Genomic DNA, 117,492 nt, shown 5'->3' on the forward strand with positions numbered 1-117,492 from the left:
AATAGGATCCAGAATGCAGCAGTCTGATTGGTCCTAGAACAATAGGATCCAGAATGCAGCAGTCTTTCAACTCCAGGTGGAAGTGAATCTGCAACTGATTGGCCTACAGGAGAATCCTGGAATTAGCCAATCATGTGGGGCCCATTGTGTAAATAATGTATATAAAGCAGACATTTCGGGGGAACTTCCATTCCTCCTCACCACTATGAACTGAATAAAGAGCATGAAATCCACACTCGACTCTGAGCATATTTCACTTCCCATTTGGAATCCCCTCCATATCTCTCTTCCCCTTCCATTTTCTCAATTTCGGAAGCAACCCATTCCCCCCCCCCCAAACTTCTGGATTGCTGCTCAGGGATGGTTTGAAGCCACCTTCAGCTCATTAACAAACAAACAGGAAGCCAGGAAGATTCCTCTCCCTGTTTGCACCCCAGACCCAGCGAAAAGAAAAAGAAAAAAAAGCCACTTCATTTGGAATTGGGGGTGGGGGCAGATGTTTTAAAACCCCATTTGTCTTTGTGACACAGAGGAGACGAGCTGGGAGATTCTATGCATACGTTTCATTTCCATTGGCCTTTGACCTCCGGTGGCCTTTGGCCTGGGTCTTTCATCAAGCTTGAAGGATGCTGCACAGAGAGGTTTCGGTGCTGCTGCCTCAGTAGGCAGAGTTTGTGAGGCTCGCTGCCCCAGATGCCTGGAACATGCCCCCCCCCCATAACACCTATGCAAGGTAGTCGCTCCCTGGCTCTCCTCCTTCAAAGCTAAACTCAGAACCACCCTCACTGGTGAAGCCTTTGCTTATCCCCTCAGCCCTGGCCAAAACGGCTGGTCCACGTTTTGGTTTGTTCCATGATTTCTAAGCACAGATAAACCTGCTGTCTATTACTGAATCAGAACAAACATCGACTGGGTTTGCTGCAGTTTGACGTTTGTTCCAATTCTGCAGTGAACAGTGGGTTTTCCCAGGAAAAGCAGTGGGAGGAAAGAAAAACCTCTCTGACTTGTGCCTAGAAATTACGGAACCAAAAAGCTCACCAGGTAGTTTATTCCATTTCCCTGACGTTTCCATGAAGGTTAATTTCCACATTATATTTGAGCTTAATCATGATGCACAAGCAGCTTCCAGAAAGCTAATGGAATATAGCATGTATTTAGCTCTCATTTCTGCATAATTTGATTAAAGACGCAGGGATAGTCTGGGAGTCTGGAGGTCCCCGACTCTATGTTTCATAACCCATTAAAAACCATCTGCAAGCAGAGTTGTAGCTACTCTTCCAACACTTCAGTCACATTCACACCACAGAATCATAGTGAGGTGCTAGTGGATAGCACCACCACCTTTTGTGCTGGAAGGCTGCAATGGAACTGCTCCTGTCGCCTTTCAACCCAATAACCATACATTTCTGCTGCTTGCCATTATGGCCAGCCTTGTTGAATTTTGCAATCATCAAGTGTCAGATCGGATTAGGTACTCTGCTTCTGAGCATCTCCAACATCCTGTGCCTCTGAGGAAGACTTAGAAATTCTGCAGGAGACAGATGTGGGATCATCTCTGCCCACAATGGTTTCCCCGTAATCTCTGGTACTTAAAAGGGATCATCTTAATCTCCTAGCATTTATATCCCTCTCGCAAAAGATGGCAACCAACATTAGCCAGTCTAGCCTGGGGTTATTATTCTGTCCCTCCGTATGCATATAAAATCTCTTTCTTCTTTTAAGGGCCCCCTCAAAAATTGTGCGCCCGAGAACCATAGCCCCCGGGCACACAGGACCCAAGCTACACCCCTGCACCCACTGACACAAATTCTGCTGTTGTCACCATTTCTGTAAGCCCACCCAGACCCATCAGTGGGGAACATCAGAGCACCCCTTCAGCCCTGGAGATTGCTTGGACTTGCCTTTTCCCAACAACCAGAAGTTTTGAGCTGCTTCTGTTAGACATCACCATCATCATCATCACTTTTTAAATTTGTATACCATCTTTCTATCTTGCAATACTCAAGGTATTGCACTCTTTACATGCTGAAGAAACAAAGAATGTACACCTTATAACAATCTAACGCAATACAAAAATGTGATAACAAAACCTAACATTAAAATAAGCAACCTGCATCAAATAAAGTAACATTCAACAATCATTAGAATAGTATTGAATAATAGTATCAGCATCTAAAAATTAAAGTTAAATTAAATTAAACAGGCAGCCCTGTTTAGGGAAGCTTTTAATGTTTGATGGATTACTGTATTTTAATATTTTGTTGGAAGCTGCCCAGGGTGGCTGGGGAAGCCCAGCCAGATGGGCGGGGTATAAATAAATTTATTTTATTATTATTATTATTATTATTATTATTATTATTATTATTATTATTTATTATTTATACCCCGCCCATCTGGCTGGGTTTCTCCAGCCACTCTGGGCGGCTTCCAAAAGAATATTAAAATACTGTGATACATCAAACATTAAAAGCTTCCCTAAACAGGGCTGCCTCCTTCTTCTTCTTCTTCTTCTTCTTCTTCTTCTTATTATTATTATTATTATTATTATTATTATTATTAAACAGAAATTCACTCTTTAACAATTACAATAAATAATTTCTAACACATGGAAACTAATCCTCAGCTGGGAGAACAGCAGAATTCAAAAGAGCTAAAAGCAGGTGCCGTTTCATAAAAGTGAAGCATCTCTTCACGTGAATCTGTTCTAATGCAACTTGTTGTAAGCTCCCTCTTGCACCCACCTTCCGCATCTGGACTGTACAGATGTGAAGAAACGTTCCCCTGAATGCATATAGTGGGGTGGCAAGGTCGCATAGGCTGGCGCCAACTCATACTGAAGCATCCAGCATAACTTCTGGAAGATCCTACAATGTGTACACACTGTGCACCTGTTCAGATTTAAAGTCTTCACCACTGCCTAACGGTTGTATCCAGTGCTAACCTTACTCAGAGTTAACTCACGGGAGTTAAATGGACATGACTCACTTAGGCCCCGAGGGACATGGGTGGCACTGGGGATTAAACCACAGAGCCTAGGACTTGCCGATCAGAAGGTCGGCAGTTCGAATCCCTGCGACGGGGTGAGCTCCTGTTGCTCCATCCCTGCTCCTGCAACCTAGCAGTTCGAAAGCACGTCAAAGTGCAAGTAGATAAATAGATACCACTCCGGCGGGAAGGTAAACGGCGTTTCCGTGCGCTGCTCTGGTTTGCCAGAAGTGGCTTAGTCATGCTGGCCACATGACCCGGAAGCTGTACGCTGGCTCCCTCGGCCAGTAAAGCGAGATGAGCGCCGCAACCCCAGAGTTGGCCACGACTGGACCTAATGGTCAGGGGTCCCTTTACCTTTACACTTAGGCCAACTAATTTCAGTGGGTCCACCCTGAGTATCTGAACTTGAATTGGAAAAATGAGAAACCAAATGGACAGATTCACACATCCCCTCCACACAAGTCAAAGTGCTTAGCATCTGTCAAATTATTTTGGCACTAGGAACAGAAAAACCCACAAGCTGCTCTCCCCTTCCCTGGCAGGAAAAAGCACAAAGGTAACAAATCAACTAATGAATTATATTTCTGCCCTTTTAGGATACCCAAAATCTGCTGCCTGAGGCAACCACCTTACTTTGCCTAACAGCAGGGCTGGCCTGCTCACCTTCTCCACATCGCTCCCTCTCCTTGCCTCCAATGTAAGTTATCTTGAAATCCCTGGGTGATTTGCTGGGTGCAAACCTGACAAACAAACAGCATTGATGTGAAACGCTACGAGCACTTTGCAAAAGCAAGAAAAAGTTGGTGAGATCCCTTTCTCTTTGCCGTCCGTTTCTCTCCACACACACCCTCCCAAAAATGGGTTTACATAAATCCCGTTTGCTTTGTTTAATTAAAGAACAGACATCAGCTATAAATGATTACGCACAACATATGACCTGACAGAGGAGGAGATAAAACTCAGGCTGTTTGTCATGAATCACAAAAGCGCTGATGTGCCCCCTCCTTAAAGTCTTTCTTTTGTCTACTTTATTAATCAATGCAAACTGTTATGTCAGGGCAATTCTTACGAAGCAGGAAGTAGTATGAATTGCGGTTCGGTTAATCACGTCGGAGCAGAAGACTTCCTTCGTAATTTCTTTAATTACGCTGCAAACTAATCAAAGTTGGTAAGGGCAGAAAGATCCAGCCTGTTCCTATGGATTAAGACGGCAGGGGTGCCGACTCATTCCAGGGATTTGATCCTTTATTTCCCAGTAATTTGTTTCAAGTCGAACTCGGGGAACAAAAACCCAAAGCCAGGGAGCAGATGGTGAGGGTAATACGCCGCTTTCTGTACCTCTATAAAATTAAATCAAGGCAGTTAAGTCCTCTTATCAAAAGGGAATCACTCCAGGAACTTATCGCCATTGATTGAAAACAGCTGAAATAACACATATTCAGCCAGGTAAGACCGCTGGCCTTGTTGTTGTAACCTGGCCTGGGACCTTATGGCAAAGTGTGGGTAAGAAATCTAATAACTTAATAAATATTGAGGACCTTCTTCAATTGCCAAAGCATATTAACTAAGTTGCATGGAGGTCCCCCCTTTTTTTGCCCGTTTTTTTCAAAAAAAATTATTAACCTTTTCACAAATACTACATAGAAAAAAGAAAACAGACAAAAAGAAAACACAGAGACTAAAAGAAAAACAAAAAATTTAAACACATATCACTTGAAAACCCCAATTTAGCTTACATTGTTGATTGACTTCCTCAATAACCTCCCTTCTGAATTTCATTGTATCTGCATATAACAGCTCTCCAATATCATTCTTCAACTAAAATTATTTCCAGCAATTAACTATCTTCTTCTCTTTTCTTAATATTCTAAATCCGACTTACTTACAATTGAATCTTATTTTAATCCTAGGCCTGTTTGGTACTTTCACGTGACTTCTAATTATTTATATTACAATATTTAGTTAAATAATCCTTAAATTTCTTCCAATCTTCTTGATATTCCTCTTCTTTCTGGTCGTGGATTCTTCCAGTCAGGTCGGCTAGCTCCAAAAAGTCCAACATCTTCATCTGCCATTCTTCCACCGCTGGAATTTCTTGGGATTTCCAATTTTTGGCTAACAGCAGTCTTGCCACTGTGGTGGCATACAAAAATCGTCTAACATCGTTTTTGGGCAATTCAGTTCCTATTATTCCAAGTAGAAAGACCTCAGGTTTCTTAGTAGATGTATTTTTCAACATTTTTTTCAATTCATTATAAATCTTTTCCCAGAAGTCTTTCACCTTGGCACACGTCCACCACATATGAAAAAAGGTACCTTCTTTTTCTCTACATTTTCAACATATATCATCATTCATGTGGTAAATCTTTGCCAATTTTACTGGGGTTAAGTACCATCTATACATCATTTTCATGATGTTTTCTTTTAATACAGTACATGCCGTAAACTTAACCCCTTTCTTCCATAACCTTTCCCAATCTTCCAACATTATACTGTGTCCAACATCTCTTTTTTGCCTGTTTTCTTGCTGCACTTGGTAGATCTCCCATAAAGCACCTCTAGTTTCATTTCCTTATTTAGTTCCCCTGCTTAATTTGTCACTGTAACCAGAGTGATATCTTTTTCCAAAGATCCTTAATAGTTTCATAAAGAGCCGAGCTTGGAGATCAATTGAACAATGCCTATTAAGTATGGAGGATAAGATTTGAATAGGGACATGGAAACGAAGCCTTCGTATCAAAGGACTGAAGGCTGTTGCTTTCATCCAGGGTGACACCCAGAACAATAATTACTTCCACCAAGCTGTACAATGGAGGAGTTAAAATATCAAGAGTGGAAAAACCTGGGTTTGGTTTTTCTGGCAAAGGACCATGTGGCCCACAGAAAGCGTATTCCGTGCAAAGATGAGCATAAAGAGTCACAAAGTTTTAATTACCAATGCCTGCAAACTTAATATGAAGTGAAGGGATTGGTTTCAAGTTTTCTCTTGGGTTGAGGTTGCTCTCTTTGTTATAAACAGGGGGCCGGGGGGCGGGCACTGTGAACAATTCGAGGAAATTATTCCATGTTATTTTAACGTTCAGACAGGATGGTGAATCTGTGGATGTCCAGATATCGTTCGACTCCGCTTCCCATCACTCCCATCCAGCATGGCCAACAGTCAAGGATGATAGGATTTGTAGTGCAGCAGCATCTGGAATTTAGCCGTCCCTGGCATATGGTATACATCTCACGGCCCAAAGAAAGATACATTGGGTATGCTCAAGGAAGGGGGTGGTGCTGTGGTCTAAACCACTGAGCCTCTTGGGCTTGCCGATCAGAAGGTCAGCGGTTCAAATCCCTGCGACAGAGTGAGCTCCCGTTGCTCTGTCCCAGCTCCTGCCAACCTAGCAGTTTGAAAGCACACCAGTGCAAGTAGATAAATAGGTACCACTGTGGCAGGAAGGTAAATGGCAACACCAAAACTTGCCCAGTAACCCAACTGCCCAATCACTGCGGATGGTCATCCATACTAACCCGCCTAGCAACAGGGGTGGCCTGTCAGACCCCACCACAACACGTGCTCTCTATGAAAGAGAACACACTTTGCAAAAAAAGACAAATCAGCAGCACCTATCCCACAATAAACATCCACCTGGAAGCATTTTGACATTATTGATTAGTGTTTTCTCTACTTAAAGAATAAATAGAATGATATGCAATAAACATAGCCTGGCACCAAATGTTCATCTGTTTACAAACTGAAATGCGTAATAAACACCTCACATGTGGCTAAGGATGGGTATCAGTTTTGGTTTCTCTCTGTTTCTTATTTTTCAATCTTAAATTCATTTCTACATCTATTTTTTTTAAGTCCTCAAGAGAATTCATTGGTATTTCATTGATCATTTTTCCTTATATATATATATTTTTGTGCGCAATTTTGCGTAATACATTCCATTCCATTTCCCCATATATTTTCTAATGTTCTTTCAGCTAATATATACATTTCTATGTGCAGCCTCCTGTAATTTACACATTTTGGGGGACATGTGATTTGGGGGGAGAACTGCAGCCCAAAATTCAGTAGAAGTGTGGATTTCAAAAGCTTCATCTCAATTTGCGCATTTTGGGGGGCAGCATGAATTAGCTAGTTTTGCATTAAAAGATGAACGAAACTGAATTCCTCCCCATGTTCCTACAGTTGATACATAGGTTTGGCACTGAAATTAAGAAGGCCTTGTTGATACCTACATCCATATACTCTTAAAATGCAAGAAAACTATTCCACAATATCCATTTTTCCAGATATTCCCGGGCCACAGCCACACAAAAAATCACCTTTTGATAAATGCCTTTTTAAAAAAACACCTTTCCACGTGATACTGAAAGAGCTCTAAGAATACCACCAATAATAAAGGTTGGCTCCAGAGAGAATATAAGGTCATCTGGAGAGAATCTATATAGGGTGCTTCTGTGGTTATTACCTTGAGACTCAAATAAATGTCACTGCATGATGGCAGCTGAACACTTGAGAGCTTTTTGCAAACAAAACAAAAAAAGTAAACACCCATTTGCAGCAAAACGTGGTGTCAGAATACCAGCTGTCAGGCTGCCGAGGGTCTAATATTACCAGCAGCGCAATTTTTTGCTTTCCGTTGAATTTTGCTTTCTTGCCCAAAGTATCGTTGATTGAATGCAAGGCAGTTCCACAGTTCTCAGGGTGGAGAGCCTAAGAATATAAGATGTGAGACTAGAATAACATTTGTGCACAGGCACAGATGAAAATCGAACGTGTTTCGAGACTTTCGATGCCCTGTTCTTTTTTTAATATAATTTTTTATTAATTTTTCAACATATCATTTTCAACAGCAGTTAAACATACTTTCATATCTTATACCTTTTTTTTTACTTCCGTCAATCACATCTGAAAATTTTCCAATCTATTCACTTAATATACATTTCTTACTTCCACTATTACATTAAAATCTTATAACAAATATCTTTATTCTTTTTGTACTTTGCAGTGTTTCCTTCCTGTAGTTCTACTAGCGTAATTTGTTGATTACAGTTGTTCTTCAAATAATCCATATGGTTTTCCCAGTAGTGATGTATGGAAGTGAGAGCTGGACCATAAAGAAGGCTGATCACCAAAGAATTGATCCTTTTGAATTATGGTGCTGGAGGAGACTCTTGAGAGTCCCATGGACTGCAAGAAGATCAAACCTCTCCATTCTGAAGGAAATCAGCCCTGAGTGCTCACTCGAAGGACAGATCGTGAAGCTGAGGCTCCAATACTTTGGCCACCTCATGAGAAGAGAAGACTCCCTGTAAAAGACCCTGATGTTGGGAAAGATGGAGGGCACAATGAGAAGGGGACGACAGAGGACGAGATGGTTGGATAGTGTTCTCGAAGCTACCAGCATGAGTTTGACCGAACTGTGGGAGGCAGTGGAAGACAGGAGTGCCTGGCATGCTCTGGTCCATGGGGTCACGAAGAGTCGGACACGACTAAACAACAATAAAAATTTCTTCCAATCTTCTGTGAATCTCTGGTCCCACAGATTTCGAATCCTTCTTGTCATTTTATCTAATTCTGCGTAGTCCATTAATTTTGTTTGCCATTGTTCTTTCGTCGGAATCGATGCCCTGTTCACACCATCAAGCAATTTTGTTCTGCTCTCCTTCCTTGGAGGTTTTTGAGCAGAGGTTGGATGGTCGTCTGTTGTGGATGCTTTAGCTGAGATTCCTGCATTGCAGAGGGTTGATCTAGATGATCCTTAGGGTCCCTTCCAACTCTACAATTCTATGATTCTCTTATTCTACTTGGCAGGAGAGCCAACTTGGGCTCCAGGTTATGGGTGCCCAGGCATGTAATGTCATGGCGGCACATTGCAGCGTCTCACAAGGCCTCGGACGTGACTTCTGGTGCTTCTTGAGGCAGCAGAAGTTGCGTCGGGGGTCCTGTGGTGTGGGTGCTGAGACCCACAACAAAAAAAATTCTGGGTGCTCAGGCACACCCCACCCCCACACCCCACCCCACACCCTGTTGATGCCACTGCGGGATGAAGCACTTCCTATTTTCTGTCCTGAGATTTCCAACATCCAGCCTTATGCAAGAAGGAGAGAGAGATAAAACTTATCCCTGTCCACTCTCTCTGCACATTGCACTATTTCACACACCTTTGCCATGTCCCCTTTCACACACCTTTTCTCGAAACTAAAAATCCACAATTGCTGTTACCTTTCCTCATAGTACAACTCATGCAACACTTTGGCAACTAATATACACACAACAGTGACCAAAATGATTATACATTCTTTATCAAGCTTCTGAGAAAAATGCAAAACCTTGTACAAAGCCACAGAGACTTGCGAACTACCCAACCTAAGATGAACTTATAATATCTGATTTCAATGGATTTTTGAGGTGCTTAACTCAGTCTTTTGTTTTCTTTATCTTTTTAGGTAAGTTCATGAAGATACCAACAAAAGGCAAGTTCGGTGGTGTTCACAATTCCAAGAGATGCTAGTGAAGTTGTAGATGGATGCTAATGAAGTTGTAGACAGGGTGCCAGCGTTTTGCACCTGTTTTGCCCTGGCATTCCAAGTAATCAAGAGGTCGCTATTTGCTATTTGCTATTGCCTTTCCTCATAGCAGAATCATTTTGGTGGCCCTTTTCTGAAACTTTTCCAGTTCAAAAATATGCTATTTTTCCCAGGGGTTTTCTTCAGCCGGGACTTGACGGAACTGAATTCCGACATCTCTCGGATGGGCACCATTGCCATTCTAAGAGAATGGAGAATTATGGAATTTTCCCCCATCCTTAGTATCTATATAGATCCTCAGGAGGGACTCATTCTTCCACCCCTCCATCTAGGCCAGCGGTTCTCAACCTGTGAGTCCACAGATGTTGTTGAACTACAACTCCCATCACCCCTAACTAGCAAGGCCAGAGCTCAGGGATGATGAGAGTTGTAGTACAACAACATCTGGGGAACCACAGGTTGAGAACCACTGATCTAGGCTGTGGTAAATTTACGTGTCACAACAGCAGTCAGCATCTCAGAAGACGGAGGAGGAGGAGAGGATAGAGGGTGAAGAAAGAGCTGTGAGTGGAGTGGGCTCCTTGACCCATCCTTTGGACCCCCTGGGAAGCTCCACAAATCTGCTACCCCTGCAACTGAGTGTGGAGAGTGCAGCTGAATGGGACACAGCTATAGGCAGCCTGAAGGTGTGCCATCTACCTTGGGTCTGCCCAATAAAAAGCAAGCCTAGCTTTCTTGGGCTCCATGATCACTGCAGATGGTGGCAGCAGTCATGGAATTAAAAGACACCTGCTTCTTGGGAGAAAAGCAATGACAAACCTAGACAGCATCTTAAAAAGCAGAGACATCACCTTGCCAACAAAGGTTCGTATAGTTAAAGCCATGGTTTTCCCAGTAGTGATGAATGGAAGTGAGAGCTGGATCATAAAGAAGGCTGATCGCCGAAGAATTGATGCTTTTGAATTATGGTGCTGGAGGAGACTCTTGAGAGTCCCGTGGACTGCAAGAAGATCAAACCTATCCATTCTGAAGGAAATCAGCCCTGAGTGTTCACTGGAAGGACAGTTCGTGAAGCTGAGGCTCCAATACTTTGGCCACCTCATGAGAAGAGAAGACTCCCTGGAAAAGACCCTTGTTGGAAAACATTGAGGGCACAAGGAGAAGGGAATGACAGAGGACGAGATGGTTGGACAGTGTTCTCGAAGCTACCAACATGAGTTTGACAAAACTGTGGGAGGCAGTGGAAGGCAGGAGTGCCTGGCGTTCTCTGGTCCAGGGGGTCACAAAGAGTCAGACAAGACTAAACAACTAAACAACAATAAGAGTGAGAGTCTAGGGAGATGTCCGCTCTTTCCAGGACCTCCTCTTGTTGTGAGACTTTTGTGGGTGAACTGAGAGTTTGTTTGAACCCTAGGTGAGAAGGAGGGTGTGTCAGAAAGAAAATGAATTGCTGTTGATTTACATATATTAGTAACTTTCTTTTAACCTAACATTTTTATTGGTAACTCAGTATTTTTCTAACATTTGTTAGAAAGTTGTGTGTTGTTGCTTCAGTTTTCTACTCACCGCTTACAGATGTTTTAAATATACTGAGTGATATAGATATTAAATAATCAGTCAAGCAATCCATTGTGAGATCTGTCATAGAATCATAGAGTTGAGGAGCACCCAACATGCTCGAACTCACAACCCTGAGATTAACAGCCTCATGCTTTACCAACTGAGCCATTTAGTCTGGTTTCTTAGCCAGTTCCTTGTCAACAATAGGACCTCTCTTCTTATCCAATCTCTGATAAGCTGACTCAGGAGCCTTTGGTGAGAGACTTCATCAAAAGCCTTTTGAAAGTCTGAATACACAATGTCAACTGATATTACAGTGGACCCTCTGGATATGAACTTAATTCATTCTGGGGGTTTGTTTGCACCCTGAAAATAACGTAAGTAGAGGCTGCTTCTGCGCACGCATGTGGCGTGATTGAGCACTTCTGTGCATGCACGCACGACGAAACCCGGAAGTATACACTTCTGGGTTTGCCGTGGCCGTAACCCGAAGATTCCATATCCAAAGTATTGCTTAGGTACTGCTGTATTCTACGGTCTCTTTCTGTAAACTGCTCTGTGATTTTCAGATAAGACAGGTACATTATTGTTGTTGTTGTTTAGTCATTTAGTCATGTCCAACTCTTCATGACCCCATGGACCAGAGCATACCAGGCACTCCTGTCTTCCACTGCCTCCCACAGTTTGGTCAGACTCATGTTGGTAGCTTCGAGAACACTGTCCAACCATCTCGTCCTCTGCCGTTCCCTTCTCCTTGTGCCCTCAATCTTTCCCAGCATCAGGGTCTTTTCCAGGGAGTCTTCTGTTCTCATGAGGTGGCCAAAGTATTGGAGTCACAGCTTCAGGATCTGTCCTTCCATTGAGAACTCAGGGCTGATTTCCTTCAGAATGGATAGGTTTGATCTTCTTGCAGTCCATGGGACTCTCAAGAGTCTCCTAAAAGGTAAAGGTAGAGGTGCCCCTGCCCGTACGGGCCAGTCTTGACAGACTCTAGGGTTGTGCGCCCATCTCACTCAAGAGGCCGGGGGCCAGCGCTGTCCGCAGACACTTCCGGGTCACGTGGTCAGTGTGACAAGCTGCATCTGGCGAGCCAGCGCAGCACACGGAAATGCCGTTTACCTTCCCGCCAGTAAGTGGTCCCTATTTATCTACTTGCACCTGGGGTGCTTTCGAACTGCTAGGTTGCCAGGCGCTGGGACCGAGCAGTGGGAGCGCACCCCGCTGCGGGGATTCGAACCGCCGACCTTTCGATCGGCAAGCCCTAGGCGCTGAGGCTTTTACCCACAGCGCCACCCGCGTCCCTTCAAGAGTCTGCTACCACACCATAATTCAAAAGCATCCATTCTTCGGCGATCAGCCTTCTTTATGGTCCAGCTCTCACTTCCATACATCACTACTGGGAAAACCATAGCTTTCACTATACGGACCTTTGTTGGCAAGGTGATGTCTCTGCTTAATAAGATGCGGTCTAGGTTTGTCATTGCAAGAAAGTAAAATCTCTCACTGCCTCCATTTCTTCCCCTTCTATTTGCCAGGAGGTGATGGGACCAGTGGCTGTGATCTTTGGTTTTTTTGATGTTGAGCTTCAAACCATATTTTGCGCTCTCCTCTTTCACCCTCATTAAAAGGTTCTTTAATTCCTCCTCACTTTCTGCCATCAATGTTGTGTCATCTGCATATCTAAGACAGATACATGGATGTACACTATTATCATCATCTTTTCCCCCCCCTCTGCTGAATTCCTCTTCTAATCTTAGGAGCCTTTTTTTTTTTTTTTTTTTTTTGCTAATTCTCTCATTTCCCCCTCTTTGCATAAGGTGCCTGCTCCTTTTTTCGCCTGCATCATCACAAAACACCAGCACACATTTGTTGTTTATTGCCTCCGCTCTTGCCTCGCACCATTTTAAATGAATGCAGCTGTTGCAACTCTTCCATCGCCCTTGGGGAACTGGTCCACGGTGTAATATCTCCCACTGTCCTTTCCCTCCACTTCCTTTCACCCAAATTTCTCCTCCTTATTATACTCTTTTATCACCCTGGCTAATTTCTTTTCTCGTCTGTGTCACCTTTCCTGCTTCACTTTCAATTGTCGTTGTTTTTCCTGAGACAGACAGTAAATGCAAAGAGGGGAGGGTTTGCGAAACGTTATAGGCTTCAAAAGGGCAGATTTCACGTATTCCTCTACATCCGTAATTGCTTTCTTACAAGTGATCTGCGCTTTTACAGATGGACACTTTGCACCCCTGTTTTAAAACGCAGCCATGAGCTAAGACGCTTTTTGATAGATTGTATTTAATCAGGCCATGCAAAAGCGGAGAGGAGGGCAGAAACTGGGGGGCGGGGGGGAGAGAATTCAAAGATGTTTTGGAACAACTCATGTGTGATTTATCACAACCTTCTCCGGCTGTGCGAAGAACCAGGCTTTTTCTTCTTCTTGAAAGCAAAAACACTTGAGTTGAAACAGTTCAATCTGGCTGATTGTATCATCCCTGCAGCTGTGGCATCCCTAAGCTCTTAAATAAAATATTAGGGTGTGTTTTCATTGTTCGTTGGCTGTCATCGGCCCATCGTTCAGCTGACTGGGGTTAAAGGCTATGTAGATTAGCAGGGCAGCTGTTTAGCAATTGTCACCGTTCCTTGGTAACCCATGGACCAGCACCCTCCGTAGGTAGAGATCCTGGTTGCTAAGTGTTCAATTCAAGTAAAATGACCTCCTCCTTTTCAGTATTGACTCCAATGGCCCTTTTAGGACAGAATGCAAAACAACTTCTTGGGATATTTTGCTGCTAGCATCACAATGGGAAGAATGATGCAGACAGCAGCAAACACATGATTCCAACTCTTCTTATTTGTTGCAAAGCAGTTGCAAGGTGGGATTGAGATTAGGTAAATTAATCCTTCCCTGGCTCATTACCCTGAGACCTGTTCTTTCCATCCTTCTAAGAAGTTTCCCGGGGGAAGTTAGTGTCAGGTGCTCAGCCTACACTCGAGTAGGACCCTGGTAGAGACACATGCCCAACTGGCATGTTCTCTCCCTCCTGGTCAATCGTTCGGGAGCTTCAAAAGCTTTCTTTAGCCCGAACATCAACCAATGCCATCGGCACACTTAAGGATGTGCAGAGTCTTCGCAGTTGCGTAACAGACCTCAGCAACTCAGCATTTTGGCTAATCTACTTTATTTACATATAAACACACACAGAGCACTACAATATGACTCCCTCTCTCTCTAGCATCAGACAGCAAAGAGAAAGAACAAAGGACAATAGTCCCACTTCACGGAACACAGTAACACAAACATCCTGTCTCCGTCATTTCGCACTCTGTGGAGTCAAAACATATACCGTCACATGATAGACAACAATCCCATGACTGCAATCAAGGAGCAGGAATTCTAACGGTTAGTGATGGGAGGAAAAGACCTTTAAGGGGGAAATAGTGGATGTGGAAAGGTCTAAGTGCCTCCCCTCCCTGTCTCCACATCTCCGTAGCTCAGCAATGGAGAATCTGCTCTGCATGCAGAATGTCCCAGCTTCAGTCTCCAGGTAGCATTGAAATTATGGAGAGCCTTTGCCAGTCAGGGTTTCCCAAACTTGGGTCTACAGCTGTTGCTGGACTACAACTCCCACCATCCCCCGCTAGCAGGACCAGTGGTCAGGGATGATGGGAACTGTAATCCAAAAGCAGCTGGAGATCCAAGTCTGGGAAACCCTGTTGTAGACATTGCGGAGGAAGTGGGGCCAATGGTCTGGCTCAGACTAAGGCAGCTTCCAGTGTTCCCCTATAAATCTTTCCCCTCCTGCCATTACCGGCTCTTTGCATGGTAAACCCAAGTTTAGATTCCTTTTGCAGCCAGGATAAATGTCAGAGTGCAGTGAGTTTGCCTTTACAGTGTTCCAATTTACTTCCAATCAGCAGATTGCATCCTGGACCATTCTTTGCTGAGTGCATGCATGAAATCTCTAGCTTGGTTTCTTCATCTGCTTCAGCAGTCTTCAGTCATTCTCCTTGCATAGATCCTATGTGCATACCCTCTAATATTTTCATCTCCAAAATTGGGGCATTAGGAAGGACACGCACCTTCCGGCCAGATGCTCTGACAATTGTCGGCAGGGTGTCGCAGAGTATTGGATCAGAAGGCACGTGCCAGAGTGCTGGAACAAAAACCAGGACTTTCTGGGATCCAAGGAGAAGCTGGAATAGATTTCTGTGATCCAGGATGTCCTGCTTAAAACAGGGCACTTGGAGGATATGCTATGTATAGAGAAGCAGACAGCAGGATAATGCCACTGGGCCCACTCTTGCTGTCCATGGAGCCACAGGTCAATTCTGTGTCCAGGGCAGCTGTTTACCAGCTCCATCTGGTACGCAGGCTGGGACCCTACCTGCCCGCAGACTGTCTTGCCAGAGTGGTGCATGCTCGGGATATCTCCCACTTGGACTACTGCAATGTGCTCTACGTGGGGCTACCTTTGAAGGTGACCCGGAAACTACAACTAATCAGAATGCGGCAGCTAGACTGGTGACTGGGAGTGGCCGCCGAGACCATATAACACCGGTCTTGAAAGACCTACATTGGCTCCCAGTACGTTTCCGAGCACAATTCAAAGTGTTGGAGCTGACCTGTAAAGCCCTAAATGGCCTCGGTCCAGTATATCTGAAGGAGCATCTCCACCCCCATCGTTCTACCCGGACACTGAGGTCCAGCACCGAGGGCCTTCTGGCAGTTTCCTCCCTGCGAGAAGCCAAGTTACAGGGAACCAGGCAGAGGGCCTTCTCGGTAGTGGCGCCCGTCTTGTGGAACACCCTCCCACCAGATGTCAAAGAGAAAAACAGCTACCAGACTTTTAGAAGACATCTGAAGACAGCCCTGTTTAGGGAAGCTTTTAATGTTTGATGTATTACAGTATTTTAATATTTTGTTGGAAGCTGCCCAGAGTGGCTGGGGAAGCCCAGCCAGATGGGCGGGGTATAAATAAATTATTATTATTATTATTATTATTATTATTATTATTATTATTATTGCAATACCATGTGCTTTGCAGGCTCCACCTTCGACTTTTGCATGCGTAGGTTGTCTGCAAAAGGACTACTACTGTGTCTCTACACCCAAAGGGGAATCTCAGTCACCAGCGGAGAGCATTACCTATGAGGCAGGGGCAACATTGTGGGCCCACTCTTCATTCCCCTTGTGTTCATTGTTGGCATCAAATATTATATAGAGACAGGCCAGCCTTCTCTCTTACTGAGGACAGTTCCAGAAAATGGATGCTACGACAGAGAAGGCCCCGTCCGGCACCCTCTCTAATGCTGACCGCAGCTCAAAGGCAGAACATGCAAAACAGATTCTCCAGATGATCTCGATGAAGGGAGAGTTTGCATCTTTGAGAAAGCACTTCGGAGGACAGGAGTTTGCGAAGGGAGTGAGCTGAAGCGAGAGCAATTGCTTCCCAAGACATCAACAGCAGCAAAGTCATTCCTCCCCCAAAGTCTAGGGGAAATTCTGTGCTTTGGTTAGAGACGTCCCAGATGTCTTTGTGACAACTGCTTACTAAGCTCATCACCGAAGCTCTCTCTAACCTTGACGGCCTTGCGGAGGTCACTCTGCCACAGCTATGAACTCCCCTTCAGCCATCTCCCTGCCCCCACCTCCTCCCACTATATTTAGATCTCTAGGATCCTGCTCTCAGCTCAGCAGAATCGGTGCAGGTTGTTGTTGTTTTATGCGTGCCTCTGCTCAAGACGTTTGACAGATGCCAGCCAATATGGCAAAGCGCATGGATGACTAAGTTCTGCATTCATGGAGGCCACTGGATTCTCCAGACAGTCCTAGACTGTGGGCTGGGTGTATACTTTGTGACACAAATTGCCTTCCTGCACATCAGGCAGAAGACAGCTCTGGAACTCTCCTCCCTGACTTGCTAGATTTCCATGTGCAGCAAATTTTAGAGATGCAGGAGCATGCCAACATGTGCTGTGACATGGTACTTTTTTATTATTACCGTTTTTTCGCTCCATTAGACACACCTGACCATAAGATGCATCTAGTTTTTAGAGGAGGAAAACAAGAAAAAAAATATTCTGAACTTAACAGTGGATGCATGATTTTTGTGGTTCATGCTGTGGCCACAGACATGATATGTGATTTGACAGTGAGTTTGGGGTAGCCCAATGCAAAAATCCTGAGAATCCATGTGGATCCGTGCTTTGTAACCACGTTTTTGCGCCATTGCGGCCCCACGAAACAGTGGATGTGTGATTTTTGTGTGTGCAGGATAGCCATGGACATGCTCTGTGATCTGATGGTGAATTTGGGGTGACCCAATGCAAAAATCCTGAGGATCCATGTGCTTTTACCTCCCCCATCCCAGGCAGCCTCCTTTATCACTAGCATCCCTTATCTCCCTCCTGATCGCTTGCCGATCAGCTGCTCAGTGGCTTCGTTTCAACTCCCCCTTCCCTTTTGTTTGCCTTAGTGTCTTTTCCTTAGCTGGAGCAGTTTTTTGCTCCTCCTTTTCTTCTAATTTCTCTCCCCATTGCTTGTTTTAGTATTCCTGTCTCCTCTCCTTGCAAGTTCGCTTTCTTTACCTCCCCCCCCTTCCCCCAGCAGCCACTTTTACCTGCAGCCTTATCTCCCTCCCAATCACTTGCCGATCAGCTGCTCAGCGGCTTTGTTTCAACACCCCTTCCCTCTTTCTATATATATAAAAAAGCACAATCTGCTTTTTGCCCCTGGGCAATTCGATTCCAGGGACCATGCATTCGCTCAATAAGATGCACAGACATTTCCCCTTACTTTTTATGAGGGGAGAAGTGTGACTTGTGGAGCAAAAAATACGGTATTTCTTTCCTTCTTTGAATGGCTGAAATGGATATCAGAGACAGTCCTAGATTTACAGAAGCTGTCCTGGTTTCTGATTAGACGTCCCTATTTTCATCAGAGAAATGTTGGAGGGTATGGAGTTATGCGACCCCTGAGACAAGGAAATAAGTGACTGTGCCACCTTTAGAAGACATCTGCAGGCAGTCCTGTATAAGGAAGCTTTTTAAAAAAATGTTTAGTGTTTTATTATGTTTTTATACATGTTGGAAGCCACCCAGAGTTGCTGGGGACAATCCAGTCAGATGGGTGGGGTATAAATAATAAAATTGTTGTTGTTCTTGTTGAATGGGATGTCCCTATTTTCATCGGAGAAATGTTAGAGGGTATGCTATTCCCTCTGATGTGAATGCAACAGAGCTGGATAGTTTGACAGTGACCCTCCTACCAAGGCTGCATCTACACAGCTATAAAAAAACGCTCTGGAAATGCTCTGGAAAAATCCATTTTTAAAGCTCACAATGGAAAATTTCATAGGGTTCCGATTTCAGCTCTACAGAGCCATCTAGTGTCACAGTGTTATAACACATTTATAATGTTTTGTTTCATTTTTTTAACTAATGTAGCTGGGTCCCTAGTATGATGTTGTATTTAAGAGCGCTACACTATGGTCAGGGAGACTGAACTCCAAAGCACTTGGTTTGCCATGAAACACAGGACACATCCACGCTATGTATTTAAAACACTTCTTTGCCACTTCTATATGAAAAGCTACAGCACCTCCCAGAAATGTTTTCATAACACTGGTGAAAATTGGGCAGGTGGTTGACTACTTCTTGGCTGCCAATTTTCACATGTGCAATTTCCCATAAGCTAAAAGCTACTTCCAGATTGTCACTACTCTTCCAGTGAGATTCATTCGCACACTGGCACATTCAGGTTGCACAATTAAAGTGGATTTCGTGCTCTTGCCCAACAAGCCCACTTTGGGGGGGGGGCTGGATCAGATTGTGTTTGCAATGAGGAAAGTGGGGAGAAATGCACTCAAAAGTGTGAGATAAGGACTGCTTGATCCAACGTCATATAACCTCCCAGCAAACCAGTCAGAATGAAGGCTCAATAAGCAGGACATTGTATAACTTCCCTCCCTGCAAATTTTTTCCAAACACTTACAGATGAATGCTGAAGGAAAGAGGTCCTCCAGAAACACTTTAATAAGCAAATTCTGGAGATTCAGACTCTCCTTTACTTTTGTTGTTGTTTAGTCGTTTAGTCGTGTCCGACTCTTCGTGACCCCATGGACCAGAGCACGCCAGGCACTCCTGTCTTCCACTGCCTCCAGCAGTTGGTCAAACTCATGTTTGTAGCTTCGAGAACACTGTCCAACCATCTCATCCTCTGTTGTCCCCTTCTCCTTGTGCCCTCCATCTTTCCCAACATCAGGGTCTTTTCCAGGGAGTCTTCTCTTCTCATGAGGTGACCAAAGTATTGGAGTCTCAGCTTCAGGATCTGTCCTTCCAGTGAGCACTCAGGGCTGATTTCCTTCAGAATGGAGAGGTTTGATCTTCTTGCAGTCCATGGGACTCTCAAGAGTCTCCTCCAGCACCATAATTCAAAAGTATCAATTCTTCGGCGACCAGCCTTCTTTATGGTCCAGCTCTCACTTCCGTACATCACTACTGGGAAAACCATAGCTTTAACTATACGAACCTTTGTTGGCAAGGTGATGTCTCTGCTTTTCTCCTATACTAGTAGTACTTTATATTTGAAATGCAGGACCTCATTAGTACCTGGAACCCCATGCACACAAGGAAAGGCTTTTGCAATGACCCCTTGGAGAGTCCAAAAGTGCAGGCACACCCCAAAGAGCAATTATACTCAATTTATTAAAATGAGCCTGAGTGCATCCTATACATCTACTCTCCACTGAAATCTGTGGTGCTTCTGACTGCGTAGCTTCAACTTTCAAATCACATGGAGCTTTAACGGAAGATCTACATCCGGTTGACGTTTAGCTTTCAATTAGAAATCCACACCACCTTGCAAAGAAGTGTTACAATTTTAACTGCAGGCATGAAGCTGCAACCCCATCAAAGGAAAGAAAAAGACGTACCCAACCTCTAGCTAATTATTTTCCTTCTTCTCTGGCTTCCGCTGGTAATCTATAACAAGCAAACCTGTAAACCTCATTGTGTGGACAGGCGGAGTCCCCCAAACCCTGGGCAGCCCCTGTGTGGAATAACGACTCAAGACAATGTGCTATGGGATTAAAATTGGCCACAACTTTATTATGTTTCAGATGTGGGTAGACCTTGGCTCAGGCATTGGGAGTTTATCCCTCCCAGTCCCCCGCCAGGGATCTGGGGAACATCAGGGTTATCCAGTGTGGCTGGCTCTGGAGAACACATGTTCAAGCAGAGAGAGCCCGCCCCCGTGGGGAGAGCAATGGCAACCTCTAGGCGTACGGCCAAAGCCTCCCCTCAAAACCCCTTTGACGGGGAACCCTGGTATCGGTGCCGCAAAGAGGAGAGGGCGTGGGTCACTGCTACACGCCCACCCTATTTAGGGAAGATAGACTAAAGGATTCCGCCTGACAATTCCCAGGTAAGATCCCCCCCTATTGTGTGGCCAGGTGGTCCCTCCCCCTACCTGGCAACGCCTCCCCAGGTGGGATTGGGCAACTGGCTGAGGTAGGCAGAGACCTCCAGGTATCCCACCTGGGGAAGGCCAAGCCAAGCCTGTGCTAATGGTGCCGCCTAGGGTCCAGGGGGCTGCGCGTGACCATGCAAAGGGCGCCCCCCATTTAATGTGGGGAGCGGTCATTGCCACCTCATTTGTTTGCCAGAGCAAGGAGGACTCACGAATTATCCCATTGCTCTGATAGATGACATCATTGATCCTGCTGGGGGGGGTGGAATACTGAAGCTGTGCTCCCTTGCATTCCTCCTGTACTAAACAACTTGTCACACACACACACACACAAAATAGCAAATAGTTTAAACTTCTGGTACAAGGAGAAAAGCATGTCCTTGATTTGAGTTACTGTGCAGTTTTATGACAATTGAATGGGGTCTGACCTTCATGATAGTTCTGAAAGGGGGGATAGCGTACCTGCAAAGGAAGTATAAGCTCGTCTCCAACATGTCTATGATGTATGCCAGGGAAGGGCTGTGGAGCTCAGTGAGTAGAGCATCGTCTGTGCATACAAAAGGGGAGGTTCACCAGGCGCCTTCATTATATATATTTTAGGCACCAGGCGAGAACTTTCCTCTTCAGCCAGACCTTTGGCAAATAAATCTTCTACATCCTTTTAAATGTGTCTGTGAGAAGGGGAGAGGTTATTGTTTTGTTGTTGTTGTTTAATTGTTTACTTGTGTTTTTACTTTGCATTTTATTCTGCGAACCGCCCTGAGGTCTTATGATGAAGGGCGGTACAGTGGTACCTCTGGTTGTGAACGGGATCTGTTCCGGAGCCCCAAGCGAAACATGCGCAGAATGCAACCCGTGTCTGCGGGTCGCAGCTTGTCACTTCTGCGCATGCGCGTGACATCATTTTGAGCATCTGCATATGCGTGAGCGGCGAAACCCAGAAGTAACCCTTTCCGGTACTTCCGGGTCACCGCAGGATGCAACCTGAAAAGATTTAACCCGAAGCGTCTTTTAAGGCAAAAACACTCAGGGAGGGGGCAGAGCATGACTGTGTCAGGGGTGTGACTTGGGGGGGGGAATCCCACAAGTCAAGTAGAGGGTGTTGGAAAATGCCCTGGGGGCGCATCTCCCTTCTCTTCCAGTGCGCTTCTAGCAACATACCAACTGGTATATGCACACTAAGCTTCTGGCATAACACAGCAAGAAGCGTGAGACATCGCAGAGCTAATCTACTATTTATTTACACACTATGTACAGACAAAAGCATAATGGCGTCCATTCTCTCCAGCTCTGAGAGAACAACAGGTAAATGTGAAAGTACATTACAAAGCACAGTAGTACCTCAGGTTAAGAACTTAATTCGTTCTGGAGGTCCATTCTTAACCTGAAACTGTTCTTAACATGAGGTACTACTTTAGCTAATGGGGCTTCCCACTGCCGCCACACCACCGCCACACAATTTCTGTTCTCAACCTGAAGCAAAGTTCTTAACCCGAGGTAATATTTCTGGGTTAGCGGAGTATGTAACCTGAAGCATCTGTAACCCAAGGTACCACTGTACATACAGCAGAAGAGATAAGACTGTCTTCCGTTTCCCACACGCTTCTCAGACAGGCATGTGAATTACACCAACCTCAACTGCAGCATCAGAGGCATGAAATACTAACAGGGGGACCTGGTAGGCCCCCAAAGCTGAGGTTCCCCCATCCCAGTACTAACTAAAGATGCTGGGATTGAACCTGGGACCTTCTGCACTCCAAGCATGTGTCCTATCATCAAGCTACGGCCCCTCACATGGCAAGACAGGTCATAGATAACACAGCCCAAGCAGAATTCTGTGCAGTTTTCTGGTGAAGGGAGGAAAGCAGAAGATCAAGGAATTTCACCTGAGTCGGCGAGCCTAGTTAGGCTCGAGTGGCGGTATAGGCATTGCGTATGCCTTGGTGGGGAGTTTGTGGCCTTTGCCTGCCCCTCCAAAGGTAGGGTATCCCTTTATAGGGATCCGGGAGGAGCTGCTTTCATCCAGATCCCCAGGCGTTGACACTTGGCAGACCGGAAGTTAATGGTTGCCCAACGCCTATGCCAAAAACCTTACATCTGACGTCAATAAAGTTGTGGCCTTATTTGGTCCAGTCTAAGTTGCTGTGTCCATCATTCGTAACCACTCGGGGAAGGTGCAGTGTCTGCACATACAAATGGAAGAAAACAGAAGATCAGGGCCAGGGGGTTAGCAAACTTTTTCAGCAGAGGGCTGGTCCACTGTCCCTCAGACCTTGTGGGGGGCTGGACTATATTTTTTGGAGGGAATGAACAAATTCCTATGCCCCACAAATAACCCAGAGATGCATTTTAAATAAAAGCACACATTCTACTCATGTAAAAACACGCTGATTCCCGGACCATCTGCGGGCCGGATTTAGAAGGCAATTGGACCGCATCCGGGCCCCGGGCCTTAGTTTGCCTACCCATAATCAAGGCATTCTACCCGAGATTCCTGAATCTGCACACAATAATATCCAGAAACAGCCCTTTGGCGAGTTAAATGGGTGTTCCATCTGACCACAGCTATCCCATGAGCCAAGATTTGCTGCCTGGGATCATTTGACAAAAGAGATCAGGGGCTGAGTCTTTCATGGGTCTGCCACTTTCCTCTTTCCCACTCAGAACCACCAGTGAGACTGAGTTCAGAATGTGGCCTTGTCAGGTGGCAAGTTCCCCCACCTTCCAAATGTTGCTGCCGGCCGAGCAACTCGCAGCGAGGCAACATCCTGCCACGTGATGAATTTCAGAAACGCTGTAGATGAGAAGACTGACTCCGACCTGCTACTTTCAGTGGCAGCGCCACGGCCACTGCGAACATCTAATTACCACCCAAAGTTTAAACTCTCCCCACTGAGTTCTTGTTTCCCAGCTGAAACATTTCAGGCTTCTGGCTTCCCGGCTTGCAGTCACACCCAAATTGTGTTCTTTAACCTTTTGCATTTTGGAAAGGGAGGGTGGACGACTGATTGATCCCGCTGTGCTCATACCTGAAGCTGATCGTTTCCTTTCATTCTCAAAAACGTGTGTGGTGCAAATTGCACATTTTTTTCAGAGTTGGGAGTTTGTTTGCCCAGGGTGGTGATGGTGTAGAATTAACAGAAAGGCATCTTGCGTTGTGTACGTACGCTGGCGTGCATCTGTGTGTGCGAGCCCAAACGTATAGTGTATGTGTGTATCTTTGTGTATACCAGCTCAGAAAAACCATAGGTCCTGCAGTGATGAGGGAACGGGAAAAATCAATACTTGCCATGTAGCATGTAACCAATAGAATAAGGGGAATGATTTATGGATGGAAGGATGCAGTCAGAATCATCTGGGGCCTTGTACAGAGAGGGAGAGGGAGAGAGGGAGGTGGGGGTGAGCCGGACTGCAGTGATTATTCCTACTGTATGGCCAGCGCACTCTCTCTCTCTCTCTCTTGCTTTTGCTCTCTCTTTTCTGCAGCAATAACCCCTTTTCTCAAAGCACTGCGGGACATAAGCAAAAGACCAGCAACGTGTGGCATGTACCAGCTTTTATTGCCGGGGCTCAAGGATGACGCTATGTCTCAGGTACACTTTGAAAGAAAAAGAGAACGATGGACTCTCCAGAGTCCGCTCAGTCTTCTCCCAGGTACGTCCGCTCTTAACGTTTGCCATATCGGATGGGCTTCGCGTGGCTAAGATTAAAGAGACCCAGTTTATTGTTGTTGTAGGAGTTGTTGTTGTTATCATTCTTATTATTGGGTCATTTCAATATTACAAGACGCCCAGAAAATTAACCACCAAAAAACCGTGGAGACATATCAATGGAAACTCCTGCATGCTAAGATGAGTTTCTGCTGGGCTGTTTAAAAAATAAATAAATTAGATCACCAGGAGAGGCAGCAATGTATTATTTAATGACTGCTATGGTAACTTTGAGCAAGGCAGCGCTATTGTCAGTTCCTGAAAACAAACAAACCAGGGAGGAAGGGTCTCTGGAAGATGCGGCTAGGATGAAGGCTTGGCAAAGTGAAGCTCTCTTTCAGCTGTGTCTCTCTGGTGCCACCTGAGTGCATGCATTTACTCAGGAGTAAGTCTCGTTGGTGGCAGCAGAACTTGCTTGTGAGTAAGTCTGTGGGCTAGGATCGGCACCGTAGATTTGGATCTGTGACTTGCTTCGTAAAAGATTGTTATAACTGTGCTGCGTGTGGCAAAAGAGCCTGAACGGTTATCATTTGGTCAATGCCAAACTGTTTTGTTTTGTTTTGTTTTCAGTGCCTTCTGTCTATAATACACATATATATTACACACACACATACACACACACACATATTGCTGAGAATGGAATACTCGGGTCATGTTTACAGCCATAGAGTTTGTCGCAAAGTAAGGTCAGAAGTGTGATTTAGACATTTACAAACAACTTACTACTGGGCTCTTCCCCCTTTCTCCTCTCAAACCTCTGTACAATATTCAAAAACAAGTTCTTGCCAGTCATTTGCCGGCCACGATATTACTGTGAGGTTGCTGTGAAAATTCCCACAGAACAATGGGAGCGACCCTGTCTCAATAGTCCTGTCCAAGTCATTTGTGAATGTGTCAAAATAGGTCAAAACAGTGAATTTCAGCTATACAATTCTATAATAATATGTTGACAGCAGGGCACTGTTTAGCCACTTATGTATGAAAGCTCACAAGTAAACTTTCTGATTAATTTGCCCACGTGTGATTTAAAGATGAGGTCACATTTTTTATTATTATTATTATTATTATTATTATTATTATTATTATTTGATTTTCTGCTGAACAGGCCAAACAGTGGCACGGTAACATTATGCTGTGTTGTTATTCTGCTTCCCCCCCCCCCTACTTCCTCATTATTAAAAATATAATCTATACAGTTTGCGTTCCACTATGGAAGAACAGGTGGACATATGGATTTATATCAAACAATTGCAAATATATATTGTGTATCTATCAGTCTGTCTGTCTAGATCCACACCTATCTCAGCCAATTGCATTCAACAGTAGTCCTACCCGGAGTAGACCCATTGAAGCTAATGGGCACGACTAATTTAGATTCATTCATTTCAATGAATGGAAGATGGAAGGGGAGTCCTCCACGCTGCAACATCTTGTTGCAGGTCTCCAACAGCAAAAATCAGGTGGCCTAGCAGCTAGTCAAAAGTAAGATAGTGACTTCTGCATACTTTGGGGGGGGGGATCCCTAGGAATGCAAAATATGTGCTAGTAAATTAAAAAGAAATGTATTTTAAACCCCACCACTGTCCCAAAACGTTCTGACAAGGACCTGTCAGCTTTCCCAGGCATGTGGACTGCTGAGGTGTCACTCAAAAAAGTGGGAGAAAGTAAAGTGAGAGAGAAAGTAACCACGAACCCACTATATCAGAATAAATGCTTAGGTTTGGGGCTGGAAGCAGAGCGGGGAGAGGAGAGAAACTTTTCCTTGTTTCCCTTCTTGAAACTCCACCCACCTCAAAGCACAAAGGCTCCTGCTCCAACCTGCTAGATACACCATAACATTTCACTGCTGGTCTTCACTAGTACAGTGGTACCTCTGGTTACGAACTTAATTTGTTCCGGAGGTCCGTTCTTAACCTGAAACTGTTCTTAACCTGAAGCACCACTTTAGCTAATGGAGCCTCCCGCTGCCGCTGCGCTGCCACTGTGTGATTTCTGTTCTCATCCTGAGGTAAAATTCTTAACCCGAGGTACTATTTCTGGGTAAGCGGAGTCTGTAACCCGAAAGGTCTGTAACCTGAAGCGTCTGTAACCCGAGATACACTGTACAGCACTGAACCTTTATATAGCTCATTTCATGTTTCCACATATGTGTTTCATGCGTTGGTAAGACTGTTATATTCTGCATTTTTTTTAATGGATAATTTAGGCTAATAATAATAATAATAATAATAATAATTTATTTATTTATACCCCACCCAGCTTCCAGCAAAATATTAAAATACAATAATTCATCAAAAAATTTAAATGTTTTCCAAAACAGGGCTACCTTCAGATGTCTTCTAAAAGTCAGATAGTTGTTTATTTCCTTGACATCTGATGGGACGGCATTCCACAGGGTGGGTGCCGCTACTGAAAAGGTCCTCTGCCTGGTTCTCTGTAACCTCATTTCTCGCAGGGAGGAAACCGCCAGAAGGCCCTCGGCACTGGACCTCAGTGTCCGGGCTGGATGATGGGGGTGGAGACGCTCCTTCAGGTATACAGGACCAAGACCGTTTAGGGCTTTAAAGGTCAGCACCAACACTTTGCTCTGCCACTGAGCTACAGGGCGTTTAGCTGTGAGTTGACATGTTAAGGACTGTGCTGTCAGATTCTTGTTTCAGTGTCCCCGTTTTGTGGAGTTTGCTGTTTTCCTATTATGTCTGTTGTAATATCATGAATGGGGACGCAGGTGGCGCTGTGGGTTAAACCACAGAGCCTCGGACTTGCCAATCAGAAGGTCAGCGGTTCAAATCCCCGCGACGGGGTGAGCTCCTGTTGCTCAGTTCCTGCTCCTGCCAACCTAGCAGTTCAAAACCACGTCAAAGTGCAAGTAGATAAATAGGTACCGCTTGGCGGGAAGGTAAATGGCGTTTCTGTGCGCTGCTCTGGTTCGCCAGAAGCGGCTTAGTCATGCTGGCCACATGACCCGGAAGCTGTACGCCGGCTCCCTCGGCCAGTAAAGCGAGATGAGCGCTGCAACCCCCGAGTCTAATGGTCAGGGGTCCCCTTTACCTTTAACAACATGAATCATATTATTCATATTTCAAAGAACCAAGGTACCACTGTACACTGATATCTTGCCATTCCTCTTAGGAGCTGAAGTGGCGTGCATTATTCTCCCCTCCTGCTGCTTTTATCCTCACAACAACCCTGGGATGTAGCTTAGTCAGCGAAAATAAGAGAGAGACACTGGTCCACAGCAATTCAATGAGCTTCATCGCTGAGGGAGGATTTGAATTCGGGTCTCCCAGCCTCTAGGCCAACACTCTCACCATTCTTGTGTTGTTTTTCTTAGCAGGCAATTTCTCGTGAAGCAAGGGTGAAGACCACTGCTCTCCCCTCACCCTTTATTTTCTTTTCAAACTGCAACATCTCAGGTGTAGGTTTACCTAGGTAAAGGTAAAGGTACCCTTGACCGTTAGGTCCAGTCGTGGCCGACTCTGGGGTTGCAGCGCTCATCTCGCTTTACTGGCCGAGGGAGCAGGCGTACAGCTTCCGGGTCATGTGGCCAGCATGACTAAGCCGCTTCTGGCGAACCAGAGCAGCGCACAGAAACGCCATTTACCTTCCCGCTGGAGCGGTACCTATTTATCTACTTGCACTTGGACATGCTTTCAAACTGCTAGGTTGGCAGGAGCAGGGACCGAGCAACGGGAGCTCACCCCATCGTGGGGATTCGAACTGCTGACCTTCTGATCGGCAAGCCCTAGGCTCTGTGGTTTAACCCACAGCGCCACCAACATCCCACGTAGGTTTACCTAAGTGAACACAAATACTGGTACAGGTTACACTTCAGGTTACAGACTCCACTAACCGGGAAATATTACCTGAGGTTAAGAACTTTGCTTCAGGATGAGTACAGAAATCGTGCTCCGGCTGTGCAGCGGCAGCAGCGGGAGGCCCCATTAGCTAAAGTGGTGCTTCAGGTTAAGAACAGTTTCAGGTTAAGAACGGACCTCCGGAATGAATTAAGTACTTAACCCGAGGTACCACTCTATTACCCTTTAAAGCCCTGAAGAGCTTGGTACCAGCTTACTTCAGGTGTCAATGGGGAGACATTCAATCCGGTTTGCTTTTAAATGTAAATTTACATAAGCTATAATTTCTAAAACAACGTGAGAACCACAACGCAGCCTCCTTCAAAATTCTCCGAATATTACAGCGCAGTTCTCCAGCCAAGTCATATTTACATCTGAGGATGGTGTGTGCATAAAAATGTATAGGTTCGTGAAATGACATACAACAAATGCATTATATTAGGGAAAATGTAATGGACAATATTGCATGCACACAAGTGTTTATTTTGGGAGAAATTCAGACTAAAATGATGGTGACATTCTGTGAGGACTTTCCATTGTACCAACAATGTGCCTCTGCCCAACGTTCACAAACGTCGAGGCAAAATCTACTCATTGTGTCGGAGGCCTTTTATCCTTGAAACGCTTGTATTATTGGAACTGCTATTGTTCAATTAAAATCGATGTTGTGTGTGCATCAGTTTTATGCTGTGAACAGGCCTGAGATCTTTGGATGAAGGGCGTTATACAAATTTGTTGTTATTGTTTAGTCGTTTGGTCATGTCCGACTCTTTGTGACCCCATGGACCAGAGCACGCCAGGCACTCCTGTCTTCTACTGCCTCCCGCAGTTTGGTCAGACTCATGCTGGTAGCTTCGAGAACACTGTCCAACCATCTCGTCCTCTGTCGTCCCCTTCTCCTTGTGCCCTCCATCTTTCCCAACATCAGGGTCTTTTCCAGGGAGTCTTCTCTTCTCATGAGGTGGCCAAAGTACTGGAGTCTCAGCTTCAGGATCTGTCCTTCCAGTAAGCACTCAGGGCTGATTTCCTTCAGAATGGATAGGTCTGATCTTCTTACAGTCCATGGGACTCTCAAGAGTCTCCTCCAGCACCATAATTCAAACGCACCATAATTCAAAAGCATACAAATTCACCAGCACCATAATTCAAAAGCATACAAATTTAGTAGATAATAAAATATTTTTATGAATTTTATTTTAATTCAATAGTCGTTGAATTAAACCAAGCAACCTTTTTGCTCTCTTAACTTACACAGGCTTGCCAGACCATATGATCCACTGGTCTCAGCTCAGTCGGCTGGGAGGGGGGATTACATAGGCAATAGCCTGGCTGCGCTGGGAACCTCTCAGCTCATTCAGAGATCCACTGGATCCTAACTCTGCTCATCTCAGCAGATCCTGCTGTAGAATTATTTCCTTTGAGACCTTTGCGTGACAGGAGACAAAAAGTCAAATTGTTATTAATACTGCTGCTGCTAATAATAATAATAATAACAATAATAATAATTCTAGCAAAAGTGTATACACTGTGTTTATTAGGAGAAAAGTGTGCTGGATTTTATTTATTTATTTGAATATTTGTGATTCACATTTTAATAAAATATATTGAGGTGGCTTACTGTATTAATAATAATAATAATAATAATAATAATAATAATATACTGCCCTTCGTCTGAAGATCTCAGCGCAGTTTCCGAGATAAAAATGCAGGATAAAAGTACAAAATGAATAGTTAAAATGAAAACAAATCAATACCACCACCCCCAAACACAAAATAAAATAAAATAAAATACAATCAATCTACCAATATCTGTAAAAACATAATTACAAACATCAATAAAACATCAGTAGATTATGTTTTTTAAAATAGATAAGTTAATATTTTGAAGGCCTGTCTAAAAAGTGCAGCCCTCAAGAGGCGTTGGAAAGAAGGCAGGGATAAAGGTAAAGGTAAAGGGACCCCTGACCATTAGGTACAGTCGTGGCCGACTCTGGGGTTGCGGCATTCATCTCGCTTTATTGGCTGAGGGAGCCGGCGTACAGCTTCTGGGTCATGTGGCCAGCATGACTAAGCCGCTTCTGTCGAACCAGAGCAGCGCATGGAAACACCGTTTACCTTCCTGCAGGAGTGGTATCTATTTATCTACTTGCACTTTCGAACTGCTAGGTTGGCAGGAGCAGGGACCGAGCAACGGGAGCTCACCCCGTCGCGGGGATTCGAACCGCCGACCTTCTGATCGGCAAGTCCTAGGCTCATAGCCACTGCAAAACATCTAGCAGTGTTTCTCAACCTTGGGTCCCCCGCTGTTGTTGAACTACAACTCCCATCATCCCTGACAACTGGTCCTGCTGGCTAGGGATGATGGGAGTTGTAGTCCAACAGCAGCTGGAGACCCAAGGTTGAGAAACACTGGTCTAGAAGCAGAGAGTTCCACAGGGCAGGGCCTGGAGCATGAAAGGCTTAGTCCCTAGTGAAGGCCAACCGAATCTCAAAGGTGTGCAGAATCACCAGAGGTGCCCTATCAGAGGATCTTAGCAGTCAAGGTGAATTATAAGGGATCAGGTGGTCCTCAGGTTACTTTTATCCCAAGTTGACAAATGCTGACAGATTCTCATGAAAACTCTTACTTAAAAAAATCACAAACTGATGTGAAGATGGGGCAAACTGAGCTGAGGACTGATTAGAAAAGGAGAGAAACCCAAACTGAAAAATACATCCAACTATAATTATAATAAGGGACGCGGGTGGCGCTGTGGGTTAAACCACAGAGCCTAGGACTTGCCAATCAGAAGGTCAGCGGTTCGAATCCCCGCGACGGGGTGAGCTCCCGTTGCTCGGTCCCTGCTCCTGCCAACCTAGCAGTTTGAAAGCACGTCAAAGTGCAAGTAGATAAATAGGTACCGCTCTGGCGGGAAGGTGAACGGCGTTTCCGTGCACTGCTCTGGTTCGCCAGAAGCAGCTTGGCTCCCTCGGCCAATAAAGCGAGATGAGAGCCGCAACCCCAGAGTCAGTCACAACTGGACCTAATGGTCAGGGGTCCCTTTACCTTTTATAATTATAATTGTCAGAATTTTTAACCTTGAAGTTTGGAGTTCTTTTGTCTTAGAAAAATAATAATCCCGATTGAGACCTCATCCGGACTTCTTTTTACGCCATGTTTCTAGGCACAGATCTGTGCTTCAAAGCACTGCGTCTGAGCACTTTTTCTCCCCAGCACTTTCCCCATGAAAAACCGCTCTTTAGTGCTGAATCACTTGCCTGGTTTGGTTGGTTGGTTTTAACACAGGCAAGCATTCGCTAATGGCATCTCTCTCCCTGCGCCTTGTAGTAGCGCAGACTGCCAAACCTGTTGCACTCAAATGGGTGAAGCAAAATTGCTACGCTCGTTCTTTAAAGAAAAGGAACATTGTTTTTTAGTTGAGAAGTAGTTGAAAGGGACGTAGGTGGCGCTGTGGGTTAAACCACAGAGCCTAGGGCTTGCCGATCAGAAGGTCGGCGGTTCAAATCCCCGCGACGGGGTGAGCTCCCATTGCTCGGTCCCTGCTCCTGCCAACCTAGCAGCTCAAAAGCACATAAAAGTGCAAGTAGATAAATAGGTACCACTCCGGCGGGAAGGTAAACAGTGTTTCCGTGCAGTGCTCTGGTTCACCAGAAGCGGCTTTGTCATGGTGGCCACATGACCCGGAAGCTGTACGCCAGCTCCCTCAGCCAATAAAACGAGATGAGCGCCGCAACCCCAGAGTCGGTCACGACTGGGCCTAATGGTCAGGGGTCCTTTTACCTTTACCTAGCAAAAGATGCTTAACCCCTTTCCTACTGAATGTTTCACTGCCCTGACCCCCACAGCCCACACACAACACAACTGCTTCTCCTTTCCGTGAGGTTCAAGGTGTGTGTTTGTGATCTGTAATCTCGCGGAAGCAAAAAGAGATGGGCATAATTTGGAGTGGAAAACAGCAAGTAAGGCAAGGGTTAAGCTCCCCTCCCTAGGCTGCTTTTCTTCTGAGAAAAGTTAGATTCGGAAGAATATCCCCCCCCCTCCTATTATGTTTTACAGTGGTACCTGGGTTAAGTACTTAATTCGTTCTGGAGGTCCGTTCTTAACCTGAAACTGTTCTTAACCTGAAGCACCACTTTAGCTAATGGGGCCTTCTGCTGCTGCCGCGCCGCCAAAACATGATTTCTGTTCTCATCCTGAAGCAAAGTTCTTAACCTGAGGTACTATTTCTGGGTTAGCGGAGTCTGTAACCTGAAGCGTATGTAACCTGAAGCGTATGTAACCCGAGGTACCACTGTATTGTAATATTATTGGTGTTGGCTGCCCTGAGCCCAGCTCTGGCCAGGGAGGGAGGGGTATATATAAAAAAATTATATTATTATTATTATTATTATTATTATTATTATTATTATCCAGCAACATCAATAATGAGAGGGCCCAGGGTTAAACAGAAGTGGAGTTGTCCAGCAGATATCAAGACCATGGGACTCAGCTATACAGCTGCAAACAAAACATTTTCAACTTGTTGTAAAGTGCAATATACAAATGCGACACTAGATGGTGACTAGATGAACTACGGCAAATCCAATGCATTTTTCGAAACTTTTTTTTTTTTTAAAAGCATTTTTCACAGCGTTTTTCATATGTGTGCAGATTCCACCCAAGATGGCGTCGGTAGAGTCTGTTGCATCAGCAGCAGCTTCCAGAAAGCAACAGAAGCTTTGAGTGCTCAGCTTGTCTGCCTCATTCTTCCTGTTGAACTCGTGCTTATTCTGACTGTCCCCGCGGTCTACATACTGAGGTAGATGGCACAATGGTCTGATTCTGTGTGACAGCTTCTTATGCTACTCTATTGCTGATCTGAGCTTTGGCCCAGATTAATGGGTTGTGTTTAGTGCTCTGTTCATGTAGTTCCACTGGCGCAGTGGGACTTCGGTTTCCTCTGCCCACCCCCACGTACCCCGAAAATTCAGAGCTGATGTTGAGGGTGTACAAAGGGCTAAGGAGAGGAAGCTCCATTCTGCACACAGAAGTCCATTGTGCCAACAAAGTTGCAGCTCTTGATACCTCCCCAATGTTGCCTCCAATGTGAGGCACTGGTGGCAACTGTAGAATAGAATAGAATAGAATAGAATAGAATAGAATTTATTATTTATACCCCGCCCATCTGGCTGGGTTTCCCCAGCCACTCTGGGAGGCTTCCAACAAAGTATTAAAATACAGTAGTCTGTTAAAAGCTTCCCTAAACAGGGCTGCCTTCAGATGTCTTCCAAAAGTTTGCTAGTTGTTTTTCTCTTTGACATCTGGTGGGAGGACATTCCACAGGGCGGGTGCCACTACCGAGAAGGCCCTCTGTCTGGTTCCCTGTAAACTCACTTCTTGCAGTGAGGGAACCGCCAGAAGGTTCTCGGCGCTGGACCTCAGTGTCCGGGTAGAACGATGGGGGTGGAGACGCTCCTTCAGGACCTAGGCCATTTAGGGTTTTAAAGGTCAGTACTGTATAGAGTGTTCAAAGTTGCGGGAAGGGTGGGGGGGATTCATTCAAATTGGCACACATTCAGCTCCCCAATTTTCCCAGCTCCTTGAGTGGGGAATTCTCCTTTGCTCTCTTCTTAAAAGCAAGCCGTTATCAATCCATTTGTATTTTGCAAAGATAAAGGTAAAGGTACCCCTGACCATTAGGTCCAGTTGCAGACGACTCTGGGGTTGCGCGCTCATCTCTCTCTATAGGCCGAGGGAGCCGGCGTTTGTCCGCAGACAGCTTTCCGGATCATGTGGCCAGCATGACTAAGCCGCTTCTGGCGAAACCAGAGCAGCGCACGGAAACGCCGTTTACCTTCCCACTGGAGTGGTACCTATTTATCTACTTGCACTTTGACATGCTTTCGAACTGCTAGGTGGGCAGGAGCTGGGACCAAACAACGGGAGCTCACCCCGTCACGGGGATTCAAACCGCCAACCTTCCGATCGGCAAGCCCTAGGCTCTGTGGTTTAGACCACAGCGTCACCCACAAACTTGGGTGCAAAGTGATTGCTACTGGGCTGTTAACGGCTCATTTTGCTGGTTGATCGGGCAATGTTCAGCCCAGTCTTTTTATCCCAAGCAAGCCACCCCAGAAATCTTAAAGCCCTCCCCTCCTTTTGCTCCCTCGATTATCCTTCAACCATTTCCTGGCACCCCCCATTTTTCACCTCTCCTCTTCCCTTCTATTCTCCCGATATGAAAGATAAAGCAACGTATGGATTCAAACAGTTGTGCAGGCACCACCCAATAAACCACTACTAATTGTAATGGATTTTTGTTGTTTGTTTCTTCTTCCGACAAGATTTCCATGGTAACATTTCCACATCCTATTGTCATGTTGGGGGGGGGCGCACAGGCGGTGTTTGCTCTCTGAGAGGGTTAACTGTGGGGCAGCAAAGGGCAGGCAATTGGTCAGCCTTTTATTTTCTCTGGTCCTTCAGCAAAGGTTAGTTGAGGTCACCAAAAGCCAAAGGGTAATTACTTTTTCTCTACAGGGTTAAAGTCGCGCAGATTGCGATTGGGACAACTGTACAGATGACCTTCGGTTCTCTCTCTCTCTCTCTCTCTCTCTCTCTCTCGCTATCTTTAATTTTCGTTATTTATTTCCTTCTTTTTTTTTTAACCAAGAGCAAATAGCAATAAGTGTGGCAGGCAGGATAAAGAAGCTGGAGATGATAGATAGATGATATAGATAGATAGATAGATAGATAGATAGATAGATAGATAGATAGATAGAGATAGATTTGCAAGTTAGGCCATAGCATGCTTTTTCAGTACGCTATAATCTACTAACAGCCCTGTTTGGTGGAAATATTTAATGTTTGATGTGTTATCATGTTTTTAATAGTCTATTGGGAGCCGCCCAGAGTGGGAAACCCAGCCAGATGGGTGGGGTATAAATAAGTTGTTGTTGTTGCTGCTGCTGCTGCTGCTGTTGTTGTTGTGATGTCTACAAAGAAGGAGGGGTCAGTTCAGCAAACCCTAGCTGGAAAAGGTTGAAGTGCAATTTAATACAAAAAAAACAAACAAAAAGCACAAACAATTTGCTTCATTTATATTATTATTTAAAAAGGAGCTGTTTTATTGCTCTATGACATCACCTAACAGTGAGCCAACAGTGTGACGCGGCAGCTAAAAAAGCCAATGCAATTCTGGGCTGCATCAATAGGAGTATAGCATCTAGATCAAGGGAAGTAATAGTGCCACTGTATTCTGCTCTGGTCAGACCACACCTGGAGTACTGTGTCCAGTTCTGGGCACCACAGTTCAAGAAGGACACTGACAAACTGGAACGTGTCCAGAGGAGGGCAACCAAAATGGTCAAAGGCCTGGAAATGATGCCTTATGAGGAACGGCTAAGGGAGCTGGGCATGTTTAGCCTGGAGAAGAGGAGGTTAAGGGGTGATATGATAGCCATGTTCAAATATATAAAAGGATGTCACATAGAGGAGGGAGAAAGGTTGTTATCTGCTGCTCCAGAGAAGCGGACACGGAGCAATGGATCCAAACTACAAGAAAGAAGATTCCACCTAAACCTTAGGAAGAACTTCCTGACAGTAAGAGCTGTTTGACAGTGGAATTTGCTGCCAAGGAGTGTGGTGGAGTCTCCTACTTTGGAGGTCTTTAAGCAGAGGCTTGACAACCATATGTCAGGAGTGCTCTGGTGGTGTTTCCTGCTTGGCAGGGGGTTGGACTCGATGGCCCTTGTGGTCTCTTCCAACTCTATGATTCTATGATTCTATGATTCTAAGATCAAATCTATCCATTCTGAAGGAAATCAGCCCTGAGTGCTCACTGGAAGGACAGATCCTGAAGCTGAGGCTCTAGTACTTTGGCCACCTCATGAGAAGAGAAGACTCCCTGGAAAAGACCCTGATGTTGGGAAAGATGGAGGGCACAAGGAGAAGGGGAAGACAGAGGATGAGATGGTTGGATAATGTTCTCGAAGCTACCAGCATGAGTTTGACCAAACTGCGGGAGGCAGTGGAAGACAGAAGTGCCTGGCGTGCTCTGGTCCATGGGGTCATGAAGAGTCGGACGCAACTAAACAACAATAACAACAGAGTTGTAAGGGACCCCAGGAGTCATCCAGTCTAACCCCCCACAATGCAGGAATCTCAGCTAAAGCATCCATGACAGTTCAAGACCTAATAAAAAAATTCCTTCCAGTAGCACCTTAAAGACCAACTAAGTTAGTTCTTGGTATGAGCTTTCGTGTGCATGCACACTTCTTCAGGTACCAGTTCAAGACCTGGCATCCTTAACCGAGGCAGCACTATGCAGGCACAATAATTAAACACCTGCTGGACCTCCCACCCTGAACATCCAAAACGGAGGGCCACCCAAAGGCAAAATGGACCACACATGACTGTGTTGTAGTTGCTGCTCCTGATTCATATTTACAGCCTTGGTGTTGGCCAATGACTGCAGCCGATGTAAAGGTCAAATGGTGGTTGCTGGAAGTAGCCTCTGTGCGTCTGTGTGCACACACACACATACACGCTTGAAAATCGCAATTCAAATGGATGGGCTGCTGGCTTCAACAGATCCTCAGACTCAGCAAAGTTATAAATACTGATAAAGGCAGCAAATGGAAGATATAGCATGCAATCAATTTCGCTTGCTCTAGATGGGAGAATAATGCATCACTTATAGACTTGGACGTATAGAGCGTTGCATGTAAATTATTGAGTAACTTCCCTGCCATTTTCCCTACAAGAAAAGGCAGTGCGGCAGGAAGAAATTATCAGCACATTGGCCTTGGCTCACGAGAAAGCCATCTGCTATAGCCACATCCCTCTGGGGTGCTGCCAGTGGCCTAGAGACTTCAAAGAAGCGTTGTCCTATAGGGTTCCTGTGTCCCAGGTAGAGCATTAAAATGGTGCCCCATTGCACCCCAAAAGCACTGTAACTTCTAGCTACCCCTATTTAGCAAGAACAACCACCGGAATATCGGGTGCTGACTGAGGCAGACCATTGGTCAGTCTAGTCAATTGGTCAGTCTCCAGGGTCTTAGAAGGGTGTTTATTCTCAGTTCTAACTTCTGCATGAAAAGCAGATGTTCTACCACTGAGCTATAGCCCTTCCTCAGAGCCTCAATCTCTGCTTAATCTCTGCATTACACAGTTTTTTTGTGATCGGCTTTTGTTCGTGTGGGTCACTGAGCCCTCCCGTGGTGCAATGGGTCAGAGCCTCTGGCTGTTAACTGAAATGTTGGTGGTTGGAGCCAAGACAGGGATGGCTGTGGGCAAGATTCCTGCACTGCAAGGGAATAAAATCATCATCATCATATTTCATTTATACCATGCTGGCCACATGACCCGGAAGCTGTATGCCGGCTCCCTCAGCCAAAAAAGTGAGATGAGCGCCGCAACCCCAGAATCGGCCACGACTGGACCTAATGGTCAGAGGTCCCTTTCCCTTTACCTTAATCAAGGGAAACTATTGCAGTGAATTTTTGTGGTGTAACAAATAAGGCCAACAAACCCTAGTTTTGTTTTGTCTGTTAGCATTCATGTTGCATCTCTTCTGGGGCTATGGAAATGATGGATTTCACATGAATTCAACCACAATCCTTAACCAAAAAGGGATAAAAATATCCGTCTCACCCCAGGGATATTTTGAAGCAGAAGAGTGGGCTAATGTTACACATGGTAAAGTGTGTTGCTTTGCCAGAGGTAGTCATGGGCCCAAATGCTGGGGGGGGGGGCTTAGTAGTGGTGGTGAGGAAAGGCCTTTAAGGGTTTCTGAAAATCAGAATACAGGGTCAGTGGAACAGGCCAAAGGTCAAGATGAAACATCAAGCCTGGACAAGGGATGGGAAGAAATCTGATTCAGTTCACATTTAAAGATGTACAGCGGTACCTCGGGTTACAGACACTTCAGGTTACAGACTCCGCTAACCCAGAAATAGTACCTCGGGTTAAGAACTTTGCTTCAGGATGAGAACAGAAATTGTGTGGCGGCAGCATGGCAGTAGCAGGAGGCCCCATTAGCTAAAGTGGTACCTCAGGTTAAGGACAGTTTCAGGTTAAAAACGGACCTCCAGAACGAATTAAGTTATTAACCCAAGGTACCACTGTACCTACCTAATTTGCACTTTCTGGGGGGAAAAATATGAACTGAAACACATCAAATTTTCAAAATTCGCACTTCTCCAAATTTTGCAGTGCTATTCTCCCACCAGATAATGTGTGCAAAATACATATACTGCATTAAAATGCATATATGTGTGAAAAGAAGATACCAAAATTCATTATATGAAGGGAAATGGTTTTGCAACAATGTACACGTTGATCAAAATTGCATTAAAAAATGGTAAATTCACACTCAAGTGCTAATGGATTTTCACGAGGACCTTCTTTTTTTAAAAAAAAATGACAAACTGATGTAGGAATCTGGAGAACTGAAAACTGGAAGGATGAGAAACTAAGAGAAGCTGAAATGGACAAATTTGCCCATCTGTAGTACAAACTCACTAGATCTCATGTTAGACCCTGCTGCTCAAGTGTAGCCAATGTCCAGCCTAGGTGGAATCGATTTGGAAACTTTTTCTCTGTGAAACTGCAATTACATCACTCACCACATGGGGCAGTAGTGGCACTTCATCGAGAAGCTGCAGAGATGCACCTGGCCACAAGGGGCAGTGGTCAGTAGTTCCTGGCACTTTGGCATGAAACAAGGACTTGACTCTTCCTTCCATCCTATCAGAAAGCAGTAAACATCTAAAAACTTGACTATCTTGTCCTTTGCTTTGGTCCAGCCCAGGGCTGGATTCAGGTTTGATGAGGTCCTAAGCTACTGAAGGTAATGGGGCTCTTTATATGTCCAGCTGTCCTTTGTCAACAACAAATTGCCACTGTTGTTTGTGTTGAATATATGCTATATGGTAATTTATGGACCTAATAGGGATCTAAAGCCATTTGCACATCACAAAATATGTATTTTATGAAAGTAATTTTGAACTGAAATACAATTAAGAAGTATATCAACCGTGAAATAATTATTAATCTCTAACTTAAAATGATTTTTTATTCATAACAAACTTAATTATGCAAGCACATTGGCATTTGACAATAACAAAAGGAACTTGAGAAACACAATTTACAAAAACTCATAATCTAGTCTCTAGAAACCACTGTATATAGAAATGAGCAAACCAGTGATATACCTGAAGGAGCATCTCCACCCCCATCGTTCTGCCTGGACACTGAGGTCCGGCGCCAAGGGCCTTCTGGCAGTTCCTTCCCTGCAAGAAGCCAAGTTACAGGGAACCAGGCAGAGGGCCTTCTCGGTAGTGGCACCCGCCCTGTGGAATGCCCTCCCATCAGATGTCAAAGAGATAAACAACTACCTCACATTTAGAAGACATCTGAAGGCAGCCCTGTTCAGGGAAGTTCGTAATGTGTGACATTTTAATGTATTTTTAATCTTCGTTGGAAGCCGCCCAGAGTGGCTGGGGAAACCCAGCCAGATGGGCGGGGTACAAATAATAAATTATTATTATATTATTATTACTATTTAGGGAGCTGGCCAGCAGGCAGGGCCCATTACTTACATCATAGGAGCCTACACAACACAAAACACTGTTGCTGTATGTACCGTAGGTTTTATATTTGTTTTTTATCTTATGTTTTGGAAATGTACATTAGGTTTTTTTTCCTATAATTTTTTGGGGGGCCGCTCCCCCAAGAGAGTGGGGCCCTAAGCTATAGCTTGTTTAGCTTATACAGTGGTACCTCGGGTTACATACGCTTCAGGTTACGTACACTTCATGCTAACCGAGAAATATTACCTCGGGTTAAGCACCTTGCCTCAGGATGAGAACAGAAATCGTGCTCTGTTGGAGCGGCGGCAGCAGGAGGCCCCATTAGCTAAAGTGGTGCTTTAGGTTAAGAACAGTTTCAGGTTAAGAACGGACCTCCGGAACAAATTTAGTACTTAAACCGAGGTACCACTGTATGTAAATCCGGGACTGGTCCAGCCCTGGTCAAGATTCAGATCTGAAGAGATTGCTTTAAACTTCATGCTCAACCATCAAATTTTGACTGGCACCGTCTTATAAATCACTCTCCATCCGATCATCAACATTATGATTCCTTTCTGTCTTTACTAAGGAGAAGATGAGCTGTTCTTGATTACACCTGACTTTCATGCAGTTTCCAACGAGCAATGTTGCAACACCCCATTACCTAAATGGACACAGGTGCTAATATGAGGCTTCAGGCAATAAATACCTTCTGGATTTTTTTCTGTAAATACCTAACCAGTAAGATGCCCTTCATAAGCTGTAAGGCTGAGCCACAAATTCTCACTTGAGAACATTCAGCTCAACAGTTGAATGCTCGACAGCTCAACACTTGTGGAGATTCAGGGAGGTGAAAAACTGGATTGGGAGAGATTTTGGAGGGTTGTTTGAAAGGTTTTTGGGGTGGGCTTACTGGTTAGGAGTTCAGGAATTAACAGTTCCATTCTGCTTTCTTTTTCACATTTTTGGAAGCTATAGCAGTGATAGAGCTACTCTCAGAAGTTGTTTGTTTGTCCATAATCCCATAATATTATGCCATGATGTAACACCTTTTAGTGGCATTGTGATGATGCTCATGGTGTCAGCTGCCAACTTATCCCACAATGCCCCTATAATGAATACCCTAAGAACTCTCCACAGACCACACCCAGCAAAAAAGGATTGTTGTCGAGGAAAAAATATGTATAAAAGGAGAATTCCCTGGTTGTCAAGATCCAGGTTTGGGGCAAGTACTCTTTAATGAGAAAACTCCAGCAGAGATTTAAAATCATAAAAATATGCAGCAATGTGAAGTGTGGAAATAAAGACTGTTAGACCTTTAAAATATACCCTTCTTTTTTTTTTTTTAAATAATTTTTATTACATTTTTCCAAATTACAGAAAAAACAGAAAGAAAAGCAGAATAGAAGAAAAAAAGAAAAAAGAACAGAAAATCACATCCATTTCAACAGCTTATTTCAAATTTCCATTGGACTTCCCCACATCTCCCGCATAATGCATTCTTGATAATAAAGTCATCAGCAAATTATACCCTTATTTCGTGTGTTTCTTTATATTTTCAGTTGCAATTTAAGTTTAAATCTCTTATTCTCCATTTACTCTAAAAATATAACATGATATCATTTTTACCCATTTAAACTTTGATTCTTTCACAAATGTTAGCAATTTCATAAATAATTAAATTTCATTGCTGGGGCTAACGTTCCAAATCATACGACGTCTTATGTTTCATACAGCTTATAATACTTTTGCAAATAGTCTTTAAATTTTTTCCAGTCCTCCTCCATTGCCTCTTCTCCCAGGTCTCGGATTCTTGCAGTCATCTCGGCCAGTTCCATGTAGTTCATCAATTGCGTCTGCCACTCCTCCAGTGTGGGCAAATCTTGGGTCTTCCAATGCTTGGCGATAAGAATTCTTGCTGCAGTTGTAGCATACATAAAAAAAGTTCTATCCTTTTTTAACACCTTCTGGCCGACAATGCCCAGAAGGAAGGCCTCTGGTTTCTTGGGAAAGGTGTACTTAAACACCTTTTTTAACTCGTTATAGATCATTTCCCAAAAGGCCTTCAATCTTGGACAAGTCCACCAGAGGTGAAAGAATGTCCCTTCAGCCTCCTTGCATTTCCAACATTTATTATCAGACAAATGGTATATCTTAGCGAGCTTGACTGGGGTCATGTACCACCTGTATACCATTTTCATAATGTTTTCTTTCAAGGCATTACATGCCGTAAACTTCATACCGATGGTCCATAACCTTTCCCAGTCCTCAGACATAATATTGTAACCAATGTCTTGAGCCCATTTTATCATGGCTGATTTAACTGTCTCATCCTGAGTGTTCCATTTAAGCAGCAAGTTGTACATTCTCGATATTACCTTGGTCTTTGGTTCTAACAACTCTGTCTCAAGTTTCGATTTTTCCACCTGGAATCCTATTTTTTTATCTAGCTTAAAAACCTCATTAATTTGAGCATAATGTAGCCAATTTTGCACCTTATCCTTTAATTTTTCAAAGCTCTGCAGCCTCCAATTACCTCCAATGTTTTCTATTATTTCCCAATATTTCGGCCAATATGCCTCCATATTGGATGTTTTCCGAGCTTTGGCCTCTATTGGTGAAATCCACCTCGGAGTTTTACTTTCCAATAAGTCTTTGTATTTTTTCCAGACCATAAATATTGCTTTTCTGACAATATGGTTTTTAAACATTCCATGTGTTTTCCCCTTGTCATACCACAAATACGCATGCCAACCTAACGAATTATTAAAGCCTTCCAGATCTAGGACATCAGTGTTTTCCAATAAAATCCAATCTTTCATCCAGCAGAAGGCCGCAGCTTCATAGTATAACCTTAAGTCCGGCAGGGCAAACCCCCCTCTTTCCTTTGCATCAGTTAGTATTTTAAACTTTATTCGGGGCTTTTTGCCCTGCCAGACAAATTTAGAAATGTCCTTCTGCCACTTTCCGAAACAATCCACTCTGTCCACAATCTGCAAGGCCTGGAACAAAACAACATTTTTGGCAAAACGTTCATTTTTATAGCTGCAATTCGGCCTAACAAGGATAATTTCAATCTTGACCAAATTTCTAGATCTTTTTTAACTTCTGACCAACATTTTTCATAATTATCTTTAAATAAATTCAAATTCTTGGAGGACAGATTGACCCCCAGGTATTTCACCTTTTTAACAATGTTTAGTTCTGTTTCCTTCTGAAACCCCTCTGTTTCAGTAACCGTCAAGTTTTTCCCTAACACCTTAGTTTTTTGTTTGTTCAACTTAAAACCCGCCACCCGACCAAATTTCTGAATCAGTTCCAAGACTCTTTTTGTACTATGTTCTGGCTCCTGTAATGTTAAAACCAAGTCATCTGCAAATGCTTTCAGTTTATATTGTTTCGCTCCGACCCGTATTCCTTGTACCTGCCGATCCTCCCTTATCATATTCAGCAAAACCTCCAGGACTGAAATAAACAACAGAGGGGATAGGGGGCACCCCTGGCGTGTTCCTTTTTCAATGTGAAGTTCTTCTGTCACCACATTGTTCACTATCAACTTAGCTTTTTGTTCTGAATAGATTGCCTCTATTCCGTTCTCAAACCCCCTTCCCACTCCCATCCCTTCCAAGTTTTTCTTCATAAATTTCCAAGAAATGTTGTCAAAGGCCTTCTCCGCATCAATAAAAATTAACACTGCTTTGGTGTTAATATTTGTTTGTAAAAGTTCCAGAATATCGATAATGTTCCTGGTATTATCGTACAAATGTCTACCTGGGAGAAAGCCTGCTTGGTCCTTATGGATTACTTCATTTAGTACTTTTTTAAATCTGTTAGCCAAAACATCCGCAAATATTTTGTAATCCACGTTTAGGAGTGAGATGGGGCGGTAGTTCTTGAGTTGAGTCTTTTCAGTTTCCACTTTAGGTATCAGTGTGATGAATGCTTCTTTCCACGTATCTGGTGCCCTCCCTCCCCCCATAATCTGGTTGCAAACCTCCATTAATGGTTGTATCAAATAGTCTTTTAAAATCCTGTAATACTTGGAGGTGAGTCCATCAGGGCCCGGCGATTTGCCTAGTTGCATATTCTGAATGGCATCCTCGATTTCCTGTTGTGTTATTTTACAATTCAAGATTGATCTCTTCTCTTGAGATAATTTTGGTAGGCCGTTATCTTTCAAGAATTGTTCTATCTCAGTTGCTTCCTCGGATTCTTGTGTATACAGTTTTTTAAAATATTTCTGGAAACACCTTCTAATTTCTCCCGGTTTCTGAATGTTTTTCCCTTCAACTTCTAAGTTGGTGACATAATTTAATTTTTGTCTCTTTTTCAACTGCCAAGCGAGCAGTTTCCCACATTTGTTCGCAGATTCAAAAGATCTTTGTTTCATTTGTTTGATTTTCCATTCCACTTCTTGGTTAATCAATTTCGCATATTGTGACTGGTGAAATTTGATTTCTCTTAAAGTCTCTTTTGATTTTGGATTCACTCTTAATTTTTTCTCTCCATCACTTATCTTCTCCAATATCTTGTCTTTTTTACTATTCCAAAGTTTTTTCTTGATTGTATTCTGTTGTATCAGAAACCCTCTCATAACAGCTTTGCTCGCGTCCCAGATAATTCTTTTTTCCACCGAGGTATTCAAGTTAATTTCAAAATAATCCTTTAGAGTTTTTTGGGCCTTCTTTACTATCTCTTGATCTCTTAACAGGTTGTCATTCATTTTCCATCTGAAGGAGTCGGCAGTAGTAAATCTCATTTCCATTTTCAAAGCGTTATGGTCGGAGCAGGTCTTTGGGCAGATTTCTATTTTTGTAGTCTTAGGTGCCAGCCCTCTAGTTGCCCAGATTTGGTCGATTCTTGTCCATGACAGGTGGGCCTCAGAAAAGAAAGTTCCTTCTTTACCTAGGGGGTTTCTCGTCCTCCATAAATCAATTAGGTCCATATTGTCAGTTAGTTCAAAGAAAGTTTTTGGTAGTCTTCCATCTTTAGTCAGATTCTGATTCTGTGACTTATCCATCAAAGTAGAGACGACCCCATTCATATCTCCCATCATAATGATGTTGGAATAGTCCAGATAGTCCAGTAGTGTCTCATGCAGCTTCTTATAAAATTCTGATTTCCCCTCATTTGGTGCATAGATTCCTAATATCAGAACTTTTTCTCCTTGGGTCGAAATTTCAATAGCCAGGATTCTTCCTTGTTCATCTTTAAACAGAAATTTTGGTGATAGATTCTCTTTGGCGTAAATCACCACGCCTCTCTTCTTGACTCTATCTGATGAAATAAATTCTTGACCTAATCTTTTATTTGTTAACACCTTCCTGTGTGACCTGGTTACATGGGTTTCTTGCAAGCAAATTATATCCAAATTCTCTTTCTTTAGGATATGGAAGATCCTTTTGCGTTTTTCTGGGGAATTCGCGCCGTTAATGTTCCAACTATACAGCTGCAGAGACATCCTGTATCAATCTGTTGTTACTCTTAATGGGTGTCTTCTTTTTTGTCCAAATCCGAGGGTGGTAACTCTTTTCCTGACTCTGGTGGTGGCCAAATAGCTGCCGCTCCTTTCTGCAAGTCTTCTCCGTGGTCGTGTAGGAACTTCTGGCTATCCTCTTTCGTTTTGATTTTTATCTTCTTTCCTTTGTATTTGAATGAGAGGCCTAAAATATACCCTTCTAAGTTCCTTCCAAACTTCCCCTATAATAGAAAAAGACTTTACGTGTGGTACATTAAGAATTGGTTTACTTACAAACTGTTCAAAGGTCAGGTTCGTGTGTATTTCTATACATCATTCAGAAAGCACAGGCAGTAAAACTTGGCAGTTATAGCGATGAAAGTTCCTAAATTATGGGCATAGGAATTATTGGTATAGTGGTTTGTAAGACCCATGCAGCTCACATGCGGAGCTGCTCTGATCGACTGGATGGGGAAGAAAGACTTGATTGAGCTAAGCCTGGCAGGACAGCTTACTCTATGGTCTTAACCCCTTCATGCATTAATAACATGTTGCTTATTCAAGGTTGGTTATCCCACAACAAGCACCAGTCTGGAGGGGCCCAAGTGTGCCTGCCGATTCATGTGTAGCGTTCACATGCCTTAGCCTTACACACAAATGGGCTGGTTCTCTTGGGAAGTGCATGTAGACTCGCTAAGGCACATGTAGGACACAGTGAAGCAGCATTCTCATGGACCATCTCACATCTATTTTGGCTCTCGGGCAATTCCATGTCCAGCTTTTCATGAAGCAAAAGGAAATGCCCTCATGTAGCGTTGTGAGTCTCCACCATTCATGACTAGCAGGAACTTCAACTGGTTGTGGTTTTCTACTTGAACTGAAAGACCCACATAAGGTGCCCAGTCTGGAATGGTGCCTTCCTGCTATCAGTGTGGAACATTCATCACTCTGGGAATACAGGCACCTGTGCCCCACACCTGCAACGATTCTACTCTCAAAAAATTGACCCCGTTGCAAATGTCAACACCGAACACACACCAAATACTCACCGAATATTTGTTATCAGCCCAGGCACCTTCAGAGCAGCTGTTGAACATCTGGCTGACAAGCAGCTGTTAAATTTAGCCTTGACACACATCAGTCCCAGGGGATTTGGTCAGAAGGCACATCAATCCAGCACATTTCTGAAGCTAAGCAGACCTGGGTCTGGAAAGGACCTGGATGGGTGACCACCTAGGAACCACACGTAGGCTGCAGTGGGTTCCATGATGGAAGAAAGACGTGGTATTTTGTGGAAGAAAATAAATTAATAAACACATTTGTGGAAGAGCTTCCAAGATTTTGTTGTTGTTTAGTCGTTTAGTCATGTCCAACTCTTCGTGACCCCATGGACCAGAGCATGCCAGGCACTCCTGTCTTCCACTGCCTCCCACAGTTTGGTCAAACTCATGTTAGTAGCTTCAAGAACACTGTCCACCCATCTCGTCCTCTGTCATCCCCTTCTCCTTGTGCTCTCCATCTTTCCCAACATCAGGGTCTTTTCCAGGGAGTCTTCTCTTCTCATGAGGTATCCAAAGTATTGGAGCCTCAGCTTCAGGATCTGTCCTTCCAGTGAGCACTCAGGGCTGATTTCCTTCAGAATGGATAGGTTTGATCTTCTTGCAGAAACTCTCAAGAGTTTCCCAGCACCATAATTCAAAAGCATCAATTCTTTGGTGATCAGCCTTCTTTATGGTCCAGCTCTCACTTCCATACACTACTACTGGGAAAACCATAGCTTTAACAATACAAGGTTGTTGGCAAGGTGATGTCTCTGATTTTTAAGATGCTGTCTAGGTTTGTCATTACTTTTCTCCCAGGAAGCAGGCGTCTTTTAATTTCGTGACTGCTGTCACCATCTGCAGTGATCATGGAACCCAAGAAATGGAAGTGCCTGATCACCTCATCTGTCTCCTGAGAAATCTCTATGTGGGACAAGAAGCTTCCAAGATAGAGGGTGCAAATTCCTGGCATGGTTGGAACCAAGTTATGACCAAATGATGCTTAAGAAACTCTGGGTTGTTTCTAGTGAAGTGGTCCCATTCACGCAGAGACTTCCACTTTCCCTTTCGTCACCCTGTGCACCTCTCAAAACTGTTCTGGGTTTCCACCCAACCCTGAGGCAGGGAGGAGAGAAAAGGCAAGTAAGAGGAACGACAGACGTTTATAAAATTAAGGGTGGCATGGAGAAAGTGGAAACAGAGAAGTACACTAGAACTTGTGGACCTCTGATGCAGAAGATTCAGAAAGGACAAAAGGAAGTACTTTTTCATGTAGCGCACAGTTAAACTGCGGAACTCTCTCCCACTGGAGGCAGTGATGCTGCCGATTTGGATGGTTGAAAAAGAGGATTGTACAAATTCATGTTGTTGCTGCTGGCGTCCGTCTGTCTCCAAGAGTAAAGTCAAACCATTGGGAAGTTACAGCACCTGCTGTGGCAGTAGAGACGAATACAGGAGAGACATGTTTCATTGCAGGTGGGGCCGATGAAGGCAGATGTACCATGGCATTTCTTCCCTCATGTAGCCATGAGAGAAATTCATGTAGGAGAAGGCTATGAGTGGCTACCAGCCATGATGGCTATGCCTCCACGGTTAGATGCAAAAATGCTTCTGCAAATCACTTGCTGGAAACCACAGAAGGGAAGAATCAGAGAGTTTGAAGGGACCGCGGGAGACATCTAGTACAATGCCTTGAATTGCAGGAATCTTTTGCCCAACATGGGCTTCAAACCCACATCCATGAGATTAGGAGTCGCATTCTCTACCAACTGAGCTATCCCAAGACTTCCCTCGTAACATAATAATAATAATAATAATTTTTTATTTATACCCCGCCGTTCCCGGTTCAAAAACAGGGCTCAGGGCATCTTACAACAAATTTAAAATACGGTACTTTAAAACACTTAATTATAAAAGCAGCATAAAATACAGTATAAAAACATGAATAACAATAAAAAATCAATTTGATAATCCCCAGGGCTAGCTGGCTGAATTGGTCCTACTTGGGCCAGCGAGGAGGCCAGGGGAGAATTAGCTGTGGGGTCTCAGAGCGGGTGATCTTCATAAAAGGGGAGGGGGAGGGAAGAGAAGGGAAATAAAAGATCAGGCTGAATTCAAATTAAAGGCCAGGCGGAATAGCTCTGTCTTACAGGCCTGGCGGAAGGAAGTTAAATCCTGAAGGGCCCTAGTCTCGTGGGACAGAGCATTCCACCAGGTCGGAGCCATCACTGAAAAGGCCCTGGCCCTGGTGGAGGATAGTCTGACTTGCTTAGGGCCCGGGACCTCTAAACTATGGTTTTTCATGGACCTTAAGGTCCTCTGCGGGGCATACCGGGAGAGGCGGTCCTGTAACATGAGTACTCATGCGCTCGGGACCTGCTTGCAGGTTGCACACAGACATTTGGGTTGCATGGCGAGTTCATGTCCCCCCCAGTGGAAATAAAGACACATGACACAATTATTAAGGTTAATGGGCTAAATAAGGCCAAAACTTTATTGGTTACAGGTGATGAGCGGTATTGGCTTAGGCATCGGTCCTAACCAACTATATCCGGCTTCAGCCCATCTGCTTGAAGTCCGGGAAGGGTTAACCGCCAGTAGGGGGAGTCCTGCTGATGCACATCAACTAGGAACTCCCCTGGGGTCACAGCTCGGGGGCGTCTCCTTAGGCCCTCACCTCCATAGGCTTTGGACAGGGCCACGCCCCCGGAATCATTTATCGGACTACCCTTCAGGGCAGGTGATGGCACTTCCTCCCCTCTTCTGTCTACAAAACGATACCAATACCAATGCCTAACCGCCAGTACTAAGAAAGTTGTGACAATTTGCTACGAGGTAGGCGAAAACCAAGTGGCTGGTGCCAATTTGCCAAGTGGAAAAATTCCTACCAGGCCCCTCAACGGCAACCAACCGAGGTCCATAGCAAGGTCAAAGACGAAAAAACCTTAAAGGGCGGGAGAGTGGGAAACAGGAACAGCTGATAGGCGGGAAAAGAGGGAGATCCCAGGCGTTAAATAGGGCAAGCCATGCCCCCGGAGCCAGCCGATTGGATGACCAGGGCGTGACACGGCCGGGGATTCCCCCGATCGTGCGGGAGCTGGGCTTTGTGAGAACAGAATGCTAAATAGGCCATTGGTGTGATCCAGCAAGCTATTCTCGTGTTCTTAAGAGAGGGAGAAGTTCCATTGCGCATGCCGAAATCCTTGCACGGACACAACCACTTTCCAATAAATTCATTGCTGAATTCTGATATGCTTCGGACAGAATAAAGGAGAGTAATCTCCTCATCTCATCCTCCGTGTGCTCAGTGCTATCCCTTCTCCCTTTCTCGTTGCAGTCTAAGCCCCATTTGTCACACAAACGTGGCCCAAACATCTTTCCATTGGGACGTAGCAGCCCTAGGAATTGATCTCTCTCTCTCTCTCTCTTCCCCACCCCCACCCCTCCTCTTCCCCAGCAGCCGCCCTGTCCCCAAACCGCCACGCAAACCACAGGATGTGGATCGATATACCTTCAATTGGAATAATTGTTTTCCTTTGTAAGGCCTCCCTTCCTCCTAGCCCTGAATGGAGAACTGTGTGATTGACCTCCAGAAAAACAGCAGATGTGACTAAAGCCGAGCGCCTCTGGCCTAATCACTCAAAAGCTTGGACCTTGGAAAATAACCGGGGAGAATACTCTGAGCAAGTGCTGGGGAGCTGTGGGAAAGAAACAGCAGGACGAGCTTTCAAAGAGCAACTCTTTTCGATAAGATGCGAGCACACACAAAAAAAGCCTCCAGACTTCCCAAAATTGGCTGTTCTCTTTTATATTATTGCATGCACATGTAATATATAATAATAATTTATTATTTATACCCCGCCCATCTGGCTGAGTTTCCCCAGCCGCTCTGGGCAGCTCCCAATCAAGTATTAAAAACAATACAGCGTTAAATGTTAAAAACGTCCCTGAACAGGGCTGCCTTCAAATGTCTTTTAAAGATAGGATAGCTACTTATTTCCTTCACATCTGAAGGGAAGGTGTTCCACAGGGTGGGCGCCACTACCGAGAAGGCTCTCTGTCTGGTTCCCTGTAACTTTACTTCTCGCAATGAGGGAACCGCCAGAAGGCCCTCGGCGCTGGATCTCAGTGTCAGGGCTGAACGATGGGGGTTGAGACGCTCCTTCAGGTATACAGGACCGAGGCTGTTTAGGGCTTTAAAGGTCAGCACCAACACTTTGAATTGTGCTCGGAAACATACTGGGAGTCAATGCAGATCTCTCAGGACCGGTGTTATGTGTTCCCGGCGGCCACTCCCAGTCACCAGTCTAGCTGCCGCATTCTGGATTAATTGCAGTTTCCGGGTCACCTTCAAAGGTAGCCCCACGTAGAGCGCGTTGCAGTAGTCCAAGTGGGAGATAACTAGAGCATGCACCACTCTGGTGAGACAGTCCGCGGGCAGGTAGGGTATATAATAAAAAAACGAAAAGGCCTACCTGGAGATGCCGGCATAGAACCTGGGACCTTGCGCATGTCAAACAGATGCTCTGCCACTGAGCTACAGCCCTTCACCCACCAAAACATCGCAATATATGTAGCTGACTTATACTGAATCAGACAATTGATCCATTTAGCTCAGTGTGGTTTGCAATGCCTGGTGGCAGCTCTACAAGTTGTTCAGAGTAATTGTTGCCTCGTTCCATTTAGATTTTGGGGTTCTTCCTTAAGATTCTTCACAGGTTTTGGGTGAGATGGACTTTCCAGTCTGCTAGTGTGCAAGGGACATGGACCCAGTCCAGACAATTTTGCCCATCCCTAGTTGTACACCTCCTGCCAACCCAGCAGTTTGAAAGCACATCAAAGTGCAAGTAGATAAATAGGTACAGCTCCAGTGGGAAGTTAAACGGCATTTCCATGCGCTGCTCTGGTTCGCCAGAAGCGGCTTAGTCATGCTGGCCACATGACCCAGAAGCTGTATGCCGGCTCCCTCGGCCTGTAAAGTGAGATGAGCGCCGCAACCCACGACTGGACCTAATGGCCAGGGGTCCCTTTACCCTTTACCTTTAGTTGTACACCAGCCTTCTAGAGCCATGGAAAAGGTGACCGATCTATCTTCTGCGTGACAACCCTTCAGATATTTGAAGACTACTGTCACATTCTTCACCTTCTCTTCCCCAGGTGAAAGATACCGGTACCTAGCTCTTTCTTTTCTTTTCTTTTCTTTTCTTTTCTTTTCTTTTCTTTTCTTTTATAATATTCTTTATTGATTTTCATTTACATACTCCACATACACATATTGTTTTACATTTTACATTTACATTTGCTCCTAAGAGCCGACTTCCTTCCTTCCTTCTTCTGGCTTTTTATACCACATCTAAATTTTTCACATTGTCTTCATCCGTTTTGTATATTATTGTTCTTCTTTCGTATTTGTCCATAGAGTGTCTATAGCCAAATAAATGCTCCTGTATATACAATTCTTATTGTCTGTCTGTATTGATTCACAACTACCATTGGTTAGATTAATCGCATTATACATTTTACTTTTTGTTATTTTCTTTATCCAGAATTTTTCTTTGTATTTCACATTATGAGGTTTATTTCAGTTCTACTGGTTTCACTATTTCACCTTATCCTTCCTATATATGACATAATTTTTTTCCATTCTTTTTGAAATGTTTTATTGCCCTGTTGTTGAATTTTCCCTGTTAATCTAGCTATTTCTGCATATTCCATTGCCTTCTGTCACCATTCTTCTACCGTTGGTAATTGCTGTTGTTCACAAACCTGGGCAGGTTTAGCCCATACCTAGATCTTTCAATCGTTCCTCTTACCATTTTAGCATCCTAGTTATCTCCCTGTAAACCCAGTAGGTCAATATCCTTAAAATGTGGAGCCCAGAATGGGGGACAGTAAGCCAACTGTGGTCTCACCACCTCAGAACCGAAATAATTGTTACTTTCTGTGAGCTGGACTCTGCCAGTATACTGTAGAATTAAGCTTCCAGATCAAATATAAATGAAACAGGTTCATTTTCCCACACACACAATAGCAGGACACAAACGCGATAAATCATTTTTTTAAAAATATAATAAATATTGCACCAAATTCTCCTTCTCTGCGTCTTTATCAATACATCTCCTGACTGGAAATGGATTCCTCTTCCAGCTTATTTGCAAAAAAGAGAGAGACAGAAATACTTCAGTTTGCTTTTATCAAAAGAATATGTGTTCAGCACACGACGGACATTAGACCTAACCCTTGGGTTTTCGGTCTTTTATGTCTAGCAATTAACAGCCAAACACCTTGTCATAAACATTTTAAAAGGTCAAAGAGATTGCAACAGTTTGGCTAAAGAGATAAATGGTCAAATAAAACATCAAATTGTTAATTCCCAGGTGACAAAAAACGACGTAGACCCGATCAATAAGGAGGCCCAAAGCATTCTGGGGAAGAGGGAAGGGTCAGCCTTGAAGTGTTAATAACTTGTTCACATTATTTTCCTCCAGTTTATCATGTGACATAGCAGGTCGCCAAGCTGTTTTAGCAGCAAGTCAGTATTAGCAGTCAAGCAAGCAAGGGAGGATTTAGAGAAATTGCTAACGTTTAAAAGGAAAGGGAAAGGACAGGTAAGTCACTATCCTTGCTAAATCTGCGTTGTTAGCCAAGCTGGGCAAATGTTTCTCAGGGTTTCCTTTGCATCTTGAGTCGGGTGCTTGATGCTTTCATCAAAGATTGGAAAATCTCCCCTTTTTTCCCCCTCAAACCGTAATTTTAATTGCAAGACAGATTTTCGTGGTCGGTTTCTTTGTGCACATACTGAAAAAACAAAAGGCGTCCTGTGCCTTTTTTTAGTATAGGTTCTTCAGTCATCGGACTCATTAGTTCATAAACGTAAAACTTGTGGCATAAAAATTAAAGGGTTATTGGACAGCGTCACACAGTTATTTGTGTGTGCAATATATGTTTGTGGGGGGATGTATCTATAGTCAGAGAGAGAGAGAGAGAGATGTTTTTATATATCTTACTGACATCAACTTTACAGTGGTACCTCGGGTTAAGAACTTAATTCGTTCCGGAGGTCCGTTCTTAACCTGAAACTGTTCTTAACCTAAAGCACCACTTTAGCTAATGGGGCCTCCCACTGCCACACGATTTCTGTCCTCATCCTGAAGCAAAGTTCTTAACCCGAGGTACTATTTCTGGGTTAGCGGAGTCTGTAACCTGAAGCGTCTGTAACCTGAAGCGTTTGTAACCCAAGGTACCACTGTATTGCCGATTAGCTCCGCATAAATTCTAAATGCCAAATTCTTTCCAAATAATATTGACAGCATTGTTTTGAACTCTGCTGGAAATAACCATTTAGGCCAAAGCCCATGCTATAAATGCCATATTTTAAATATCCCTAGTTATAGTTTTGGATGTTTGTATGTGATGCCAATAAAAGGTTTGATGATGGTGATGATAGTTATCATTGATGGCCCACAATTTCTGGCAGCTGTCCCTGGAAAATCTCAGTCCATGTTCCGTCTCTGATTTGGCTTTTTCTGTAAGGACCAAAGCCGGGTGGTAGAGTTGATGCCTTGCATGCAAGAATGGTCCAATCCCATTCGAACTCCTGTTAAAGAAAAGGATGTGGGGCATAGCTGTCAACCGTCCCTTATTTGGCGGGAAACTCCCTTATCCCAGCGCCGTGTCCCACTGCTGTCCCTTATTGATTATGTCCCTTAAATTTCCCGGGTTTCATGCAGGAGGGAAGCAGCGGCTTGGGGTCCTCCGACGCGAGAGAGAGCGTGCGCACAAGCTGCCGTGTCTCCGTCTCTCCCTTTTCCCCCTTGGGCACATTGTGAGGAGACGGGTGGCGGCGGGCAGGCAGGCAGCCCCTCTCTTGCGAGACTTCCGCCATGCTGCCAGGGGACGCCAGAGGCATAGGGTCATCTAGTCCAACCCCCTGCAAAGCACAGTCAGTCGCAGCAAAAGCAGCATGGCTCCATCAGCGCCGGATTTATGTATAAGCTAAGCAAAATCCCTTATTTTGGCTGCTGATCCCTTATTTTCGAGGCTGCTGGTCCCTTATTTTCAAATCTGCAAGTTGACAGCTATGATGTGGGGAGACCCTGTGGCTTTCCAAATTTTGCTCAACTACAATGCCCATCATCGCTGACCATTGGCCAGGCTGCCTGGGACTGATGGGAGCTGGAGTTCACTAACATCTGGAAGGCCACAGATCCTTGAGTAAAAAAAGGATGTTGCATCCGGTGGCGATGGGAACTACTTCCCTGCCTAAGACCCTGGAAAGATGTTGCCAGTCAGAGTTCGCCGTGATGATCTGAATGGACAAATAGCCTGGCTCAGTGTAAGGCAGATTCCTATCGTGGGAAATATTAGGAACCAGATTTTTATTTCTAACACTATGCTGGCAATGCCTTTGTCAACTATTACCAGTGTGTGCATTTAGAGTTAAAATCTGAGTAGGCAGCCAGTAGTGATGCTCAAGATTTGGTGTGCATGTTTAATAATAATAATAATAATAATAATAATAATAATAATTTTTTATTATTTATATCCCGCCCATCTGGCTGGGTTTCCCCAGCCACTCTGGGCTGCTGCCAGCAGAATATTAAAATACAATAATTCATCAAATATTAAAAGCTTCCCTAAAGTGAACCAACCTAATTTGCGTTTCCTGGGTGGTTAATACAAATTTCCGATTCCCCACATCTAGAATTTTGCAATACAATTCTTTACTTAAATATTTTTTTTTGAAGTAGCGGAATGCATCTTTCAGGCTCAAATGTTTACAGAAATGTGTGTTTCTCAGGAAAGCGAGAGGGGGTAAAATGTGTGTTTGCAGAAAAATGCATTTAAAACCGGGCGGCATTTTGTGAACTTTTAAAACCAAAGCCACAGACCGATGCAGAAATAGGATAGAAAGGATTTCTGAATGAATGCTTGTGAAACTGGCACTAAGTGAAACTTAGTGGGCAGTTGTATTTTGGCATGCAGACATTTATCTCCCACCCATATCTAAAAATACAGAGTATCTGAAGAAGTGTGCATGCACACGAAAGCTCATACCAAGAACTAACTTAGTTGGTCTTTAAGGTGCTACTGGAAGGAATTTTTTTATTTTAAAAATACAGACGCACACTTATGGAGTAGCAGCTCTCGGATTCCCTTCCATCTCGAATAAGTAGATGGCCTACTCTATTATTATCCTCACGTATTTATTTCTTTTTAAAAATTATTTATATACCACTCTCGTAAAATATCAGGGCAGTGACATCGTTTAGAAAACCATTAAAAGCAATATAAATCATTTAATTGACCGACTACCCGAGGACATTAATTTTAAACATCGCCATGGACCGCTGCCAGCATAAAGAAGTCTTCAAGAGACCCCTGAAAGTGAAGAGGGGAAAAAACAAGTACGCTTGCCAAATAATAATAGTATTACTTTTTATTAAATTCAGTGCACGAGCTACAGAAAAATCCTGGAGCAGCTCACACCAATAACAAAAGGCTATATCTAAAATACATTGAAACTTCACCAAGAAAAGAAATCAATTGCAAAAACTCCCATCGAGCAAAGTGACGTGCACTGACTGTATGAATTCTACACAAATTCCCTGGAAGAGTAAAAATGTTGTCATCTGGTGCTGGAAAAAATGTCAGTGTTGGCGTCCAGCAAGGTCCCTTGGGTGCAAGTAGGGGGCTACCACTGAAAAGGCCCGTCTTCTCACTGCCACCCTCCGGACAACTCTTGGAGGTGACACCCAAAGAAGGGCGTTGTATGATGATGACTGTAAGGGTCTCGATAGCCTTCATAGCTGTCAACCGTCCCTTATTTGGCGGGAAAGTCCCTTATCCCAGTGCTGTGTCCCACTGCTGTCCCTTTATTGATGATGTCCCTTAAATTTCCTGGGTTTCAAAGGAAGAAGCTCCTCTCCCTCCCTCCCTGCTGGCCAGGGAGGAGGGAGGCTCCAACTGTGTTGCTTGACTGCGTTGCTCACCCAGTAAGGAGTCTAAGAACGACTGGGGGGTGGAGCTTGCATGCCTTGTGCCGATCAAATCGGCCGCGTTGCCTGGGGACTCGCCTTTGCTCAGCACTTCCCAGTGGAGAGGTGACGGTGGTTTTCCTTGCTGCATCCCGTTTGCTGGGTTGCTGCGCTGTGGGAACCACCGCTTGAGGCTTCGTTTGGCTGCTGGCTGGGCTTTCTGCCTTTGGCTCAGAGGGGCTCAGAAGTCGAACATACCTGTGCTCTGAAAATCCCTTATTTTGGCTGCTGATCCCTTATTTCCGAGGCTGCTGGTCCCTTATTTTCAAATCTGTAAGTTGACAGCTATGATAGCCTTGTATGAGGGAAAGATGTCCACAAGGTTTTCAGAGTCTTGAGCTTTATAGGTCAAAAACAGCTCTTTGGCTTGGGCTGCACACAGGCAGCAAAATGAAGCTGTGCGGTGTTGAAATAGTAGATTTGACTAGATCAGAATGGAAGTGAAGTGGTTTTTTCATGTTCCCCCGTGTTATTTTTTTTAAAAATCCTGCTATTAGGTAAATAAAATCCAAGCGCAACAGGCAAAACATTGACTAGAATACTCTTCCCTGATGTGCTACCTTTCTATTTGCAGGGAATTTTTACATAGGGCAGCATTCAAAAGTGATATCGCCACGCCCTGCAGCTTGAAGTGGTACAGTCCATTATATGAACATCACGCGGCAAGTGGCTGTTGTGCTGTAACAAGTGTAGCCCGATCCATTCACGATTTTTGACATCTTTTAATATATTTTATCAGTTAACTCAGTTCGCTGTGTAGCCCAAACAGTGCTCTCCGGTGTCCGTACAGGAGGAGGCGGTCTTAGCGGGCTTGGAGGAACCCAAAGTTTTGCAGAAATGCATGTTAAAACTATTTTAAAATAGTCCTGAAGAGAAATAGAGTTTGTTTGTTTATTTAGTGGAATAATGAAGTACAGTGGTACCTCTGGTTAAGTACTTAATTCGTTCTGGAGGTCTGTTCTTAACCTGAAACTGTTCTTAACCTGAAGCACCACTTTAGCTAATGGGGCCTCCCGCTGCTGCCGCGCCGCCGGAACACAATTTCTGTTCTTATCCTGAAGCAAAGTTCTTAACCTGAAGCACTATTTCTGGGTTAGTGGAGTCTGTAACCTGAAGCATATGTAACCTGAAGCGTATGTAACCCGAGGTACCACTGTACAAGTTCTCGTAAATCCATATATAGAAAAGTCTGCTTTATCAAGCAGGATTTGCCCCTCTTTCCCCCCTCTTGAAATTGGCTTGGGGGGGTCGGGAGGAGCCCAGATCAGTTTTTAATGTCCGGTGCTGTATTGTTTTTAATATTCAGTTGGAAGCTGCCCAGAGTGGCTGGGGAAACCCAGCCAGATGGGCGGGGTATAAATAATAAATTATTATTATTATTATTATTATTATTATTATTATTATTATTAGGAGAAGGAAGGAATTGTTCTCCTTGGCAAACCAAAATGCTCACCCTGATGGATGGATCGATCACCTTAGCACGATGTTGAATTCCTCCCGTGATATTTTCCTATCTGGATTACAAACTTCTTCTTGTTGTTGTTGTTGTTAATTAAATTTATATACAGTGGTACCCCGCAAGACGAATGCCTCGCAAGACGGAAAACCCGCAAGACGAAAGGGTTTTCTGTTTTGGAGGCGCTTCGCAAGACGAATTTCCCTATGGGCTTGCTTCGCAAGACGAAAGCCCATAGGGAAATCTCCGGGGACCTCTTTTAAATGCTGGTGGTGGGGAGCAAAGCCTCCCCCCCCCTCCGGCCTTCAGAAGAGGTCCAGGAAGGCCGGCGGGGGCCGAAAGGCTTTGCTCCCCACCGCCAGCATTTTAAAAGCAGTCCGGGATAGCAGGGAAGAGCTTCCCGCTATCGCGGACGGCTTTTGAAGGCAGGCGGGGGGGGAGCAAAGACTTTCGCCCCCCGCCCGCCTTCAGAAGAGGTCCAGGACCTCTTCTGAAGGCGGGCGGGGGGCAAAAGTCTTTGACCCCCCTGCCTTCCTTCCCAGGGGCTTTTATATCGCCCCGGACAGCGGAGAAGTCCTCCGCTGTCCCGGGCGATTTTAAAATGCCGCCCGCCAGCATTTTAAGATCGCCCCGGACAGCGGAGAAGTCCTCCGCTGTCCCGGGGTTTTTTAAAATTCTGGGGGTGGGAAGAAAAGCCCTTGTCCCCCCCCCAGCCTTCAGAAGAGGTCGGGGGACAGACTGTCCCCGGACCTGGTCTGAAGGCGGTTTCCCTAGGAACACATTAATTGATTTTCAATGCATTCCTATGGGAAACCGTGCTTCGCAAGACGGAAAACTCGCAAGAAGAAAAAACTTGCGGAACGAATTAATTTTGTCTTGTGAGGCACCACTGTACTGTCCTTCATCTGAAGACCTCTGGGTGGTTCACAAGACAGGATAACCTCACATAAACACTAATAATTGATGGTTGGCTTATATTAACGATATTTTTACACGTGATTTGTTTTTAACTACCGTATTTTTTGCTCTATAGGACTCACTTTCCCCCTCCTAAAAAGTAATGGGAAATGTGTGTGCGTCTTATGGAGCGAATGCAGGCTGCGCAGCTATCACAGAAGCCAGAACAGCAAGAGGGATTGCTGCTTTCGCTGTGTAGTGATCCCTCTTGCTGTTCTGGCTTCTGGGATTCAGAATATATTTTTTCTTGTTTTCCTCCTCCAAAAATTAGGTGCGTCTTATGGTCTGGTGCATCTTATAGAGCGAAAAATACAAAGAAGTAATGTAAAAAGAAGTTGCTGCCTAAAGTACTATGGGTGGAATTGCAGCAACTGGTCTTTGGACGCATTACTGCCTCCAACTGTGGAAGCAGAACAGAGCCATCCTGGTTAGTAGCTTTCTCCTCCATGAATTTGCCTAATTAATTATTATTATTATTATTATTATTATTATTATTATTATTTAGTATTTATACCCCACCTATCTGGCTGGGTTTCCCCAGCCACTCTGGGCGGCTTCCAACCGAACATTAAAAACAATACAGCGTCAGACATTAAAATCTTCCCTAAACAGCTGTCTTTTAAAAGTAAAATAGTTTTTTTATTGCCTTAAGTCTTTCCTTTCATTCATCCTGCACCTTTCAACACCCCTCTTTATAAAATGGCCATGAGCTCAAGCGTTAGCGGAGAGGGAGCGAAAAACAAGGGTGCCTCTAATTTCATCTGTGAAAAGTTGGAAAGGGCTGGAATTGTTTCCCCCCCCCCTTTCATTAAGAAAAACTGTGTCCTCGTATTATCCGCTCCGCGCCCTCCAAATCGATAAAGTGCAAATGAAAGTTGAACTGGAGAGTTTTCACTCCGTTTGCCGACAGACACGAAGGATGGAAACAAAAGTTAAAGAGAAATGATTCCGCCAGATCATGCTTAGCTACTCTCTCCTTCATAAGGGGAGTGAAGTTATGGATTGGGAGGGGGGACCTGCCCTCCCCTCCCTACAGTTGTTGAACTACAACTCCCATCATAAAGTGGACCCAAATTGGGTCAAAAAAGCAAGATTTTTAATAATACTGAAATAAAATAAATAACCCAGGTTCCAGGGATACGATAAGGAAGGCTAGATGGATAGAATAGAATAGAATAGAATAGAATAGAATAGAATAGAATAGAATAGAATAGAATTTATTATTTATTTATTTTTTAAAATGATATTTATTGAAATTTTACAGACAATAAAAGGTTACAAAATTAAAAATAAGAAATAAAAAAGAATAACAATAATAAAAGAAAAAGAGATACAAAAATACAAAGACAAAATACATAAAACGTTAAAAAAAGTTAAAAAGAAATCAATATTTTCATATCTTATATTTCATTAACTTGTTTCCTGACCTCCTCACACACCCCTTTTTTGTATTCCAGTTCACATGGTTAATTCAGCAAATCCTTACCCTCTATCATTTATCTTTACTCAATATCTTAACCTATTATAACTATATATTTTCAACCATTGTCAATCCCTATTTACATATTCTTGTTAATTTTTTTACCAATACCGCTTATTTTCAATCCAACATCCCTTTAACATTCATTAATTTTACAGTATTTCTGCAAGAAGTCTTTAAATTTCTTCCAGTCTTCTTCCACCACCTCTTCTCCCTTATCTCGGATTCTGCCAGTCATTTCTGCCAGTTCCATGTAGTCCATCATAGAATTTATTATTTATACCCTGCCCATCTGGCTGAGTTTCCCCAGCCACTCTGGGCAGCTTCCAACAAAGTATTAAAAAACAGTGGTCTGATAACATTAAAAGCTTCCCTAAAGAGGGCTGCCTTCAGATGTCTTCTAAAAGTCTGGTAGTTTTTCTTTTCTTTGACATCTGGTGGGAGGGCATTCCACAGGGCGGGTGCCACTACCGAAAAGGCCCTCTGCCTGGTTCCGTGTAACTTGGCTTCTTGCAGCGAGGGAACCGCCAGAAGGCCCTCAGCGCTGGACGTCAGTGTCCAGGCTGAACAATGGGGGTGGAGACGCTCCTTCAGGTATACTGGACCGAGGCCATTACATACTGGGAGCCAATGTAGGTCTTTCAAGACCGGTGTTATGTGGTCTTCCAGTCACCAGTCTAGCTGCTGCATTCTGGATTAGTTATAGTTTCCAGGTCACCTTCAAAGGTAGCCCCACGTAGAGCGCATTGCAGTAGTCCAAGCAGCAGATAACTGTCCAAAATGACTCCCAGGCTGCGCACCTGGTCCTTCAGGGGCACAGTTACCCCATTCAGGACCAGGGAGTCCTCTACACCTGCCCGCCTCCTGTCCCCCCAAAACAGTACTTCTGTCTTGTCAGGATTGAACCTCAATCTGTTGGCCGCCATCCATCCTCCAACCGCCTCCAGACACTCACACAGGACCTTCACCACCTGCACTGGTTCATTAGATTCCCTGGTTGTGCAAAGAGACCCCAGAGAGACGAAGGAGCCTGCAGTCTGGCCAGTTATTACAGACTCTCCAACTGTCCCTATTTTCCAACGACAGTCCTGGATTTACAGAAGCTGTCCTGGTTTCTGATTTGATCCCAGAATGTCCCGCCTTTCCTCCCTAATTTCATTGGAGAAATGTGGGAGGATATGGAGTTATGCGATCCCCAAGTGAAATATACTCAGTCCTGTCCTGTAGTGAATTCATGCTCTTTATTGCATCTTGTAAAACAGTGATTGAATTGCCCCCCCCCCCAATCTCAGACTTTTATATACATTAGTTACACAATGAGTCCCGTCTGATTGGCTGATTCTGCTTCCCTCCTGGAGCCTGATTGGTCTTTTCCTGCAGGCCTATCAGTTGTTGCATTCAACCATCCAACCAGCCTAATAGGCTGATTAACTTCTTCCTGGAGCCTGACTGGTCTTCTCCTGCAAGCCAATCAGTTGTTGCATTCTAGGATCCTACTTGCCTATTGTTCTAGGATCCAAGATTAGTACATAATACTGAGCCAATGAGATAAGCAACTATACAGCCTTTAGAAGATATCTCAAGGCATCCCTGCAGTTTTGCTACTTTTTTGTTGGCGGCCACCCAGAGTGGCTGGGGCAATGCAGTCAGATGGGAGGGATATAAATAAAGTTGTTATTAATACAGTCATACCTCGGGATAAATGTGCTTCAAGTTAAGTATTTTTAGGTTGCTCTCCGCGGCGACCCGGAAATAACATTTTGACAGACGGTCAAAATTACATCACACGCATGCATGGAAGTGGTGAGACGTGACCCGCGCATGCGCAGACGCAGGTTGCATTCACATCAGGATGCGAACAGGGCTCTGGAATGGATCCTGTTTGCATCCCGAGGTACCACTGTAATAATAATATTGTTGAATAGGGTGTCCCTATTTTCATCGGCGAAATGTTGGAGGGTATGTTATTATGCATTTGGCGATGTGCAATGTGAGCACCCTGTTTGCAGCCCTCCAACTCTAAAATACTGATTCTAGCACATCCTTGCACACCCAGGCAGGCAGCATAAGCAGAACATTATTTATCAAGAACCTAATGAGCTGCCACAAAGGAATAGCTGGCCTGATTCTGCTTGGCAGGTTCCATGTTGTGCAAGCCCTGTGTGCTCTAGCCCAGTGTTTCCCAACCGGTGTTCCGCGGCACACTAGTGTGCCGTGAGACACCGGCTGGTGTGCCGTGGGAGGGAGGCGGGCGAGGCGGGCGGCGAGAGGCGGCGGCGGCGAGGATCCGCGTCGAGCCGGGGGCGGCTCCGCGGTGGTGGTGCCGAGCGGCGGGGCAGCGCGCGCAAAAGGGAGGAGCGCGAGACAGCGGAGGAGGAGGAGGCCGGCATGTCCGGGCAGCAGCAGCAACAGCAGCAGCAGTAACTCCCGGCGACGGCTCCTCCTCCGCCCGCTATCGCCGCCACCACCACAACAGCCGCCGCCGCCTCAGCTGCCGCCGTCCCTCAGTCCCTCGCTCTGCTGCCTCCTCCCACCCCGGCAAGGGGAAGGGAAAAAACGTTCACTTTTGTGCGTCCCTCCCGGCGTGACGCTGCGCGCTGACGTCACGGGGCGGGGCTTTAATGGTGGTGTGCCGCGAGATTTTTTTCCGGTAAACAGGTGTGCCGTTGCCCAAAAACGTTTGGGAAACACTGCTCTAGCCCTTCCGACAGACCGGAAACCAAGCCCTGTTGCTGCTTTCTGCATAATAATAATAATAAAATTTATTTATACCCCGCCCTCCCCAGCCAGAGCCAGGCTCAGGGCGGCTAACACCAGTAAAATTACAGTAAAAGCATAATAGGAAAAGAAGGGGGGAAACCAATTTAAAATACAGGTTAAAATGCAATTTAAAATGCAGCCTCATTTTAAAAGTAGCCCATAGATCAAAACCATAAGGGGAGGGGGGAACATAAGGGTCAGACTGAATCCAAACCAACAGCTTTGTCTTGCAGGCCCTGCAGAAAGTTGTCAAGTCCCACAGGGCCCTAGTCTCTTGTGACAGAGTGTTCCACCAAGTTGGGGCCAGTACTGAAAAGGCCCTGGCCCTAGTTGAGATTAAACATTGGATCAGGTTTTTACTATGCAGGTACAGTGGTACCCCGCAAGACGAACGCCTCGCAAGACGGAAAACCCGCTAGACGAAAGGGTTTTCCGTTTTGGAGGCGCTTCGCAAAACGAATTTCCCTATGGGCTTGCTTCGCAAGACGAAAGCCCATAGGGAAATCTCCGGGGACCTCTTTTAAATGCTAGCGGTGGGGAGCAAAGCCTTCCCCCCCCCCTTCAGAAGAGGTCCAGGAAGGCTGGCGGGGCCGAAAGGCTTTGCTCTCCAGCGCCAGCATTTTAAAAGCAGTCCGGGATAGCAGGGAAGCGCTTCCCGCTATCCCGGACGGCTTTTGAAGGCAGGAGAGGCATGCCGGCAAGTCTCCGCCAGCAGCGGCAGCGCTGCCGCTGCTGGCGGAGCGCTCCGCGAAGCCTGGGCGCGCTAATGTCAGCGCGGGCAGGCTTCGGCATGCGGGCAAGTCTCCGCCAGCAGCGGCAGCGCTGCCGCTGCTGGCGGAGCGCTCCGCGAAGCCTGGGCACGCTAATGTCAGCGCGCGCAGGCTTCGGCAATAGGGCAAGTCTCCGCCAGCAGCGGCAGCGCTGCCGCTGCTGGCAGAGCGCTCCGCGAAGCCTGGGCGCGCTAATGTCAGCGCGGGCAGGCTTCGGCATGCGGGCAAGTCTCCGCCAGCAGCGGCAGCGCTGCCGCTGCTGGCGGAGCGCTCCGCGAAGCCTGGGCGCGCTAATGTCAGCACGGGCAGGCTTCGGCAATAGGGCAAGTCTCTGCCAGCAGCGGCAGCGCTGCCGCTGCTGGCGTTACGCTCCGCGAAGCCTGGGCGCGCTAATGTCAGCGCGCGCAGGCTTCGGCATGCCGGCAGAGGTCCGCGAAGCCTTGGCCGGACAGCTTTTGAAGGCAGGCGGGGGGAGCAAAGACTTTCGCCCCCGCCAGCCTTCAGAAGAGGTCCAGGACCTCTTCTGAAGGCTGGCGGGGGGCAAAAGTCTTTGTCCCCCCTGCCTGCCTTCCCAGGGGCTTTTAAATCGCCCCGGACAGCGGAGAAGTCCTCCGCTGTCCGGGGCGATTTTAAAATGCCGCCCGCCAGCATTTTAAGATCGCCCCGGACAGCGGAGAAGCCCTCCGCTGTCCCGGGGTTTTTTAAAATGCTGGGGGTGGGAAGAAAAGCCCTTGTTCCCCCCCCCCCCAGCCTTCAGAAGAGGTCGGGGGACAGACTGTCTCCGGACCTGGTCTGAAGTCGGTTTCCCTAGGAACGCATTAATTGATTTTCAATGCATTCCTATGGGAAACCGTGCATCGCAAGACGAAAAACTCGCAAGAAGAAGAAACTTGCGGAACTAATTAATTTCGTCTTGCGAGGCACCACTGTACATTGGCTTGGCTGTGCTCTGGATCAAGCCAGTAACTGGGGAGTGGTGGAGGTGCAAAGGGTATGATTCTGGTATACATCCTTCCTCTGTCTGAAACCTTACACCATTAAAAAAAAATAACCAGGGCCCCTGTCCTGCCTGAATTTCCAAGAGAAGGAGCCCCCTTCTTCCATTCTTTTCTCTCTTTTTTAATAACAATACGTGACCGTTTAGCCTTCCGAAACAGCAAAGAACAAGCCGGCCGCTGTTCACAAGCCAGGGCCTTTTATGATACAGCGATCAAAAGCAGTAACATGATGAGTTAATTGCGATGGAACATATCTCATCATCATAATTTAGCTGCAGAGGCCCAAGAGAAAGAAACAAGAGGTTGGGGCTCCAAACCAAATAGCAGAACGCACCTGGTGGCATTTCAGCAGCAAGGAAATGAAGGGAACTTTGAGCCCCCCTTCAGGCATTATTAAAGGGAAAGGATTTCAAACTAAGAACCATGTGCCCTGATGTGCCCCCCCCCCTGCACACCCTGGTTTTCCTCATTCAGGAACAAGGTCTATAGGGGACTTGCAAGCATGATTCTTAAGGGCTCTTGGTTATGTAGAAGCTTGCAGGTGCCTTTATCCCAGAATTGTAGAGGTGGAAGGGACCCTAGTCATCTACTCCAACCCCCTGCAGTCCAGCAATCACAGCTGACAGATGTTTAAAAACCTTCAGTAAATGAGAGTTAACCACCTTCCAAGGTAGGGTAAAGGCAAAGGGACCCCTGACCCTTAGGTCCAGTCATGAACGACTCTGAGGTTGCGGCACTCATCTCGCTTTATTGGCCGAAGGAGCCAGTGTACAGCTTCTGGGTCATGTGACCAGCATGACTAGGCCACTTCTGGCAAACCAGAGCAGCGCACGCAAACGCTGTTTACCTTCCTGCCGGAGTGGTACCTATTTATCTACTTGCACTGTGACGTGCTTTCGAACTGCTAGGTTGGCAGGAGCAGGGACCGAGCAACAGGAGCTCACCCTGTCGTGGGGATTCGAACTGCCGACCTTCTGATCGGCAAGTCCTAGGCTCTGTGGTTTAACCCACAGCGCCACCCATGTCCCTCCAAGGTAGGGTAGCAGCTGACAAACCAGCCAATGCCGGTAAAGTTGACCAACCCAACTCTGAGACCAATCTGGATTCTACTCAAGTACAGTACATGTTCACCCATAAGCCAAAACTCGTGTATCAAATATGGACAGTTTGTGTGTGTGTGTTTTTGTGTGTGTGTGTGTGTGTGTGTGTATTGATCAGCCCCGAATGAACTCTCGAAAGGTCAGCCATTTTATCCACCCCAAATTGAATGCCTGCCATTTGCATACAGCTGGAGGTCAGAGCTCGGTGCAAATTGCAGTTCTAATCATGTGTAAATCTAATTGCGCCATTCTTCTGTCATCGGCCTCATGTCATCTGGAAAAGAATTATAGTTTCCCATAAAGCATGCTGGGAAAAGGGCTACATATATAGTTCGAAAGGCTGCCTGGGATCCATTTTGTCAGCGGCGATAAATATCACAAAGCCAGCATTTCACCGTGACAGCGTCTGTCATAAAAATTCTGCTGACCAGTCCTTCATATCCTCTCCATCAGAACCTGTGCAGATATTCTAAATAATGACTCCGAAAAGGACAGTTGCAGACTTGGATCAGGTTCAAAAAAAGCCAAGCATGATCAAGGAGCTAGAACAACTCTCTTATGAGGAAAGGTTACACCTGGAGCTTTTTCTTTTGGGGGAAAAAATGCAAATAAGTGTGTAAAATTATGTGTGGAGAAAGTGGATAGGATCATAGAATTGTGGAGTTGGAAGAGACCACGAGGGTCTTATACTGCAGTCTTTCCCAACTGGTGAAAGCGGGTGGCGCTGTGGTCTAGACCACTGTTTTTCAACCACTGTTCCGCGGCACACTAGTGTGCCACGAGATGTTGCCTGGTGTGCCGTGGGAAAAATTGAAAATTTTTTAAAAGAAAAAAGTCAAATTTTCGCCCACTAGGTGGGCGCCGGACTGTGTCCACCCTATTTTCCATCCATCCTGGGTGGGGATCAGATCGGATGGGATCGGATGAGAGGGGACAGGCGGTCCGCTCTCATCCGATTCCCCATACAGAGCAGCGGGGCTCTGACATCTCCCTCTCCGCACACAGTGGTGGTGTGCCTCGTGATTTTTTTCATGAAACAAGTGTGCCTTTGCCCAAAAAAGGTTGAAAAACACTGGTCTAGACCACTGAGCCTCTTGGGCTTGCTGATCAGAAGGTCAGTGCAGTATACCTCTGGATGAGAACGGGATCTGTTCCGGAACACCGTTCGCATCCTGAAGCGAATGTAACACGCATCTGTGTGTACACGGGTCATGTTTCGCTGCTTCCGCGCATGCATGTGACGTCATTTTGAGCATCTGCGCATGAGCAAGCAGCGAAACCTGGAATTAACGCTTTCCGTTACTTCCGGGTCGCCGCGAGGTATGACTGTAGTTCGAATCTGAGCGATGGAGTGAGCTGTTGCGCCAGAAGCGGTTTAGTCCTGCTGGCCACATGACCCGGAAAGCTGTATGTGGACAAACGCCGTCTCCCTCAGCCTGAAAGCGAGATGAGCGCCGCAACCCCATAGTCGTCTTTGACTGGACTTAACCATCCAGGGGTCCTTTACCTTTTACCTTACAGGTGAAAATCATGTAAATGGGTGGCCACAGCACGAGGCTTGGGGGCCAGCGTGGGATGTGAAAAGTGAAGAAAAAAGATAATTAAAAAAAACAAAATCCTGATAGGGTGGCTATCCACTTGGCCAATTGCAAGCAGGTAAGGGAGCAGCCCATCAGGGCCTAGCGCTCCATAATAATAATAATAATAATAATAATAATAATAATAATAATAAATTTTATTTATACCCTGGCCTCCCCAGCCAAGACCAGGCTCAGGGCAGCTAACACCAGGTATAAAAACAATTGATTAAAATACAACTTAAGAACAAGATTAAAATACAACATTAAAATGCAGCCTCATTTCCGTAGAAACTCAAATCAAAAACTTTTTGGGAACGTCAAATCTTCACCAAGGCCATTTTCGTCCCATGTGTTTGCTTGGAGCAGTCCTGGTTTTTTCTCTGGCGGGAGAGAGCGATGGCTGAGGTTCCCGATTTGAGCAATAGAGCCCGCGATCCAGAACCCCCAGGTCAAGTAAATGTGGTGGCCATGGGTAGTGTTAAGTTGTGGGCGAACATAGCAGACGACACAGCGATTTCTCCAGAGCAGCTCTTTATTTGTAAGCTGGACAGAACTGAACAGCAAACAGCTCAGCCGGCCTGCTTTTATAGGCAGCCGGCTGTCAACATTGTAGCAACAACAACCCAAGGTTTCCCACCTAAAATAACTGATGTGGACCTGAGTGAAAACTATCTACAGTATCCCCCTGCTGGCCCAGGGTGAGAACTTCAGTACATAACAGGTAGGGCTGGGCAAACTGGAGCTGCTTGTTGCTGCCGCCAGGGCTGCACCTGGTGGCAGCCTGGGCTTGACTCCCCAAGGTTCAGGGTGCAATCCACTCCAGTGCGTAGCGAATCAGGGCCTTTGAATGTTGCCAAGGGTGCAGGGCGTGTCGGCAATGTCAGCCCAGTTCTGCAAGGTGCAGGGTGAAATCTACTCCAGAACCTAGCAGATTGGGTATGTCTGGTGCTGCTGACTTGCATCTAGTAAGTGTCTACTCAGAAGACAACCGCAATGAGTTCAGTGGGTCTTACTCCCAGGTAAGGGTGTGGGGAGCTATAGTTTTAATGTTTAATAGGTTATTGTATTTTAGTGTTTTGTTGGAAGCCGCCCAGAGTGGCTGGGGAAACCCAGACAGATGGGCGGGGTATAAATAAATTGTTGTTGTTGTTGTTGTTGTTGTTGTTGTTGTTGTTGTTGTGTTTTATCTAGGCAGCCAGGGCTCCTCCGGATGACAAGATCTTTTTACACCAGGTCAGCTCTTTCAAATTCTCCACACATATGTAGAACTCCCAGTGCGCCTTTTGGACTGTGTCTGTAAGTTCCCCCCTCTGTGTCAACTAACTGGGGTCAAATAAGTGTTGCTTACTTTTATAATACATGGAAGATGGATCTCCCTCAGGAGGTTATGGACTCTCCTTCCTTGGAGGTTTTTAAGCAGAGGTTAGATGGCCATCTGCCATGGATGCTTTAGCTGAGTTTCCTACAATTTAGGGGGTTGGACTAGATGACCCTTGGGGTCCCTGCTCTATGATTCTATGTTTTTTTCTGCTTCAACAATATTTCATTATGTTCCTACCATTTTAAGGAATTGTATTTTGTATAAATTATAAAAATTATAAATACAGTGGTACCTCTGGTTGCGAACGGGATCCGTTCCGGAGGCCCCTTTCGCAACCTAAAAAGAGTGCAACCTAAAGCACTGTATCTGCGCAGGTGCACGGTGCGATTTGGCACTTCTGCGCATGTGCAAGCGGCGAAACCCGGAAGTAAACCTTTCTGGTACTTCCGGGTCGCCACGGGACGCAACCTCAAAAGACGGAACATGAAGCAAACATAACATGAGGTATGACTGTAAAACATGTTCTATTTACACACACACACACAAATACAGTGGTACCTCGGGTTAAGAACTTAATGCGTTCTGGTAGTCCATTCTTAAGCTGAAACTGTTCTTAACTTGAGGTACCACTTTAGCTAATAGGGCCTCCTGCTGCCGCCGTGCCACTGTTGTGCAATTTCTGTTCTCATTCTGAAGCAAAGTTCTTAACCCGAGGCACTATTTCTGGGTTAGCAGAGTCTTTAACCTGAAGCATCTGTAACCCGAGGTACTACTGTAGCTACCTTTCTACCGGTAGAACGGGGTGGGGGCATGGGCGTAGCCAGGATTTTTGTTCAGGGAGCAGGCTTTTGCTGGTTGGGCAGAACTTCAGATTTGTATTGATTTTTATTTATTGGGGGTGGGGGCAGCTTCCCCTCCTGCCCCGCCTTGGCTACATCCACAGGAAGGAATCAAGGTCAGAAGGGGCCACGGTTGGGAAAAGGCTGGGAAACACTGATCTAGTCCAAGCCCCTGCTATGCTGGAATCTCTTTGCCCGACACAGGATTTGAACCCACAACCCTGGGATTAAGAGCCTCATGCTCTGCTAACTGAGCTATGCGTTTCCTATTGGAACAAAGAGGCGGCGTCTGTATGATACATGGTTTATTTACATATAATGCAGCCTGGACCTAGATGGAGAAAGCATTCACATCCCAAGAAGATCCTCTTCGTTCCATTGCTGCAGCTTTGGTGTCCAAGAGACCCCAAACATCATGTCTGAGCCTCTTATCTGTAGCATAAAACAAGCTGCCTGCCTCGTGCGCTGGCCCCCTCCTCCAAAAAGATTTTTTTTTTCCTGGTCGCTTTTCTTCATTGCCCACTCCAGTTCTGCCCCTCCCTCCTGGAACTCGGAGCTTTTGTCTCTGCTAACTATCTCTCACCTCAGGGAGGAGCTTTGCCCATTTTCTATCCGGCTCAGAGATTCTGCTAATGGCCTTCGCCATTCTGGTGTTTCCCTCGCAAAGGAACTTCTGCCAGGCTTTTTCCTGGACACTGGTTTAAACTCCAGACCCCACTCTGGAATTTAATAGTTCGTTTAAATTCTAACTGGTTGATGAATTCAAATATTTTAGGGGAGTCTTCCCCCTCCCACCCCCCCACCACCCTTGTGCAAATTAATTGAAACAAAGCATGTTTTCTATCTTACTCGTAATCCTGTACTCAAAACAAACACGAAAAGTCAGTTGATCATTATGGTGTCGGAAGCCTGCAGCCAATAGAAGGAATGATGCGCTCGCCACAATATACTGAGGTTCCACGAAAGAGAGTTATTCCAGGGCTGGAAAAGAGGTATCCTGACAGTACTGGGATATTGCGGCAGGATGTAGCCCCCTGTCACACATCCAAAGTGGTGAAATTCATGGCAGAGCAGCAAATACATGTACTTGATCGGCCAGGGAATTCCCTGGACGTAAATCCCATTGAGAATCTGTGGGCTATATGCAAAAGTCGCCTCCGTGCTGTAGACTGTACGACTATGGAGAAGCTCATTGCACTGATTCAGATGTGGTACAGGGATCCGAAAATCAACAGTGACTGTTCGAAACTATAGTGGTACCTCAGGTTACATATGCTTCAGGTTACAGACTCCACTAACCCAGAAATATTACCTCGGGTTAAGAACTTTGCTTCAGGTTGAGAACAGAAATCATCCTGCTGGCGGCACAGCAGCAGCAGGAGGCCCCATTAGCTAAAATGGTGCTTCAGGTTAAGAACAGTTTCAGGTTAAGAATGGACCCCCAGAATGAATTAAGTACTTAACCCAAGGTACCACTTTAGTAGACTCCACGCCAAACCGTGTTCAAATGCTGCTTAAAAATAGCAGAGCTCATATCTGTTACTAATGTACGTACAGTCATACCTCATGTTACGTCCACTTCATGTTACGTTCTTTCAGGATACGTCCCACGGTGACCCGGAAGTACCTGAAAGGGTTACTTCCGGGTTTTGCCGCTCGCGCATGCGCAGACACGCGGAATGACATCCCGCGCATGAGCAGAAGCTGTGAATTGCAACTCGCGCGTGCGCAGACGCACAGACGCAGGTTGCATTCTTTTCATGTTGCGAACGGGCCTCCAGAACGGATCCCGTCCGCAACCAGAGGTACCACTGTATATGTGAGTTTTGTACAATAAGCTACATTGTTTGTTTCAATTAATTTGCACAAGGGTGTATAACAACATATTCCATTAAAAGCTTTGCAAGCTGGAGAGAAGCATCATTCAGTTCTATCAAGTCTCTCTCAATGAGGTATCTGCCTCGTTCAAGTCTATGTGAAAGATATTTACAAAGAGCCTAACCTCCTTCCAAGTTCTGATCTTGGAAAGAGCCAGAGAACAACTGGTGCGAAAGTGAACAGCTACCCATTAGTTAAGCAACGGCCACACTCAGGGCCTGCCTTGATCCATTATGAGCCTCCCAGGGCCCCCTTGGCAGTCCGTCGCTAACAGCCCCGAAGCAGCAGGAATGTGGAAGGAACAGGTGCTGGGGCTTGCCACAGCTGGGACCCACGCTGCGCAAAGAGAATAAGTGGTGCTACTGCTGTTTTTCCAGCAGCCTTGAATGAAGCCACCTACCTGAAGACGCTTAATTGTTTGACTCGCCTATAGATTTCCTTTTAAATGCCGGGTGCTGGCAACGTTTAACTCCTTCGGCTGCTGTCGACAGGTCCCTGGTGTCGTCGCCTTTCCCTAGCATTGTTTAAGGATCCGGGAAAAGTCTCTGGTCTCTGTAATATGGAGACCTGTGTATGTGTGCTGACAAATACAGACTGCCAGGTGTGTGTGCAGGAGCCAAGCCCTGTGACCAATAGGGCTCTGCAGGACTGGGGCCTTCCTAGGTTTGTTCTGAAGAGGCAAGGTATGGCCACACAGGTGAGGCCGATTGGTAACTCACAAGGGCCAGGAAGAGATATAAGGTCAGCATTTTCCCTTCACCTCTTTGCCACAGCAACACGTGCCCTGCCTTGCTGCATTTGACTCCCTGCACCTCGGACCCCTGACTTCGTGACTTCTTGCTCCTTGATCCTCGGACCCCTGACTTCGTGACTTCTTGCTTCTTGATCCTCGGACCCCTGACTTCGTGACTTCTTCCTCCTTGATCCTCGGACCCCTGACTTCGTGACTTCTTGCTTCTTGATCCTCGGACTCCTGACTTCGTGACTTCTTCCTCCTTGATCCTCGGACCCCTGACTTCGTGACTTCTTCCTCCTTGATCCTCGGACCCCTGACTGTGTGACTTCTTGCTCCTTGATCCTCTGACCCCTGACTTTGTGACTTCTTCCTCCTTGATCCCTCGGACCCCTGACTTTGACTTCTTCCTCCTTGATCCTCGAACCCCTGACTTCGTGACTTCTTGCTTCTTGATCCTCGGACTCCTGACTTTGTGACTTCTTCCTCCTTGATCCTCGGACCCCTGACTTTGTGACTTCTTGCTTCTTGATCCTCAGACCCCTGACTGTGTGACTCCTTGCTTCCTGACCCTCAGACCCTTGGCTTCTTGACTCCCGGCTCTCTGACCCTCGGACTCTTGGCTTTCTGACTCCTGGCTTCTGGACTCCTGTTCCTGCTCCCACCCTGCCATCTTGCCCCCAGTCCCGACGTCCTCAGCCGGGACTTCATTGCCCATGAACCGAACCGTGACACAGACCCTCCAAGTGTCCCTATGTTCCAGGGACAGTCCCAGATTTACAGAAGCCATTCTGGTTTCTGATTTGATCCCGCAATGTCCCGCTTTTCCTTAGGACGTCCCTATTTTCATTGGAGAGATGTTGGAGGCTATGGCAGGCTGTCCTGTTTTCATTGGAGAAATGTTGGAGGGTATGGAGTTTCTGCTACCCGAGCCATCAGAAGGCAGCCTTGCATAGGCTGTATATCGTCTTTTGGGCTGCAACCACCAATTCCTGTTCAGCCTCTCTCTCTTTCTGGCTGGTCGAAGTCTCCCCATTTCCCCAATGAGGCTCTGCTCTACAGGAGGAGTGGTTGATATAGCCAGAAGATCTGCTTCTTGGACTTTGATATCTAGAGTTGCAAGGGGAGGCCGTCCCTCCTCCATCCCTTAGTTGCCAACTTTCCTGTCCCATCCCCCCAGTCTGTTCCTTCTTCCTTCTTTCTCCTCTTCCATCTGGGGCCACCAAACCATGCCAGATCATAATGGAGCTCAGGGGCCCATGACAGCAGTTGCTCATCATCTAGGAGCTCTGCTGTTAATGTAGCAAACATACTGTGCATGGAATCTGTGATTTTGTGAAGATTCACAACCTTAAAATGAAAAAAAGAAAAGGAAATTCCACCCACAGTACATTCACAGCTTATCAGCAGAGTTGCCAGAATATCAACAAGTGGTGCAAAAGTAAAGAATGGACAGGTGAGGGGTGCAGGTATGTTACTTTTCAAAAACATATTGCAAATGCTGTGTATTAATAAGGTATTCTTCTTTCATTGAATTATGTAAAAAAAAATAAAAGGGCATGCAACTGCAATGTGAAAACCTAATTGTTTTCACTGTTGAACAAGATAAACAGAACAATTTTTGCTATTCACTATTACGAAGTGAATTTCTCACACTGATATCAGCAAAGAACTTTGCACTTGCAGTGATAATGACTCCGCGAGTGGCCTCTGGGTCTTCAGTTCCTTTTAAGACATTTAAACAGTGTGCTGTTTTCTCAAATAGCTCCAGATTCCAGACATTGTTACACCACGAAGAAGACAACTGCAAATCGTCAAATGCCTTCCGTTTTTCAGAAATGGGCATTTGAGCAACTGCCGGTAGCCTCCTTAAGAGTTCCTGGGAATGAAAATAAAAATAAAAAAGGATTGTTGCTTTGTTTTTCTGACCCTTCAGATATAAAAAACTTATACTGTAATGACGACCCATGAAGATACTATGGCCATGCTAAATTCACTGATGTCCTACCAGGCACACTAACTCTAGGGGATGGAGGTGTCACCAGTCCCCTCAATATTCCTTAGCGGGTGATTCAGCCCCCCAATATTGAGGGAACAGAGGAGGCTGAGAGCGTTGAAGGTGCAGCCATTGAAGCTGCACGGCGCTGGGCAAGGCCTTCTGCTGAAGGTGCGCCTCATCCCAACAATGTGTCATGCGTCACATGTGTTGTCACAGGCACACATTGTGCCACGGCCCCTCAGTTTTCAGCCCAAGGCACCATCTCTGTGTCCTACTTTTCTGGGCCAACTGAGGTGGCAAATGGATGGACTTGTCTTTAAGTTGCCAGGCTCAGTATGAGCAAAATAGAGCCCTTCAGACTCAAGTCTCCCGTTTCTGAATGAGCTGAACCCCATCTAAAAGTAGGGTTAAAGTTTTGGGGAAGTTCCAAAAAGTTTACTGTGCATTTCTGAAGCAACTAAAGCAGATGGGAGCCTGTGGCCTTCCAGAACCTGTTGGACTTCCAACTCCCATCTGCACCAGCCAGCATGGCCAGTGGTCAGCGCCAATGGGATTTGTAGTCTGGCAACACTTGGAGGGCCAGAAGTTCGTATAACAATGACAAAGCCACTTCCGACCTCATGCCCCCAACACCTGCGCGGAGGCTGGCTTTCAGCCCCACGCAATCAGGGGAATCCTCGGGCCACGTCATCCCCTGGCCAGCCAATCGGCTGGCTCAGGGGGTGCGGCCTGCCTCATTTGAGGCAAGCACGGCCCGGGATCTCCCTCTTTGGCCGCTCAGCTTTTTAGGTTTCCCACCCGCCCCCCCCCCTTTCAAGGTTTCCTTTCTGACCTTGTTATGGACCTCGGTTGGTCGCTGTTGAGGGGCCTTGGCAAATTGGCACTGGCCATTTGGTTTTTCACCTACCTCGTAGCAAATCGTCACAACTTCCTTGGTTTTGGCGGTTAGGCATTGGTAGGGGTATTGTTATGTAGATGTGTTAGGGGGGAGGAGCGCCATCACCTCCCCCAAATATTGAAGGCTAGTCCGGTAAAGGACTCCGGCGGGCGTGGCCCCATCCAAAGCCTATGCAGGCCAGGGCCCAAGGCACGCCCCCGAGTGGTGACCCCGGGGGAGTCCCTAGCTGATGTGCATCAGCAGGGCTCCCCCTGCTGGTGTTAATCCTTCCTGGTCTTCAAGCAAACAGGCTGAAGCCGGATAGTCGGTTAGGACCAATGCCTAAGCCAATACAGTGGTGCCCCGCAAGACGAATGCCTCACAAGACCGAAAACTCACTAGACGAAAGAGTTTTCCGTTTTGGAGGTGCTTCGCAAAACGAATTTCCTATGGGCTTGCTTCGCAAGACGACAATGTCTTGCGAGTTCCTGCTGGTTTTTTCCCCTCCCCCCCTTTTGCTAAGCCGCTAAGCCGCTTATCAGCTGATCCGATCAGCAGATAAGCCGCTAAAAGCCGCTAATAGCGCTAATCCGCTAATCCGTCAATGGGCTTGCTTCGCAAGACGAAAAAACCGCTAGACGAAGAGAATCACAGAACGGATTCTTTTCGTCTTGCGAGGCACCACTGTACCGCTCTTTACCTGTAACCAATAAAGTTGTGGCCTATTTTAGCCCATTAACCTAAATACTTGTGTCACGTGTCGTTATTTCCTACTGGTGGGAGGCGGGAACTCGCCACGCAACAAGAAAAAGTATACCTGTTATGGCTAGTTGGAATAAAACACTTAAACAGTACCTTTTCCCCCATCAAAGCTTCTTCTGAATGAATGGTTCCAACCTTTTCTTGAATAAGATAGCAGGGGACTCTCTTTCCGCTTCACACAGACCCTCCGAGTCAAAAGACTGGCTCTCTTCAGAGAATACTCTCTCTCCCCTCTTTTCTTTGTAGTGTTTTGGGAATTTGCGCACTCACTGCTGCTTGGAGTCAGTCTGCAAACTTCCGCTAACAATGCAATCAAGTAACTTCCATTCCCTGCCTTCTTTTTAGCAGATTGTAGAATAATTTAATAATAATAACTGTAATAATAACAATAAACGGGGCGAGGAGAGGAGGGGGAAGACCCTACAGCTTTGACAGATGGTACTCAGCGCTTGACTCCTGCTGAGCTCAGCAGGGCCGATGGTTTAGCACTGTCAAAAAGACTCTTGCCTATGAAGTGGATAACAAAGTGTGGGCTGCCAGCCTCCTTTCCTATAGAAAAGCTCGGTTGTTGTAACATGTTGCTCGTGCCTTTCTTTCGCTGCGGTGGGGGGAGCTTAAAAAAAAGAGAGACAGAAAACCTTCTGAAAGCTTTCGGCTGCCCTATGCGGTGGGCAGATGCTTTTGTGCTGGAGAAATTGGGAAGGGAAATCAAAGAAGCAGGAAGCGATGCGGCAGGGAGGGAACTTCGGAGGCCCAGGCGAGCTCCGGTGGCAAATTTGAAAGACTTCAAAGAGGATTCCAGCTCAAAGGGAAGACCTAGATATTGAATAGATGCTGCCTAGTGTTGGCGGTTCTTTCCCTTTGCCAAATGAGCTAATGCCAAAAAGCAAAGTGGACTTGGGCTATAAAATGCTGCTTTAGCAGAATTTTCGCTAGCGACCTCTCGGCTGCAAACCTGTTGCCATCCCGCCGTGTTCTGTCTCTTCAGACATGCCCCCACCCGCCTGGCCAGATTGGGAGCATTGCAAACCATCCTTTCTGGTAAGCCTGAAAATCTTTTTTTTTAATGGGGTGAGGTAGAAAGTTATGTTAACTGTGCAAGATGTAACCTTCCCGCTCTGTTACAAACACCTTGATTTTCCTGTGGTGGAAGGAAGAGTGTCGGCCCGCCCACCCCCAGTCCCAAAAATGTATGTGTTACACTGAATGCCCAAAATTAGGTGGGAGGCTGCACTGATAGGCGAATGTTGACAATCCCAGATTAATTTTGAGCCGACATGAAAATGGATATAGATGGAGACATGGATGTATTTCCACTCTTGGAGAGTACACAAGTAAGCACTTGTCAGCTGTCACCAGTGTATCTAAGTTTTTGGAAATTCACCTGCTTCACCCAGGATTGTCAAAATTTGCAAACTGAGTGCCCACCACCAAATTTTGGATACTCTCTTGGTGTAGTTTTAAGGCAACCTGCTAAAGAACTGCCATCCACTGGTAACATTCAAAATCCAGAGTTAATTCTATAATGTCACCCTGCTAAAAAGTTTTAATTTGGCTTCCTTTTTTAGCACGTAAGACGCAAGGGCATGTTGAAATCAACAGCGCGTACTCTTATGTAGGGTTGTTCAGGGTTGAAACGCCAAAAATATAGCACACTGCTCAATATGACGATTCTCTTTATACTTCTCCATGGACATAATTTGCTTCAGAAAAATTAATGTGGCATTAATAACTGAAATATAATTTGTGGCATAAGTTGAAAAGGTCCCGTCCCTGAGAATCTCTAAGTAAGAGATATTAGCCGGCAGGTATATAAAGGAGGGGGTGAATAAGGTGGGAGTTGAATGGCAATGAAATGCAAAAATTACAATCCTTTATAATCCTACACAGGTTTATTTTGCTATTACTTTAATATTTGCCTATTGTGTCTATAGAATTGTAAAGGGATGAGCGCACTCAGTGAAGAGCATTAGAGTACATGTAGTTTGCTTTTTGATTCTAAGGGAGCTGGGCATGTTTAGCCTGGAGAAGAGGAGGTTAAGGGGTGATATGATAGCCATGTTCAAATATATAAAAGGATGTCACATAGAGGAGGGAGAAAGGTTGTTTTCTGCTGCTCCAGAGAAGCGGACACGGAGCAATGGATCCAAACTACAAGAAAGAAGATTCCACCTAAACATTAGGAAGAACTTCCTGACAGTAAGAGCTGTTCGACAGTGGAATTTGCTGCCAAGGAGTGTGGTGGAGTCTCCTACTTTGGAGGTCTTTAAGCAGAGGCTTGACAACCATATGCCAGGAGTGCTCTGATGGTGTTTCCTGCTTGGCAGGGGGTTGGACTCAATGGCCCTTGTGGTCTCTTCCAACTCTATGATTCTATGAGAGAAAAACATAGTATTTTGGCAGAAGCATATTCCATTTTCTGAGGGCCACTACAGATATCCTTTTTTATTGTTTATTCATGATGACTTGTACTCATGGTGCTATCGGGGTGGTTATACAGAATCCTGCCTCCTATACTGCTTGCACCATCAAAACTTCCAAGACATGCTTCCTTTCCCATCTTTATATGCCCCATAGCTTCTTGCTGAAATTCTTGAACATTTCATCCCACAAATGCACGGCGGAGGGGGGTAGTCCTGCTTTTGTTGCACTATAGTTCAAGAGCTGGGGTATGTGGGGGGTTAGGGGAGGGGTAATATCGCTGGTGAATGGACGCGGGTGGTGCTGTGTGTTAAACCACAGAGCCTAGGGCTTGCCGATCAGAAGGTCGGCAGTTCGAATCCCCGCGACGGGGTGAGCTCCCGTTCCTCAGTCGCTGCTCCTGCCAACCTAGCAGTTCAAAAGCACGTCAAAGTGCAAGTAGATAAATAGGTACCGCTCCAGCGGGAAGGTAAACGGCGTTTCCGTGCGCTGCTCTGGTTCGCCAGAAGTGGCTTAGTCATGCTGGCCACATGACCCGGAAGCTGTACGCTGGCTCCCTCGGCCAATAAAGCGAGATGAGCGCTGCAACCCCAGAGTCGGCCACGACTGGACCTAACGGTCAGGGGTCCCTTTACCTTTAATTTTGCTGTTGAGGGGCACGTCATGCTCATTCTGGGGTAGTTCGGTCCCCACCCGGCACTCAGCTCTCACCTGTGGCTCCTAGAAGTTGTCAGCATGTGACAACGGCTTCGACTGGCCAGCTAAAACAGGTGAAGATAACTCATGGATCTCAAATGTTCTGTGAGGTTGGGACTTCCTCTGCATGTGAAGACAGGCTCTGATGAATGGAATAGATGAGACCAATAGTGGGTCCAACGGTCGAGAAGGTGCTGTAGAGGGAAAAGAGGGGCAGATGGGGCTCCTCAACCTGGGAAGGCAGCCCATCTAGGAGAAGGAAAACTCTGATCTTAAACCTTCACTGCCTTGCAGGATACATTCAGGAGTAAAAAAAAACACCAATCTGGAGAGGCACTGAAGTAACATAAATGCAAGGGGTGGGAGGGACGTTTTTAGGGGACAGGAATGCTTCACCTGTGCTGTGTCTTTCCATTCTAACCCCCCAAATCTGCCTCTTTTGGGGGGTAACTTTCTGCCGTTTTGGCTTACTGCTTGGGGTGAAGACACTATTTACACCAGAGAGAAGACTGTCTGTGGGCTTTCCCTCAGTGGAAAGGGGACCAAAACACAACCACTCTACCAAATTCACACTTTTTTTTCTGTTCTCCAGCCAGGTAATAATAATAATAATTAGTAATAATAACAATAATTTATTTATACCCCGCCCATCTGGCTGGGACTCCTCACCCACTCTGGGCGGCTTCCACCAAAACACAATAACCTATTAAACATTAAAAGCTTCCCTAAACAGGGCTGCCTTCAGATGTCTTCTAAAAGTTTGGTAGTTATTTTTCTATTTGACATCTGGTGGGAGGGTGTTCCACAGGGCGGGTACCACTACCGAGAGGGCCCTCTGCCTGGTTCCCTGTAACTTGGCTTCTTGCGGTGAGGGAACCGCCAGATGGCCCTCGGCGCTGGACAGAAATGAATGCGTGCTTTACTGGAAAATATCATGCACAAATGCATTGTGTTTGGGGAAGCTGGTTTGCAAAAGTGTTTCTTTTAGGAGAGATTGCATATGAAAATGTGTTTATTGGGAGAAATTCAAACAAGAACACTGATGATTTTCAGGAGGCCTTTTTTAAATCGTCACCGCCACCACCATTGCAAACTAATGTGGAAACACTGACAGGCCGTTGCAGCTATTGGGTTTTTATTTGAATCAGCCAGCCACCTTAAGGATCATCAGTAGTGTTTATATTTAATATTTATTTCTTAAATTGCGTTTTATGTTTTAACATTTTACGCCACCCTGATGTTTCATCCTACGTTGGTACAGAAATGCTTTTTAAAAAAAAAATGCATAGAACTGAACTTAAGATTGCAAAAATGAGAAACCAAATACCGTATTTTTCGCTCTATAAGACGCAGCAGACCACAAGACGCACCCAGTTTTTGGAGGAGTAAAACAAGAAAAAAAATATTCTGAATCTCAGAAGCCAGAACAGCAAGAGGGATCGCTGTGCAGTGATAGCAGCGATCCCTCTTGCTGTTCTGGCTTCTGGGATAGCTGCGCAGCCTGCATTCGCTCCATAAGACGCACACACACATTTCCCCTTACTTTTTAGGAGGGAAAAAGTGAGTCTTATAGAGCAAAAAATACGGTAGATCTGCCCATCTCTAGGCACCTTTCGCTTCTGCTTGGGAGCTCATGAAATTGTTAACTCCATTATATTTTCTTTTAAAAAACATATATCTGTGTGAGCCACTTTGATGACCCAGTGTGGAAATATTTCCACGAATAAAATAAATATGGCAATTGGTTGAGAGGGGAGCTATTCCCTCCTTAGGTGCAAACTGCCCTCTGCAGAGTTGGGAAGAGGCCCAACGCCAGAGTCTGTCTGCAGAAGCCCCAAATCTCCACCTCACCCCTTCTCTAGAGAAATCCCCCTCCTCTCCGCTCCAAGCTCCATCTCCTAGTGAAAGCACAAAATGCTGGCAGGTGGCGTTTGGACCCAGGAAGCGAAATCTCTGGACCCTGCATCTGTTGCACCTGCCGTTCTGTGGCTGGGGTCTCTGGCTTTGTTGACTAGAAAAAGAAACAGGGCATAATGCCAGGAATTTGTGTGCCTTCTGAGCCAGATCCCAGTTGCTAAGGGGCTTGGGGAAGACATCAAGAGAGAAGGGGGGGAATAAAAAATAAAAGTAAATCTTGTTTTTCCTTTTTCACAGAGAGAGGTGTGGGCAGATTGTATGTTAACAAGGAGAGGGAGGGTGTTCTCAATCCCATTTGGAGAAGGGCGGTAGCTCAGTGGCAAAGCATCTGCCTTGCGAAGCAGAAGGTGTCAAGTTCGATTCCTGTCATCTCCAGGTAGAGTTGGGAGAGAATCGCTGCCTGGAAACCCGGAGAGCTGTTGCCAGTCTGTGTTGGCAATACTGAGCTAGACCATCAGAAAGTGTTTATTTATCTGGCGGCGGCGGGGGACCGGACCCAGAATTAAATATAAATTACTAACAGATTCAAAAGAAGGAAGGGGATTTTCTCTGCCGGATTGGAAGATATATTTTGATGCCGCAGCCCTTTGTTGGGTTAAGGAATGGATTAAATTAGATAATGCTGATGTTCTTTATTTGGAGGGGTTCGACAATGTACAGTGGTACCTCTGGTTAAGTACTTCATTCGTTCCGGAGGTCCATACTTAACCTAAAACTGTTCTTAACCTGAAGCACTACTTTAGCTAATGGGGCCTCCTGCTGCTGCTGCGCCGCCAGAGCACGATTTCTGTTCTCATCCTGAAGCAAAGTTCTTAACCCGAGGTACTATTTCTGGGTTAGCGGAGTCTGGAACCTGAAGCGTATGTAACCCAAGGTACCACTGTATTCAGTTGGCATGCTTATTTATGGTATGATAAGATAAAGGCTCATAAAGGCTTTAAAAACCAAATAATTAGAAAATATACAATGTTTGGATAAAATATAAAGATCTCTTAGAAAGGAAAACACCTAGGTGGCTTTCACCAATGGAAGCAAAGGCCCAGAAGAAGTTAAATATGGAGAGTACCTGGTTGAGATATTCTGATTTACTGTTGGAAGATAAGGAAGGATACAAATTAAGACCATTTGAGCAAATCAAAGATAAATTGGATTGGCTACATTATTATCGGATTAATGAATTGTTTAAACTTGACAAGAAAAATGGTTTTGCGTCAGAAAAAAACAAATTGGAAACGGAGTTGTTAGATACTAATGTTAAAAATTTATCAAAAATGTATAATTTGTTGTTGGAGTGGCACACAAAGGGGGCTGGATGTGGCCCAATCGCCTTCTCAATCTGACCCGCGGACAGTCTGGGAATCAGCATATTTTTACATAAATAGGATGTGTCCTTTTATTTAAAATGCATCTCTGGGTTATTTGTGGGGCATAGGAATTCATCCCCCCCCCAAAAAAAATATAGTCCGTCCCCCCACAAGATCTGAGGGACAGTGGACCGGCCCCCTGCTGAAAAAGTTTGCTGACCCCTGAGCTAGATCGATCAATGGTCTGACTTTGTATCAGGCAGCTTCCTATTTCTATGCTCCCTTGTTGGGTAATTAGTCCGGGAGGGTTGGGTCTCATTAGAAAAAGGTCTCTTGATAGCTGGAAATCTCTCTCTGATTTTGAATGGGATACCCATCAATGTTTGGTGACACAGAGAGATGCCCAAATTGCTGTCTAAGTGGCCTGATCCATAGGGAAACTGACTACCAAAGATAGGCGATGGCCTGTACATTGTATTAATCATGCGAAGAATTTGTTTTCTGCCTTATCTTTTTCTGCTATTGCATTTTTGGTATGATTGTTGTTGTTGTTTAGTCGTTTAGTCTTGCCTGACTCTTCGTGACCCCATGGACCAGAGCACGCCAGGCACTCCTGTCTTCCACTGCCTCCTGCAGTTTGGTCAAACTCATGCTGGTAGCTTTGAGAACACTGTCCAACCATCTCGTCCTCTGTCGCCCCCTTCTCCTTGTGCCCTCCATCTTTCCCAACATCAGGGTCTTTTCCAGGGAGTCTTCTCTTCTCATGAGGTGGCCAAAGTACTGGAGCCTCAGCTTCAGGATCTGTCCTTCCAGTGAGCACTCAGGGCTGAATTCCTTCAGAATGGAGAGGTTTGATCTTCTTGCAGTCCATGGGACTCTCAAGAGTCTCCTCAGCCACCATAATTCAAAAGCATCAATTCTTCGGCGATCAGCCTTCTTTATGGTCCAGCTCTCACTTCCATACATCACTACTGGGAAAACCAGAGCTTTAACAATACAGACCTTTGTTGGCAAGGTATGATTGTAGTGACTGCAATGCTTGCTCATTTTTAAGGTTATGGTTATTGTGAGCAGCTTTGAGCTCAACATTGCTGTTGGAAAAGCAGAATGGAAATATCAAAAGAGGGAAGTCGGTAGTCCCAGGGTTCAAGAGAGACAGGAAGGCAAAGTGAGACAAAATCAGCACCTTAGAGAGGAACTAATGCGTGGGTTTCAGGACCACAGCAACTCGGCAGCAGAGGCAGAACATACAAGTTGTCTCAGCAATGCCCTTGAGCAGCTGGCAGATCTTAATAGCAGAGGTGGGGAACCACCGACACCGGAGCCCAATGTGGCCCTCTAGCCTCTTTCTGGTACGCTCCCTCTCCCCAGACTACACCAATCACTGGCCCTGCTTCCGACCCTGGGGCTTCCCTCCCGCCCAGATGGAATGTATCCTTGAGTTCTGATCATGTCTCTGCAAAAGGACAGAGGGGGTTGTGTGAGTGCATGTACTGTGCAAAGGTGAAATTTGCGTTCATTGCTCCACCTACGGGTGCCTCCAGCCCCGCCTTGAAGAAGATAAGGATACAAGAATGAGATACATTATATACAGTGGTTCCCCGCAAGATGAATGCCTCACAAGACGGAAAACTCGCTAGACGAAAGAGTTTTCCGTTTTGGAGGTGCTTCGCAAAACGAATCTCCTATGGGCTTGCTTCGCAAGACAAAATGTCTTGTGAGTTCCTGCGGGGTTCCCCCCCCCTTTTTTCTAAGCCGCTAAGTGGCTTATCAGCTGATCCGATAAGCCGCTAAAAGCTGCTAAAAGCCGCTAATAGCGCTAATCCGCTAATCCTTCAATGGGCTTGCTTCGCAAGACGAAAAAAACGCTAGACGAAGAGAATCACAGAACGGATTCTTTTCGTCTTGTGAGGCACCACGGTATAGATATACAGATACAGATGAAATGGAGATATGGATATACAGTCATACCTCGGGTTACAGACGCTTCAGGTTGCGCGTTTTCGGGTAACGGACGCGCCCAAACCCGGAAGTACCGGAACAGGTTACTTTCGGGTTTTGGCGCTCGCGCATGTGCAGAAACACTAAATTGCACTTTGCGCAGAAGTGCCAAATCGCGACCCACGTGTGTGCAGATCTGGCGATGTGGGTTGCGAACGCTGCGGGTTGCGAATTTAAATAATACTAATACTAGATAACAAATAATGTTGTGAAGTGATTAAATAGCCAGTGAGTTGGGAGGTGTGGGGTCAAATCCACCCTTAGCAATAGATCCTCCTGCACGGATCACGTTCGCAACCCAAACGTCCACTGCATAGATATATAGCTATATACCGTATTTTTCGCTTCATAGGGTGCACCGGACCATAGGGCACACCTAGTTTTTAGGGGGGGTCAAGAAAAAAAATCTTATTTCCCCCCCAGCCCCAAAGAGCAGCGTACAGGCTGTGCGCAACCTCTCCCTGCCGGAGGAGTTGCGCGCGGCTATGTCACAAGCCAAGGCAGCCAGCAGGATGGATCCCGCTGGCTGTTTTGGCTTCCTCTTTAGCCCCACGCAACCTCTCCCTGCTGGGAGAGGCTGCGCGGGGCTAAAGACGCCATAGCCACGTGCAGCCTCTCCCTGCCGGAGGGGCTGCGAGTGGCTATCCCTGAAGCCTGGAGAGTGAGAGGGGTCGATGCGCACTGACCGCTCTCGCTCTCCAGGCTTCAGCGAAAGCAACGCGAAGCCTTTTTTTTAAAGATATTTTTATTAGTTTTACAAAAAAATTTAAGACAGTACTAACATATAGAAAGACATACAAACATGTATAATTTCATAAACAAATTTTCATAAACTTCGTTCCTCAGACTTCCCCATACCTCCCCTTTCTGCATCCCAATGTCCAAAGTTTTTCAGCAACTTCTAATGATTCTGTCAAAGGTATGTCTTACTAGCATTTCTTGTTACATCTGTTATTATCTCGCTGTAACCCTTTCATTCTAAAAACCTTGACATCTTAACCTTCATTAAGTTTGTAATAATCCTTAAGATAAATTTTAAATTTCTTCCATTCTTCTTCTGCCGTCTCTTTCCCCTGATCACGGATTCTGCCCGAGCAACGCGAAGCCTTTGGAGCATGGAGGGAGCGCTCCCTCTGCGCTTTGGAGGCTTAGCGTTGCTATCGCTGAAGCCAAGGAGCCTGCATTCGCTCCATAGGATGCACACACATTTCCCCTTAATTTTTGGACGGGAAAAGGTGTGTCCTATAGAGCGAAAAATACGGTAGATAAAGATACAGGTATACAACACATTTCAAATTAAAAAGTGTCTGTGCAACACAGAAAGCTGCCTTAAACTAAGTCAGACCCTTGATCCTCCCAGCTCAGTAATGTCTACACATGAGGTCCCCAATGTGGTGCCCATGGGCACCATAGTGTCCTTAAATACCCCCTTGGTGCCTTTCAATGCCCCCTGCCCTCCCATTAAAATTTTGGGAAGGTTTTTAAAATATATATGTATAGTTTGGCTGAAGAGGTTGCCTCCTTGGGGGGAGGCAAGGTGTTATATTTTGTTTGCTTGGCGTAGATGAAGAAGCTTGCATATTGAGGACTGGGAATGAGGGCTCTTGCATTGATTGCAACTTGGGCACTATTGTAAAACTGCTGCATTTTTATTTTATTTTATTTACTTGCTTGTTTCCAGGACTAATTCAAGAAGATGCAGCTTCTGACAGTCAAAGCCTGGAGCAGCCTGGATCTCAAGGAGAACTTTCTCTCCTATAATCTCCCAGGGCTTTTAGGATCTACAAGTGAGACCCTAATCTAAGTTCCTTCCTTTAGCAAGGTAATGTTATCATCTACCTGGGGCAAGACCTTATCTGTTGTAGCCCCAGAGTTGTGGAACGCTCTCCTCCGTGAGGTCTGTATTAATTCTTCATTGGTAGACAGGGGGGAAATGTGGCTATTAATTTGGATGTTTGGGGATTGGTGGAGATACTTGTGTAATTAGAAATGTCCGTTTTGAATCATTTAGGGTTTTTTTCTATTTCAAATGGATTGCTTTTATTTGCATTTTCAAACAGTAAAAAAATTGTGAGCAGATGCTCTTTTATTGAAAGATAGTGTAAATAAATAAAATCCTCAAGGCAGGGAACATGTCTTGTTGCTGCTTATATTACTCTTTATTTACAGAAATTGTACTGTATAATGTCTGGACGTTCTGTTTATTGAGCATTCATCCTTGATTTGCTTGCATAAAGCTTATGCCAGAGTCTAGATCATATCTGGTCTTTTTGAACATTTGTTTAGGGGGCAATTATATGGCAAATGAGCATTCATTCTCCATTCACCCTGATTTGCTTGCAAGGTGTTCATTCATCTTCTATATTATATTCATTCAGCCCATACATTTCTGTGAATCTTCCCCATCGCAAAACTCCCGGTTCTCCGTTAAAGTAGATCTATTGCAGCAGGGGAGTCCTTGAATGTACTTTAATTATGCAAACTTATCGTTCCAGTATGTCCAGTCTGGAGATGCTCTAAGTTTTTAAAAAATAATACCCACGAACTGCTTCCCTCTGCACCCCTATCTATATCCCTCCCATCAGAAATCCCTCATGTTGTGAAATTGTACCTGCTATCAAATAAGCAAGCAAGTGGTTGTGCTTCTTTCATTGCAATGTATAAGAGCAGGGGTCAGCAAACTTTTTCAGCAGGGGGCCGGTCCACTGTCCCTCAGACCTTGTGGGGGGCCGGACTATATTTTGGGGGGAAATATGAAGAAATTCCTATGCCCCACAAATAACCCAGAGATGCATTTTAAATAAAAGCACACATTCTACTCATGTAAAAACATACTGATTTAGAAGGCCATTGGGCTGGATCTGGCCCCTGGGCCTTAGTTTGCCTACCCATGTAAAAGTGGTTTGGATCCTGCCCCAATATACACATTATTTCTTGTAAGGCAGGCATGTCCAAAGTCCATTTCGGGTGTCTAATCGGTTTAATCCAGCCCCTGTGGCAGTTTATTTCCTGGAGTAAAATCCTAAAAAAAAAAACCTCAACAATTTCAGTCCCAAAAAAAAGGTCAGCAACTGTGGTCGGCCCTTTGGTCGGCCATCACGGCTCTTCACTTCATCAAATCTGGACCTCTTTGAAAAAAGTTTGAACACCACTGTTGTAAGATAAGGGAGAGAAGAGGCTAGGCTTGTCTCCAAGTGTAACTCCCCTTTTATACCGGGACAGAAAAAATTGTTGTGGCAGAAATGGCCCCTCAATATTCCACAGCCCACATGGTGGGAAGAGGCCAATGGGGTCTATTACGCCCTCCAAAAAGCTCCACACACAAACACCGGGCACCCACAATGTTGGGTGCCCCCTCAGTGTTCCTGCACCCCTCACTTTTAATAACAATATAGTCTGTATAGCCCACTCTTCACTGAATATTTCAGAGTGGAGAATATAGCAATGTCCAATGTGCAAAAAATTGCAGAATCAAAAAATAATAATTCAAAATTAAGTAAGGTAAAGGTACCCCTGACCATTAGGTCCAGTTGTGGCTGACTGGGGTTGCGGCGCTCATCTCGCTTTATTGGCCGAGGAAGACGACGTACAGCTTCCGGGTCATGTGGCCAGCATGATTAAGCCACTTCTGGCGAACCAGAGCAGCGCACAGAAATGCCATTTACCTTCCCGCCGGAGTGGTACCTATTTATCTACTTGCACTTTGACGTGCTTTCAAACTGCTAGGTTGGCAGGAGTAGGGACCGAGCAACGGGAGCTCACCTTGTCGTGGGGATTCGAACTGCCGACCTTCTGATCGGCAAGTCCTAGGCTCTGTGGTTTAACCCACTGCGCCACCCGCATCCCTTAAAATTAAGTACTCCAGCATAAATCAGAAGGAAAAAAATTAAGCAGCTCTGAGAACAACCATTAGAATGTCCCTATAACCCAAAGGTCTGGGTAAGGAAAATAGGGACACCCACCCAACTAAAACAACAAAAGGGCCTTATGAAAATGTCCAGTCCATCGTAAGATCCCAGGATAGGTTGAAATTTGTGAAACAGCAGAATTAAAACCAATTCAATGCGAGTGTCGGTGAATCACCACTTACAGACAGCAGGGGGAGTGCTGCGCTCATTCCATTACTCTCTGAATTTTTCTCCTGCTGCTGCGCTGCCTTTCTTCGATTCATCTATAATAAGAGTGCAACTTGCCCAGAAAGAACTATGACAGCAACAAACAGCCCTCGCTGCTTGATTTTGAGGCCACAAAGTTTCCAGACAGGCTGTTCCCCTTTCCATTTCTCTTTTCCAACCTATACCCGACATTCCTGAGCTACTGGGCACGTTCAGTCCCCATCATTGGGCCATTGTGGGGGGTAGATTTTTAGTTTGCTTTGTACTTTGCAAGGCTTAGGGTGCCTGCCACCTGCAGCATGCCAATACCTCCCTCCTGTTTTTTGGTGGGCTTCTTTGGTGCCATTCCTGTGGGCACTCGCCCCCTGAAATTGCTATCAGGAGGAGAAATTATTGGCTGCTTCCATCAAGCAGTGACAACATTTTAGATTTGCCTTTTTTTCTATTGGGTTTAAGAAAGAAGAAGTAAAATACACCCAGCTTTTGCTATCTTTATCGACTGGGTGGGGGTGGGGAGCCATAGCTTTGTAGTCTGCTTTGCATATAAATACCAGATTCAATCTTCTAAGAAATCTTTTGTTGACGAAAGGAACAACCACGGGGTGCTAGCATCAGCCACAGTGGGGCCTGTGGGCCCTGGCATTTGCACAACTTTGCTTCGTACTGATGCCCGGCCTGCCATGCAAGCCCTCCCACCTTTGGAGGTACAGTGGTTGGCAATCAAAGACGGGGCCTTTTCGGTGGTGGCACCCTTGAGTTGTGCACTATTTGTTCCAAGGACATTTGGCTTGTTTTCCTTTTGGCATCAGGTAAAGACTCCTCCTCCCCCTCTCCTGGGCCTTTAAAGGTTCATTTCAATTTTGCCTTTTCTGGTTTCAACCTTTATTGCTGCTTTTTAAATTTACAGGTTTGCTTTGGCTACTTTTTTTGTGTGTGGCTGAAAAGCTTGCTTTTTAATGTGAATTGTGTTGTGAAGCTTCCCCACACCCTTCTGTATAGCCCAGAGAGATGCCTTGAAAGTTTCAGACAAAAGGCAGTTAGGAATCTTTTAAATACAGTGGTACCTCAAGTTACAGATGCTTCAGGTTACAGACGCTTCGGGTTACAGACTCCACTAACCCAGAAATAGTACCTTAGGTTAATAACTTTGCTTCAGGATGAGAACAGAAATCACGTGGCGGAGGTGTAAGCCCCCATTAGCTAAAGTGGTACCTCAGGTTAAGAACAGTTTCAGGTTAAGACCAGACCTCCAGATTTGATGTATTTTATGTTTCATATTCTTTATTCTTCTTTTTTTTCTTTTCGTTTTATTTTTTTCTTTTATTATTGTTTACTCTGTCTTTTGTTATGTTTTTGTATGAAAAGTAATAAATATTATTGTGAAGAAGAAAAGACCAGACTTCCAGAACGAATTAAGTTCTTAACCCGAGGTATCACTGTATATACATGCATACATAACTGGGAAACGATAGAAAAGAAAGTGGTATTCTATCAAAGAGAGGAATGCACTGGAATCAGAAAACTTGTGTGATCTCAACAGAAATGTTCACAGCCTACAGCTGCAATCCTACCTGTGAGTGATTCTCCTGAGTAGACATGCACGAGACTGCCATGTTCATATATCAAATTCTGGATATCAGTTTGCCCGGAAGTTCAGTTCTGTTGAAAAAGCCACGAACTATCCTAGTATTGTGCGTTGCAGAGGGTTGAATTGGATGACCCCTTGGTGTCCCTTCCATTTGTACAATCCTATGATTCTACCCACCCACCCCCCAAATTTGATGATAGCGTCCTGGCAAATTGCACTGGATACTTTTTTTATAATAATTTTTTAAAAAGCAAGCGAAAGAGCTCACGCTGTGCCTTGCATCTGCCTCCTAAATGAACTCTAATAAGATTTACTTAATCCACTTGAAAAGGGGGGAAATGCTGTTTTTGTCCCCCAATTTGTTGAAACATCTGAAAGTTCGCAAGGTTGCGACCCCTCTTTCGGAAAGGGGAATCCCCTGCCACCTGTAAATATCCTGGGGAAAACAGTTGGGAACAATGAAACACGTGCTGGTTAACTGTTGCCCGGGCAACGGTTACGGTTCATCCGTAGGGGGTCTCCGGCCCCACCAAGGCTTTGTCCGCAGGAGACGTGGGCCAGCTGTTGCCAAATAGCCATTGTGGAAGATCATTGTGAACTAATAGTCAGCCGCACAAATAGGCCCCTGTTCCTTCTCAGTGGGTTTTGTCTTTTTCAAGGGGGGTATTCCCTGCACCTCCCACAGCAGATAACTCTCCAAGTTAGCATCGTGAAAACAGCCCTTTCCTTTAGACGCATAAATATCCCGTTTATAATACAGTGGTTCTCGAACATTTTTTTCCTCAGGCCACACTTTCAGAACAAAAAAATGGCTCTCAGATTTTTTTATTGATAAGAAATACATTGGAAAACACGAGCAGGGTTGTCCTCGGAATCATTTGCTGACATTTTGAAAATATATCTATTCGTATTCCGCAAATGAAAAAAGAAAACAATTGTTTTGATATTATACTATGCTACACTGAAATGTTTAAATGTTCTTTGATTGTCCTTGAGTCCTGTCATGCTAGTCATTCTCTCCTGCCCCACAAGTGTGGCACACCACAGCCTTTGAGAACCACTGATTTAATAGAATGGACACCAGCTTAACATTGGTTACTTAGGTCCTTTTCATGTATGGGTGAGATGTAGCAGAAATATCCAATAGGATGGTGCAGAATGATCCTGGGTGAAAGAGTCAGAATAGTTAGGAAATTCTGAGTCCCTGAAGCAAAAAAAACATTCTGCCATGGATATTGCAGCTCTCTGGTCTTCCCCGCCTGCGTTCTTGGGGGTTGCATCTCTGGGGGTGGCCCAAACAGGCCATCTCAAGATCTCACGGGAGCCATTGAAGCAACAAAGCAGGACTCCCTGGTCCTGAGTGGGGTAACTGTGCCCCTGAAGGACCAGGTGTGCAGCCAGGTGAGTCATTTTGGACTCACAGCTGTCCGTGGAGGCGCAGGTCAATTCTGTGTCCACGGCAGCTGCTTATCAGCTCCATCTGGTGTGCAGGCTGAGACCCTATCTGCCCATGGACTGTCTCACCAGAGTGGTGCATGCTCTGGTTATCTCCCGCTTGGACTACTGCAACACGCTGTACGTGGGGCTACCTTTGAAGGTGATCCAGAAACTACAACTAATCCAGAATGCAGCAGCTAGACTGGTGGCTGGGAGCGGCCGCCGAGACCATACCACACCGGTCCTGAAAGACCTACATTGGCTCCCAGTCCGTTTCCAAGCACAATTGAAAGTCTTGGTGCTGACCTTTAAAGCCCTAAACAGTCTCAGCCTGGTATACCTGAAGGAGCATCTCCATCACTGTCACTGAGGCCGGACAGCTCTGAGGGCCTTCTGGCGGTTCCCTCCCTGCGAAAAATGAGGTTGCAAGGAACCAGGAAGAGGGCCTTCTTGGTTGTGGTGCCCTCCCTGTAGAACACCCTCCCATCAGATGTCAAGGAAATAAACAACGCTCTGACTTTTAGAAGACATCTGAAGGCAGTCCTGTTGAGGGGAGTTTTTAATGTTTGATGTTTTATTGTGTTTTTAATATTCTGTTGGGAGCCACCCAGAGTGGCTGGGGAAACCCAGCCAGAGGGGCGGGCTATAAATAAATAGATGATGATGATGATGATGATGTATGAATAGAAGGAGTGGCCTCATGACCTCGCAAGCTTGGATCCAAGTCACAGACTGAGAAATCTCTGCAGGCAAATGTGATGGCATGACCGCGATCTCACAGCTACCTGTAGAGGTTCCGCGATCTGGAGGCCTTACAATCCCAGGGTGCACCTTGAGCATGTATTGCAAAAATGGGCTGATAAATTCACAGTTGCGCAGCAAACAATTCACTTGTGTTGCTCTATTTTTGCTCTGTTAAACTGGGTTACTCTGGAAGAGGACCCCACTATGTAGCACCCACAGCCATAAAAGGCAGCCGGTATTAAGTAATTTTGGCAAGATTTATCATGCAGGAGCAAGAACCTGACTTCTGGGATGTTTGCAGGTAGGATTTCCACCTTTTGGTATGGGCTGAAACTGTGTGATCTTAGCAGGACACACCAACTCTTGAGAGATGCGTCTTCCACCATTTTGGTGGTAGAACATCTGCTTTGCATGCAAAAGGTCCTAAGTTCCATCCCCGGCATCTTCAGGTAAGGCCAGGGAAAGAACCCTATCTGAAGTCCTAGAGGATCACTGCAAGTCAATGTAGACAATACTGAGCTACATGGATCAGTGATCTGTCTCTGTTGTTGGCATCCATCTGTCTCGGGAGACAATGGAAGAGTATGCCCTCAAGAGTGAAGTCAAACTGTTGGAGAGTTGCATGGTGAGTTCCTGACCCCCCCCCCCGGTGGAATTAATGACATATGACACAATTAATGGGCTAAAAAAAGGCCACAACTTTATCAGTTACAGGTGATGAGCGGTATTGGCTTAGGCATTGGTCCGAACTGACTATATCTGACTCCAGCCCGTCTGCTTGAAGTCCAGGAAGGGTTAATCACTAGCAGGGGGAGTCCTGCTGATGCACATCAACTAGGAACTCCCCCGGGGTCACCGATAGGGGGCGTGCCTTAGGCCCTCACCTCCCTAGGCTTCGGACAGGGCCACGCCCCCCAGAATACATTAACGGACTACCCTTCAATATGTGGGGGAGGTGATGGCGCTACTTCCCCTCTTCCATCTACAGAACTATGCCAATGCCTAACCGCCATTACCCAGAAAGTTGTGACGATTTGCTACAAGGTAGGCGAAAAACCAATTGGCCAATTTGCCGAGTGGAAAAATTCCTACCAGGCCCCTCAACGGCGACCAACCGAGATCCATAGCAAGGTTAAAGAAAGAAAACCTTATAGGGCAAGAGGGTGGGAAAACAGGAACAGCTGGCGAGCGAACAAAGAGGGAGATCCCCGGCTGCGTCCTGCCTTTATAGGGCAGGCCACACCCCCGGACCAACCCGATTGGCCGGCTAGGGGGTGATGCAGCCAGGCACCCCCCCAATCGCACGTGGAGAGACTATGAAGCCTGCAACCCCACCTCCTCTAGAGGCAGAGAGGCAGAGATGAGTCCGGCTGGTGATGAAGCCAGGATGTCCCCCCCTCCTGATGCAACAAGCTCTCCTCCTCCCTGGTCTCCCAGAACCAGAAGAGGGCCGAAAAGGGCAGAGCCACGGCAGACTGCATGCAGGCGCAGTCTCTGATCGCTAGGGGGAAAGCCCTGAAGAGGAAGGGACTTTGATGGCTGCAGGGAGGCAAGGACTTTCAGTCTTGGCAACTGATTCATGGGGCAGACCTACTCAGCCAAGTCTGTGAAGACTGTGTTTTTGCAAATAGCTTCTTGGGCTTGTTGATCAGAAGGTTGGCAGTTCGAATCCCCGCAACAGGGTGAGCTCCCGTTGCTCTGTCCCAGCTCCTGCCAACCTAGCAGTTCAAAAGCACGCCAGAGCAAGTAGATAAATAGGTACCGCTGTGGCAGGAAGGTAAACAGCGTTTCCATGCGCTCTGGTTTCTGCCACGGTGTCCCGTTGCGCCAGAAGCGGTTTAGTCCTGCTGGCCACATGACCCGGAAGGCTGTCTGCAGACAAACACCTGAAAGCGAGAGGAGTGCCACAACCCAATAGTCGCCTTTGACTGGACTTAACCATCCAGGGTCCTTTACCTTTACCTAGGCTGACACTCAGCCTAGTGTGTGAAGATTGTGTTTTTGCAAATAAAGAGTTAATTCCAACTTTGAAGATAGGACTTTCTGCTGGCTCACTCTTTGTCACCTAGCCTCCTTTATCTAGTGCTCTGACTAGAGTCGGGCGGCCTTCCCAAATGTGGCAGATTTTAGTGGCTACATCTTCTTGCTGTCAATCAGAATTCAGTAAGTCCAGTGGTGCCTGACAACAGAGACCTGGTCCCTCCAGAAGGGTCTTTGCTGAGGGCTTTCTCAAACATGGAGAGATGGACAAGTGATAAGAAGCTAAGGGCCTCTTCACATGGTTCTGGGATCTGACAGTGGCTTTCAAAATGCCTCCTTGAACCCTGCTGTTATTAAGCTCTGGCCGCAAAGTACGTACTCCTTGAGGGCTACAAATGTTTAGCAGAAGGAGTTTATATGCTGTACAAGAGACAGCTGTGCTCTGAAGTTGGCACGTAAGAATCTCTCCAGCTGTTAACCCTGAACTTCAACCTGGGGGGCAAAGAACATAAAAATAGGATTATTATTTTTTGTTTCCACGTCCTTCGTTTTACTACATCAACATGCCGCTTGTGGCCAAAGATCTTTTTTATGCCTTTTTAGCAACCTTGAGTGATATAAGGGAAACAGAATAGCTCAATGTCATAAGGAAGACTTGGCTTGGAAAATGTTTATCGCTTGTGGGATGTTTCTGTCTCCCGGAGCCAAAATCAGGGCATTCTTCTGTCGGATTTGCGATGCCAAACAAGGGACAGACAAATCTGTCAGTTTGTGTTTCTCTCTGTTTCTCATTTGTTTTTACTATCTCAAGTTCAATTTGCCCTCTTTTCTTTATTTTTAATGGGGTTTTTTTAGAAGTCTGCATAGAAACCACACACTTTTTATGCAGCTTTTTCAATTACACACATTTTGGCAAGGATTTTTCCCCTTGATATAATATATGTGTGTGTGTGTTCCTGTGCACACTTCCTTTGAACACCTACCATATTTATTTGGTGTAGGCAATTTTTGGCTGGAGAAGCGCATTGCAAAATTCAGGAGTGCGATTTCTGAAGGCTAACTGGGCTTTGGTTTGCATATTGGTGCAGGGAGTGCCAATTTGACAATGTGAACTGGACAAATTTTGCAGTCCTTGTAAAAAAGAAAAGAAAGAAAGTCAGCTTTGATTAACCCTTTTACAGTCCAAACCGATGCTCCTGTTCAGCGTCCGCGAGCAGCAAACCCAGAAGTAACCTGTTCAGGTACGTCTGGGTTTGCCGCGGACGTCTGCCGAAGTGGACGCTGGACAGGACGAACTTATATGGAGGTACCACTGTAAATGGACAAAAGTCCAAAGATTCATAAAATGCTTAGGGGTATGCGTACCCCCAGAAAAAAGCACTGATCATTATTATTCTAATCTGAATTTCAGCTACACATTCAAAACAGTGTGTGTGTGTGTGTGTGCGTGTGTGTGTGAAGCAAACTTGAAAATTCATGATCATTTTTGAAACATGTCTCCTAAAATACATTGCTATAGGTTTGTAGGTGCTGGGATTTAAATTTATTTATTTTTATTTATTAAATTTGTATACCCTTCATCCGTAGACCTCAGGGCGGTTCACAACAAAGAATTTAAAACCGTGTCCCTTGTGTGTTTGAGCTGAGCTCTAGCTGCTTCTAATCCTTTAATTAGCATGTGTGAAAGACTTATTAACTTCCTACACTGTGTACTAGACACCTCACTAATCTCTTGAAATCAGCATGTGTTAGAAAGCAATGGAGTCAACTAATTCCCCTTTAAGGTGTTAGCCTGGAGTGATGTGTCATTCACATAGCAAGACGATCAAAGGGAGAGGCACCTTTGCCTGTGTTAAAAGAGGCCAGCGCTTAGCTTAGTGAGGGGAGAGCAAACCGGGATGTGATTTGGAAAGCAAGGCAAGCCTAGTAGAATAGCAGGACCCCCTTAAAATGCTGGTGCAGATTATCACAGCAGGCTCAGGTTGTATATAGAATCATAGAATCATAGAGTTGGAAGAGACCACAAGGGCCATCGAATCCAACCCCCTGCCAAGCAGGAAACACCATCAGAGCACTCCTGACATATGGTTGTCAAGCCTCTGCTTAAAGACCTCCAAAGTAGGAGACTCCACCACACTCCTTGGCAGCAAATTCTACTGTCAAACAGCTCTTACTGTCAGGAAGTTCTTCCTAATGTTTAGGTGGAATCTTCTTTCTTGTAGTTTGGATCCATTGCTCCGTGTCCGCTTCTCTGGAGCAGCAGAAAACAACCTTTCTCCCTCCTCTATGTGACATCCTTTTATATATTTGAACATGGCTATCATATCACCCCTTAACCTCCTCTTCTCCAGGCTAAACATGCCCAGCTCCCTTAGCCGTTCCTCATAACGCATCGTTTCCAGGCCTTTGACCATTTTGTTGCCCTCCTCTGGACACGTTCCAGTTTGTCAGTGTCCTTCTTGAACTGTGGTGCCCAGAACTGGACACAGTACTCCAGGTGAGGTCTGACCAGAGCAGAATACAGTGGCACTATTACTTCCCTTGATCTAGATGCTATACTCCTATTGATGCAGCCCAGAATTGCATTGGCTTTTTTAGCTGCCGCGTCACACTGTTGGCTCATGTCAAGTTTGTGGTCAACCAAGACTCCTAGATCCTTTTCACATGTACTGCTCTCAAGCCAGGTGTCACCCATCTTGTATTTGTGCCTCTCATTTTTTTTGCCCAAGTGCAATACTTTACATTTCTCCCTGTTAAAATTCATCTTGTTTGTTTTGGCCCAGTTCTCTAATCTGTCAAGGTTGTTTTGAAGTGTGATCCTGTCCTCTGGGGTGTTAGCCACCCCTCCCAGTTTGGTGTCATCTGCAAATTTGATCAGGATGCCCTTGAGTCCATCATCCAAGTCGTTGATAAGATGTTGAATAAGACCGGGCCCAAGACAGAACCCTGTGGCACCCCACTAGTCACTCTTCTATATATATGTAAAGAAACCAATATCATAATGACATCACGGTCTTCACTGTGCTTCATTGTACAAATGGAAATACAAACCCAGAGTAAAGAATGCCTGGAACTCCCTGAAATCTCACATTGCTGTCGAGATCGGGGCTGCTGTGTAAGTTAAAGGTAAAGGGACCCCTGACCATTAGGTCCAGTTGTGACCGACTCTGGGGTTGCGGCGTTCATCTTGCTTTATTGGCTGAGGGAGCCGGCGTACAGCTTCCGGGTCATGTGGCTAGCATGACTAAGCCACTTCTGGCGCACCAGAGCAGCGCACGGAAATGCCGTTTACCTTCCCACCGGAGCGGTACCTTGCACTTTGATGTGCTTTCGAACTGCTAGGTTGGCAGGAGCAGGGACTGAGCAACGGGAGCTCACCCTGTCACAGGGATTCGAACCGCCAACCTTCTGATCGGCAAGTCCTAGGCTCTGTGGTTTAACCCACAGCACCACCCGCGTCCCTGGGGCTGGTGTTTAGCAATATTTTTATATGCAATTTTCTCTAACATGAAACAATTTTGCGAATGTAATTTTTTAAATTAAATTTCCGAAATTTTTCAAATTAAATAATCACAGAACAATTTTGTTCTGGAGATTGATTTCCCACCCTCACCTCCGCAGCGTTTTTACTCAAACCCTTTTTGACTACGTTATAGAACTAACGTAGAAGAATTTTGAAGGCCTGTATGTGCCAGCGTAACACCCGTGCACCCAGTATATGCATGAGGTTATTGCCTCAAATATTTGCATTTTAATGCAGATTAAATTTTGCATTGAAATGCTGAGGGGCCCCGAAGCTCAAGCTTCATCAGTTTTATCATAGGTCCGCCCCTGGGTGCCAGTAAAACTGCCACAGAATTAATTTATTGCTGTGAGCATGTTGCAACGGGGAGGGGATTTGGTTTTCTGCCTCAATTAGCTTCGTCTCTAGGTCATCCCCCTCCTCTGTCGTGCTCCATTTCCTCCCCTGGCCCTCAAATCCAGCTTTTCAGCCCTCTTCTGCATCGCAGGGTAATAGTAATTTGGGGTCAGCGGTAATAAAACATTGCAGCAACTACAGCTGTTGTTCTTTCCCTGTTTGTGTGTAAACCTCTTCCAAGACCACCAGCTCAACGTCTCCCTCACATTTCGCTGCATTCCTTATTACCCGAGATGAACTAAATAAGGCACTCAAGGGAACGAGCTCCTCTTTTCGCGGTTTTGCTGTTTCGCACGTGCCAAATACCACTGGACCAGAATGTAGCGCTGTGAAGGGAGATGCTTGACACTTGCAACACCCTCCAAACGCTTTGGCGGTTCGTTTTCCCAGCAGCATCAGGCGACTCTTATTCAGATCAAGTGACTATTCTTACAGATCCGGTCTCAGGGACAACGCTTTCAAATGTACAGTCATACCTCTTGTTACGTTTGCTTCATGATACATTTTTTCAGGTTGCTTCCCGCGGCAACCCGGAAGTACCAGAAAGGGTTACTTCTGGGTTTCGCCACTCGCGCATGCGCAGACACGCAAAATGACATCACGTGCATGCACAGAAGCAGCGAATCGCAACCTGCGCGTGCACAGACGCACAGACGTGGGTTGCGTTTCAGGTTTGAACAGAGCTCCGGAACAGATCCCGTTCGCAACCAGAGGTACCACTGTACTCCGATAAGAGATCAAGAAACGAAAGAGCTCAGAACAAAAATCACCATGTAAATAAGTTTAGACTGAGAGGTATCATGACTGCATTTACACATACCTCTGAGCCATGGTTGAACGTTATAAGGAGGCACCATGACAAAGGTAACGGACCCCTGGACGGTTAAGTCTAGTCAAAGGCGAGTATGAGGTTGTGGTGCTCATCTCGCTATCAGGCCAAGGGAGCCGGCACATTGTGTTATGTTCTTAAATACATGCAGTAAAATGAAACAAATTTTACCTTGATATTCTCTTTTTTAAAAAAATAAATATGCATCTCTTTGGGTGGTGGGGAAGGAGGGAACTGGTGCCCAACCACCTTAATCCAGCTCTTCCCTAATGCCATGTTAGCCGCCAGAGCTTTTGAACCTGGAACAAGGCGTTGTCGAAGTTGTGAGCCGAGTTGTTCAAATCCACTCCCTGGCCAGATTCCACAGATGGCTGTGAGCTGGTGTAATCTCAGCTGGCAACTGTGAGCAGTTAACGAACCCTCTCACAGTGGTATCTGGGATTATGCTAAACACAGCAATTGCGTTGCTCTGTGGCGGATCGATCATGCGCCCGCGGAAGATCACGGAGCCGGAGAAGATCCCTTTGCATAGAAAACAGCCGCTCTCAAACGCACAAGATCGGCATTTGACTTCATTGACTTCTGCACATCATGAAGTGCCCTGTCTAAATTTGGCAGCTTGTGCAGATAATAACTCAATCCACTCTAGCAGTATCTTGGAAATATATTCGTCAGCTTGGTTCATGCATATGCAGTTGCAATTCATTTCCCCTCAACCCACAGAAAGCATGCTTCAAACTGATGCTTGGCTCTTTGTGGAAATGGATACAAAATGTATTTTTATTTTATGTTTGTGAATGATTGTCCAGTCTACAAACGTTTCGATACGACTTTGGCTTTGTCTTCCGTTCTGTAAAGGGAGATCTCTTTGCCTCACCACACCACACCCCCCAACAGCAAAATATTACTAGCAGTTCTACCACATTTCAAACAACTTTGTACAACCATAGATATTATGGTTTTGTGTGCAGATAGCATCTCAAGATACCACAGGAGCCAGTGCTAAATCCTAAGTGGAAACAAATGCTCCCCAGATCTGAAAAACTTTCTTTCTGGGCTGTCACATTTCAAACATTACTTGAATTGGGAAGCAGCCCCTATGGACACTGTATATCATTTCCTGCCTTACTGGAAGCATCTCTTGAAATAATCTGAACATTTGCTGACTAACTTGTCCTAGTTTAGGTCTTCCACCCACAGGCACTGAACTGAACTGATTCACGCCTCCGCATAGCTTGTAGAGGCAGAAATACTGTTCAAAAGGGGGAAAATTAAGGAAGTGTTTTGAATCATAGAAGAGTTGGAAGCAGCCACAAGGATCATCTAGTCCAGGGATGTCCAACAGGTAGATCGTGATCTGCCGATAGATCACCGGACATCTGTGGTAGATCGTGGTAGATCATAGAATCATAGAGTTGGAAGAGACCACAAGGGCCATCGAGTCCAACCCCCTGCCAAGCAGGAAACACCATCAGAGCACTCCTGACATATGGTTGCGAGACTCTTACTGATTCCACCCCCATAGAAAGCTGTGCTGTTTCCGTGAGGCAAGGTCTGAGTCCAGTCCGAGGTCGAGGGTGCAGTATTGAAGCCGTCCGTCAAAGCTGAAGCTGGGTCCAAGGCAGGGAGTCGGGTGAGGTCAGGAGCTCCAGCGGGCAGGAACAGGCTACCAACAATGTTGCTCCTGCAACTTGGGACTGGGGCTGACTGGCTTTTATCTGCTCCGAGGCATAGGGCAGCCCCGGTCCACAGGTGACTCGCCTCTCCTGGCCTGGAGGCGAGCACACCTCCTGCGGGAATTTAGTTCCCTCCACCTCTCTGCCCTGAGCCTCTGCAGCTCAGGAGAGGCTGGAGGGTTACTGGACCCACAGGCAACCTCAGCTTCCCCTGACAGAGCTGGGAGAGGAGCACCTGCAGGCAATGGGTCCTCCATCACCTCCGGAGCCAGAGCAGACTCAGCTGGTGCCTGCAGCTGAGGATCCAGCACAGGTGAGGACCCTTCAGGCTCAAGCTCCAGCCACGGCTCAGCTGGTTCTGGAGGCGGGGACTCCTGTGCAGGCTGGGATTCCTCAGGTTCAGCCTCCGAGTCCGAATCCCAGGCCATCACAAAAGCTTTGTCTTACCTGTCAATAACAATGGGCAAATCACAGCCAGCATTTTTATAATGTGGGTAGATTACAGTCTCTTTGGAGTTGGACATGGCTGAATTCTAGTTCCATCCCATGCAAAGCAGGAATCTTTCACCCAACATGGGGTTCGAACCCACAGCCCTGAGATTAAGATTCTCATGCTTTACCAACTGAGCTAGCTGGCGGTACTACCCCCTGGAAAGCAGTGGGATTACCTAGGGGGGACTAAGAGGCAAGGGTCTGCTGGACTTTGAAATGCTAATATCACTAGATCAAGGACATCAGTTTTGAATTAATTAAACTAAATATTTTCCATTGGAATTTGAGTCAACATGCAATCGATTGTCACTGTTTCAAATTTTATCGTGCAGTTATCTTCCTTACTGGGTCATGCAAGCCGCTATTCTGAATAATGTTGTTTTATAGGGTGGGGTAGCGGGCACTGGGGGTGAGTTTGTGGAACCAAGGGGGGCATGGCACAAAAATGTTTGGGACCTTCTGGTCTAATGCAATAATAATCAGTGTGTGAAGTAGGCTGAGCGAGTAAGAAGGAATCATGCACCCCTATGTTCCCCTACCCTCCAAAACAGGGGCTTGCAGAACAGGCTGGCTGCTGCCTGCTGGAACCCGTGGGGTGAAAAGCAGGGAGGTCAACAGTAGGTGGCGCCAGAGGCAATGACAGGTGTCACCTGCTTGGTCTAAATTCACCCTCATCTGTTCTGAGTTCTACAATGGCAACACTTGAGGCTAAAGATTCTGCACAGTGGCAGAATCGTAGTCAACAAGGTTAATCTGAGGTGCCATTCAGCACTGGGTTTAGAGTGCCACAGGTGGTTCCCCTGCACAGGGTGCCATGCCAAAGGTGCACACAGTTGAGAAGGTCCATAATTGAGAAGATCCATTTGCAGGTGCCAACCCCTGGACTGGTTCGGGACTGACTGGGGTTGGTGGGCTGGCACCCTGTTCATCCTCCTGGACCACCCTTCACTTGCTGTGAGGGTGCACACCTGAGGGATGGGTGCTTCTCCAAAGTCTGCCCACCAAAAAAACTGCCACCTCTTTCATCAATTTCACCTCCCTCTGCCACCTTTAGGCAGGCGCCCTTGCTAGATTGTTTTTGGACATCTGCCAAAGGCCTTTTTATTTCAGCAAGTCCATCCAGACATAAAATTGGACAGTTTATTTATTTGTTTGCAAATCCGTGTAGCTTTATTGGCAAGTGAACATGCTTAACAAGCAATCTCTTTCCTCAGATTCTAATCTGTGTTTCATCCTTGGTTATCTTGTGTGTGTGCATTCCTTGCTTTCTAATGGCTTTGTGGATTTGGGCTGCTTCTGTGTCAGTAATTGTACTGTGTATACCGCCTGGAGAGTTTTATGATTGAGAGGTAGATATATCTTTCTCATTATAATAAATATATTAATTAAAGTCCCCTCCCCCCCCCCAAAAAAAAGCCTTACGTGGGACATGAGAATGGGGAGGCAGTGAAGGCAGTGGTAGGAGAGCTATAACTTCCCTGCCAGAGACAGCAAGGGAGGAAAAACTGCATCTCCCAGGATGCCTTAGTGCAAACATGACTCTTAATTCCACCCATTCTCCCCAAGGGCATGATGGGACATGTAGTCATCATTCATTCCCCAACTCTGCCAAATGAACTGGAACCCTCTGTGTTGCCTTCATCAACTCTGCAAGGAAAAGGTGAGACGTGATGGGACAGGTGACCAGGATGATGTTGAGGATGTTGAGCATACCATGCAACTTTTCGAGGATGCATTCCCATGTGAGTCATGTGACCCGCTCCACACTCTCAACTCAGAAAACGTGATTTGGGGGTGAAATCTTGTGAGGCACCCCAAAAATGCTTTTCTCAGGGTGCGAGAGCAGGCAAGATCTCGGCACCCAACATGGTTGCCGCAATCTCACACAGAAAAATGGGCTGTCCTTTTCCCCCAGGGCACTTGGGAGGTATGTATAAAGGACCCCTGACCGTTAGGTCCAGTCGCGGACAACTCTGGGGTTGTGGCGCTCATCTCGCTTTACTAGCCGAGGGAGCCAGCGTTTGTCCGCAGACAGTTTTTCTGGGTCATGTGGCCAGCATGACTAAGCCGCTTCTGGCGAACCAGAGCAGCGCACGGAAATGCTGTTTACCTTCCCACTGGAGCAGTACCTAGTTATCTACTTGCACTTTGTGCTTTCGAACTGCTAGGTTGGCAGGAGCAGAGACCGAGCAACGGGAGCTCACCCCGTTGCAGGGATTCGAACCACCAACCTTCTGATCGGCAAACCCTAGGCTCTGTGGTCTAACCCACAGTGCCACCCACGTCCCATATGTATAAAGGAAAAGGGACCCCTGACTGTTAGGTCCAATCACGGACGACTCTGGGGTTGCGGCGCTCATCTTGCTTTACTGGCCAAGGAAGCCGGCGTACAGCTTCCGGGTCATGTGGCCAGCAATCTCATGCAGAAAAATGGGATGTCCTTTTCCCCCAGGGCACTGGGAGGTATGTATATGTCAAAGGAACATTGCACAGCATAGAACGGGGGGAAGTTGGAGGCCACAATATTTCTGAATACCAGTTGCTGGAATCTGCAGGAGGCGAGAGCGGTCTTGTGTTCAAATCCTGCCGGAAAGTTTCCCACAGGCATCCGGTCAGTCCCTGTGAGAACAGGGACTAGACTGGTCATTGGCTTGATCCAGCAGACCCTTCTTACGTTCTGGAGTTAAAGGGCTTATTGCCTCCATACATTTTTATCAACCAGAAACAACAGTGAGTGCAAAACAGCCCACCTCCATCCTCTTTAATGTAGTCGATAGTATTTCCAAAAGGGAAGCAGTCCTCCCAGCCTGGTGGACAAACAAGTGCCTGAACAACACACCCAACCAAATGGTAGATTGTGCGCTGTGGCAGTAGTTTAAAACAAGTGGGAGCTGCAGCAAAATGTTGCTGCGTGGAATTCAGGGGTTTCAGCCACTCCATTCCGTTCCCCCTCCTTTTTCCTGGTTTTTTGTGAGCATTTCATGGCTATTGAACACACTCCCTGAGCTCCATGTCTCTTTGCGCTCCCCCCGCCCCAAAAAACTTATTGCCCTTTCCGCAAATATTGAGGTTCCCCTGAGTCTGTACGTGGGTGGTGGTGCTGTTATGGCAATGTAAGGAACGGCACTCACTGCCTGAACATTGGAAATAGAAGCGATCTTTCTTTCTTTCTTTCTTTCTTTCTTTCTTTCTTTCTTTCTCTCTCTCTCTCTCTCACACACACACATACACACACACAAACGTGTACCCTGCAGAGCTTTTGATGTCGCAGATACTGCATCAGGAACTGATTGGATAATAATCGGGCACCATCAGTTCCTAATGCATTGCCTTCAGCATCTAAACGAGCATCAGCAAAATTCTCAAATTAACCCGTCCAGCTATAGTACAGATGCCCCCACTTGGTGGTTTATTTTATTTTTTGTAAGCCAGTTCCAGAAAAAGGTCTGATACCCCACCAGTATTTCGCTCAATACAGAATGCCAAGCAAGTAACATACCTGTTTTCTGCTGCTTTCCTGGGCATTGGGTCCTTGGTGACACATATTGTTTGCTGTTCAGAAATGATTGTTCAGGATCGTGGTGGCGGTAGGATCCCAGTACACAATCCCATTGTTAATACTGTTTGTGCTTTCCAATCTTGCAGGGCGGCCATATTGCTTCGTTTACAACCACTGCACTTCCCATCACTTCCAGCCGGCATCCTGTCACTTTTTATAAGACCGTCTTTCTCCATATGAACCTCCCTGGACTCTGAGATCAACCTCTGAGGCCCTTCTTCGTGTGCCTCCTCCATGAGAGGTCCAGAGGGTGGCAACACAAGAACAGGGCCTTCTCTGCAGTGGCTCCCCATTTGAGAATGCTCTCCCCAGGGAGGCTCACCTGGCCTCTTCATTGTACACCTTTAGGTGCCAGGCAAAAACCAGGCTTTGGGTTGATTGACATCTGATGCCCTTTCATATGTGTTGTGGGAGGGGGAATTATTGTTTTGTTGTTGTTCGTATTTTTATATTGTAATTTTATTTTGCAGACCAACCTGAGGTCTACAGAGGAGGTGCTTTATGCAAATATTAGTATTATGCCATAAATTAGGGCTGCTTAATCTGGGTTTTCCCAGGGAATTGCTCAGCAAAATGGCATTCAGGCAGATTTTTGCTGAATCCGCAAAATGTCCGGGAAAATCTGGACGTATGGCAAGTTGGGCTCAACCACTTTGTCCCGATTTTCACTTTGGGGGATATGGCAACCCTTCCACAAATGCTCCAGTTTATTTCTTTGTCGCACTTTTGATGTGCTAAAGTGCAAGAGTGCCTCTCCAGACAGCAATAATGCGGTAAGATTGGGGAAGGATAGCAGAAGGACTAATAAGGCAGAATGAAATGGCGATGGTCCAGTATAAGTCCAGCACAAATACACTATTATTGCATCAAAGAAATACTGCAGAATGTACCAGTCTGGAGGGGTGCTTTAAATATTTGGCCTCTTACTTCTCATGAAAGGTCCCTTTCCCGCCCCGACCTAGCCACAGTGATCCATGCGACGGTCACCTCCAGGCTTGAGGCTTCGCTCTATGCGGGGCTGCCCTTGAAGCTGTCCCAGAAACTACAGCGGGTGCAGAATGCTGCAGCGAGGCTCCTCACGGGGTCTCTGCCATGGGAGCATATTCACCCAGTGCTTTTCCAGCTGCACTGGCTCCTGGTGGAGTACAGGGTCAGATTTAAGGTGCTGGTCTTGACCTTTAAAGCCCTTCACGGCCTAGGACCCTCATACCTACGGGACCGCCTCACGGAGGACCTTAAGGTCCATAAACAGCAACACCCTAGAGGTCCCGGGCCCTAAGGAAGTCAGATTAGCCTCAACCAGAGCCAGGGCCATTTCAACACTGGCTCCTGCCTGGTGGAACGCTCTGCCTCACGAGACCAGGGCCCTGCAGGATCTGATTTCTTTCTGCAGAGCCTGTAAGACAGAGTTGTTCCGCCTGGCCTTTGGCTTGGAGCCAATTTGATTCCCTCCCCCTCTTCCTTTTTTTCTTTCTCCTCCTGTGATGAGGCTGCATTTTAATATTTTAATGTTTCAATATGTTAATGTTGTATTTTAATCTTGTTTTTAAGTTGTATTCATTCAACTTGTTTTTATTATTGCTTGTTAGCTGCCCTGAGCCCAGCCTGGGCTGGGGAGGGCGGGGTATAAATAAAAATTATGATGATGATGATGATGACACTTGTGGTATCATGTTGGGGCCTCCTTGATGTAGCCCTTCCACGTTCTGGACTTCCAGAAGTCTTTTTTCAGATGTGCAATAAAAGAAGGCTGAATAAATGACAAAAAGCTCATTTGTTAACACTTTTCTTTTCCCGTCTTAAAGGGGCATCGGACAGAAATACCTTTCTGAGCTTTATAAAGTGCCGACTGAAGACTGAGCTGGAGGCCACACGACATCGCCTCTCCCCACTGACTGCCCATCGGATGTTATTTGCATGCTAGCATCATATTCCAGTAAGGGTATGAAATAAGTTACACCCAAGAAGTTTGCTCTTGGGACGCCCCATCGGAGATGCTCGCTGATGAGTAACTGGCCTTTTAAGGCCGGAGACCTCCCCTGTTGTGTTGAAGCTCTGTCCCATTTGGCCTTGGGTTTGAGCAGATCCGCAGCCCTGTCTTTAAACCCCTCTAATCCAATCCTTCCGGGAGCTGCAACTTATTGCCTAAACCAGAGTTGACCTACTCAGAAACGCATAGCTCAGGGCTGACTCACACAGGCCGCTCCGAGGGAGCTGTCACTCAAGGGCCTTTGCACCGCGTAATGCTTCTCATATGGCCGGAGACAAAAAATCCCTGGTCCTCAGCCTGAGATTTCTTTCAGATCAATAGTCCTGAGCTCCGTGGGCTGCATTCCTTCCTGGGAAAGCATCCAGGACCCTCATGCTAGCAATGGAAGGGGTCTGGGGCAAAACAGTGAAAGGTCACGTTACCTTTGAACAAATGGGCGAGTTTCTACACTCATACACGAACCCTCTCTGTCCTTTGGCCAAGCGAGCAACAGGTACTATCATAGTTCAGAGACCGGTGTGATATTCAGAGCAGTGCTCCTCAAACTTGGGTCCCCGGCTGCTGTTGGACTACAACTCCCATCATCCCTTGGCCACTGGTCCTGCTAGCTAGAGATGATGGGAGTTGTGGTCCAACAGCAGCTGGAGACCCAGGTTTGAAGAACACTGGTTGAGAGTCAGAAGGAGGGTGTGACACAAGGCTGGTAAGGGGCGTGGCATGGGGAGAGGGCATGTGACTCGGGAGTGGGTGTGGTCTGGAGAGGTGTCACCACAGGGGAAGAAGCTGGCCCTTTTTACGTGAGGGGATAGGTCAGAACTCCATGTGGTGCTGGCTAGAGCAGGCATAGGCAAACTCGGCCCTCCAATGTTTTTTGGGACTACAACTCCCATCACCCCTAGCTAACAGGACCAGTGGTCAGGCATGATGGGAACTGTAGTCTCAAAACATCTGGAGGGCCGAGTTTGCCTGTGCCTGGGCTAGAGGACCCTGCATGCAAAGACCAGGGGGAATGGCTGGACCCAAGCTTGCTGAAGGGGCGTGATGCTCTGCCCTCCCTCCATCAAGGCTAAGTTGTATATATGTATAAATAAAACCATATATCTTAAAGACACTACAGTCTCCGCTATGCCTCATTTTAAAGGAACACAAGCCCTGGTTAAGTGCCAAGACCCCTGGAATCTTGCTACCACTTGGCAGAGATTGGAGTGGCCTGTAACACAGTTGAAAGGTGTGTGGGGGTGTTATTAAACTTGTTAGGGGGTGGTAAGGATGACAGGGAGTTGGGGAGAAGGAGGTGGTGCAAGCAATACTCTGCCTACATTGGCTTTTCCTCTCCCCAACCCTGATGCAAAACTTTAGGGTTGTGCAAGGCCCTCAATCCTCTTTGGGGCATTGAGCGATCCAGCATGTATCAGGCCCCAGACCAGATCAATAGTGCCTTGCCCCCTCTTATTATATATCCATAGGATTCTGCAGTAAGTCCTGTACTTAGGGGGGACTACACTATGTTCCCCTTCATGGATCACTGCCTTGCCAATCATGGCCACTGGTCCCATCACCTCCGGGCAAATAGAAGGGGAAGAAATGGAGGCAGTGAGAGATTTTACTTTCTTGGGCTCCATGATCACTGCCGATGGTGACAGCAGCCACAAAATTAAAAGACGCCTGCTTCTTGGGAGAAAGACGATGGCAAACCTAGACAGCATCTTAAAAAGCAGAGACATCACCTTGCCAACAAAGGTCCGTATAGTTAAAGCCATGGTTTTCCCAGTAGGGATGTATGGAAGTGAGAGCTGGACCATCAAGAAGGCTGATCGCCGAAGAATTGATGCTTTTGAATTATGGTGCTGGAGGAGACTCTTGAGAGTCCCATGGACTGCAAGAAGATCAAACCTCTCCATTCTGAAGGAAATCAGCCCTGAGTGCTCATTGGAAGGACAGATCCTGAAGCTGAGGCTCCAGTACTTTGGCCACCTCATGAGAAGAGAAGACTCTCTGGGAAAGACCCTGATGTTGGAAAGATGAAGGGCACAAGGAGAAGGGGACGACAGAGGAGGAGATGGTTGGACAGTGTTCTCAAAGCTACCAGCATGAGTTTGACCAAACTGGGGGAGGCAGTGGAAGACAGGAGTGCCTGGCGTGCTCTGGTCCATGGGGTCATGAAGAGTCGGACATGACTAAACGACTAAACAACAACAACAACAACACTATGTTAGAACCTGGTCCTGTTAACATGGAGGAGGGGGGAAGTTCCCATCAGTAAATCAACTTAAACTTGGTTGATTAATCTATAGCTGAAACATATGGCCCTAATTCCCAAGTTTATCTCCCCATCCCCAACCATAAAAATACAGGACAAACAAATAGGACTTAACTTTCCATTATTTCTTTTTCCTTTTTCTTGAAGTGAAAACATAAGGAAAGTCTTATTCATCATTAATGATGACAAAATTAACTTTTAGAGTCATTCACATCAGTTCCAGATTTCAAACCACAAGAGACCATCATCCTCACTCCTTCCAGCAAATTCCACCCAGTCACTAATTACGAAAGAGAGATAAAGTTTGCCAACAAAGAAATTAATGAAGAAGATTCATCGCTGCCAATTGACTTTACTACTAAGTTAATGGGGAAAATATGTTGCAAGGAGAGCCACCCAAAAGCAAAGAGAGATTGCCCATTTGCTCAGAGGCGTTTTATTCTAGAAGAAACATTTATGACATTGGCCAGCTTAATCTAATTTGAAAGAGAGAGAGAAAGAGAGATGAATGATATGAATCAAACTCAAGCCTTGCAAGACTGGCCCAAGCCATTTTGTTCCCTGAAACAAAATGCAAGATGGTATCCTTCATGCAAAGCTGACTAGACCAGCAACTGAGTCCCATTTTTAAAATTGGGATTTTTCAGTCCTCAGGTGTGACACCCAGCCTTAGGGACAAGTTGCCACTTATTGTTAGAAAACCAGCAATTTCACATTTGCATTCTTTAAAGAACAATTAGTTAGGTGACCTCTAGACCCAACAATGTGTTTGTTTTAAATACAGTGGTACCTCATGTTACAGACTCATCAGGTTACAGACACTTCAGGTTACAGACACTTCAGGTTACAGACTCCGCTAACCCAGAAATAGTACCTCGGGTTAAGAAATTTGCTTCAGGATGAGAACAGAAATCGTGTGTCGGCAGCAGGAGGCCCCATTAGCTAAAGTGGTGCCTCAGGTTAAGAACAGTTTCAGGCTAAGAACAGACCTCCAAAACGAATTAAGTTCTTAACCCAAGGTACCACTGCCAATAAGCCATAGAACTTGATCTCTTGTCTTCAAGACTACTTACCTCCATTCCTCAAACCCCCTGCCTGAGAAGGTTAGTTCAGACACAGAGATCTGCTGTACAGTGGTACCTCGAGTTAAGAACTAAATTCGTTCCAGAGGTCTGTTCTTAACCTGAAACTGTTCTTAACCTGAAGCACCACTTTAGCTAACGGGGCCTCCCACTGCTGCCATGCCGCCAGAGCACCATTTCTGTTCTCATCCTGAAGCAAAGTTCTTATCCCGAGGTACTATTTCTGGGTTAGCAGAGTCTGTAACCTGAAGCATCTGTAACCTGTATGTAACCCGAGGTACTACTGTATATATCTTCCACTATGTAGACAAAAAACAACAACAGCCATTCAGCTCCTTTCCTCCTTCAGAATATCTTTGACTCCCTTGTCACCCCAACATCCAACCTCCTCTCTAGCCTGGCTCCTGCTTCTAATGCAATTAAATAATCTTTTAACGCAGGTCTGAAATGTTTTTAGTGACATTCTCCTTGAAGAGGGAAGGCGGATTACAATACATTAAATTCCTTCCAGTAGCACCTTAAAGACCAACTAAGTTAGTTCTTGGTATGAGCTTTCGTGTGCATGCACACTTCTTCTTTATTTTATTTTGACTACGGCAGACCAACACGGCTACCTATCTGTTACAATACATTGTGTGAGATGCTCTTTCACACGTGCAGAAAGGCTCAGTTCTTATATGACGGCTAAAGTCCTTATACGCATTTAACTGGGAGTATCACCTCGCCAACAAAGGTCCATATAGTTAAAGCTATGGTTTTCCCAGTAGTGATTTATGGTGAGAGCTGGACCATAAAGAAGGCTGATCGCCAAAGAATTGATGCTTTTGAATTATGGTGCTGGAGGAGACTCTTGAGAGTCCCATGGACTGCAAGAAGATCAAACCTCTCCATTCTGAAGGAAATCAGCCCTGAGTGCTCACTGGAAGGACAGATCCTGAAGCTGAGGCTCCAATACTTTGGCCACCTCAGAAGAAGAGAAGACTCCCTGGAAAAGACCCTGATGTTGGGAAAGATGGAGGGCACAAGGAGAAGGGGACGACAGAGGACGAGATGGTGGGACAGTGTTCTCGAAGTTACCAGCATGAGCCTGACCGAACTGCGGGAAGCAGTGGAAGACAGGAGTGCCTGGCGTGCTCTGGTCCAGGGGGTCACGAAGAGTCGGACACGACTAGACGACTAAACAACAACAACAACGTCTTTAGCTGAGATTTCTGCATTGCAGGGGGTTGAATCAGATCACCCTTGTGGTCCCTTCCAACTATACACTTCTATGGTTATAAGTCCTACTGAACTTAGGCTGTGTGCACACTGTACATTTGAAGCACATTTACGGCACTTCACTTTTCCCAAAGAATCCTGGGAACTGGTTTGTTAAGTTTGCTGGGAAATGTAGCTCTGTCAGGGGATAAACTACAACTCTCTGGATTATTCTGTTGTGTGCTCACAACAGAAGATATAATACTTCTAAAGAGCTTCTTTGCTCATCTCCATCGATATCGTCCCCACCCCCAGCCCAAGCAATTCTGCCACTCCCAAGCAAATTTCATCCTGCTCTGCTCTAGGTGATCCTGAAATATTTTGTAATTCCCAGAACCTGAAACTTAAGACAAATTGCTGGGCTCAAAGGTCTCTTTGCCTTGCCAAGTTGGGAACGATCCAGATTAGTTTCCTCCTTCTCTGCCCCCCCCCAATCACTTATCATACTGAAGTTCCTGCTTAAACAAACTCAGCAACAACAAATATAATGAAATTGCAGTTCCGTCAAGATGCACATGCCCCAGCCTTGCAAGTTGACACATGCATACATGACTGCCAAGCAATCCGAGGTATTCAGTTCCTAGTCTAAAACTTCACTTTGACTCCAATCAAATTCGCAAGACGTCCACCGGCAGTTCATTTATTTTGTATTCCAAATCTACTTGCAGTTCTCTAATCCTGTTCCATAGCCACTACCGTTTTCCCAAGGGCTTGGGACAAGTGTACGACAACCTCTGTGTAACCAATAAAACGAAGGATTCCTTAGATTAAATATATATGCATAGACGAGCCAGTTGCCAGAATTCCATCTTTACACCAAAGAGCAGAGGCTGGGTTATGCAAATGAAGGAGTGGAGCTATGCAGAGAGAGGCTGCCTCAGCTCAGCATGGCTTCCATTGAGTTCCATGTGACAAAAAAACTAAAAAAGAGGCTGTGCTATCTACAAAGGAAACTACATAATACTAGGTCAGAATATGTTAGGATATTTCCGTTCCACCTTAAAAGGGAGCAGGATGTTTGTGTCACAGCCTGCGTATTTCCTGTTCGCAGGATGTCTATGTTTGCTATTGCTTTCTCTCTCTCTCTGTCTGAGACACTGTCGCAGGCAGTCATGTCTTTCTCTGTTCTGATCAACGCTGAATAAAGCTTGTATATAATGCTCTCCTGAGTGCGACTTTTGGCTGTGCATTATCTGCTGATAAGGGTGTGCATGAGCTCTGGAATGTGGCATGTTATTTCCTAGAAACTCATGTCGCTAATCGATGATGCTGCGTGCCTACGGGAGATCAATGGACGTCCGGCAGACGGCTTGGGGCCATGATGGACTTTATCTCCCTGGCAGTATCCCAACAGAATATTCATCCATCTAGCCCAGTATTGTCACTGGCAGCAGTGACTCTCTGGAGTCCCAGGCAAATCCTAGAGAGGAGGGTCTGGGCCAGCAACTTCCTGTTCAGAATCTTGCTGCTTTCTTCCATCACTGCTTCTGAGTTCCCTGCCCAGTAGTCTGCCAGTTTTGAACTGGTGTTGGGATCCCAATACAGGGTTGGGATTCCCCACTACTACTACTAATAATAATAATAATAATAATAATAAATTTTATTTATACCCCGCCCTCCCCGGCCAGAGCTGGGCTCAGGGTGGCTAACACCAATAAAATCACAGTAAAAAACATAATTGGGGGGGTTAAAAATACAGGTTAAAATGCAATTTAAAATGCAGCCTCATTTTAAAAGTAGCCGATAAATCAAGACCATAAGGGGAGGGAAATATAAGGGTCAGACTGAGTCCAAACCAAAGGCCAGGTGGAACAGCTCTGTCTTGCAGGCCCTGCGGAAAGATGTCAAGTCCCGCAGGGCCCTGGTCTCTTGTGACAGAGCGTTCCACCAAGTCGGGGCCAGTACTGAAAAGGCCCTGGCCCTAGTTGAGACCAATCTAACCACCTTGCGACCTGGGACCTCCAAAATGTTGTCATTTGTGGAGCTTAAGGTCCTCCGTGGGGCATACCAAGAGAGGCGGTCCCATAGGTATGTGGGTCCTAGGCCACATAGGGCTTTAAAGGTCAAAACCAGCACCTTAAACCTGACCCTGTACTCCACCGGGAGCCAGTGCAGTTGGTAAAGCACTGGATGAATGTGATCCCGTGGCAAGGAACCCGTAAGGAGCCTCGACGTGGCATTCTGCACCCACTGGAGTTTCTGGGTCAGCTTTAAGGGCAGTCCTGCCTAGAGCGAATTACAATAATCAAGCCTGGAGGTGACCGCCGCATGGATCACTGTGGCCAGATAAGGGCGAGAAAGGTAAGGGACTAACATAACAATCTCCAGACTTGGGCTGATGGAGGCGGACACAAAGGTGGTGTGAGAGATCATGAACTTGGTCTTGGGGAAACCACTCTGAAGTCACCTTGTCTAGAGTGGCTTAGGATTTGATGGCCACCATAACAACCAAGAATGCTGGGCCCAACATAAGTGTCAGGATCTGATTTTCTGTACTGGACGGGGGAGGAATGGTCTTTACTTATGAGAGCTCATACCGTGAAATATACTCAGAGTTGCAAAGTGATTTCATGCTCTTTATTCAGCTCGAGATGCTGCTGTTGGCTGCCATTCTGAGTTCCTTGTGTCCCGGAGCTGAAGCCTGGATACACGGTGCGAGGCAGCGGTGCGGCAGGTGGCGGTGCTGCGGTGCTGTGTGTGGCAGTCAGCTCAGCGGGATCCCACCTTCGTCGCCAGTGAAATATACTCAGAGTCGCAAAGTGATTTCATGCTCTTTATTCAGCTCATAGAGGTGAGGAGGAATGAATGAAAGTCCCCTCACAGTATCTGCTTTATATACATTATTTACACAATGGGCTGCACATGATTGGCTAATTCCGGAATTCTACTGTAAGCCAATCAGGTTGTGGATTCACTTCTATCTGGAGCAGGATTGGGTGGTTCCTGCCAACCAATCATACTGCTGCATTGTTCTAGGACCAATCAGACTGCTGCATTCTGAATCCTATTGTTCTAGGACTAATCAGACTGCTGCAATTTGGATCCTATTGTTCTAGGACCAATCAGACTGCTTCAGTTTGGATCCTATTCAACTCAGTACATAACATACCGGCTCCAGAGGCGGATTTTGGGGGGCACAACTAGTTCAGTCGCACTGGGTGCAGAACTTGGGGGTGCAACTAGGGAGCACCGCAACTATTACAGTCATCCCTTGAACCCTGAACGCCCTGGAACTCGGACGTTTTGGCTCCCGAACGCCACAAACCTGGAAGTGATTGTTCCGGTTTGCAAACGTTCTTTTGGAACCTGAATGCCCAGCAGGGCTTCCACAGCTTCTGATTGGCTGCAGGAGCTTCCTACAGCCAATCAGAAGCTGTGATTTGGTTTTGGAAGCCAAACAGACTTCCGGAACAGATTCCCTTCGACTTCCAAGGTAGAACTGTATTTAGAATGGCTCTGGGATCCAGGGGGTGCCAAATTTTGGTACTGCGCTGAAATTTGAGGCCTCAAGGTCCACCACTGCTGGCTCCCTACCTGAATAAAAATAACAACCCTTAAATGTTCCGTTTCCTGGAACTTCACATTTCTGATTCTGCTGGATTCCTGGACCCACCCAGCCTATGGATCACATCTTCCGACTTTTAATAATTTGCAATCCCATGAGGCACTGGGCCCCCATGACATCGTAAAGTCCTGCCCGTGACATCTCTGCATCCCTACGTGGTTTGGGGTGACAGAGAACAGGAAGCCTACCTCCAAATGGAGCCGCTGAAAGCAGCCATTGATACTGGTATCTGCTGGGCAGTGTCCAGAAGGAAGAGGAACAGCAGAGGTGCCATAGCAGATATCGCTGTCCACTTCCAAGGAGGGTGGGAGGAGTTAAGCCCAGTCAGCTCTGCAGGTGTAAGGGGGAGAAGCAGATTGGGAGATGCTAAGCATCCCAGCAAGTGGGACGCGGGTGGTGCTGTGGTCTAAACCACAGAGCCTAGGGCTTGCCAATCAGAAGGTCGGCGGTTCGAATCCCCGCAACGGAGTGAGCTCCCGTTGCTCGGTCCCTGCTCCTGCCAACCTAGCAGTTCAAAAGCACATCAAAGTGCAAGTAGATAAATAGGTACCACTCCGGCGGGAAGGTAAATGGCGCTTCCGTGCACTGCTCTGATTTCGCCAGAAGCGGCTTAGTCATGCTGGTCACATGACCTGGAAAAACTGTCTGCGGACAAACATCAGCTTCCTCGGTCAGTAAAGCGAGATGAGCGCCGCAACCCCAGAGTCGTTCGTGACTGGACTTAACCGTCAGGGGTCCCTTTACCTTTAAGCATCCCAGCAGCACTTCCTAGGGGTGGTATTTATGCGCCAGGCCAGAACCAGTAGAGATCCGAACAATGAGGTTTATTATATTTTTTATTTTAAAGAAAGTTGCTAAACCTCTTGGAAGAGATGGTACAAAGTAAGATGTGCAGGCAAACTTCTAAGTGAGAGGTGCAATGAGCCAGCCTTACTGCTCTCAACTTTCAGTGCTTTCTAGCCAATGAATGAAGTCAGAGTTGTGATTGACAAGTGAGTTGTCTGCGCATCAGGCAACAAGAGTCCAGCCCCAAAGACCTGCTGTTTCCTGCTCCCTGTTTTTTCTTCCCCGCTTCGCTGTTGTTTTCTACTGCTTGCCATCTCCAAAGTTTAAAAGAGCTACAATTTCCCCTCATCTCCCTTTGCCTTTCCTCGTAGACAGGACTCATCTTTCCTGTGTCAGGTTCATCTGAGGACAGGTAATCCCTACATGTTGTGGTGGGTTTTGTTTTTTTTTGCAAACACTGCTACACAAGAAGTGTGGGTGGAAGATGTTAGAGGATTCCACCTCGATACGGCAAATGCGAAATCTTTGCAATGAGAACTTGCTTCCGAGTAAAGCACGTGTGGGATTGTTAGCATGCTCTGAGCTGCCTTGGAGGTCATCCGATCAAAAGCTGAGGTCTTTTAGAAGATATGATCTGGCTGACATTGTTTATATCACACCTTGGTAGCATGCACGGTCCCACTCTCACCCACATGTGAATCTTATGAGACCCCGTGAGGTTGGTTTGAATTGCAAGCTTGGCTTGCAAGTATGAACTCTCACTTTGGGAATAAGCACACCTGAGTTCAAGTGAGGTTTATGAATCAAAGTAAACGTACAGTAATGTGGTCAGATTAAGATGGGCTGAAGCTTTGGAGCTGTACCAATTTGCAAGGTGGAGTGAGGGACCCAGAAAAACATAGTTAAAGAGAGCAAAATAATAATAATCATCATCATCATAGAATCATAGAGTTGGAAGAGACCACAAGGGCCATCGAGTCCAACCCCCTGCCAAGCAGGAAACACCATCAGAGCACTCCTGACATATGGTTGTCAAGCCTCTGCTTAAAGACCTCCAAAGTAGGAGACTCCTTGGCAGCAAATTCCACTGTCGAACAGCTCTTACTGTCAGGAAGTTCTTCCTAATGTTTAGGTGGAATCTTCTTTCTTGTAGTTTGGATCCATTGCTCCGTGTCCGCTTCCCTGGAGCAGCAGAAAACAACCTTTCTCCCTCCTCTATGTGACATCCTTTTATATATTTGTACATGGCTATCTAATAATAATAATAATAATAATAATAATAATAATAATAATAATAGTAATAATAGTAATAATAATAATAATTTATTTATACCCCACCCATCTGGCTGGGCTTCCCCAGCCACTCTGGGTGGCTTCCAACACAATATTAAAATAGAGTAAATAGAGTAAAATGTGATGCCCCACTACTTACTGATTTACCCAATCTATGAGCCTTGTTCAAAGATTTAAATCTCCCAGCTGAGAGATTGATTATCTCATTAACTTTTTATTAGGAGAAAGGTCCTCCTTATACTTCTGAAAAAGTAACCTGTTTTGCCTTTAGACTACCAGTTTTAAGGAGAAAAGTTTGCTGGGATGATAAGTTAAATTCTTCAGCGGAGCAGACTGTTATCCAACAGAATGCCTGGTTTTCATAATTACTTTGCATAATGTGTTTTATTCTGTCGTATGTGTCTCGTTTTGTTTTGTAATGGCTTCAGCTACACAAAAATAAATAATATTGGAATCCCCGTTTGCAGTAGTATTTTTCATAGAATCATAGTTAAAAGGTCCGTATAGTTAAAGCTATGGTTTTCCCAGTAGTGATGTATGGAAGTGAGAGCTGGACCATAAAGAAGGCTGATCGCCGAAGAATTGATGCTTTTGAATGATGGTGCTGGAGGAGACTCTTGAGAGTCCCATGGACTGCAAGAAGATCAAACCTATCCATTCTGAAGGAAATCAGCCCTGAGTGCTCACTGGAAGGACAGATCCTGAAGCTGAGGCTCCAAGACTTTGGCCACCTCATGAGAAGAGAAGACTCCCTGGAAAAGACCCTGATGTTGGGAAAGATGGAGGGCACAAGGAGAAGGGGACGACAGAGGACGAGATGGTTGGACAGTGTTCTCGAAGCTACCAACATGAGTTTGAGCAAACTGTGGGAGGCAGT

At 45.8% G+C, this 117,492-nt stretch overlaps 2 long non-coding RNA genes across 3 annotated transcripts; one reads left to right on the forward strand and one right to left on the reverse strand.

Annotated features, from left to right (window-relative positions):
- The first annotated feature begins 23,983 nt into the window (after nucleotides 1-23,983).
- Nucleotides 23,984-105,335, forward strand: LOC309529785. Of its 2 annotated transcripts, none has more exons than XR_014218455.1 (3): nucleotides 23,984-24,196; nucleotides 85,725-85,865; nucleotides 104,469-105,335. It is a non-coding gene; the product is annotated as an uncharacterized lncRNA (long non-coding RNA). The 2 variants fall into 2 exon arrangements; XR_014218456.1 differs by lacking the exon at nucleotides 23,984-24,196 and adding an exon at nucleotides 52,668-52,765.
- An 820-nt stretch (nucleotides 105,336-106,155) lies between these two features.
- LOC309529809 lies at nucleotides 106,156-114,600 on the reverse strand. Its single transcript, XR_014218479.1, has 2 exons — nucleotides 114,506-114,600; nucleotides 106,156-106,764 (listed from the first exon to the last, which is right to left on the reverse strand). It is a non-coding gene; the product is annotated as an uncharacterized lncRNA (long non-coding RNA).
- Nucleotides 114,601-117,492: the final 2,892 nt, after the last annotated feature.

The sequence above is a fragment of the Podarcis vaucheri genome, assembly GCF_965113315.1.
Source record: "Podarcis vaucheri genome assembly, chromosome: 3".
Taxonomy (NCBI): domain Eukaryota; kingdom Metazoa; phylum Chordata; class Lepidosauria; order Squamata; family Lacertidae; genus Podarcis; species Podarcis vaucheri.